At 38.8% G+C, this 127,998-nt stretch overlaps 5 protein-coding genes and 1 long non-coding RNA gene across 7 annotated transcripts; 5 read left to right on the top strand and 1 right to left on the bottom strand.

The window, feature by feature from the left end:
- Positions 1 to 2,626: 2,626 nt before the first annotated feature.
- LOC127654577 (sushi repeat-containing protein SRPX-like) lies at positions 2,627 to 27,051 on the bottom strand. The gene is made up of 4 exons (XM_052141782.1): positions 26,905 to 27,051; positions 26,697 to 26,772; positions 3,870 to 3,917; positions 2,627 to 3,211 (listed from the first exon to the last, which is right to left on the bottom strand). Exons 1-4 carry the CDS (start codon positions 27,049 to 27,051, stop codon positions 2,988 to 2,990), a joined length of 495 nt encoding a protein of 164 aa, XP_051997742.1. The 3' UTR covers positions 2,627 to 2,987.
- Positions 27,052 to 37,176: 10,125 nt separating this feature from the next.
- On the top strand, positions 37,177 to 40,182 carry LOC127655129 (ornithine transcarbamylase, mitochondrial-like). Its single transcript, XM_052142765.1, has 4 exons — positions 37,177 to 37,214; positions 37,309 to 37,446; positions 39,872 to 39,980; positions 40,106 to 40,182. The coding sequence occupies exons 1-4, from the start codon at positions 37,185 to 37,187 to the stop codon at positions 40,156 to 40,158; spliced, it is 330 nt and encodes a 109-aa protein (XP_051998725.1). The 5' UTR covers positions 37,177 to 37,184; the 3' UTR covers positions 40,159 to 40,182.
- A 6,367-nt stretch (positions 40,183 to 46,549) lies between these two features.
- On the top strand, positions 46,550 to 47,797 carry LOC127655127 (mid1-interacting protein 1A-like). Its single transcript, XM_052142763.1, has one exon. It carries the CDS (start codon positions 46,574 to 46,576, stop codon positions 47,102 to 47,104), a length of 531 nt encoding a protein of 176 aa, XP_051998723.1. The 5' UTR covers positions 46,550 to 46,573; the 3' UTR covers positions 47,105 to 47,797.
- Positions 47,798 to 64,089: 16,292 nt separating this feature from the next.
- On the top strand, positions 64,090 to 65,604 carry LOC127655130 (uncharacterized). Its single transcript, XR_007972016.1, has 3 exons — positions 64,090 to 64,264; positions 64,710 to 64,802; positions 65,107 to 65,604. It is a non-coding gene; the product is annotated as an uncharacterized LOC127655130 (long non-coding RNA).
- A 1,753-nt stretch (positions 65,605 to 67,357) lies between these two features.
- LOC127655114 (sentrin-specific protease 7-like) lies at positions 67,358 to 90,823 on the top strand. Of its 2 annotated transcripts, XM_052142744.1 has the most exons (21): positions 67,358 to 67,506; positions 67,850 to 67,943; positions 68,048 to 68,146; positions 69,598 to 69,701; positions 72,671 to 73,226; positions 73,410 to 73,692; positions 74,446 to 74,624; positions 75,565 to 75,642; positions 75,829 to 75,862; positions 82,624 to 82,821; positions 83,520 to 83,764; positions 85,883 to 86,019; positions 86,483 to 86,599; positions 87,368 to 87,487; positions 87,640 to 87,732; positions 88,967 to 89,142; positions 89,240 to 89,280; positions 89,428 to 89,471; positions 90,014 to 90,082; positions 90,290 to 90,440; positions 90,523 to 90,823. In XM_052142744.1, the coding sequence occupies exons 2-21, from the start codon at positions 67,851 to 67,853 to the stop codon at positions 90,700 to 90,702; spliced, it is 2,997 nt and encodes a 998-aa protein (XP_051998704.1). In that variant the 5' UTR covers positions 67,358 to 67,506; position 67,850; the 3' UTR covers positions 90,703 to 90,823. The 2 variants fall into 2 exon arrangements, with proteins under 2 accessions (XP_051998704.1, XP_051998705.1); XM_052142745.1 differs by lacking the exons at positions 67,358 to 67,506; positions 67,850 to 67,943; positions 68,048 to 68,146; positions 69,598 to 69,701 and adding an exon at positions 70,767 to 70,876.
- Positions 90,824 to 94,829: 4,006 nt separating this feature from the next.
- On the top strand, positions 94,830 to 113,422 carry LOC127654576 (interphotoreceptor matrix proteoglycan 2-like). The gene is given in 22 exon segments (XM_052141780.1): positions 94,830 to 94,920; positions 95,025 to 95,243; positions 99,986 to 100,152; positions 100,314 to 100,339; positions 100,610 to 100,692; positions 100,933 to 101,027; positions 101,663 to 101,827; positions 104,788 to 104,846; positions 105,472 to 105,492; positions 106,315 to 106,505; positions 106,595 to 106,653; positions 107,139 to 107,325; positions 107,413 to 108,308; positions 108,531 to 108,750; positions 109,044 to 109,254; positions 109,706 to 109,897; positions 110,211 to 110,239; positions 110,242 to 110,411; positions 110,839 to 110,918; positions 111,007 to 111,077; positions 111,517 to 111,553; positions 111,840 to 113,422. Coding segments are annotated over 20 exon segments (3,198 nt in total). The 3' UTR covers positions 111,044 to 111,077; positions 111,517 to 111,553; positions 111,840 to 113,422.
- The last annotated feature ends 14,576 nt before the right edge of the window (positions 113,423 to 127,998 follow it).

Below are 127,998 nucleotides of genomic sequence, written 5' to 3'. Positions count from 1 at the left end.
GTTGCCTTCCTCGGCTACGCCATCAGCCCGGAGGGGTGGCCATGGATAGCAGTAAAGTCCAAGCCGTGTTAAATTGGCCTCAACCTAATACGGTTAAGGAGCTCCAACGTTTCCTGGGTTTTGCCAACTTTTATCGGAGGTTTATCAGGAACTTCGGCACCGTCGCCTCACCGCTGACTGCTCTGGTAAAAGGGGACAGACCAAACTTCATTGGTCCTCCAATTCTCTTCAAGCCTTCAACCAATTAAAGGAACGTTTCACCTCAGCTCCCATCTTACACCACCCCGACCCTGATATACCGTTTGTGGTAGAGGTTGACGCTTCCAACACAGGCATTGGAGCCATCCTTTCCCAACGACAGCGCAATCCACCCAAGTTGTTCCCCTGTGCCTTTTACTCCCGCAAACTTTCTTCATCCGAGCAAAACTACGACGTCGGCAACCATGAACTCCTGGCTATGAAGGCCGCCCTAGAGGAATGGCGACACTGGTTGGAGGGGGCCAGACACCCATTTCAGGTCTTTACTGACCATCGCAACCTAGAATATCTTCGCTCTGCCAAGACACTCAACCCCAGACAGGCCAGATGGGCCTTATTCTTCACTCGCTTCGACTTCTCGATTTCTTACCTGCCCGGCTCCAAGAATGTTAAGGCCGACTCTCTCTCTCGTCAGCACGAAGCCACACCTCAAAGTTCCTCCGATGAACCCATAATTCCTCCCGGGTTGGTTCTGGCTCCCATTCAGTGGGACATTATGTCAGACATCACTCAGGCCCACACCTCCACCCCCCCTCCTCCCGAATGCCCACCCAATCGGACATTTGTACCCCACAGTCTGCGGGAGAGGGTAATTCACTGGGTACATGATGCTCCATATTCCGGGCACCCAGGCACCACAGCTACAGTTCGCCTGTTACGGAACCGCTTCTGGTGGGAGACTCTGTCAGAAGATACTACTGACTTCGTTAATAAATGCCATATCTGTAACATTGTCAAAACCCCCAAGGAGTCACCAGCTGGCCTGTTGCAACCACTAACCATACCTCGACGCCCCTGGTCACACATCGCTGTAGACTTTGTCACCGACCTACCCAGTTCTCAACTTTACACCACGATCCTCACTGTCATCGATCGGTTCTCCAAGGCCTGCCGTCTTATTCCATTACCCAAGCTACCCACAGCCCTCGAGACCGCTGAACAGCTGTAGGGCAATCAGACCTAGGTATGTGGGTTTATGGGAAATGTAGTCTATGGTCAGTACTCCGGTGAATCTGATCTCCGACGGCTGGAGAGGGAGGCGTTCTCAATGTTCGTGACAGATGGAGTCTTATTTAGATTCAAGAAAGCAGTGCACTAGGATTAATGATAGATGTTCCTCCTTTGTTAACTGCACTATTGGAGTCCCTCAGCGATCTATTTTAGGACCAATTTTATTTAGTTTATATATTAATGATTTGCCATTGACTTGCTCGGAAGTTCACATCCAAATGTACGCAGATGATACAGTTACCTATACCCATGCAAAATCTAGGGAACAAGCGGCAGTAAAACTTACTGCAGCTCTAACTAAAGTATCAGACTGGTTAACTCTCAACTGTCTTAGTCTTAACGTAAGCAAAACAGTGGGTATGTATTTCTCTATCAAGAAGAATGTTATACGACATCAGCCTGATATCTGTATTATGGGAGAGACAATACATATTGTTGATCATTTTAAGTATTTAGGATTAATTATTGACTCTAACTTAAGTTTTAAAAACACATAAAAAAATATCCAATTGTGTCAGAGCTAATTTGGCTAATTTTAGACATATAAGACATCAGTTACCAGTAGCTGCAGCTAAATTGTTTTTACATACGATGATCATTTCACATTTGTCTTATTGTTCTACAAGCTGGTCACAGGCGGGTGGGATTACGATACAACCCTTATGTACCCTTTACAAACAAGCGGTGAAAGTGTTGGATAAAAAAACGAGAAACTCCCACCATTGTATCATTATAAAAAAATACAACTTATTAACCTTTGACAGTTTTGTAAGCTTTGCTGACATGTGCCTGATATAAATTGATACATGATCTTGCACCACCCCCACTCAAGCAATGTGTGTCATTTTGCAGAGATAATGTAAGGGTCACCAGGGCTTCTGTGAGAGGTGACTGTTACACTCAATTTAGGAAAACTACATTTGGACAATCAGCTTTTTCATTTGCAGTGGTTGAAAAGTGGAACTTAATCCCGCATTATATTAGAGATTGTGCAAGCCTTAGCAGTTTTAAAATGTCCGTAAAGACTTGGCTGAAGACGAATCAGATATGTGATCATTGACTTTTTTATATATTGTGTATTTGTATTCTGGTTTTATGTAAGTACTGTGTGTTTATGTTGTCTTTTACTTTTCCTTGCCCAGGGACCACAGATGTAAATAAGCCGTATAGCTAACTCTGGTACAGGGCTTGAACTGTGCATGGTCCCTGACAAATAAACTAATAAATAAAAAAAAAAAATTTAAAAAAAAGACATAATAAACCACTGGAGTCATTGGATTACTTTTATGCTGCCTTTATTTGTTTTTTGGAGCTTCAAAGGTGTGATCACCATTCAATTTGAAAGGACCTACAGAGCTGAGATATTCTTCAAATCTTTGTTTTTGTTCAGCAGAAGAAAGAAAGTCATACACATCTGGGGTGGCATGAAAGTGAGTAAATTAAGATAGATTTTTCATTTTTGGGTAAACAATCCTTTTAATTTTTTCCAAATTAATTACTTAATCTTCTATCTCAGATGAATATACAGAGGCAAGTATAAGTACACCATTTGTAGGGTGATTTCCTAAAAAGTGTAAACACAGACTCTACGTCACTATCAAAACATTGCTCTGTTTGTTTGAGCATTTAACTCCTACTTGTATGTTACATTGCAATAAAATCAAGAACTGATTATGCATTAATCCTCCTTTTTTTGCATCCAAAGGTAATATTATTTTCTAACTGGGTTGTGTGAATGGCAAAGTCAGACCTCTGCAGGCATAATTTCCTGACCACAGCTTGCTGGCCATACAGAGGTTCTCACTGCTGCCGTGCATCTCGTAGCTGGTCTTACAGCGGATCTTACACCGAGTTCCCAGGACATTCTTATAATGTTCCCCATGTGGTGACTGGCAGCTGATGTAACCGTGTTTGACCTTCACTGGGGCACACCATGGCATGCCTAAAAAAGGGACATACATAATTACTCACATATACAAATTAGTTTAAATACACTGAAAGACACCAACTCAAGCTAAAACATAGTTGCCCTAAAAACATCTGGTCTTTAGTACTTACCTTGACAAAAAAAAAAAAAAAAGACACACATGGAGGAAATGTGAAAAGGATAAAGATGGGAATAAAAAAGACACGCCCAAAGAGGAAGGCAGCCAGAGGCGTAGCGTCCTCTTTGTGTTCTGAGTATACGTGTTCTGACAGCAGCGCTCATGTGTTAAGTCATGTGGTTGTATAAAGAAAAGTGTGGATTAAAGTAATAAATAGTTCAACCAAAAATGAAAATTCTGTCATCTTTTACTCACTAACTCAAGTTGTTCCAAATCCATAAGACTTCCGTTCTTCTTTGGAATACAAAAGGAGATATTAGACAGAATGACAGATTGCGGTTCACTATTACTGTATCTTTTTTCAGTGCAAAGTGAATGGTCTCCTTTTGTGTTCCACAGAATAAAGTATGTCATATGGATTTGGAACAACCTGATAGTAAAAAAAAATATGAGAAAATCTTTGGGTGAACCATCCCTTTAAGTTGTGGGTAATGTTTTTTCTTTCTTCAGAGCAATAAGTGTTTGAATACTGTATGTGTGATTGTGTGTGTTCACCTGTGTATTGCACATCTTCATCATCAGTGTATAGCCAGTATCCAGAGCCTGCAAATCAGTTTAGGACAGCACAAGAAAGAAAAAGTTCAGCTCAACTAAGGATCGCCATTCTGGGTGACTGTGTAGAGGAAGGAAAAACGCACCTTGGCTCCAGTACAGAGTGACTTACTGTAATATTACAATTGTGATATGTTCAGCCTAGTAGTCAAACAAATCCTAAATAATTATCTTAAAAATGGGTTCAGGGTTTTCAACCAGGGCAGTGGGCCACTCGGCGTCCATGAAGGTTTGTGAAGGAAAAGATTTTGCCAAGAAAATTTTTAAATATTTATTTTTCTTAATAAATTTATGATGTAATAATTTTAGTTAATATATATTTTTTTTAGTGTGTGTTTTTATTAATGTTCTATTTTTGGTTCTGAATTTGTCTGTAAATGTTGAAAACCCTAAGTGTAATGCATTTATTGACAAATTATGAAATGCAACAATGACTCCTGCAGGTAAAGCAGTGAATTACAGTGGTTAATGCGACATTGAAGTGAGCACGGCCAGCCGCATAAAATAACATCACATGCATTACAGAAAACAGGAACAGATAGAATAGATGTTGGCATGGCTTCATTCAGTGGCTCATCTAGTATTTTTCAAATTTTACATTGCTTGTTTACATTGATGGTCGTGACAGAAGCTCCTTCACAACAGTCATTGTGTAATTTATCTTCTGTCACTAAGGGCTACCTGGGCTTAAACCCTGTGTGTTTTTGTCATCTTGTAAAAAGTAGCAGTGCTACAGTTTCTAGTTTTGTGATAAAATGTGGTATCAAGTGATTATAAAACACATCAATACACTTTATTATTAAAGGTGCACTCAGTAACTTTTGTCTTTGTATCATCTTGGACTTACACTGACACCAAGTGGCTTGTTTGCAATTTTGTAATTTTTCAGTTTCAGGTGCCATTGTAGAAATGTAGTATTCACAGTTAGCCATGATAAATGTAATCAATGAGTGAAAGTGTCAAATAACAGAACGGTTACTGCGATTAACCCTTTCGCACATGTGATCAAACTGGTGTGATTATGCTAGGCTGGGCTCATATGCGTACGTTCAAACTGGCATGATGTGCATTCGTGCTGCTATTTACCAGCAAAAGAGGGACAGAAGCAGTTGTCATAATGAACCAGCTAGTCTAATATTCTTTTTAAAGTCACAATATCTTTATTTTTATATATGTTACGCTTGGTTCACACATCCTCCGTGAGCATGAGCGAGGCGTGAGTGGTCGCATTGGACGTTCACATTAGCCGCGTCTCTTCTGTGAGAAACACAAGTGCCTCTGCGCAGGAAATAAAGTTATCTATAGGGTCCTTTTATATAGATATGTTTTCTTTAATAAGGTCATAATAAGATGAGGTTATTGCTGCTTCAAGGACAACAGCAGACAATCACATACATTTAATCTTTATCAGCACACTTGGTTGTGTTTGGTTAATGTTGTGTCTATACTGTACACCTTTATTTTCAGATGTCAAACAAACAATATACAAATTAGTCAATCCAATCGAGCCTTCTCCCATTCCGTGTGTATAGCCAGCAAGCACATTTGCAATCACATCTTATCTATCATAATTTAAAAAATCGAAAAACCACATTATATGTTTAATCATATAATCTGACCTTCAGTGCACCTGCTGTGAAGTTTAATGTAAGGCAATTTTTTTAATTACAGCATGCATTAAATAACTCACACTGTGGGATCCGTCAATACAGGATACACTCACGAGCGAAAAGGTTACGGCTGGTCATGTGTTTCTAACATGGCAACCCCTATGTGCGGACCCTCTCCATGTAGAATAAAACAGCTTTTATAAGGTTACTGATATGATTGGAGTATTCATTTTAATGTGGTAAGAGCTAAGTGGTCATGATTTCCTACATATATTGCAAAATTACAATTAATATCTTTTAGGATTTAAACTTTTTTAAATGAAAAAATTACTGAAAGAACCTTTAAGTAATAAACACTCACTGAGCACTTTATTGGGAACACCTGCATACCTACTTATTCATCTGATTATCTTAACATCCAGTTGTGTGGCAACAGTGTAATGCATAAAATCATGTAGATACAAGTCAGGAGCTTCAGTTAATGTTTACATCAACCATCAGAATGGGGAAAAACATTGATCTCAGTCATTTCGACCGTGGCATGATTGTCAGGCTGGTTTGAGTATTTCTGTACCTGGGATTTTCACACACAAGAATCTCTAGAGTTTTCTAACATCAAGTGGCAGTTCTGTTAAGTGGTGGACGAAAACACCTTGTTGATGAGAGAGGTCAACGGATAATGGCCAGACTGGTTCAAGCTGACAGAAATGCAGGTAACTCATATAACCACTCTGTACAATTGTAGGAAGCAGAACTGCATCTCAGAATGCCCAACACGTCAAACCTTGAGGCAGATGGACTACAACAGCAGAAGACACTTTATTAGGACCATTGTGTTCCAAATAAAGTGCTCAGTAAATGTATAAATAAATGATAGGTGTCTTTCTACAGTATCAACAACACCAAATACACACTCAATTCAGTAAGCATGCACTGTCTTCATTTGCAGCTGTTTTCCAGCACTCATGTGTAAGTTAGAATTGTGTCTTTGTGTCTAGTCTTGGTGAGATAGGCTACTGTAAAGACTGTTTGGTTCTGGTCCATCCAGATGCAGTAAGTACTAAATATTTTGATATATATCCCTGAAAACAAAAAGTAATATAAACAGATATGCTTGAATAATTTGCTAACTTTGTCAAACCTGATGACAAAACGTCTAGATGTTTAACTGTTTTGAAAACTGTCGTAGCGTCTGGAACTAGTCTCGGCATGTCGCAGGAGTGCGCACACAACAAGACCTTTGTGAGATCTGAGATTCTCTCTGCAGACCAGTCTCAGACTCAACATCAAAAGAGACAAGTTTGAGTCATGTGGTGTATACAATCTTAGATCAAAGCAGTGGCGAATTCTCAGTGCCAGCAAAGCCTTCTCTGCTGGCGTAGCATGCCAAATAAATAAATATTTTTCATCCTTTCATTCTCAATCACCTTTTTGGCTATGTATTTTTAATCGCGTTCGACTCTTAATTAATCTACAAACAAATAGAGAAAAACAAAAGTTTTACCCAGTCAGAATTTATTCCTTGATGCTTACAAGCAAAGCGTGCCCACTGTTTCACAAATCGCGTACCCGAATCCAAAGCAGCATATGAGTCTGAGCTCCACCCCATCAGGCCTTCAGAATTTCTTCAGAATCACTCAACAGTACTGTAAAACTGTTAAAGATGGGCGAGAACCGGTTTGTCAACATAAATAATATTTTAATGAGAAACTTAAAACAAGAACACACACACACACACACACACACACACACACACACACACACACACACACAAACACACAAACACACAAACACACACGTTGTGTTTCCATGTTTTATGGGGACTTTCCATAGACATAGTGGTTTTTATACTGTACAAACTTTATATTCTATCCCCTAAACCTAACCCTACCCCTAAACCTAACCCTCACAGAAAACTTTCTGCATTTTTAAATTTTCAAAAAACATAATTTAGTATGATTTATAAGCTGTTTTCCTCATGGGGACCAACCGACAAAATGTCCCCACAAGGTAAAAAATTTCAGGTTTTACTATCCTTATGGGGAAATTTGGTTCCCACAAAGTGATAAATACATGCTAACACACACAAACACACACACACACACACACACACACACACACACACACACACACAGTAATTCTCTCTCTCTCTCTCTCTCTCTCTCTCTCTCTCTCTCTCTCGAACCATCGTCACCGGCTGCCTTTATCCCTCGTGCGACTCATCAGGCCGATTGGGGACCAGGCGTGCGATATTCCAATCCGGCCCCGCCCCCTCCACTCCACAAGTGCAAATGAATGAGCAACTAAAGTCAGAGTGTCAGATTCATCAGCCAATCAGATTTATTTATTTGTTCTTGGTGTGATCTTTAGGCTATGTCCCGGTAGTGGCCTTCTAGCTGACCTTGAGTGACGCAATCAGGCTTTAAGTGATGTAATTCAAGAGCAAAAAGCATAAGAACAAGTTGTCTGACGTGTCGGCTGTCATCACTACTGGTATTGCTGTTGAGAAAGAGATCCTTATTGGATTTAAAAACATGAGATGTTCTGCATGACCATGTGATTGCTTTATTTATTAAATGGGAAAGGAGGACTGATTTTCACTTCAAGCAAATTGGTAAATGCTTTTTGCATTGTTATAGCAACATCTGGAGTTTTCTAAATGTAAATTGGGCTGCTTGAACATTCAGTATCAGATCACGTTTTGAAAAGTAGTGCTGCGTTACATTCAACTCAGAAAGTCAGATTTTACAACTTCCTACAAGGAAAAGTGCAATGGAATGCATCTTTAAATCAGAATTACAACTTGTAGGCTCGTGCAGAAATTCTCAACTCCGATTTCGCCGAGATGCAGGTGCATGATGTCACACAAACAAGTCCACACTCAGGGAGATATACAAAGTAAGTGATAAACATTCACTTTATTAAGTAATATCGACAATTACGTGATATTAAAGCTTGTTTAAAAAAACGCCTGCAGAAACAGGTGTATAAAACTTTATAATCTCTTTTGATAGTCGTACACCTGAAGCACAAATGCTAGTGCTGCAGCATAATGAGAATCAAACCCCTGCTAAGCTAACGGGAGCATTGCAGTTCCGAATATCTGGCAATGGAATGCATTTATGGTCGGAGATATCAAGTAGAAATATCCCACATCCAACTTCAAAGGAATGAAGCATAACCGTGTACCCTGATGAAATGAAATTTATTGCAAGCAACATTTAAATTGCAAATTTTATAGATTTTTCCAGGTATTATTGACCTCCTTGATAGATTCCTTTGAAAAAGTTGGATTTTTGAATGTCTGTTTGGGAGATTTGCATTTCACAAAACAGTCATGCTGCAGTTAAAATTAGGCTTTCATGAGCATTAAGTGTCATTTCAAGTTCTGGCTTTCGTGCTTGAGCGTGTTTTAAAATGTCAATTGGTATTACTAATTAGCTGGACATAATGTATGATGCCCAAATGCATAAGGTGTCTTATTCATTGTGAAATTGTGTTTTCTTAATAGCATGAATCACACTGAAGGCCTACATTTAAAATGCATGGCCTGCTACTGGATCTTATAATCCATATTACCTTTCATCTTAGTTTTGTTGCCCATTTCCCAAAGTCATCGTGACTTAAATAGTACTTTAAAATAATCTTAGATTTACAAGTGCTCTGGAGTAATCGCAGAGTGCTAAGAGCATCGTAAGGAGACAGACTTATGTAGTCACCTGCAGGACAATCTAGAATTTACACTTAATGCACTGAATACAATTTAAAACAGTTAATTTATATAACAGCATATACCTGAAGCAGCATCTTGCGCTCAGCGCATGCATCATGATCATGCCTAGAGACTGCAATGACATGATGTATAGTGACAAAGGAGATAAATTCTGGCAAGGGCGTGTAGAGTATCCAGGTCAGGTTTGGGGAATGTACAATTAATTTTAAATGATCGTAATCAATGATTAATCATACAGTTTGAACCAGATAACAATACATACAAAAACGTCCCAAAAAGGGCTTATATAGTCCAAGAGTCTGCTTCAAATATATATAGATAATTAAACACAACGAATTATAATTAATTAGGAATATACATTATATGCAGTCAGGCTATATTAATTTTAATAACACCTTAATGGAATTGACCCGTAGGCTACCGCAATCAGTCAGTTCGTCCAGCGAACTGCTTTGCTAAATATTCCTGATCAATTCTCTTGAAGGTTTATTCTTAGTTATAAGCTTACTCATCAAAGCATGTTAACTTACTTTGATAATATCAGCTCGTAGCTTTAGATCGCACATTAAAGAGGCTTTGTTCTATGACCAACAAACACAGACAATCAAGCGTATAATTGATTTTAATACAAGACACTAGGATATATCACTACACTTGACAACACAAACATTTAACATAGAATAAACATAAAATACGCAAAATAAACACAGTAAGGGAAAGTAAAGAATTATTAGAGGTATGGCACTTATTTCAACAATTAACCCTTTGGAGCCAGCGAGGAAATTACACACTGTGATGCATTTGAATTTCAATGGAATAATACTTGCACAATGGACCTTTGTGTGGCTGAGCAAGGCTGCGTGGATGTCGCGTCCCCGTGGCGTCCTTGAGATGGGCTTTTCTGTCGGTGCTTTCAAAACGTGGATTGTTCGCGGAAAGTTTGAGGCGTCTTAAAGGGTAACTGTTGAAGAGTCGACGGGTGTTCCGGAGGGTTGCAGAAGATCAGGGGAAGAGGGCAGAAGTGTAAGATGGCTTGAAGAGATCCAGAAGAAGTCCAAGGGGAAGAGGTAAGAGAGGAAGTGGGGGCAGCAAAAAAGACGATTCCAATGCCGGGCCTGACTTTTAACGGTAGGGAGGTCACACCTCCCTTGGGAGGGCTGACCCAATGAGATCCCTCCATTTTGGGCGCGAGATGATTCCTTTGTCCGTCAAGGCTCATTTGCATGTTTTATTGACCGGGTCCGGCTTTGGCTTGAATAACTCAAAAGATGGTAAAAACATAGCAGAATGCAATTCTAAGGTGATCTTATATTTATATTCAGCTAGGACAACTCGTAAGGTTTAATTTGATACCAAGAAACGTGTATTTGGTACACTTAAAAGTGGATATACACTCTTAGGCTATTAAATATAAGGCCTCAGAGTTTTAGTACACAACTAAACAGTCCTACTAGTTTGATCTAACATCAGAAATACACAAACATACGGGATTGAACATATTTACTTAAAAATAAACATTTCTGGGTTTTACATGAAAGACACACATTCTGTTGCCAATTTTTTTTCACGTGCCTGGCTCACATGGTACAGCCCGAGGGTGTGAGGCGAGTCACATGGAAAAGGGGGGGTTTAGCAGGCACGAGGATTCTCTGTCAATAGTTCATTGTATTCCACAGACTAGCGGGCGCCATTTCAGTGATCTTACAAGGGGTTCTTTGAATTCAGAATCGATGAGTCCACTGATCCCCCCGCCATACTTTACAGGCGAGTCTAGCCCCTTTTTAGGGGTGCTTCAGCACCCCTAAAAAGGAGCTCAGCACCCCTAAAACTTGGAGTAAGAAATGTTGTTATTCAAAAAATTTTGTTCGTCTTTGACAAGGTTAAATAATGTCCAAAACATACTACGTAGTTTGTGGTTTAAAATGTATGTTTTAAGGATGAAAATGAAAACACCCCCGCTTAGCAAATGGTGTCATCCTCTTCTCTTCTTCTACTTCTCCTCTGTACCTGCACCGCTCAGCACGACCATCATCCAGCGCGAAACACACGCAGAGGGAGAACCCGTTATGTAGTGTTGTGAATCAACTAAGTTGCTCCAAAGCTGTGTCTCACACTTCTTTCCTTTTACCTAGAGTTGTTACGATTCCGAAACCATATCGGTGAGTACTGGAGTCAGTATCCTGAATCACCATGGTACACCTATAATAAGTGTTTATTTTCGGACTATTTTAGTCCAGCGGGTCGCCGCCGCTGTGGAGTAGCACAGGACCTGGGTGACTCGTCCATAGTCATAAACGGAGAGAAGTAGCGAAGAAACAAAAACAGCAGCGCGACAAATAAACTGCGTACCTGTGTAGTGCGTACGTGTGTCTCTGTTGGTAAAGTTTATCGTTAATTTGATACTCATTTTAACAATCGGGAGTCATGTAAACATGACATCAGGTGCGTCTTTTCTGGTCAGTTGTCATGGAAACATGAAGCCCTGGCGTTTGGACCAGAGTAAAACAAACATATCACTGTATACCACCAGTATGTGTGACAACACTCACTGTGGCTTTTTAAATGAAATGTTATTCATTCCTAGATTTATATCTGTTATTTTTCAGTTGTGGCTGACTATCAAACTAGACAATAAAAGAAAGTTTAATGTTTTTCTTTTGCTGTATTTATTCATTCCTCACACACAGAGGATTTAACCTGAACCAGGCTTAACTCCTGAACTCCTAGCATTACTCTCTCTCTCTCTCTCTCTCTCTCTGTGCGTGTGTGTGGCCTGCCAGTGAGCAGTGGACATACGACAGTTCTTTAAAAGAAAAAAGACAGATTCAGGTGAGAGACTAGGGACAGTCCATAATGACCTCTGTCTTGTTTTTTTTTTTTTTTTTTGTTCTTCTGAAAGTGTTAAGCTAAAGTAATAGATAATGCAAACCAGCTATCTGTTGTTGTATCAAATTACTTATCTAGGCAATGGTCCCCTGCTTTTATTTTTTTTATTTATTTCAACCCTACAATGGAGAATACAACTTCTCTTGTGAAAGGAATTTGTGATTTAAAAAAGTTTCTAAGCCCAATAATAATAATAATAAAGACATTTAAAATGGCACGCCTCTGTGTGCCTTTTGATCATATCCTTAGAATCTGTAAATGGTCTCCATAACATTTTTGTGACATGAAAAACTGACCTCAACTCTCCTGCCTACAATATATTTGTGTATGATTGTCAGTGCCAAGGGAAAGAGAGGGAGATGGAGAAGGAGAAAGGGAAAGGGAGAGCATGCAGGAAGAACCAGGTGAGGAAACAACAACAATAAATTGACATATAGTGAATAGTGGCAAGCAAAACAGTAACTACTCATACTCCTATACTAACTTATTGACATTAAGTAGCCTATATTACATTTACTTTTTGTAACATTATTTTACACCACATTTTTTCATAATAAAGGAGGAGGAAAACAACAGGGAGAGTCCATAAGGGATGAGAGGGAATTGACTAGTGAAAGAAATGAAGAGACAGAGGGAGTGCAACATAGAGACCACCAAGCCAAAGCAGCAGAGACAGAAGAGAGCTGTTCAGACTTAGGGGATAAGGACACTGGTCCTAAACAGTTAAAGCTGTCTCAATACCCTCATACTCAGTTTGGCACACAAAAAAAGAGCCTTTCAAGAACCATTTTTTTGTAAATAATTTACAGAAGATGAATTACATTTTGTTGTCCAAGTACCTGTTAGTTTGTTCAATGACAATAAAGTTGAATCTAATTTAACCAATCTGATGACTGTTGATACAAAAGGAGGCACATGGAGTTAACGGTCAGGAAAACCAGCTGAGTGAAGAAGGTTTTGTGTTTGTTACAGGGGGCTGTCTGTGTGAACTCTCACAATTAAGCTGGTGCTCTGAAAAGGTCTAAAAAAAAAAAAAAAAAAAAAAGAAGAAGAAAAAAATCTGGATTTTGGAGTTAGTTGAACCAATGTTAAAATGATAAAGATATTTTTCAATAGACATATTTTTTGTTTTTGTGTGAAAAGAGGGTAGGTGGTGGCAGTGGGGCTCATTGGGTGCTCAGCACCCCTAAAGCTCTGACCCTAGAATCGCCCCTGAATTCTGGTCTGTTCTCATCCAAAACGAACTAAATTGCTTCAGAAGACATTGATTAAACCAGTGGAGTCATATGGATTACTTTTATGCTGCCTTTAAATTATTTTTGGAGCTTCAAATTCCTGGTCACCATTCGCTTGCATTGTATGGACCTACAGAACTGAGATATTCTTTTAAAAATCTTTGTTTGTGTTCAGCGGAAGAAAGAAAGTCTTACACATTTTGGATTGCATGAGGGTGAGTAAATGATGAAAGAATTTCCAATATTAGGTGAACTATCCCTTTAATCAGCAATTATTACTAATAAAAAATAAATGCATAAAATAGATAAATGAACTAGTAAATAAATAAATTACACTGAATTGTGTGGATGGCCATGAAGTTGGTACAACTTTAGGCTATATTGCGCATGTCTAGGCTCGTCATCCTCGTCTCTCTTCCTCTCTGACACCCAAAGGCACTCTCACATGCACTACAATGTTGTGCAGCATTGACCTTTATAACTTTGGGGTGCAAAGAACTGACCTCTGCTTGATTGGTGGATGTTCCTAAAGCACAGCTTCCAGCCTTCTATACTTTGCACTCCGCTAACAACACAGTAAACCTTGTTTTATCGGGAAGACATGCAGGCTTGAGTGAGGTTTAAGATGCCATTTATTTGATGAATGTAAAACAGAAAAGAAATGTCTCTCTTTGGCGTAGAGAGGCCCGTCTGGCGGTCCGAGGGAGTTGTACTTGGAACCATCATATTCTGCCAGAGATAGGAGGCAGGGGCGAGGAGCCTACCCCCGTGCGGGCTCAACTGGTGGTGGTGGGGTGGTGGAGGATGCCATGTTAGCCCAGCAATGTGATAGATTGTGAGCAGACTTATAAAGCAATGACTTGCATGTGATTGGCTAGGAGTTACCCAGCTAATGATGTGATGATGTACAGCTGCTAGTCTTCCCGCTAGAACTACGCTGCGCTTCCATTTATATTCAATATGTGGTTGATTATGGGCAGGATAATTCACTAGGGCTGAGTTTGTAATGGCATACTACCCATACTACTCTTACTATTTCTACCATATATCTCTATGACAGAAATAGTAAAAGTTGTCTGGTAGTATGCAATTCTAAACTTGGCCAGGGCCTCAGTGGTTAACCACATACTATTAGCATACTGATCCTGGAAGCAATTACACCTCGACCCACAGAAATTGTGAAAACGAAACATGCAAACGCACATCTAATTAACGAATTAGTGGTTGTCTAAAGGTAATATATCGTTCTGCACAAAATGATCACAAAACTATATTTAATTAGCCTAATTAGTTAATTATATTGAGTATGACAGACAATACATTTTAAAATTTTTATAGCAAGGTAAAATTATAGACAAAGATAATGAAAATACAATGACGAGGTTTAGTCCAGCGGGAAACCAGTGCAGGTTTGGGAAACGCACTTAAAAAATAACGAACCTTAAAAATACTTGAAATACACTGAAAGACAACAACTCAAGTCAAAACACAAAATCGCTTGTAGAAAATGCTCTTAACCACTAGGAGCAATCATTATTGGGAAACAAAGCACAGGACATTTGCGTTTTTTTTTTTGCTAAACTCTTATTAAAACACAATCAAATAAACCTTTAATTAAACCTTTAATTAAAAAAAAAATTAAGCAACTATTTTGTCCTCATAAGTAGCAATTCTAGCCTATTTAGAGTCTGCATTCTTCTAAAATAACTTAAAACACCTGATTAATTAATTCAATTATATGACACTCAAAACTGTCAATTGCACACAATGTGCGTCGTATTACGGAGAGCAGAAAGGGAAAGTATGGTGTGTTTTTTTAATCATGCTTTAAAGTGTTTAATAATGCTACATCTGATCTTCAATCATATCTGAAATTGAGACAAAATTTAGTGCACCTTTAAGTTTTAGTTTCAGTAATATTTTAAGATTTACTATATAAATGACATCTGTACATCTCACAGATGTAACATTTAAACTTTTTTTATAAAGTGTATTATATTTCGATATTTCATCAAAGGATGGCCCCATATGCATCCACAGAGGTCTGGGCAAAGCCATAAATATCCACTGACCCTAGAGCTGCCAATGGACACCATGCTGCAGCAAATAAGTAATGGAAAACTCTATTCACCACAGGTCACCCTGCTAGACTTGGATCAAACACACACACAAACAAAACAAGAGGCCTATGTTCCTTGCATATAAATTGCCTCTGATTTGCTTTTTCATTCCCTCTGGTTCCCTTTTTTTGCCTCTTGTGTGTGTGTGTGTGTGTGTGTGGCAGATCACACAGCAAGTTAGATCAAAGCTTTCTGTGATGCAGTTACAAGAACTCAAGAGACTCAGCTGCCTTAAAGGTATAGTTCAGCAATAAATACAGATTCTGTCTTCATTTACTCACCCTCATTCAGTACTTCTGCAGAACAGAAAAAAAGATGTTAGGCATAACGTTAGGAACTGACAGTAGTAGGGAATGCTGACTGTCTTGTGGAAAAAATAAGTCATACAGGTTTGTAATGAAATGTGGGAAAATTAGTAAATGAAGACAAAATATAAATTTTTGAGCATCATAACACTTTAAAACAGCCACATACATGTTAATATTAGATAAAGGCAAATCATTACAGGACCACAGTTTTCCAACTTTGTGTGTGTGCGCGCGCGCGCGTGTGTGTGCATCAGTTGGCAGATGAGTTTTCCTGTTCCATTCTGTTAAGCTCAGCAGAACGTTGTGAAACACAGAATCTCACTTGGTTGGGTCAGATTCACTCACAAACACACATGCATATACTATGTATGGAGGGAGTTTCCACTTCTAGACTACTTCAACTAAACCATTTAAATAGCCTACTGTCGGCAGAATTCACATTAGGTTTTATCATAGTCCTGAGGATCACCAAAGATTTCACAATTTTTACAATTGTTAGTTTAAATCGCTCCCTCTTGGAAGGAAGTTCTGCAGTCATTAGTCATCCGCCCACACCTCGGCTACTCAGACCACATCTCTGTTATGTTAATTCCAGCATACAGACCGCTCGTCAGATGCACAAAACCGCTTCAGAAGCAGGTGAAAACCTGGCCAGCAGGAGCCATCTCTGCTCTTCAGGACTGTTTTGAGTGTACTGACTGGCACATGTTCAGGGAGGCTGTAACATATGGCGATTCTACCAACTTGGAGGAATACACAGCATCAGTGACCAGCTACATCAGCAAGTGCATTGATGATGTCACTTTCTCCAAGACCATCACCACACGCTCCAACCAGAAGCCGTGGATGACTGCGGAGGTGCGCACGCTGCTGAGGTCCGAGACTCCGCCTTCAGAGCAGGCGATAAGGCAGCCCTAAGAACAGCTAGGGCCAAACTGTCACGGGCAATCAGAGAGGCAAAGCGCGCTGCGCCCAGAGAATCCACGGTCACTTCCAGGACAGCGGTGAAACGCGGCGCATGTGGCAGGGCATCCAGGCCATCACCAACTACAGGACAACATCAGTTGCCTGTGACAAAGATGCCTCCCTTCCAGATGCGCTGAACGACTTCTACGCTCGGTTTGAAGTGCAGAACGACGTGATGGCGAGGAAGTCCACCCCTCCTCCCAACGACCAGGTGCTCTGTCTTACCACGGCAGATGTGAGGAAAACTCTACGTAGAGTCAACTCACGGAAGGCTGCTGGACCAGACAACATTCCTGGCAGAGTGCTCAGAGGATGTGCAGACCAGCTAGCAGATGTTCTTACCGACATCTTCAACATCTCTCTGAGCAGCGCCGTCGTTCCAACGTGCTTCAAGGCCACCACCATCATCCCCATGCCAAAGAAGTCTTCAGTGTCCTGCCTCAACGACTACCGTCCCGCCGCACTTACACCAATCATCATGAAGTGCTTCGAGAGGCTCGTCATGAGGCAGATTAAGACCCAGCTGCCCCCCTCACTAGACCCACTGCAGTTTGCGTATCGTTCAAAACGTTCAATGGACGATGCCATCACCACAACCCTCCATCTGGCCCTAACGCACCTAGACAATAAAGACTCATACGTTCGAATGCTGTTCATAGATTTCAGCTCAGCATTCAACACAATCATTCCCCAGCACCTGATTGGAAAGCTTAACCTGCTGGGCCTGGACACCTCCCTCTGCAACTGGATCCTGGACTTCCTGACTGGGAGACCTCAGTCAGTCCGGATCGGGAACAGCATCTCCACCACCACCACACTGAGCACTTGGGCCCCCCAGAGCTGTGTGCTCAGTCCACTGCTGTTCACTCTGCTGACTCACAACTGTGCAGCAATGCACAGCTCGAATCACATCATCAAGTTCGCCGATGACACGACCGTGGTGGGTCTCATCAGCAAGAACGACGAGTCAGCATACAGAGAGGAGGTGCAGCGGCTGACGAACTGGTGTAGAGCCAACAACCTGTCCCTGAATGTCGACAAAACAAAAGAGATGGTTGTTGACTTTAGGAGAGTACAAGGTGAACACACTCCGCTGAACATCGACGGCTCCTCTGTGGAGATCGTCAAAAGCACCAAATTCCTTGGTGTTCACTTGGCGGAGAACCTCACTTGGTCCCTCAACACCAGCTCTATCACCAAGAAAGCCCAGCACGTCTCTACTTTCTTCGAAGGCTGAGGAAAGGACATCTCCCAACCCCCATCCTCACTACATTCTATAGAGGGACTGTTGAGAGCATCCTGAGCAGCTGCATCACTGCCTGGTTTGGGACTTGCACCGTTTCGGACCGCAAAGCCCTGCAGAGGGTAGTGAGGACAGCTGAGAAGATCATTGGGGTCTCTCTTCCCTCCATCAAAGTCATTTACAAAAAACACTGTATCCGCAAAGCAACCAGCATTGTGGACGACCCCACACACCCCTCACACAAACTCTTTACCCTCCTCCCGTCTGGCAAGAGGTACCGAAGCATTCGGGCCCTCACGGCCAGACTGTGTAACAGCTTCTTCCCCCAAGCCATCAGACTCCTCAATACTTAGAGACTGGTTTGACACACACGTGTCCTGAGTTGCACTTCAATTACTGTCACTTTATAACTGTCTGCTACCTCAATAACTGCTATGTGCATAGAACACTATCTCATAGTATGTTATGTTTACATTTTTAGAAACTGTCATCTTTTTGCACTACTGAGTACTAGTCGGCGCTGCACTGTCTATTGTCCTGTTCATTGTCAGAAATTTGTTGTACTGTCCCGTACTTTTTGCACATGTTTGCACGTGCACTTTATATAGGTATATATAGGTTTTTTTATATAGGTATTTTATTTCGTTGTGTTGTCTCATGTGGTCCTGTGTTGGTCCTTTGTTGTTTTTATGTAGCACCATGGTCCTGGAGGAACGTTGTCTCGTTTTGCTGTGTACTGTACTAACTGTATATGGTTGAAACGACAATAAAAACCACTTGACTTGACTTGACTCAATGCTATACATAAAAGATCCCTCAGGCTCCTCATGTTCAGCATCTGCAACAGTTCTAGCCTCACATATCCATGTCTTTTATAAGGATTTTCTCAAAATACCTAACCCAAGATCAAACTTTCTGACTGTTGTTAATCCTAAAGCTTTTAAGTCACAGTATGATCACCAAACTCTGGCTGTTCTGACATAGTTTTTTAAAACTTTCAGACAAGGCTCTGATTAGCCCAAATTCAAAGTATGTCCTAAAGGAATAAATAGTTCACCCAAAAATTTTAAATTCTCTCATAATTTACTCACCTTCATGCCATCACAGATGTGTATGACTTTCTTTCTTCTGCAGAACACAAACAAAGATTTTTAGAAGAATATTTCAGCTCTGTTGGTCCTAACAATGCAAATGAATGGTGACCAGATCTTTCAAGCACCAAAAATCACATCAAGGCCACATAAAAGTAATCGATTAGAATCCATTGGTTTAATCCATGTCTTCTGAATCGATGCAATAACTTTGGGTGAGAAACAGTTCAATATTTCAAATCCTTTTTGTTTAACCATAAATCTGAAATTGGACATTTATGGTAAAAAAAGGACTTAAATATTGATCTGTTTCTCACCCACACCTAGGGTTGCAGCGGTATACTGGTTTCACGGTATACCACGGTTTGAAAATTTACGGTTATCATACCATGTACATTTGTTTATCTACGGTACTGAGAAAAAAATGCAACCAGACGGAGAATCTCACATGCGCGTGTGCATCTCCTTTCCTCCTTGTCTGCCTGTCAGGCGCGTCAACATGCGACACACACACACACATGCAGCGGAGAAAATGTCAGAGAGAAGCGAGGCGATGGGATCTGACATGAGTGTGTGTGTGTGAGTTAAAGCAGTGTTTCTCAACTGGTCTATCTGGACTGGGTCGCGGACAGCAGGGAAAAAGGTCCATGGTTCTCCCATTGAAGATATTTCGGTGGCCGCCCAAGTGATAGACTATTTATAGCTTTGCAACAAACCTGAAAAGTTCTATAAATTTCATTTTTTTTTTATTAAAACATACCCCTGATGTAGAAAGTATTAAATTGAATATTAAATTAACAGGGAAGTAGAGACGGTAAAATAAATGTATAATCTCCGCCTTTATTCAGTTTTTTAATGCCTGATAGAAAAGTATCTACATATTTAGAGCAATATATTACTTTAGGTAATTACAGAATAGTCCCATTAGTCAGAGATACACTTCAGAAAATTGAGTACGCAACTATATCTGGGCTTAAAAGTTACAAAAACCAAATCAATGCAGAACATTGTATCTCAAAAGTAATACAACGTGGCCCCCCATGCACTACTATGTGGCCCCTTAAAAAAAATAGTTATTATATTACATATATATATAATATTATAGTTATAATATTAATAATTACACGCCATCACCTTTACAAATTTGTTTCAGGATTTTACATGAGTAAAAGAAATATACTTTGTTTTATGTTATATTTTGACAATGTTATATATAGTTTCATATGAAATAATCTAAAAGTAGAATCTATTAGACCTCATTTTATATCAACAGTGGCAGTTGTAGTTAAAGTTTCAAGATGTGTTTCAGCTAATATTTATTTTTCATAAATACATTAATTTATTATTATTATTACTATTTAAGACTAGCACACTGACCTAACCATGGTAACGAGGAGCCTTTCCTTCTGTGTAATATGTGTATAAATATGTAATATTAGTTAACAAACGGGACAATAATGGGCTCATATATGTAAATATGTTCTTCAATTTTTAAAAGGGGAGAGACAACTTCCTGTAGATTTTGTTGTTGACATCAACAACAAAAATAATGTCACTTGAGGCATGTCCTTGTACTGGAAAACCATGAACAAAACTATGCAACATAAAAGGAAATGCAACCCAAGATATATTAAATAAAGGTTATGTTTAATCTATGGCAGGTCGACTCTTGATGTCCAATGTAAAATCTGTGCTGAAGCAAAACCAGTTGAGAACCACTGAGTTAAAGGTACAGACAGGAGCACTATGTCTGTGGTGTCGTGCATATACAGTATATGGTGACTGTAAATAATCATTACTTCAAAAGCTCACACAGCTGATGTTATTTTTCATTTAGTAGTTCATTTAACATGCTATGCTAACATGAAAACTAACATGCATTAGTTATATAACATGATATAGTTACATTATATTTTTATCATGTTTATAATTCTGTTAGCTTTCTTTTTTTTCATTTATTTTAAAAAGGGAGACTTTGTTTTACACATACTTCAATAAAATAAATGGTTTCAATTACAATAAAGTGTTTGCTCAAAACTAAATAAATAACCCTTAATAATAAAAAATAAATAATACTAATTGTGTAGTACCGTATACCGTGAAACCGTGATATTTTCTTAGACAGTTATCATACCGTGAAAATCTCATACCGTTGCAATACCCACACCTATATTATCACTTCTGAAGATATGGATTTAACCATTGGAATCATATAGATTACTTTTATGTGGCTTTTATTTGATCTTTGGTGCTTGAAAGGTCTGGTCACCATTCACATGCATTAGACCTACAGAGCTGAGATTTTCTTCTAAAAATCTTTGTTTGTGTTCTGCAGAAGAAAGAAAATAATACACATCTGGAATGGTATGAGGGTAAGTAAATGATGAAATGATTTTCATTTTTTGGTGAACTAACACTTTAAGAAATATTTATTTTCTAGTTTGAAACTATTATCTTCTCACATTGTTTGTAAATACAGCAGCAATGACACATTCACGTGTCAATTTCTCATCCAATATCCTATTTTCCAAGTATAGCTATGTAAGCATTGAGAGCTATTACTTTAAATTAAACACAAACCAATTAACTGAGAAGGTTGTTTAACTAGTATAGATAATTGTACTTAATTCTTTGTCCTCTCCTTTAAACACAGCAGTATGGACAAAATACAAGCACGTGCCCTCACAAATACTTGTTTAAGTCGTGACAGTGTTAGAAGGGTATAGGTTGTGTTTATTCTGTCTTACTCTTGTAACACATGCTCCTGTTTTATCAGGCAAGAGCTAACAGAAAAAAAACGAAAAAAATTAAAACACTTGTGTTTGTGTTCACAAGTCCATAAAACACACAAACACCAATAGCCACCCAGTCTTTGTGAATAAACAATGTACAATCAGTTTTTGAAATAAATCACTAACATGCATATTTTTTTTTTTTTTACTGGGGCTTAGTTTACACGTGCACATAAACTCAAGATCTGACTTTGAGGGGCTGTTGTATTTGTAAATGCTCCTCACATGCACCACAAACTGAGGCCTGCACCACAACCACAAGCCAAAACCCAATGGCATGAGCCACAACCTCAGGTTTTTACAGCTTTCAACACATTTATATGTTTTATTACATTTCATGCAATACCTCTCTACACAAATGCAGTGTTATCTCACAGTCAATATGCAGACAAATTGGTAATATAGACCAATTCGACAACTACAACACAACTTCCATGTCTCTCCAGTGTGTTCCTGACCACTGAACTTCTTGAATTGTTTTTACAGCAGCGTAGGAAATTCAGATAGTTTATGAAACCCTAAGCAAGCCCAAGCAACAAGACTCTTAATTCCCTAAAAATGTTTGGTTGAGAAACAATTAAAGCAGAGGTATTCAATTAAAGTTCCAAGAGGTCCGGTCTCTACATTTCCTTCCCAGCAAAGGTCCGGAGAATACGTAGCTTACATGGTGTCAGTATTCATATGGCTATTAAATTATATAATATATATTTTTGAATAGTTTTTATAACTTGCCACATTGGCACCAATAGTACTTTGTAAAGAAATAAAAAATAAATCCTACACAGTCACAATAGTCTCTTCAAAACTGGGCAGGGATGAGGACATTGGATGCCCAGAGACAGCCAAAGTAATGGGGTCTGAGGTATCTTCTACAAAAGGATTAAAATATTTGATGCAGACTTCATCAGTCGAGGGCACCTGGATATGCATATTAAAAGGTAATATCAACAGTTAGTTTTGAAGCTGAATGACAGCAGTCCAGCTTTTGTGTTTTAAAATGTTTACATTCAGAATACAGTTGAAGTCAGAAGTTTATATACACCTTAGCAATATACATTTAAACTTAGTTTTTCACAGCTCCTGACATATAATCATAGAAAACATTCCCTGTCTTAGGCCAGTTAGGATCACTATTTTATTTTAAGAATGTGAAATGTCAGAATAATAGAAGAGAGAATTATTTATTTCAGCTCTTATTTCTTTCATCACATTTCCAGTGGGCAGGAAGTTTACATACACTTTGTTAGTATTTGGTAGCATTGCCTTTAAATTGTTTAACTTGGGTCAAACATGTTGGGTAGCCTTCCACAAGCTTCTCACAATAAGTTACTGGAATTTTGGCCCATTCCTCCTGACAGAACTGCTGTAACTGAGTCAGTTTTGTAGGCCTCCTTGCTCGCACATGCTTCAGTTCTGGCCACAAATGTTCTATTGGATTGAGGTCAGGGCTTTGTGATGGCCTCTCCAATATCTTGACTTTGTTGTCCTTAAGCCATTTTGCCACAACTTTAGAAGTATGCTTGTGGTCATTGTATATTTGGAAGACCCATTTTGACGAGCTTTAACTTCCTGGCTGATATCTTGAGATGTAGCTTCAATGTATCCAAATAATTTTCCTTCCTTATGATCCCATCTATTTTGTGAATTGCACCAGTCCCTCCTACAGCAAACCACCCCCACAACATGATGCATCCACAGGTACACCCTCAATTCAGTACACCTCCTGTCAGAAGCTAACTGACTAATTGTCTAAAGGCTTGGAATTTTCCAAGCTGCTTAAAGACTTAGTCTATGTAAACTTCTGACCCATTGGAATTGTGATATAGTAAATTAAAAGTGAAACAATCTGTCTGTAAAAAATTGTTGGAAATAGTACTTGTGTCATGCACAAAGTAGATGTCCTAAACAACTTGCTAAAACTATAGTTTGCCAATATTATATCCGTGGAGTGGTTAAAAAATTTGTTTTAATGACTTCAACATAAGTGTATGTAAACTTCTGACTTCAACTGTATATAGTATGTGTATGGGATATAGGAGACCTTTCGAAGGATAAAAACTTATTTATGGGGGTTCAGGTGTGTCCCCTGAGAGAAAATGTATAAAAATGTAAATTTTTATATTTTCCCAAAATACATAACAACAGTGAATCATTAAAATACTGTTCAGTAGTTCACAAGTTAAGGTAATCCTGTGTTTGGATGTAAACATGTGTGGCTCGCTGTCCAGAACGAAGGGCGCGAGGCTTGAGGCATTTAACAGGGAGAGCCCAGGTTTTCATGTGAAAAGGATGTGCTGCATATAAACAAGAACTCACTATAGATTGGGCTATATTCAAATGAAATTGATTGATGCAGAGATGTAGGCATGTGGAGAACTGTATAGGGGAGACCTAAGACGGCCTGATTGTTGTCAATCACTACAACAATGGTTAATTTGGTATTAGTGGCATAATATGGGTTACAGAGCCATGGAAGCTTAGATGCATGGCCTGAAAGACGTGCCGTGGTTTTGGCACGTGAACGCATTGTGCTGTTTGCAGTGTAGTGGGAGGCTTAGTCTCATGGCTCTAAAGATGCCGCTGTAGCGGTACATTTGTGCTGCTTAAGGATGTGTTGAGCCAATAGTAAACATGGTAAGATGGTAAACATAGCATATGCGGATGCCTTAAACTTAGTTGTTTACTAGATAACATTTCGGGAATATATGTGAAGCTATGTCAGGTATATGCTTGTGTGTGCGTATACATACAAAGTCGTTTAAAGTTGGTTTGTCGCGGAATTAGAAGGCACCTGAAACTAAACACAGAAAGCGTATGATTTGGAGCTTTGTATACTGTTTTCCAACGTAATGCGAGTAATTTCATGAACTCTACTGTATATTATTGGCACGGGGTGACTCTTTATATTTTTTGACAAGGACGTATGTATTCATTTGGAGATTGTGCCTGAGAGTTTGATTTAAAAGATAGTATATGAGCGCCGTTTGTAGTGGTGTGGTGAATAAAACAACTTGTTTATACTGATGACCTGTAATAAACTCTACAGAAAAACGTAAATATTGTGAGTACGAAGCAAAGTGCCAAGCCGAATCATCCGATGTCGATTTAAACCCTTTACTTTAAAATTGGGTGGAGTGTAAGATTATGACAGACTGTTTAACTTGTCTGTAAAATGAAGCGGTCATCGGGTCCTTGAATAACATATAATGTGCGAGTAAGGGCAGCCGGTGGAGTTTCTGGTGCCCTAAGATGGTGCCCCCATAGGGAGTTGATGCCCTACGCAGACTGCGGTACTGAAAATGAGTGATTAAGTTTGAAGGTAAACACGAATTTTGTTTCCCCAAGCGACCTGAAAGCAAAATCCGCTTTTTGTTTGTACTAATACTGTATAAACACTCAGCTTGTTTCACTCAATTAATGCGCTACCCCCCTCCCCTAGATTTAAGGAACTTACCCCTAACTTTCTCCCCCTGAAAAAGCCCAAAAGCGTCCACGTAAACACTCTGAGCTCAATTTATATAAACGGTGCCTACAGTATAACCAGTAAAGACAAACAGGGAAAACTCTTACATTTTCAAAAACTATAGTTCTTCTAATGACTTTGCATTAGTTTAATAAGTATTGCTCTTCGCATGTAAACTGATCAAAGTTCAAAGCGCGAGATTCAAAAGGATCATTTTAGATTAATCTTTTACCATCATACGCGAAGCTCCCATCTTTGGGAAGTACATGAGCTACTACGAGACCCCCGTATGGCAAGCCGAGACCCGCCTCCTCCTCAGAAACACGAGTCTCTTTATCCAGCTCGAGGGCTGTATTATCATATACAACTTTTGATTAACATTTTTTTATTAGATTACTATTGTTGTACTATTGTTAACATTAACCAAGATAAATGCAGTAAAAGTATTGGTCATTGTTAGTTCATATGTTAACTAATGTTATTTACTAATGTTAACAAACCTCATTATAAATAAAGATGGCACTGGCACACTTTTTAAGCAAAACATTTTACAAAAAGACTATTGTTAGGTTTTAAGTAATAAAATAGTAGATGTTTTTTTTCTAAATAAAGACAAAAAATATTTGGACACATTCTGGTTGTCACACTTCAACTAAACATTTGGTTACTCTGCTTGGGCATGCACCTGCAATTATGAACTTTATGAATTGAAATGAAGTCTTAAAAGAAATCATAAAGCACTGTCTTTAAAAGAAATTGTTTGGAAATGTTTTTACTGGTGATCATGATTCTTTTATTTTCTATTGGGAACAATGTTCTTTAGATGGTTCATAACAAGACATTGTTTTATTTTTTAACAAATCTATCAACATAAATATTCCAAAAGTTGTGTTTAAGTGTTAGCTTTATGTAAGAACAATAGAAGACACAGTCCTATTTCAATAGCTAGTCTCACCCTATACCATGAAGATTATACATAGCATAGTAAGAAGTTGAGAGTCAGAGAGCACTGGATTTCATAAGTTCTTCACCAAAGACTTACATACACTCACTGAGCACATTTTGTGTGCTCCCATTGGGATAATTTAAGGTTTAGATACTGTGGTAAGATATTGTTCCAGAACTGAGGGTTCTGAGCACCACTGGATCTTTGCTTCTTCCCTTGAAGGTTCTATTGATCTCTTTTTTCAGTATTCTGTCTCTGTGCAATTGTCTGTGTGATGTCCTGTCTGCTAGCAGATAATGCTTTTGGTTTGACACTCTGTTTTGTTGCTCTCCTTTGTTGAATCCTTTCTTCCTCTTCCTCTTCCTCTTCTTTGTCACTTTCTTCTTCCTCTTCCTGACCTTCTTTCTGTTCCTCCTCCTCCACTTCTTCCTCTTCTTCCTCAATCTCTTCTTCCTGTACATGGTTTTCCCTCTCCTTTCTTCCATTTTTCCATTTTCAGCATTGACGTTTTTTCTGCTCCTGTGATCCTTTGGCATTTGCTGTTTTCTTCATCACTCTTTGGCATTCTCTTCTGAGGCTGTTTACCCTCTCTTTGGCCTTTATTGACCTCTTCCTCAACCTCCCCTTCCACACTATCATCTTCTTCCTCCTCTCTCTCTCCTCTTCTTCTTCATCCTCCACAGTCTTCATCACTTTAATTTTTTTTCTGTTGTTCATTATTTTCCTCTTCATCCTCCATTCATTATTTTCTCCTCTTCTTCTACACAATCCTCCTCTTCTTTTATTTCCTTTCTCATTCTCTTCTTCTTCCTACTCCTCTTTTGCCTGGTCTCCATTTTCTTCCTCCTTTTCATGATAACTTTCCTCCTCTTGATCTTCATTCTCATTTTTATCATCTTCCTCACTCTCTTAATCTTCCTCCTCTTCCACTTCCTGTTCTCCATTTCCTTCCTCTGCTTCTGCTTCTCCGTCACTCCCTCCTTCAGACTTTTCTTTTTCCTCCTCACCTGTCTCATACGCTCCATCGTCTTCCTCACTCCCATCCTCCTTTTCTTCAATCTTTCCTTTCTCTTCCTCTGATCTTTCTATCTTTTCTTCATCTTCATTATCAGATTCCTCATCTTCTTTTATTTTCTCCTCTTCATTTCCTGACTGATCATCACTGCTCTCTTCTTTCTGCTCTTTCTCAACATCTGTTTTCTCTTGGGTCTCGTTGTCTTCCACCTCTCTCTCACTCCCTCCATCCCAGCTTTCCTTTTCATCCCTCTCTTCCCCCTCCTCTTCACCACCGCTCTTGTCTTTATCCTCCTCACTCTTAGCACCCCCCCTCCTATTTTTCCTCTATACTGTCTTCATTTCCACTCTTTTGCATCTCACATTCCTCTCCGTTTTCTTATCCATCTCCATCCTCGTTATCTTCTCTTTCAACCTCATTATCTCCACTGTCCTCTCCTTCACTCTTTTCTTTCTCACTGTTACTGTTTTGTCCAGTATCACAGTCTCACACTCTTCCTCTCCTGCTGCCCCACTTTCCATCTCGACCATCCCCTTCATTCTCACTCTCTCCTCTTCAACGGAACAGTTCTGCTCTTCCTGACCAACCCCCTCACATTCATCTTCTTCATTAGTGAAATTGTCTTCTCTCTTCCTCTTCATCTCACTCTCCCATCTCACTGATTTTCTCATCTTCCTTATCCTCTCTTCCTCCATTACCACTATCCAACATTTCCTTTTCATCTGAAACTAGCCAGTCTTTAACATCCTCAGGATTACCTTGTGTGCTCTTTTCTGTTTAGTGATGCTTCCATCTGTTTCCTGATTCTCACTGAATGCTAATGCATCTGAAACTGCACTGTTTTGATCCACTTCCTGTTCTGGCAGGAAATTGTTTCTTGTTGTTTCCTGGGGTACTGAAGCAGCTTGTTCTGGTGCAATTTTGGTGTGTGAAGTTTCAGAAAGCACATCAGCTTTTTTTATTAGTAGTTGTGCTGCACTAGCTACAGCCAAGCTTGGTTGTGATGAAACAAGACTACCCTTAATGGTTTGCTCAGCATTGGTTTCCTGTCCGACTGTGAGGTCTATATTACCAACATAGGTTCAGATTCAACTGTTTTGACAACTAATTTATTTTCTTTTAGTGGTGACTGCCTGTGTTGTGGTAATGAACTTGATGGGCTTATCAGTTTAGCAAATTATTATTCGGTTTCTTTTGAGGTGGGAGATTTACCCGGGGGGGCGCGAGTAGGCTACGATGGAAGGGAAAAAAACAATTTTTGGGGCAAATTTTTTTTAGAACTAAACTACTGTCATAAAAAGTTATAGTTTTGTATATACATAACTCCTGAATAAAAATTAAAATGTGTTTGGACTGATTAAAAAAAAAAGTTTTGAACAAATTTGATTGATTTGTCGATAGTGAGCGCAAATGCAGGTGATAAGCATAAGCGGTTTCATTAAGTGAGTCATTGAGTCGTTCATTCAAACAATTCGTTCAAACGGCCGGTTCATCAAGAATGAGACAGATGTTTGTGAATGGGTCATTGAATCTTTGACTCAACCGATTCGTTCACAACACTGAATCATTCAAAACACGATTGAGTATTGCTGTGAGATGCGCTATGCTAAATAAATAACAATACATTGTTGTAACAGCAATATCTCCAAGTTTTGTTTTTCACTGTAAAAATGTCATGCTTTGCCATGCAAAGAGAGTGCCGCCACCTTTTCCCCCCACTTCAAGCACTGATTATAACACAAACAAATCATCCTCCTGGCGGCTTTTTTTTTTTGTCAAAAGCGACAAATCCAGCGACTTTTACTTGTGTTTTTGGAGACTTTTGTGGTGTTTGGAGACTCGAAAGCACGAATCACTCTGCAGTTAGGCCTACTGTGCTCAACGAACAGCGGGTGCTGCCGTGAGCCCCTCTCCCGTCCAAAAGCACTCACAGGCGGTCAGTCTCTCAGTAGCCTCGCGCAGCAGTCAGAGCAGAGAGGAGACACACACCCCTCCGTGTCCAGGCCGCAAATGAATCGCGCATGCGCATAGCCGCCGCCGTTCCCGCCCTGGCTTACAGAGCGGGGTTTAAATGTAAATGTTCACTCACTCTCACACAAAAATAAATCACTGCATTTAAATTGACTCACGACATAGCTTTCCATTCACTCTAGTCTAGTCTCTTGCCAAGTTCGCTTGTGCCAGCTCTCGCTAGTCTTATCAATCTCGATATACATAGGCCTTTACTACAAAACCCCAACAGTCTTTTTAAAGACTAAACCCACAAACATTCTTTTTTAAGATTAGATCAAATCTCAGCCCTAGCCAGTATGTTTTTTTTAACTGCTAGGCAGTAGCTACACTTAGCTAAAACTACCCACACGACTAAGACACACACACACACACACACACACACACACACACACACACACACACACACACACACAGATGAGGACTACAATCGTTAAGTATTAAAATAAAATCTGAATTGTCTGCAAAATAATTATTTTGTTCGTTTAATTACGTTAATTATTAGACTGATTAGCCCCTGATACGTCTCTCAACGTACACCACACACACAGTTACATACTGCCTAAACTTTATTGAAAACACATCAAAATGGAGAAATTTCTTGTGAGGACGAACAAGCCAACCGACGCACCACCAGCTGCAAAAAAGCTTCGAAGTTACGATGAAGCATACCTGCAATTTGGGTTTACAGTCATGGCTGATCTGAGACCTCAGTGTGTCGTGTGTGCCGAGGTGCTGGCAAACAACAGTATGAAGCCCTGCAAATTAAAAAGGCACCTCGAAACAAAGCATGCTGGCATTAAAAATAAACCAGCTGAATATTTTAAAAGAAAGCTTGATGGCCTCCATCAGCAACAGGCAACCATTTCAGTGCACAGCACTGTGTCTAAACAGTGTTTGGAGGCATCGTATGTAGTGGCCAAAAGGATCGGTAAACTGGGTAAACCGCATACAATCGCCGAGACTCTCATTTTGCCGGCAGTGCAAGACAGGTGCAGAATAATGATAGGTGATAGTGCAGCAGCCAAACTCGGTGCAGTACCACTGTCCAATGACACAGTCGCTAGGAGAGTTGTAGACATGTCCAATGATATCAGAGAGCAACTGATAGAGTTCGTAAAAAAGAGTCCTTACTACGCGCTGCAGCTGGACGAATCCACTGATATTGCTGGGCAGGCACAGCTCCTCACCTATGTCAGGTATCTGCGGGACAAGGCGATTGAGGAGGATGTCCTGTTTTGCCGGCCTCTTCAGTTGCACACTACAGGAGAAGCCATTTTCAATGTCCTTGATATTTTTATCCGTGAAAATGGTTTGGCTTGGGACCGATGCGTTGGCCTATGCACGGATGGTGCGCAGGCAATGACGGGGCGTGAGCGTGGCCTAGCTACTTGCATTCAGCAAGTAGCTCCACTTGTGAAATGGACACATTGCATGGTCCATCGCGAAGCACTAGCTGCTAAAAAAATGCTGGTTCTCTTTGACTCTGTGCTGAACCAATCCGTGAAAATAATAAATCTCATCAAATCACGGCCGCTAAACTCTCGCTTGTTTGGGGTCCTCTGCCAGGAGATGGGGTCAGGGCACGAACAGCTGCTTCTGCACACTGAAGTTCGCTGGCTCTCCAGGGGGCGGGTGTTACAGCGGTTGTATGAGCTGCGAGAGGAGGTGAAGTGATTTTTGACAGAAATCAAATCAGATCTGGCGAAGCATCTGGATGACACTATGTGGCTTGCGTCTTTGTCCTATTTGGTCGATATATTTGACCGCTTGAATGGCCTCAACCTGTCTTTGCAAGGCCGCGAAACTCATATTTTGCTCCTTGCAGACAAAGTGCACGCCTTCACACAAAAACTAGACCTCTGGCATGGCCGCATCAGTCGAGGGAACTGCGACATATTCCCCAGCCTTGCAGACTTTATCACTGATGCAGGCACGTCACACGATTTCTCCTCCCTATTTCAATCAGCGTCTGAGCACCTGTCAGCAATGAGAAAACAATTTGCGACGTACTTTAAAGAGGATTATCGCTCTTTTGCGTGGGTTCGAGATCCGTTTGTGTGCACAGCAAACGAGCTATCAATTGATATGCAGGAACAGCTTATTGAGCTGAAGAGTGAAAGTAGACTGAAGGAACTTTTTAGCTCCTGCCCTTTTTCGTCATTCTGGGCAGCATTGATGCAGGAATACCCTGAACTCTGTGACGTCGCCTTGAAGATTCTCCTTCCTTTCGCGTCGACATATTTGTGTGAGGCAGGATTCTCAAAAATGACTGCAATCAAAACGAAATACCGCAATCGTGCACAAATCGAGGATGATTTGAGGCTATGTTTATCAAACAATGAGCCAAGAATTGAGGATCTTTGCAAGGCAAAGCAGGCTCAGGTCTCACATTAACATCACCTACCAGCAAGCTTCTGTAAAAATTTTTTAGGCCTAGTAATAATAACAATAATAAAGCATAAATTAATATCAGAGGTCTGGTGCCAATTTCCAATTATAGCAATAGCCTAGTAATGATAATAGGCCTACTGATGATGATAATAATAATAATAATAATAATAATAATAATAACAACAATAAAGCATGTAACCTCATATAATTATATAGCAATAGCCTAGTAATGATGATAGGCCTACTACTACTCATAATAATAATAATAATGCCTGCAAGCTCACATTAGAAGTCTGGTGCTACTGCCAATAATAATAATAATAATAATAATAATAATAACAACAACAATAAAGCATGGGGTGGGGCAGGGCGGGGGGCACTGGGGCCCCAACTGCAATGAACCAGCTTTGGGGGCCCAGCTTGCAAAAGGTTGAGAACCCCTGATCTAGTGGCAGAAAACTTGTGTCTTGAATTTTAACTGTACTTGACTTGTACTTGAGTTTAATTTTAATTAGTGCTGGGTGTTTCATTGCTTCCCTCCCTGTCTTTAGCTAACATTCTATCTTGAGATGATTTGACCACTGCAGGTAGAAATTTATATTCAGCTTTAAATATTTTTTTTATTCTGGATATTATTATTATTATTATTATTATTATTATTATTATGTATGTTTTGGATTCCATTTCAACAGAAGGATGTTCTTTCATTATGGGATTCTCTGTATGTCCTGACTTGAGCTTCCTGCATTTTTGATTGCATGGAGGTAGAGATTCTGTCAGTGATGGATGGGAAAGTGGAATTCTGTCGAGTTGCATATTCTACTCTTGTCCACACCCTCCCAATTGAAGACAGTCTTGCCATCTCTTTTTTATTCTGTTTCTGTCAATTCAGGCATCACATCCCTCAATTGATCAGTTCTCAGTTTTATATAAACATTTTTCCAATACATAATTCTATCTTGAGAAACATTACACAGCTTTTCCTTACCTTGTCTGACATGCTGTTTTCAGCTGTTCCAACATTGTGGATGTACTAAGCACTATTACTGACAGGTGTGACTGTGTAGCAACATTAAAATATTTACATGGTGGTGCCTTGGCTGGGCTCCTCCTGACGTCATATTTGGCAGGTAGTATTTCTTCAGAGGCATCTGTTTTAAAGCATTTAGGAGTGTCAGTTAAAGAACTGGGTTTTAGGATGTTGCCTATCAGGGCTTGTGCAGGAAAGCTAGTTGTAAGTGGAGGAAGATTAAGAAATTCTGGGTCAAACTGAGTAGATAAGCTCTCCTGAAACACACAAACATATACATGCAAATTGAGGCATGCTGTACATAAGAATCAACAATCAAACACTAAAACATTATTTCCTGCTATTTTGATTCTGTGTAAGCGATCCGTGACAGCCAATCAAAACTGCTCATTATCACGCTGTAGATCTATGTTACTGTGTCCCCCTTCAGAGGACATTTTTATTTTGAAATTTGTATTATCAGATTGACAAGAAGTCTGCACCTTCACAGCTCAGAGGAGAAGGGGTTATGGATAAAACATTAAACCTCTAAAGTTTCCCTCCCTGTAGTCTCGTTTGCATATCTACCTGAGGCAGTGGGACACATCCCAGCTACAGACAGAGCAAGCTGTCTTTGGAGGATTTTACAGGGACAAATCTGAAAGACATTATTTTCTTCAAATGAATGGACTGACATGATTGCTGTGTCAACGTCCTCCGTTAAGTGCAGCATCCAAATAAAACGTTTTTAAAGAATTACAAAGTGAAACTGAAAATAGGCCTAAGGGGTCTGTGATAGAATATTCTCTGTATATATACTACTTGAGCAGGGCTGGACTGGGAAGAGAAATCGGCCCAACTGGGGGGGCAGTTTTGGTTCTCCTGATGGCCAGTCCGCCCCTGATCGGCCCCAAAGTGTGTCGGCCCACCGGGAAAATGCCTTGTTATGCCAGATTACCAGTCCAGCCCTATACTTCAGATGTGGCTTATGCGCTTATGTGCAAGAAAAAGTGACTAGTAAAGACATATAATGTTTAAGAAAATAATTGCATCTTGGAAAAAGAGGGGAGAGAGATAATTGTATGCATACTTTAGGTAATCATAATGTGTGCATTTGTGTTAATCTTTGTCACCTGTAAGGGCTAGTGTGTGCTTGCCTCCACAAGCTACCTGCAGAACCCTGTGCAGAGGGTCGACTCACTGAGGATGTCTTTTTGACAGCTGATTAACAGAAAGTCCCAGTCTCCAATTTGCACTATGAAACTGAAATTGTCTCCAAGAATGTATCACAATTACAACCTTTGTGATGTGACAATCTTGTTAAATTATTTGATGAAATGCACAGGTAATAAGGGCTCACACAAGACACTTATTCCTGAGACAGTAGAAGCAACATGTTAAACTATTTTTACTGACATTAGTTTAAAAAATAGAAACATTTCCACTTTGAAATGATTTACAGATGATTACTGAAATATTCTTAACACAAATGTAACATTTTTTATTATGTTCTACTTTTTTTTAAATAATGACATTATATTATTACTCTCTACCCCTAAAACCATCTGTCCTCAGACCATAACTCAAAACTTCATATACCGTAATTTCCGGACTATAAGCCGCAACTTTTTTCCCACGCTTTGAACCTCGCGGCTTATACAATGACGCGGCTAATATATGGATTTTTCCCGCTTTCAAATTTTATAAAAAAAAAAAAAAAACATTCTGTGACGTGCTCAGTTTTTTGGCGATGTGAAGCTTTCATTAGACCAATGAAATTGCCGAACGGTTTAAGGTCAAACAACTTTTTTTGTTTAGCCTACTGTTTAGATTAAATCGAGCGCGCTCAAACTTCCCATCATTCTGATTACGGTAGTAATTTTGTCACCCTCACCATGGCAAAGACATGGAGAAACGCATATGATGCTGCTTTCAAGTTGAAGGCGATTGATCTGGCTGTTGGAGAAGGAAATAGAGCTGCTGCACGGGAGCTTGGTCTTAATGAGTCGATGATAAGACGCTGGAAACAGCAGCGTGAGGAATTGACTCTAAACTAAAGCTGAGGCTATTCTGAGGCTATTCAACTCCGACACTGAAGGAGATGACTTCAGTGGTTTCAGTGCACAGGACGAGGAAGATAGTGACCAATGACTTTCTTGGTAGGCTACTGTTTACTGCAAATGTTTTATTACAAGCCGTGTGTGGCAGCGGGGGCGTGGTCAAGCGCCCGTCCGGGAGAGAAAAGCTGTAAGGGCGCTTACACCTGCGCGAAAATTATGTCTAACACCGGTGTCTAATTTCAAGTGCCCTGCTTCACGTGTCGTTCTTGGGAAAACTGTCACACGGGCACCAGTGTGACAGTTTTCAGCAGGGCACTTGACGTTCCAGGTAAGGCTTTTAATGGCCACAGCAATGTTTACAATCAATTTTATAAAGTTTCTCAATTCTTCTATGCGCCAACACTAGACTGACGTGTGTCACTTTCTCAGCTCTGTGGCTGCTGCCTTTTTATGCCGCTGTCCCCATGCTTACTGAAATTAGACACCGGTGTTAAGACATAATTTAGCTCAGGTGTAAGCGCCCTTACCGCTTTTCTCTCCCAGACGGACACCGTGTTTCGTTAAAGCCTGTGTAAAGTTCATTTGTTTCAATGTACCGGTAGGCACCTGCGGCTTATAAACAGGTGCGACTTATTTATGTTCAAAATCATATTTTTTGTAAAAATCAGTGGGTGCGGCTTATATTCAGGTGCGCTCAATAGTCCGGAAATTACGGTAGTTGAAAATATATATCAAACAAAAAACTGAAATAGCATCATGTGTCTTTTTGTTTTTGTTTTTTATCTGAGACCGTCAATCTGCACATCTTATCACGTGGCTTGTTGTGCGCGATACCGCATAGACCTAACGCTTATGGAGGCTCACGCTATTCTCCCTGGCATCCATGCACAACTCACCACGTACCCCTCTGACAGCAAGAACCAAATTATAGCGACCATGAGGACGTTAACCCCGTTCGACTCTACCCACCCTAGCAACCAGGCCAAATGGTTGCTTAGGAAGCCTGACTGGAGTCACCCAGCATGCCCTGGATTCAAACTTACGACTTCAGGTGTGGTAGTCAGCGTCTATACTTGCTGAGCTACCCAGGCCCCTGCATCATGTGTCTTCACCTGAAACATGTCTACAATGTCTTGACAGAAGGAAGATTATTTATTATTATAATGAATAATTAATTGATTAAATATATTAAAGTCAACCTTCATCCTGAAAGCAACAGTTCACACACACACACATACACACACACACACACACACAAATTCTCTCATCATTAACACACCCTTATGCCATCTCAGATGTGTATGACTTTCTTTCTTCTGCAGAAAACAAACAAAGATTTTTAGAAGAATATTTCTGCTCTGTAGGTCCATACAATGCAAGTGAAATTTTTAAGCTCCAAAAAACATAAAGACAGCATAAAAGCAATCCATATGACTCCAATGGTTAAATCTATATCTTCGGAAGCGATGATTCGTTTGTGTCCTGCAGAAGAAAGAAAGTCATATATATCTGGAAAGTATTAATAATGAGAGAAATTTCATTTTTGGGTGAACTATACCTTTAACACTACATAGGTTGAATACAGAGAGATGATCTATGTGGGCTTCACATAATAAGAAATATTGCTGTGTGTGTGTGTGTGGCAGGGTGCTTTCTGGTTTGACAGATATTGTGTTAGCTTGGGTGTATAGTCACTCAACTCTGGAGCAACTGGATAAAGATGCTTCAATACCAATCATCAATGGCCTGTCTGCACTCTACCACCCTATATAGATTCTTGCTGACCTACTCACACAGGTAGGCTACTTACACACTGACACATACGTTTGCAGCAACAGACCTTATTCACAGTAGCGCCCTCTTTGATTTTTGTCGGGAATGACAATGAGGCTGTGAGGGAAAGACTTACAGTCTCTTCAATTACACTGTAGAAGGCTCCTATACGTCACATCTATTTTTCAACACCTCATGTTGTCTGGGGATTTTTTTCTACTGACATTTCTTGGAAAGATATTTTCTCATAGTTTCATCAGTGGACTAATCCACATACATTTGAAACAACTGTACAACCCATTGAAGAGACTGTACATTTATCCCTCACAGCCTTGTTGTCATTCCTGTCAAAAATCAAAGATGGCGCTGATGTCTATAAGGTCAATACATACTCGTATGTTCTTTTTCTCTCTTAAAGGAGCACTGTGGCCTGGATAGTTGATGGAAACAACGTTCTTCACTCCTTCATGATGTCATTAGCCAAACTAGGTGTCAATCTAAAAGTGGCCACACCCAAGGTCTGTCCCTTTCAAAACTGTGTATTGATAAAAGCAATGTGACTTGAGCTTCGGATGAATATATAATCATATCAACCTCTGTATATATGCTCTTATTAGTGGTTCTAAGGCATAAAGTAAGCACCACTCTCCAAAAAATTTAAAAGTCTAGTTCTGAAATTATGTTTGCCAATATTTTTGTTAAATTAGTATGTGTTCTCTTATCTTCAGGGTTATGAGACAGATTCTAACGTCACTCAAGAGGCTCAGCGTCTGTCTAAACAAGTAGGGAATGAGAAGCAGTGGCGGTTCCTCCCTGACTCAGTGGAGGCAGCACGGGGCAGTAGTGTGCTGGTTACTGACACCTGGGTGAGCATGCATTATTTTATTTTTTTCCCACCCGCATTCCGGTGTCATGATAAATTGAGTTCGCCTGGTAAATTGAGTCCCCGTGGGGGTAACCATTTGTAATGCCTGAGAAAAAACAGGTTATTGTGATAGCATGACATTGAAGTCATGTATTGATAACTGAAAAACACAAACAACGACCCATCTTTAATTTCACAATCTATAACTGTTATATACTATTATGTGTAATTTATGTTTTAAAAGTCATTAATAAAAGTAAAATATCATATTCACAAAGTTATATTGACATACATCATAAAATGATTTTAAAGGATTTCACCACAGGCAGTGAATATAGTATCCATTAATAGGTCCCTCAGCCAATGGAATTGCTGTGACATCAGAGGAAAATCCTGCTTTTGATATAATTAAACCTCAAATGATTGGATGAATGTTGTATATATGTCACCAGATTGACGACGCCTTCAGATTGGATGGTTATGTGCAATTCAAATTTCTGACACTTTGCCATTCTGACAGTAGAAATGATTTTGTCTTTTTATTAATAGTAAATGGCTGAATAAATGTCTACTGGAAAGAAAATAATAAGTTAAATGTGACATCACATTGTCCTGAATGATAAAGAGTGATATGAATGAGTTTTTGACAACCCGATTTTGAATGGCTTCCATATTTATGGTTTCACTGTATGCCAAATATAAGAATAAGAAAATATAAGGGTAACCATTACTTCCCATGAGAGAATATGTATTTTTTGTAATAAATTATTTCAGACTTTTCTGAGAAAAAAATAAAAGCTGTGAAAAAAAGAAACCACAGATAACCACATAGCCACCCTTAGAACTAAAAATATTGTGAGGTAATTTTGTTCAATTTATTCAACATGAATTGAATTCTTGATTGAATAATATATGGAGACAGATGCATTATTATAATTATAAGGGAGCAAGGTTGGAAAACAACATTTTTAATTCACAGTTGACAGTGTACTGGATGACGGATGGATCCATCATCCATCTCTTTTTTCTGTAAGCCAAGAAATATAAAATCTTAAATTATTTCTTACCATACTCCTAGAAACAGAAAACTATTTAAAGGGACCTATTATGCAAAATTCATTTTTACATGGTGTTTGAACATAAATGTGTGTTGGTAGTGTGTGTACACAACCACTCTATAATAACAAAAATCCACCCAGTCCTTTTTTTTAAATCCCCATTAATCATAAGCACTGTCTCAGAACAAGCCTTTCGCAGATTCTGTACAAAGTGACATCACTTTGTACAGGCCCTGTCCACAACTGTTGACAGACACTGCCGACGGACATGTTTGTTTGTGTATTGTTTCGTTATAGTGCATAGCTAACGTTGAAAGAGTATTTGTATGTGTGTGTTGCTCATCCATCATTGCAAAACTGCTGAAAATCTTTGATAAATGTATCAAACAACCATTCAGAAACTTCCTGGTTCATTCTCAAAGTTGTTACTTCTGACGGAGTCTCTCCCTCATAAGTGTCTTTCTCCGGTTCAATCATATAGGGCTGAACACCACTATTTTAGCTGTCAGTCATATTGCTTATGCTTAGTTATCTAAAGATGTCAAAACTCCACTATATATACTGAGCTGTATGGAATACACTGTATAGTAAAAAGGTCTATCAGTTGTATAGGAGTAAAAACATACACTCTCATAAGCAGGAAACTACGGTATTACATCGTCCCCATTATACAATTAATCGACAAAGCTTATTGAAATGCACGTAACTCGGTGGCTGTTTGTTTTTCTGGAACTTATATGATATGATGTCCCTCTGTTTACTATGATTACTAATGGGGCTTTTCTACTGCACTGTACAACTCGACTCACCTCGACTCTGCTCGCTTTTTTGGGGTTTTCCACCGTGGATAGTACCTGGTACCTGATACTTTTTTAGTACCACCTCGGTAGAGGTTCCAAGTGAGCCGAGCCGATACTAAATGTGACGTCAAATCCTGCAGATCACTGATTGGTCAGGGAGAATCGTCACTACCAGCATCACTAGATTTCTGACACGTGATATCAACCCACTAGTTTTAAAGTTAACAACAGCGATAACAGTATCATTTGTTCACGCAACTTTCAAATTGTGAAAAAAGAAATGGCTGTGCGCAAAACCATGCCATGGTCAATAAACGAGGTGCAGTTTGTGTCGTGTTTAAGATGATGTCATGGCAGTAGAGGTGGCGCAACTAAGATGATCAGCCTATAATCCCACCCATGTTGAGGAGCACTAAACTGCAGTGAAATGCAAGCTCAAAAACGTAAAGCGAGTAGTGTTGAGGCGAGTCTAACCATAGGAAATGTGCCATAAGGCTAAGACCAGATTACTATGCAGGCAGGCATAGGCATCTTAATAAATATTGTTTTTAAATATGTATGTTGATAGAGAGGGAGTGTGGCTGCATGTAAAGCAGAGGAAGTGGATGATGAGGCTTTCTACTCAACCCCATCCCTTGTGTTCACAGAGGCTGAGAACCGCACGTGGGCACATCATGGTAAAGTGTGTGTGCGTGTGTGTGTGTGACATGTTATTAACTCATGTTAACATATAGAACCTTATTTTAAAGTGTTGCCAATTTATCTCTGTTTAGCAACTGTTTCAATTTTTTCTTTCCTCCAGGGTTTGATGGAGTGCATCCTGACAGACTACAAGCTGCTAATTCCAAAACTTAAATTTTTAAATATCTGGAAAAAATCTTGCCAAAGTAACATAACAGCAGATTACTGTCATCTATAAATGTGCTTTCTGTAACACAAAATTAGAAATTATCATATGTCTTGACACGTCAGTGGGTTTTTTCATTCAGAAATCAAGTTTTTAAATTGAATGTGTGAAAAATCTTTTTCACAAAATTCCTTTAATTATTCAAGTGCACAGGTAGTCCAGAGGCTGTATATTACCTATAGAGTGCTATGACATTGTGAGAATCTTGGATCCAAGATGGCGGCGCAGTAGCACGCAGCGGCCACTCCGGATCCACAATGGTGCTATTTTTGTTAAAAAAGCCCGACTTTTGCAACACATGGACATCGGAGCAACCGGTGTTCGTGTCTACCATCGCCAGACACTACTGAAATATAAGACTCATGCAAAAACCAAGCTGCATGATGACCTGCAGGAGGCGCTACGCGTACTCGGCTTGCTGCGGAGACCAGGCCTCCAGCCCTCGGCGTCGCCTGATGCCGGTGGCCGGGGGAGAGGACGTCGTAAGCGGTGTGCGAGAAAGCGGAAGCGCGGAAAGAGGGCGGGGGTCCATGCTAGGCTAAAAACAAACCCTAGCCGGCCGGCTCTCCTGTCTATCCTGCTCTCAAATACTTGCTCCCTGGACAATAAACTGGACTATATCCGACTCCAGCAGGCTATGCAGCGTGAGTTTAGAGACTGCTGCGTCTTTGTTTTCATGGAGACGTGGCTCAGCGACAGAGTTCCGGATGTCGCCATTAAGCTAGACGGGCTCGCCTCGTTTCGTGCCGACAGAAATACAGCTCTCTGCGGTAAGACTCGCGGTGGTGGCTTGTGTGTTTACATCAACACGGAATGGTGCAAGAACTCTATGCTAGTCTCTAGTTACTGTTCATCGCTGTTGGAGCTTGTGACTGTTAGATGCAGACCTTTTTATCTACCACAGGAATTCACCACTGTTTGCATAACCAGAGTTTACATTCCCCCCAGCGCTAAGGCTAAGGAAGCGCTCTGTGAACTGTATGGGGCTATGAGCTGAACTGCAGAACGCTCACCCCGACGGACTGTTTATTGTCGCCGGAGATTTCAACCATGCGAATCTCAAGACAGTGCTCCCTAAATTCCATCAGTATGTGGACTTTGCAACGAGAGGGCTGAACGGCTTGATCTTGTTTACACAAACATCCCAGGCGCGTGATCGGGCGGAGCCCCGCCCCACCTCGGCTACTCAGACCACATCTCTGTTATGTAAATTCCAGCATACAGACCGCTCGTCAGACGCACAAAACCGCTTCAGAAGCAGGTGAAAACCTGGCCAGCAGGAGCCATCTCTGCTCTTCAGGACTGTTTTGAGTCTACTGACTGGCACATGTTCAGGGAGGCTGCAACATATAGCGATTCTACCAACTTGGAGGAATACACAGCATCAGTGACCAGCTACATCAGCAAGTGCATTGATGATGTCACTTTCTCCAAGACCATCACCACACGCTCCAACCAGAAGCCGTGGATGACTGCGGACGTCGCGACGCTGCTGAGGTCCGAGACTCCGCCTTCAGAGCAGGCGATAAGGCAGCCCTAAGAACAGCTAGGGCCAAACTGTCACGGGCAATCAGAGAGGCAAAGCGCGCACACGCCCAGAAAATCCACGGTCACTTCCAGGACAGCGGTGACACGCGGCGCATGTGGCAGGGCATCCAGGCCATCACCAACTACAGGACAACATCAGTTGCCTGTGACAAAGATGCCTCCCTTCCAGATGCGCTGAACGACTTCTACGCTCGGTTTGAAGTGCAGAACGACGTGATGGCGAGTAAGACCACCCCTCCTCCCAACGACCAGGTGCTCTGTCTTACCACGGCAGATGTGAGGAAAACTCTACATAGAGTCAACCCACGGAAGGCTGCTGGACCAGACAACATTCCTGGCAGAGTGCTCAGAGGATGTGCAGACCAGCTAGCAGATGTTCTTACCGACATCTTCAACAACTCTCTGAGCAGCGCCATCGTTCCAACGTGCTTCAAGGCCACCACCATCATCCCCATGCCAAAGAAGTCTTCAGTGTCCTGCCTCAACGACTACCGTCCCGTCGCACTTACACCCATCATCATGAAGTGCTTCGAGAGGCTCGTCATGAGGCACATTAAGACCCAGCTGCCCCCTCACTAGACCCACTGCAGTTTGCGTATCGTTCAAACCGTTCAACGGACGATGCCATCGCCACAACCCTCCATCTGGCCCTCACCCACCTAGACAATAAGGACTCGTACGTTCGAATGCTGTTCATAGATTTCAGCTCAGCATTCAACACAATCATTCCCCAGCACCTGATTGGAAAGCTTAACCTGCTGGGCCTGGACACCTCCCTCTGCAACTGGATCCTGGACTTCCTGACTGGGAGACCTCAGTCAGTCCGGATCGGGAACAGCATCTCCACCACCACCACACTGTGTGCTCAGTCCACTGCTGTTCACTCTGCTGACTCACGACTGTGCAACAATGCACAGCTCGAACCACATTGTCAAGTTCGTCGATGACACGACCGTGGTGGGTCTCATCAGCAAGAACGACGAGTCAGCATACAGAGAGGAGGTGCAGCGGCTGAAGAACTGGTGTAGAGCCAACAACCTGTCCCTGAATGTCGACAAAACAAAAGAGATGGTTGTTGACTTTAGGAGAGCACAAGGTGAACACACTCCGCTGAACATCTACGGCTCCTCTGTGGAGATCGTCAAGAGCACCAAATTCCTTGGTGTTCACCTGGCGGAGAACCTCACCTGGTCCCTCAACACCAGCTCTATCACCAAGAAAGCCCAGCAGCGTCTCTACTTTCTTCGAAGGCTGAGGAAAGCACATCTTCCAACCCCCATCCTCACTACATTCTATAGAGGGACTATTGAGAGCATCCTGAGCAGCTGCATCACTGCCTGGTTTGGGACTTGCACCGTTTCGGACCGCAAAGCCCTGCAGAGGATAGTGAGGACAGCTGAGAAGATCATTGGGGTCTCTCTTCCCTCCATCAAAGACATTTACAAAAAACACTGCATCCGCAAAGCAACCAGCATTGTGGACGACCCCACACACCCCTCACACAAACTCTTTACCCTCCTGCCGTCTGGCAAGAGGTACCGAAGCATTCGGGCCCTCACGGCCAGACTGTGTAACAGCTTCTTCCCCCAAGCCATCAGACTCCTTAATACTCAGAGACTGGTTTGACACACACACACACACGTGTCCTGAGTTGCACTTTAATTACTGTCACTTTATAACTGTCTGCCACCCCAATAACTGCTATGTGCATAGAACACTATCTCATAGTATGTTATGTTTACATTTTTAGAAACTGTCATCTTTTTGCACTACTGAGTACTGGTCGGCACTGCACTGTGTCTATTGTCCTGTTCATTGTCAGAAATTTGTTGTACTGTCCCGTACTTTTTGCACATGTTTGCACGTGCACTTTATATAGGTATATATAGGTATATATAGGTATTTTATTTCGTTGTGTTGTCTCATGTGGTCCTGTGTTGGTCCTTTGTTGTTATTATGTAGCACCATGGTCCTGGAGGAACTAACTTTATATGGTTGAAACGACAATAAAAACCACTTGACTTGAGTGTGGTTCAAGCATCTATGTATTTTGTATTACAGTATTAGTACATTTTTATGTTCTGATTTTTTCTCCAAATTCCAGTGGATTGGAAGGACACTGCAATTGCATAGTTTTTTCAGAGCAAAGAAAGGGTCGCAAAATGCACTCAGTGAAATCAATGATCCACATTTTTGTGTCTCTAAGGTTATGTGATGTGGCATTTAAGCCACCTCAAATCACTTAGAAACATTTGACATAACAGATAAACTCCTCTCAGGTCTTCTCACACATATCTAGCCCTGCATATATATATAAAAAGAAAAAACAGAAGTGCACCATCATTTAGAACGATTGTCAGTGTGTGGGCATGCATTTTCAAATCTAGTTTCATGTTATGACTACTGATATTACCATAATATCAAAATGCGTGTGTTTTAGCATGAATGTGGGATCACTGTGCTTTTGTCTTTTAGTTTCACTGTCACCTTACAATGCATGCCCTTTAATCAGTATCAGATAAGGGTCAGTTTAGACTGAAATGCATGACAGCCAAACATTTAAGATGGGGAGGATGGAAAGGAAGTTTAGAAAATGAGTGAAACTATCAACAATGAAGATACGTAAAGGCACACTACAAAAAAGAGGCAGTGTTATAGCACAAAGATATCATTCTTTCACATTTAGAATGGTGTGAGAATGTGTGGTTTAAAGGGTGAGGCAGAGAAGGGCCGAGAACAAGGAAGGTGGTGAGGCAGAAAAACGGGTTCTTAAGTTTTCAGAGACATTCTAGGCATTCCAAAAGCTTCTCAACTTACCTTTCTATGCCTTAGCGCATGTACAGTTAAACTGAAACCTCCCTCTGATCTTGTCTTATCTAAACATGGATTGACCCCCTTAGATGTTATCTTAATAGCCTGGTGTGCATGTTTTAGTTTGTGCACGTAATATATTGGATATCTTGTCATTCAAAACAGAAAGACAAGAAATTATACATTGTGAATCCCGAAGATTATCTGTGGGTGCATGTGCAAAAGAGAAACCTTTGGAACTATTACATAGTAGGTCATTTTCAACTGTTTAAAATTTGCACATGAATACTGATTTTCACTTACCTCTTGTGATCATTTCTTAAACTGAACAACAAACCAATCACCCCTGGGCATTCAGATTAATTCTACAACCCATAAAGGACAGTTTCAGGCCATTGGACATAAGCACTTTAAAAGATTTGAAGGTATATTAAAAAGAGACTAAAACATGTCCTCAAAACTCATTTTAAATCAAAGAAGGAGAACTTGTCATGCTATAAAGCGTTAATAAAAAAACAAATGAAATGTTTTAGTTTGGCAAATTATCCACTTTGAAAAACCAGACTACTGAGGATATGAAAGTATATTCATAGGCTACATTGTCCAAATAGACATTCTTGAATGTGGCATCTGACATAAGCATTATATTAATAACTTGTGAAACACAGCTTTTGGCCTCAGTTGAATAATCAGTATAGAATCACATTGATGATATAATTTAAATGATATTTTGTTATCAAGGGACCAAATTTCTATTTAATTTTTTTATACCCACAATTTATGTTAGTAGGAAAGGCTAGGATTGGTTGGCTCAGGGTTTTCTTCCTTCTTAAAATAAAGTTTTACATTAAAATTATTTTTTTTTTTAAACATGTCCCTGACAGAACAAGTACATCACCCAGATGTCTATTTGATGTGTGTGTTTACATTTGGAAGACATATTTATGTTTAACATTGTTTGCTCATCTGCAATACATCTAAAAAAACTTATGTCAGTAAGTCATTCAGCAAATGTATTTGAGATGATTATCATTTAGAATGTTTGTAAATATGATCTTTTTAAGATGTTTAGCAGATGTTAGATGATTTCCAGATGAAAAGATCTAAAACAGACATCTATCTTGGAGATGTACATGTGCTATCTGGGGTGCTGAAATTGGTTTACATAGACAGGCTACATAACATAATGTTAGTGCTGAACTGACAATATGTAGGAAATATCTAAAGTTTTGTCACTACAGACCTACATTTTCATTTGCACCTTATCTTGAGGTATTCAACAAAGAAAGAAAAGTGTGCCAACCAACCATGTTCACCTTTATACAACCTATTAACAACACCTCTTAAGTCCCTGATAGCAAACATACATCACCAAGACATCTATTTGATGTGTATGTTTACATCTGGAAGACATAATTTTAATGCTGTTTGCTCATCTGCAATATGTCTTTAAGACATATGTCAATAATTATGCCTTGGATGCCAATAAGATATTCAGCAGACGTCTTTGAGACGTTTATGATTTAGAATGTTTGTAAAGCTGCTATTTTTTATATCCGATTTATTAGGTTAAGCAGATGTTATTAAGGTTGTGATGCATTCCAGTTGAAAAGATCTAAAACGGATATCTTGTAGATGTAGCCTAGCTACATGTGCTATCTCTGGGGTGTGATTTTACGGGCCTTTTATATTAAGGCCTACATACATTATTTGTATTGAAAGAACGTCGAAGTGGAGCTTTATACAGTTTGTTTCACATACTGTACATACATAGCAGTATTGTCTTAAGTTTGTGGGAAGCATAAATAATTATGTTCATTTTTTTAAAATGCATTTTCGTGCCACTCCTGGTGGGCCATGCGAAGGTTTGCCTCTTGTTGTTGGAATCTTGTCGCAACCGACCTGACATCCCAGACCGGATCCACAAGTTTCGGTCACACCCAGTTAATAATGGGCAGCTATAAAAATGATTCGCATAGCGTTAAATTCCAGAAAGCTAAGCACATGAGAGAGGAACATAACTTACCCAGGGAAGACAGAAAATTACTCTCGAAAAATCCCAAATCATCAATCAAGATGCAGATGTCCGAGCCCCTCAGCCAGAAGAACGCGCTCTTCACGGCCATGAACCGCTTCATCGGCGCCGTCAACAACATGGATCAGACGGTCATGGTGCCGAGCCTGCTGAGAGATGTTCCGCTGGACCATGAGAAGGAGCAGCAAAAGTTAACCAACAAAACCAGTAGCTATCTGCTCGATGCAGAGGCAGACATGCACAGCTATTACTCCCAGCTCAAGTCCATCCGAAACAACATTGAATGGGGCGTCATGCGCGCAGAGGAGCAGAGGCGCAAGAAGGAAACTTCAGCATTGGAGCCAGTGCGCACAGAACCGGAGAGCGACGTGGACCTGGAACAGCTTCTGCAGTACCACCTAAGGGGCTTGCATGGGGTGCTGTCCAAACTTACAAGCCAAGCCAACAACCTGACCAACCGATATAAGCAGGAGATTGGCATTGCTGGTTGGGGACAATGAACTGCATCATGAAGGGTCCATACATGATGATCTATTCTGATCTAATAGGATCTATTCAACATTTGTGGAAGAGCCTGAAGGGACTGACAAAACACTAAAAGTTAAAGGCAACCCCAGAGGGGAAAGTAGTTTTGTTTTTGTATTGACCATGGTGTTGATCACTGATGTGTTGTAAGGGTTGCTTCCTGACTTCAGGTCTTAAGCCATTTTATTTGCACTGCCAGTTTCCATTTAATTTTTTGTAATACCCATTCAAATGGCTGGCTGCCATAACTTTCATTGATATTTATTATATTAATCTATTTATGTATTATGTACAATTAAAAACTTTTATTTTTCTATTCTTCTTCAATGTTCAAGAAGAATACTGATGTATTATGATGTTCCTGTACATTCCAGAAGACACACAGTCCTACTAAGTGTGTTTCCACTGATGTCTTTATAGGAATTGAGTGTTTAATAGTTTGTGTATGTGAGAACAGTCATAGATAGATCCATAGAGGAGGCCTGGGGACATTTCCTGCTTATGACTCAAAACTATCTGTGAATCATCCTATAAATCAATGATGTGGAATGCTCTGAAAAATCTCTGTTTGCAGGTTTCATGATGAGCTCCATGAGATTATATGCCATATTGTGCCACAATGCCAGTATGTTTTTGTTTTATGACAAAATAAACATTTGTAAATTGAATCTGTCTTCCATGGTCATGTTGTTTATTATTATTCATCCACAACCATGCATAACCTCTAGGTTTACACAAGCCATTATATCTATATATGATCACAAATTATCCACAGAGTATACACACCTCACTTCCTGATAATGAAGGTGTCATCATTTTAATGCGTGAGGATGCTGATTGATTAGGCATTATTTATAAAACAATAACATAAAACATTGACTTTACTGAAATAAAAAGTAATCAATAAGGCGCTTACAGTTCCCATTTACCAAGTTTGTGCATGCACATTCCAAGTGTGTATAAGACCAAATGTCCCCACAAAGATAGTAAAACCTGAAATCTCTGAAAATGTGGAGTTTTCACGAGGAAAACTTCACAATAAACACACTAAATTATGTCTTAATGAAAATGTTTAAATGCTAAAAGATTTATTTTAGGGTTGTGTGAGGTGAAGTGCTAAAGATAGAACATATAATTAGCTGAGTATAAAAACAATGAAAATCAATGCAAACTAAAGCCACAAAAATAGTAAAAAATAAAACAAAAAAAGTTGTGATTGTGTGATTGCTTTATCGAGAACTGTGCAGTGAAACAGACTATAGAATTACACTCAGCCATAATAATAATAATTATATTGTTTATTTATAAAACAATAATATCTAAAAGTTTGTTCTTATTGCATAATGCATTATGTTTAAAAGATACCAAATATTATTTTTCAATTGAGAGAGGACTGTCACACCTTATTATCTCAGGTGAACAATAAATCACTAGAGTATAAAATCATTCCCTCAAAACTACTTTTAAAGTGAAAATAGACTTGGCATACTATAAAGCATTAATAAAAACAAATAAAATGTTTTTTCCTGTCATTGTAATGGTAAAAGAATGTAAAAATGCTACAGTAACAAAACAATAATTGGTTAACAGGTTAATATACACTGTAAAAATGTAAAAAATATTTAACAAGACAATGCATGTAATTTTACGCTAAGTGATTGTAAAAAAAAAAAAAAAAAACATTTATAATTTTAGAGATAAAAAGTATGATTTTACCATATATTTAAAGGTACAACTATACAGTATTTTATGATTAACATGAGAACACATACTCTTTTTACAGTACACTATTGTGTAAAAAAAACAATAACTGGTCATTCTCAGAAGTCCCTGCGTAAACCATAAATTGTATTATATATGGGAATAGATTTGTTTCTTCTTCTTTTTAATATCAGTTATGTACTGTGCTTTGGGAGTGTTCTGTGTTATATTTTATGAAGTTTAGTTAAGGTTTATTGCATTATTTAATGTGTTTGTGTGATGTTACACTAATGGTGTTTTGTGTTTGTGTGAGTAACACCGTGTACTATCGTCTAGGTTACGGATGAAACCTCTGTTCCCTGGTGGAGGGAACAAGATGTTTTGTCGAAGAAGCGACATTAGGAGTCCAATTTAAATCAATCCATGCGCTGAGCCGTGTACGTGTACTGCTGACACAGGAGCGGGCAGGTATTTTACGTGCCAAATTGACCGGCTGTGTCAGGCTGCACGTACCCTTCCCCAACGCCCCTTAAAATCGTCAAAGCCTTCTGGTTCTTTACCCCCGACAGGGGGGAACAAGGCGACGTGCCAAGCATGGGAGCAGGCCGTGCCAGCCGCGCCTTTTCTCTCTTTTCCGCTCAGTGTCCGTGAGACGGTGGGCATGCGCTTCCTGCGGGGAGCTTGACGCAGGAGCTGAGAGATGGGCCTGGGATGAGGTGGAGCTGCACGTTTCTTAGCCGCAGGAGGACGTCCTCGTCGAGCAGATGGAGCGTAGCCCATGGCAGCAGGTTTGCGGCGGGGCAGGATCTGTGATATGGCCTCCGTCATCTTCTTCACCGTGGAGAACTGCTGGGCGAAGCGTGTCTTGTCCACTTCGCGCATCTCGACCAAGTTCAGCCACAGATGATGTTCCTGAACCACGAGAGAGGTTCATGCTGTGACCTTCGTGGCCCTGAGGGCGAGGTCGGTCGCTGAGCGCAGTTCCTGCAGCACGTCGGGATCAGGACTACCCAAGTGCAGATCTTTAAGTGCCTTGGCCTGGTGGACTTGCAGAAGGGCCATGGCATGCAGCGGCCTGTCCAGTGGCACTGTAGGCTTTGGAGGTTCTCGGGGCACAGGTGTATCGCAACCGCTCTGTCCATGTACCCGTGGGCCGCTCCGCCGTCGAGAGTAGTGAGAGCGGATGAGCAAGAGGCCTTGTGACGGGTGGAGAAGGGTGTCCTCCCCGAACTCGTCAGCTCATCATGCACTTCCACGGAAGAAAGGGACCGGGGCGGCTGTGAGTGGCGTGCAGACCCGAGGAACCAATTATCCAGCCTCGAAGGCTTTGGGGAGGACGGAGGGTTCCAGTCCAGCCCCACGCTGATGGCGGCCTGGGCAAGCATGTCGGACATTTGGGCATCAGTCTCAGACTGGGCGTGCTGGCCGAAGGCGGAATCAATAACATGGGAAGAAGGAGCGACGCGGGGGTGGCTGGATTAGCAGTGAGAACATGAGCCATCCACAAACCCTGCCTCGGTGTGATCGCTGCCCAGACACACGAGACAGCTCCTGTGGCCGTCAGGAGTGGAGAGCACTCTACCGCATTCAGGAACTACACAGGGGCAGAAGGGCATCTTTATAAAGATGCGTCCTGAAAAGGACGTTCAACGCCAGCTGTGTATTTGCTCTTTTAGAGGAAATAACTCTTTTAGAGAAATAAACTCTTTTAACTGCGCTGTCGAAGCGCCCAGGGGCAAAGCTCCACTGCCGTGCAGAGAAGGGAGAAAGCCGCTGATATGCGCCATAGATCCAAAAGCAATCACACTCAGAGATGGGAGGAAACAGTGTGTGACTCGCAGCTCGCTGCATACACAACCAGTCGGCTCCGAAGAAAATTTCGTATGTCCGGGGGGCGGGGCATGAAAAGTCTATCTGCCAATTTCTCATTGGTCTTTTCTCATAGATCAGAGATGCAAAAGGCGCTCAAGAGAGACCCCTAGTGTCGCTTCTTCGTCACAACGTTTAAAGTGAGCGACAGACGGGGAACTTTACATTAGCATTATTTACTGCTCCTTGAAGGGTCACTCTTGATGAACTTTAAGTCATCATGTTGCCTTTTGTAGTTGCTACATTGAATAACAATATATTTTAAAGTGAAAATCAGACTTTTATTTTACCAGAAATGTAGTATATCATGTTTATATAATTTATTAATTTAAACGTAGTAGAGCTAATAGGACTAGATGTTTAAATCTCTATGGTAATTTGGCACTCCTGATGTTGGCAATGCGATTGGAGTTGTGAAAGGGAGGATACTTACATCATTGGGGTCGTCAGGTGGACACCCTCCTTCTTTGATCTTTAGCCCACAACATCTCCAGAGGGCTCAACAGTGATACCTACTATCCCATGTACACCCCCTCAGTTCCATACCCTCCATTATTCATATTGCAGCCCAGTTGTTGTCTTTCCTTTTAATCCAAATCCAATTGCTGCTTTTTCTGCTGCATTTAACAAGGACTTGACTGCTTGTTGGAGGGAGCGACCCCTCAGCCCATCTTCTTCAATAGACTGGTCGTAGATGTAGCAACAAATCCCCTGCATCCCAATTCTACAGGGCAAATATTGGTCTTCCAGTTGTTCTGGGCAGCTTCAGTTGCTAGTTCAGAGTACTTGGTCTTTTTTCTCTCATAAGCTTCTTCAATACCATCTTTCCATGGTACTTTCAATTCCATGACGTATGACAGCTTGGCTGTTGTGGACCACAGGACCATGTCTGGCCGGAATGTCTGGGGGAAATACAAGCTTTTTTCCAAATCCATATCCATTTTCCAATCCCGACCAACCTGCAGAATGCTTGTTCCTTTCATGTTATGTGGTGCTCTGGAGGTTGGCCTGCTGTTACAAATGGTGTGATGTGGACATTTCCTATCAATGTTTGTGGGAGAACATTTGAGGTGGTTCGCCTCTGTTCCAAGATTGATGCTAGCTGTCTGAGAATTTGGTTATGCCATCAAGTGTTACGCCCTTGGGTGAGGCTTGTAGTGCATCCTGTTATAATGTGCTTTAGTGATACAGGTGCTTGACAAAGAGAGCAAGCGAGGTCTTCTCCCCACTACTGTTTCAGGTTCTTGGGTGTGGGTATAGGTCATAAGTGGCTCTGATGACAAAGCTTAGTCAAGATCCCTCCATCTCCCATATGTCCATCAGCAGTGTTTCCTCTTTTCCAGGCTCTCCCAGTTAGTCCATTGGCCCTGCAACAACCTTGCTTTGGTGCATTTGAATTCTTCCACAAGGCTTGCAATTGGTAATTCCAATTTGCCGTTCCCGTACAGTCCGAGTTCTGTTGACAGAAATGCCTTGTTGATGAGAGAGGTCAAAAGAGAAAGGCCAGACTTGTTCAGTTTAATGTGGTCTGGCATAATAGCATTGGGATACCTCAAGGGGGTTATATAACATTTACTGAACCTGGTCGCGGTAGGACAAGTTAGTTATGAAGGTTTTTCTTCAAGAATTAATAAAGTGACATTAGAGTTAGTGAATGAAACATGTGTAACTGAGCAAACTGAACGATTACAAATTATTATGCAATTTCTCTGTATGTAGCCTTAAATATGTTTCATTCAAGCTGTCAGCTGTTATGCTGTCATGTAACTGTAAATACATTGTATATATTTCACACAGTGATGGCTTGAGTAAATAATATATGCCCTTTTATAATGATTTGGGTAGAATTTATTGGAAAACTATGCAAATTGAGCTCTCTGCAGAATTTTGAGCAGCCTCCGGAGTAATAGCTGTGTGCCACCAACAGATAACAAGTAGTGGTGGTCGTACATTCGTAGAAAATAATTGTTTCATTTTAGAATGCGCCATGTTGTCTGCCATACATGTCCGGTGTGGGGCCCCCTTTAAATTACCAGCTCACACTATACCAAAGTTGTGTTGAGATATATGTATGAAAAGACTATTGTGCAACAAGCAGATCTATTTATATCTGAAATAAATCTATATATATAATCCATATCTTGAATGGCGATATACGTATCGATTATCATCTGGAAAATTCTCTTATTATCGATGCATGAAAAGCATTGATCCCAAACCTAGTATATGTATTAATACATAAGCAGCATCACACAAGCAAAGTGCTGTTGTTCTGCATATCATCACAGCATTTGACCATATAGCCACAAGTGGCGCAGGTAATCACAGTCATGCTGATATTTAGTAAAACAGCATCATTGTTGAAAGAGTGATTTTGCTTAAAAGAATATTCAGGGTTCAATGACAAAATGTTGCATAATGTTGATTACCACAAAAATGATTTCGACGACATAAATTCTTAAAAAAATCAAGGTTACAGTGAGGCATTTACAATGGAAGTGAATGAAGCTAATGTTTGGAGGATTTAAATGCAGAAATGTAAAGCCTATAATTATGTAACAATTAAGGAAAGGAGGAAGCTGGGACCAGGTTTACAAGGCACACAGATATTTATTGTCGGTGACTTTTCAGCCATATGTTCAACATATGCGGTGCTTTTCAGCACCCGCACTTCTGACACACAGACAGCGTCACGTGCAGGACCGCCGCTCCCTACACGCATAGGCTACTATGCAGTCTGCGTAGGGCACTAACTCCCTAGGGGGGTAACATCTTACTCTTGGAGGGCCCCAGAAAGTCCACCAGCTGCCCTCACTCACAAGTTATGTATATTCATATATATTCAGGGACCGAAACTTTGAGGAACACAGATGATCGCTTCACGTGAAACCCTACCACCCCCTGCGTAGGGCATCAGTTTAGCGGCGGCCCTGATCACATGTCTCGTCTCCTTAATTACTCCCGCCACCCCAAGCTGGAACGCGAGGCCGGTGTGGCACGCAAGTGAAAGTAATTAGCCACTTATCTTCCCGGCCTCGCTCTGCCCAGACGCCGCTTGGCTCTGCCCTGCTCACTATAATTTTATAAAAGCACGTACAATCGTCTGTTAAAACTTGTGTATATTTGAGCTGTAAAGTTGTTTAAGGCGTTACGTCATGGCAACGAATTTGTAAATTGGATACGACTTTACACAGAAAATGTTTATAAACAATTTTATCACAATAAAATCATGTAAACACAAATTGTTTACATCTAGTGGCTATACTTTTGAAACAGTGAGTATTTTGAAGTTTACGGATTGGCCCCATTTACTTCCATTGTAAGTGTCTTGCAAAGTATAAGCGGGTATGTAAAATTAATAGAAGGACAGACTTTTGATGTAGACACTTTGTCATGTACAGTAAGTTATTATAGTTGTTTTGTTTTGTTTTTTGGCTGTTTGTTTCAGCCTGGAGTGCTCTGGCCTGGGTGTTTCTTATTACTGTCGATCTGTACCTGAACTTGGTGAGAGAAATCAGAACTGAATATTAAGAAATGTGAGTGAAAATTACATGGGCCAACAAACAGATGTTTAGCCATGTATGCATGCAGCGTTTCTCGGACCATACCATGTGGTAGCATGGGGGGGTTCCTCTGCTTATGTCCAGCCTCCCCCTGCTGGGTGGATACTACGGTCCTGCTGGTGCTTGGTGGTGAATAACCTTTGACCTTTTATATTTATTATTTATCACCACCCTAGTCATCAATCCTTTTTGTCTCTCTTACTCTTTTCTGCAGTTGGATCGCAGATGAACATGTTGTGAGGAGGTTTGGCATGTAAGTGAATACAGAAGTGCATGTTTTTTGTGTGTGTGTGTGTGTGTGTGTGTGTGTGTGTGTGTGTGTGTGTGTGTGTGTGAGCGTGTATTTATCACTTTGTGGGGACCAAATGTCCCCATAAGGATAGTAAAACCCGAAATTTTTGACCTTGTGGGGACATTTTGTCGGTCCCCATGAGGAAAACAGCTTATAAATCATACTAAATTATGTTTATTGAAAATGTAAAAATGCAGAAAGTTTTCTGTGAGGGTTAGGTTTAGGGGTAGGGTTAGGTTTAGGGGATAGAATATAAAGTTTGTACAGTATAAAAACCATTATGTCTATGGAAAGTCCCCATAAAACATGGAAACACAACATATGTGTGTGTGTGTGTGTGTGTGTGTGTGTGTGTGTGTGTGTGTGTGTGTGTGTGTGTGAATGATTCTGTTTTACTGATAGACAAATTAAACTATGTTATTAGTTTCATCATATTTCAGAGGCTCACTAACACAAGCCACATGAATCTCAGGAATCTCCATTCTAATGCTTAAAGGTGTGCATGTCGCTGTCCTTAAAAACATGTATTTATAATAAAATTGACTCTTTAAGGGCTCTCTTGTTTTTTTTATACCATAAATGATCAAATATATCAGTTGGTTAAAAGTCATAGCAAAATGGCTCAGAAAAGTGAAGTTAATTCTGAGAAAAGTTCTAACATCATTTGATTGTGGATGCAACTTGGTTTGATATTTGGTTATGCAATGCAATGAAATGAATAGATTTGTAAGTGTGGTTGGGACCCATGTATGTGTTATTTCTTTCTTGAGTAGTAATGTGATGATTAATAACCATATATCTCAAATGAAAGAACTTAAATACGGGGTTCCCCAAGGCTCAATATTGGGCCCATTACTTTTCAACATATATATAAATGACTTTGTGAATTCCTCTCAAGTATTTCAAAAGGTGATGTTTGCAGACGACACCAATTTGTTTTTGTCACATAAAAATTCAAGTGATTTACAAATTATTTTAAATGAAGAACTACAAAAAATTGTTATCTGGTTCAAGTGCAATAAATTATCCCTCAACATTAAAAAACTAATTATATAATGTTTCAATCAAATATAAGAGCATCAGCTACAAAACAGTTTTGCCTCAATGTAGATGATGAGGAGATACTACCAACCACTTCTACAAAGTTCTTGGGGGTTCACATTGATAAATGTTGTAGCGACTGGGGGAATCAATGAAGGAATCATTAACTCGGCAGGTTCCGAACAAACAAGAACTTACTGTTGAAACTCCCCTAATTACTGAAATAGCGCCAACTAGTCTCCACAAGCACAATAAATGTATTGACAAAGAGACAATGAACTATTGACAGAGAACCGCATGTGACATCCGCATGCTCACCACGTGCTTATCGTGTGGACAGGAAGGGGGAAACTTTGAACGTAAAAATGTGTGTGTGTGTGTTTTTCAGTTAAACAGAACTGCATATTGCTAATGAAATATGTGTAATCCCTGTATGTTGTGTATTTCTGAGGTATATAAAACTCGTTAGAACTGTTTCGTTGTGTGTTTTAAACTCTGAGGCCTGATATTTAATAGCCGAAGAGTGTATATTCCCTTTTTAAGTGTACTAAACACATGTTTCGTGGTATCAAATTAAACCTTACGATTTGTCCGAGCTGAATTCGAATATAAGATCTCTGTAGCATGATATTACGCGATGTTTTACTATCTTTTGAGTCATTCAGCCCAAAATCTGTTACTGTCATAAACATGCAAATGAGCCTTGACAAAGGAACTCTCTCATGCCCAGAGTAAGGGAGACTTTTACGACCCCCCCAAAGGAATGCTCAGACTGCTGAAGCTCACTGCTTTCTTACTGAGAAGGAGAAATGACACCTTTTAATCCTATATATGCTATATACATATAATCCATGTGATAAAAATATTGACATGTATCTAATGTGTCATCTCACAATTTCCCTTAAATGTTGCTTGATCTATGTTTCTTGCAAACTCTAATGGGTTAATGTTTCAGACTTTGCATACTATGGTTAACCAAAATCATATGTGTGGCATATTTGGTCTCTATAACTTGGTATTTTGAAGATTGAAATGACTGTGTACATGATATGTCGATAACAACAACATATTAGTATTACAAGTATATTTCCTATTTTCTTTCTTGCACATGCAATGGGCAATTTTACAACAAAGAGCAATAAACCAAATTCCGCCTAGAACTCAAACCCTTCTTATTGGTCGAGCCAATGAGGGGTGGGACATGTTTTCTAAGGGTATAAAATTGCTGCGCCCACTTCCTCTCTCTCTCTTAGCCCTCTCTCGTCTCTTCGCGCTCTTAGCCCTCTCTTAGCTCTCTCGCTCTTGATTCCTGCCTCTCCTGTTTTCTTGCCCTCTGAGCCTTGTGCTCTCTCACTCTCTTGCTGAATGATGCTGAACTAGATGGCCCCAAGGACTCCCAAGCGTACGCCAGGCTACGGCCTTGTCTCTGACTCCCACTGGTTCTCTCTCTCATCAAGACAACATCATCAAAGATCAACTGGAGCCTCAACAAATTGCATCAGGACAGTTTAATTCAAATGGGACATGCAAGTATCAAACTTAGTCTCATTATTTGATACATTAAGTATCCTCACCCCTTTCTAAAAAGGGCGTGTCAGAACTAATATGATGGTTTGCTCAGGCTGTTGATCTGCTGAACTTCAAACAATGCTATAACTTCTTGCCTTCCGGTATTCTGCTTCAACCCTCTTTCCCTTGGTAAACTGTATGAATGTATGTATATGTATGTTAGAGTAGTTTAAATGTTTAGTCTAGTTAATAAAGTCTTGTTCATGTCACATGTAAAGTTGTCTGTGTCTCAAGCTCATATCTAAAGTCACTAATCATAGATTTTGACTACTTGCTCTTAATACTTAGTAAGAAAGACATTTCCCTTGCCCCGGAAATGTACATTTCTATTAATTAATTAATTAATAACCAATATTGAGTGTTCACGGGATGAACCGAGTATTTGGTTGTAATGTTAATGTAGCTACATCAAGTTAACCCGAGTAACTGATCCAATTATTCATAATCGATTATAACAAGTTATGATTGATTATTAATATTTCATAGAGCTGATTCGCTACAATGTCTAAACTTTAAATGCCACATTGATCACTTGACACAGAAGCTTTCAAAATATGTTGGTCTGTTCTTCAGAATACGGCATTATCTTACATTACCTGCTCTTCTTACCCTGTACAAAACCTTGTTCGAATCTCACATTAGTTATTGTAACGTAATTTGGTGTAATACCTACCCGAGTCATTTAAATAAATTAATAAGTCTACAAAAGAAGATAATACGAGCTATATCGTGGTCTTGGTACAACACTCCTACTAGACCTCTCTTTCACCGCTTAGGTCTCCTCCGGCTTACTGAGTTGAACCTATACCACAATGCGTGCATTATGCACCAAGTAGTTAATGTTACAAACAGCAGGCTATCTCAGCTCATTCCAATTAGTAGTCCGCTTCATGCACATGCCACCAGGAACAAACATCTGATTACTGGTAAAACCAGAAGACTTAAAAGTGCAAATTTGAGCATTACAAGTAGAGGCCCAAAAATTTGGAATGAGCTAGATGGCAGGCTGAAGGTGTTGAAATCTGTATCCATCTTTAAGAAAACACTAAAAAAGGAACTTTTACGTTTATATCTATAACCTTGCCAGAAGCCTACCTAGACTACAGTTGATCATAAAAGCATTGTCCTGATCTACTTTTTGTGTGTCTTATGTTGTATTGTGTATTTTTGTATGATATCCTTGTTATGTGACTGGTGTTTAGTTTAAGTATTTGTTTGTAATGTATTATTTTAATATGTCCCAGGCTCCCTATTATAAGCTTTGGATAGCTTCTCTGGGAAACCTGATTCACACATGACTATATGTGCTATTTGGTCTATGCCATTTGTCTTGAATTTATGTGTGGGTGAAATAATAATAAAGAATAATAAAGAATAATAATAATAAAGGCCATGTTTGTTTGCTGATGGTATGTCCCGCTGTTCACCCTCATTATCCTCCTGATCTGCTGTTTTGCTTGATTAATCTGTGTGGCCAATGAATGTGTGAGTAAATTGGACTCACAAATACCTGCTAAAAACTGTCCTACAACTTCCTAAATTTGATTGCATGGTATCCGGAGGTCTAACATATGTGTGAAATTTGAGCAAAGCACTTTGTTTATCTCTTCCCTGCAGGGGCGTCGGTCTGGGGGGGGTAAAGGGTACCGAGTACCCAGGGCCCGAGGCAGGGGGGGCCCCTTAGAAGTCAGTTTTCTATACATACATATTTGGTACGGGGGCCCAGCAAGATGGTTTGTACCCAGGGCCCAAAATTTGGTGCTACGCCCCTGCTTCCCTGTATGTGTTCTTTGCAACACTGATGCACCACAGTAAGGCTCAAGGCAACATTCCACATTCCAACACATTTTGCACAACAAGCAGATTCTGATGAGACACATCCACTCAATAAGTAGGACAGAGGGGGTCCCTTTGATTTTTTTGGTCCAAACCCAATATAACCCAATTACAATTGTATTATGTATCATTAGTATTACTTTGGTCAAAACTAAGGTGCTTTTGTGTCATCATCGTGAGTGCCAACGTGAGTACTAGTAGCTGCTGTTTAGAACTGATAAAAGATGTTATTGAACTATTTTTACCTTTTGATTAACAACAGAACTTAATGAGAACAAGCACTTGCGTCTTTCTGTTGCAGGTGCATTGCAAGAGATGCAAAGAATGCGAGTTGCTTGCCAAAGGCAATTTATTTAGAGACAAGCAGCAATGAGATATGCATTATACTTTTACTATATACCTAGTTGTGGGTAAAAATATCGATTTTACAATACATAGTGATCTTCATTTGAACTCGATATCGACTCTTAAATCCCAATATCAATCTTTTACTTTGAGTGAAACCCTCTAGTACAATTAGAGGAAATCGCTCGCATTTGCTACCAATTTTTGCGCTTCGCAACTGGCTGGTAAAAATGTGTACATTTCACTCACCAGTAATTGTGTAGTATAGTAGTGGATGATTCAGTAGCAAGATACTTACACTGCATATTGACAGTAAAAGTTGTTCCGTGTGTCCAAAGACGAGATCCATGCGGTTAATTTGTCATTGAATAATGTCTCTTTTAATACCCTTTCTGTTCTTTATTGTCAGTTGTTTATCAAAAACAACAGAAAATAAATAATTTGTTCTAAACATGCATTGCTTAGATGAGATAAAGCCATTTGAGTCTTGTCTCGATAACATGCGTTCATTTACAGACGCTTTTTAAAGAAATGCCGATTTTGTTAAAGAGTCCGTATTGGTTTTAGTATGTGTTCAGCTGTAAAGGGGTATAAGGGAAAGGAGGAGGCGAGAATCGGCTTGGCCGTTCAATGAAAAACATAAACACACAGAGCAGCTGCCTGTAGTTCTCTCTCTCTCTCTCGAACTGTCGTCACCGGCCGCCTTTATCCCTCGCGCGCCCCCATCAGGCTGATTGGGGAGCAGGCGTGCGTTGTTCCAGCCCGGCCACATCCTCCTCTGCTCTACATCAACCAATCAGTGTAAATACTTGTAAAAAGTACAAATTATGCAATAAACAATAAACTTAACAAAAAAATGATATAGGAAATATAATGTCATATTTCTTGGTAGAATACATGCATTTATTCATTTTTAAAAAGTCAAAATGTGACCAAAAGACCTGGCTCTTCCAAGCTTTATAATCAGATTTATGAATGTACCTTAGATTTTGAAGCCCAAAAAAGTGCATCCATCTATCAAAAAAGTAATCCATACGGTTCCAGGGGGTTAATAAAGGCCTTCTGGTAATGACCGTCCGCACGATCAATGGCTTCCTCTATCCTCTGTGCTTTCGCGTTTGTAACTTCTCACAGGAGTTTACGCTACGCCTACGTCATACACCGGAACTCAACTCTCTCATGAACGCGCGGACGGCTGTTACCGTAAACCAGTGATTACAGGGACGTGGGAACTATATTGTGAGGGGGGGGTTTAGTGTAGGCCTATAGAGATTGCTAATGTGACGTCATCGTGACGTATTACCAGTGGTGAACGCAAAGCATTTTGGGAATCCGCGGCACAAACAGAAGGCGCCAGACTTGATTGCATGGAGGGAAGAACGCAGTGTTCAAGATGCCGTCTACCTGCTGTGTTATAAACTGCAATAGTCGTTCTCACGATAGAATTGGCATAAAGCTTAAGAACGGAAAATCCTTTTATCGTTTTCCAGCGTGGAAAAATAATAGTACAACTACAAGCCATGTTTCAGAGGTGACAAAAAGTGCGACGAATGGCATGGATAGCAGCAGTAAGGAGGCCCAAGATTACCTTCGATAACACTCCACCACACATGATGGTGTGTTCAAAGCATTTTCACAAAGTTAAATTACAGAGAGTAATTGTAAATGTTATGTTGTGGGCAAATAACCAGCGTGTTTGACGTTAGGCCAATGTTAACTGTTAACTAGCATGAAATGGCTAGAAAATGAGCTTAAGTTACCAATGTACTAAAGCTTAACGTTAATCAGTTTTAAATGTACATCTAGGCTACATAGCAATTTATTTGGTGACTGTGTTTGCAGGCAAACCTGCCTATGAAATGTTGGAGTGTGATCCTGACTGGGCCTGGGATATGTGGTGCCTTGTGAGGGGGAGGATAAGACTTTGCTGGATAAAATTGTGGTTGTGTGCTGTGCTTTGACCAATATGTGTCCAAGTATTGTTGTGAAGCCGTCGTGTTAGAATTATACACCATGCTCACATCTAATATGTAAACATTTATTTTATTTTTTTCAAAAGACTTCTCACATGTAATGATTTTTAGCCATCTCTGTTAATAAAATACACAAAAACTGAATGAAATTCTGTATTAAGGAAGAACTGTGCAAAATCAGTTTGGATTGCAATACACAATTACATAACTTAAATGGTAGTAACAACAAACTTAATTTCAGTTTCTTTACATATTTAACATGTAAATACATTTAGATGAAGACATTTATAAAGAGTCCATAGAAAAGATAACTGGAAATGTATGAGGTAGGTTGTGGGTGATAAGTCACAGACATTATGAGTGATTATATTTTATAAAGTTATATATGGATATTTTTCTTACAAAATGCATCGCTTCACTTCAGACTTCGCTCCGCCTGGAGCCGTATGGATTACTTTTTTGATGGATGGATAGATGACCATCGAAACTAGAGAGAGAAAAAACACTCCAAATTAATTACCGTTTTAGTCAGTGACATTTTGGCATGGATTTTTATATAATCAGTTGACCAATCCTAAAGAAAGGACTTTTGTGCTGTTGTGTTTTCTCATTTGCTGTTGTATTTTCTAACTTGTTTTTTGTTTTCGGATTTGCTATTGTGTTTAGATTTGTTGTTTTGTTTTGCACTTCATGGCTACTGTAGAGAGTACTATTCAGCAAATGTAAGATACACACATTAGCTCAATACACACTCCAATTCTGACGATGAGGACAATAATGTTCTCTTTTACACTCCAGACATGATTCTGAAAGACAGGGGACCCTGAGAGAGTATTTAGGAAAGAAGTGTGTTTTGGGGTATGTCTTTACACTCCTTGCCTTTGAACACTTTGATTAAAATGTCTATTATATAGAAAAGTATTGATATAAGTATTTTTCCTTCCGCCTTCAATGACTGATAGTAGCATAGCAATTATGATTACTGTAGTATTATGGAAAATAAGCTTTTCAAACAGGCTTCCTACCACCTCAAAATTAGATTGTTTATACAGTAATGGATTTGCTCTTTTGTAAAACTGATTTTTCCATTCCTTGTTGCCTTAACTTGAGCATGCTTTATAATTATTTTTATGAAAACGTATGCTATATTTTGTATTGGTTGAAGATTTTTGGTGAGTTTTGGTGGTTTACGAATATTTGTATTTTTTTTTTAGGTTACAAACTTTTAATTACAAGGGTATTATGCTATAAATGTGGTTCATGAGGACATTTCTAGTGTCCCCATAATTAAAATCGCTTAAACATACTATACAGCGTTTTTTGAAAATGTAAAAATGCAGAAAGTTTTTTTGTGAGGGTTAGGTTTAGGGTTAGGATCGAATCTATAGTTTGTACAATATAAAAATTATTATGTCTATGGAGAGTCCTCATAAGGATAGCCACACCAACGCATGTGTGTGTGTATGTGTGTGTGTATGTGTGTGTGTGTGTGTGTGTGTGTGTGTGTGTGTGTGTGTGTGTGTGTGTGTGTGTGTTTGTGTGTGTGTGTGTGTGTCATGTAGTAGTACGTTGAGCTGGCACTATTTGCTAATAAAGTAATTTACTTTAAGATCAAGTTCATTAACTTTAAATTTCGACTGTCTTAGCACTTACTAAGTCAGGCTGATTCATTGAAGTCATGTGGAGTAACACTGATGAAAGAGTCACTTGAGCAGCTTAGGACATCCCATATAAGAGGGTTATGAAAGCTGCTCAGAACAAACTAGAGACAAAATCTTGAGGATGAGGACTGGTATGGGTGTCTTTAAAGGAATATTCCATGTTCAGTTTCAATGCAAATTAAGCTCAATCGATAGCAATTGTGGCATAATGTTGATTACCACAAGAGATATTTCAATTCGTCACTCCTTTTCTTGAAAAAAAATAAAAAAAAAATAATAATAAATCAAACATTGAGATTACATTGAGGAACAATAGAAGTAAATGAGGCCAATATTTTTAGAGGGTTTAAAGGCAGAAATGTAAAGCTTTATAAAAGCACTTATATTAATTATTCTGTTAAAACTCGTATGATTTGAGCTGTAAAGTTGTATAAATCATAATTGTTTTAACAGTCATTTTACACAGAAAAGGTTAGTAAGCGATTTGTATCACACTAAAATCATGTTAACACGCATATTGTAAAGATTGGCCCCATTCATTTCCATTGTAAGTGCCTCACTGTAACTCAGCTTTTGCTTTTTGGCTTTTTTTTTTTTTTTTTTAAGAAAAGCAGTAACAAATCAAAATATTTGTTTGTGGTAATCAATATTATGTAACAAATGCCGTTGATTAAGCTTTATTAAGCTTTTTAATTATTTTATTGACTTTACGCCCGTTTGTGTTACTACGTATTACGAAAACCATTGTAGACAATACTGTCATCTAGTGCACAAAATTGTAATGACTTATTCAGTGAAAAAGTTATTTATGTGCAAAAAACATACAATTGAAAATAAAATAAAGCCCGTGAAACAAAGTAGTAATCAGCAGTTTTACTTTTCAAATGTTATTTATAATATTAAATAAGCTTTAAATACAAAGAGACCTGTTATTGCCTTTTTCGTGCTGCTGATTGGCTTTTTTGCGTTATGTCAGCTAAACGCATTTTACAGCGATTGGTGAATTCTCATCATGTTTGATGAGAGAACCAATCATTGACAAGTACGAGTTAATGATAGATGAGAAATACTACGGTAATCATATGTAATCCAGTTTCATAACAGCAGCTTTTGAATATACTTAAGCATGCAGGGCGCTTCCGGAAAAACTTAAAGAACATTCACAACGTATAGACGCGGGTGTTTCTGGGCGTTGAAACATATTTGAACAAGATACATTTCTTGGAATTGTACAGACACGATAGAATCTACATTCTGTACACCATGGTATGACTTTTGATAAAAGGTAAGACTTCTTTGTAAGCTTTAAACATTATGACAGAAGGATTCAAAACATTGTATTTGTTTTTACGAGATTACATGTATAATGTAAGCAATGATATTGCATATTATATCATTATTACACAATTATAATGCTTAAAGATTCAATACGTTCATATTGGTATAAATTTGTTGTTTGTTACATTAACAAATACCATGGTATATGAATATGGAAATCATTTTGTATCATGGTATGGAAGATTAATGGTGCCACCGTAGTATTTTTTTTAATGGTAATGAACTTTTAATAAACTTCTTTTTTTTTTTTTTACCAGTATTTTTGATTCAACATTTTCCAGATTCCAGGATTGTATAAATTATCATTTGAATTATGACTTATTTGAAATCCCTAGTGTAGTGGTGTATGTTTTGTATATTTTCATGATCCCTTGTAACACTCTCCCCTACAGCCAGCATCTATGTAGTGCGCAAAATCAGGGCTTCCCTTAAAGAGGGAGATCAGTCAGAACAACCTGTGCTGACACCATGTGATCTGGCTAAAAGTGAGTTATTCTAGCATTTTGCATGATTATATCATTTACACTCTTACAACCATAGTATAAAAGCAGATCCTCAGAATCACTCATGAGCACATAAAACATGAGCACAGAGGATATCAATAAATCTAGCATAGCAGGTTTAAATACTGCATAATGGTGATTGTGTATGTTAGTTGTTTAATTCTTTATAGCCTCTGAATGAGGTAAAATCCATCAGAGTGTATCAGCAGTATTGCACAGATGTGAAATGTACAAATGGTGTGTGCAAATGTCATTAAAGTCATACAAAATGTTTGTGTATTTTCAGGTAAAAAGCAAGAGCGTTATGCATCAGATGCAGCATTAATGTCATCTCCAGAGGCTGAGGGTGCTTCTGCGTCACCAGTATATGCAGAGACAGCAGTAGAGAAATGTGGTTCCTGAGGTTAAAGGTCACTCAGAAGCAGAACTGGGCACAATGGGGGCCATTTTACTGGCTCAGAAGGCAGACTGTGACATAAAGATCTGACATCAACCCAGTTTTGCTCTGCGTGATTCTTTTTCTTGCTCTACCTCTCTCTCTTTTTTTCCTCTCTTTTTGTGTTCCATCAGCTGTAGAATGTGAAGGTCTATTCATTAACTTCTGCTTCAGGAGCGGTTTAGAGCTGATGTTTACCTGCAGCTTTTACTGTATTTTAACAGTGACTAACTCTTTTTCTATCTGACTGTACACTGACTGGACACATATCACTAAAAATAACAGAGGACTTTATTTATTACCTCATGTAATGTTTGCCATGACAAAACCACCAATAAAGTTTTGAAACTCCAATCATATGCTCCCTTGTGTTCTTCCACAACTTAACATCAAATGAGCATTGTTTTGTAATCAATGATAGTCTTTTACGTAGATTAACATACCCACTCTGGGAAGCTCTAATCTTGTGTAATTAGATTAACACATCTATATATACTATATTCATGTTTGTGAGATCATACCTCATGAGAGATAATCTATAAATTAAAAGGATTTGCTTAAACAATATGAATCTTACAGCTCAATCTCTGGCTAAACTTAAAATATTCATACAATATTCAGAGAATCTCAACAGACTCTGGAGATTTCAAATAGAAATGTGCCGTTAAATTAATTAAGAAAAGAATCAAGGATTTGGATTCACCATGATACCAATGTGATCACAGCCTGAAATATGAGAAATACTGTGGAAATAATAATGAACTGGTTCACTATTATTTCTGCAATATTTTATCATAATCTACTGGCAAGTAACAGAACGGTGGAGCTTTCACTGTTTTATAAATATTAACTTATTCTTTCATCTTAACTCACTGAATATATATATATATATATTTCTTTTTTTTTGGGAATTGAAAGAGGACCTAAAAGAGCAAAGCCTTAATGGGATATTTCACCCCAAAAAAATCACATAATGGCAGCATAAAAGTAATCCACACAACTTCAGTGGTTAATTCATATCTTCAGAAGCGATATAAGTGTTGGTAAGAAACAGATAAATATTTAGGTGCTTTTTAATATACATTTTGTTACTCTGTCCAGTAATTGGTGATATGCACAAAGAATGTGAATCACCAAAAACAAAAGAAAAAGAATGTGAAAGTGGAGATTTATAGTAAAAATAACTTTAATTTTAATCTATTTCTCACCCACACCTATCATATCACTTCTGCAGATATAGATTTAATCACTGGAGTCATATGGATTACTTTTTTGCTGCATTTATAATCATTTTGGACCTTCAAAGTTTTGGCCACCATTCACTTGCATTTTATGGTCCTACAGAGCTGAGATTTACTTCTAAAAAACTTGGTTTGAGTTCAGCAGAAGAAAGAAAGTCATGGGGGTGAGTAAAAGTCATGAGGGTGAGTAAATTATGAGAGAATTTTCATTTTTGGACGAAATATTTATTGTAGGATATGCTATGTGATTGGTCTAAATCGTTCCATAATTTACAGGCAATAACAATGCTTAATGTTATTGAAAGGGGGGGAAAGGGGGATACAATTATTAAATAAATAGTATATTTAAGAATCAATAGATTTTTTATCAATTATATCTATTTTTATCTATTTATCTTTTTATAATTGGTATTATTATAATTTATTTTTATTTGTCACTGGAAAAATTTAATCGGTTAACTTACCCCCAGACGTCTTGTATTTCTGACCAGGAGCAACGTACCCAAAACCTGGGGGAAGTTGAGCCAATAGATCACATTTTTGGCCATATGTTTGTGGCTTTCTGTGACATACTCATTTTATGAAGTGATTTCTTGAAATAAAGGTAGCTCGATTAATTTAACCTCTGTCTTATTTTTACATGTAAGAACATATGTACAAATCGTCTCATCTTACCCCATTCTCCCTATTTATTTATTCTGTGGCTCACGCACCCAGGTTTTTCACTCATCATGACTCTTGTGCATGATGAAGTTACAATAAAGTGTTTTGATTTTAATTGATTGGTGTTTATTTTTTGACCAAGCATGCTCTCCATGCCACTAGATGACGAACACCACCTAACGTAATCACTTTTCCAAAGAAGAAGAGCACAGGACTTCCTGTGAATAGCGGAAGTTTTCATCCGTTGAATTTTATCCAAATATTCATGTGCTCATGTTATGTTCATCATCTGAATTATCTTCATAAACCATGATTTACAGTTTACACTGAGTCTGTTATTTGAAAAGTAGGTATTCTTTATTAATATGAACGTATGTGAGGACAGACCAGAGCATTGTATTTTGCTAACAAGTAATTTAAAGATTTTTTTAAGTGCATGTGTGTAAATGTTAGTTTTTACAGCGTTATGTGCTGAACAGCACTGATACACGTGAACAGATAGAGTGAACAGATAAGAAGCTTTGAATCTGGTTAAATATTTTATTTCATCATCTCACGTTGTATGAATAAAGCAGTGCTGATTCAGCTGTCTTTGGACTTATGACAATAGAATATATAGATTTCGCTGTATCCTCTTTCTCTCTGCTGTTTCTGTCATCTAAAAAAGGCATTGAAACCTTTCTTTGCAGAATGCCTCATGAAAAATGCAGCCCCCAGTCTAACTCCTTGGATCGGAGGAGAGCTCTGGCTATCTCACCTGAGCTCAAACGTGACAAATATCAGGTAGGTATCAGGTAGGTCCATGCATGAAACAATATAGTGATGTTTATGAAATCAGGATATTTTAAGATATTCAAGTAAACTTTGAACATGTGCCTGTATAACAGACTGAAAGTCCACTTAAGATCCCTAGGAGAGTTTCCTCAGCTGATGATGAGTGTGTGGATGCAGAGGTGTCTAAAGTTCGGAAGAAGAACCACTCCAAGGTGAATATGAGATGGACAGGAAAACGCTCATGGAACTGATAGTTCTGGTTCTGGATACTGATTGGTATTTCATGATAAAGTACAGCTCTGACCTCTTCACTGAACTTTTATTCATATCACTCCACATCACCCATAGCTGAGAGTTATTTTTGTTGCCAAGCAACGTTCTGTTAACTCTTTAATGTCAGTACTGTTTACTTACAAAATCAAACATTTTAACGAACATTTGTGTCTTTAAAGTTTCTGTAAGCGATTTTAGCCATTAGCCACGCCCCATCTTTCCAAAGCCCAGCTCTCTAAAGATACCAAAATAATCTTTATTGAAAGCGACATTGAGCAGAAATTTATATTAAAAGCAACGGTAGCAAAATAACGCCCTCAACAGATAACTGTTGTGAACAACATGGCTTAAAAATGGCAGTAAGCCTCAATAATTCGCTGCAACTAATACGAGAACACACAAAATGTTTGACAGTTCAATAGCATCATTGTCCGTGGACACATTTATTTACATTTTTGCAGAGTATAGTGCTGTCACAAATACTGTGTGATTTCTTACAACACTTAGCCTATTTAATTAAACTCTTTCAGGGAGTAGGTCAATTTTTTGCATACCTTTCCATGAAAAATGCTTACAGCACCTTTAATATTTTTATTATGTGTTGACCATTTTATAAAAACAATAAGGCACTTATCCTTTATTGTTATTGTTAATAACACTTCACTGCTGAAGGGGTTGCTGGCACTCTGCTTCGTGACATGCCTAACAATGCCTTTAAGCCATGAATATATTTACAATATGGCACAGCTTCGAGTGCCTTATTGCTTAAGTAAAGAACTACATATCAAACTTCATTGACCACTTTAGTGCATATAACTTTATTTTGAATGTTCCACAAATGCTAGTAGAGTAAACCTCACGAAAACATGTCCTGGCCATAATTCACTCCATATTCAAAAGAAATAAAAAATAAGATACTACATTTTGCATAATGAAACGACTGTTTTTAAGACCATGAAGATTGTTTTTGCTTTGTGAAATTATTTAAATGGTAATAAAGCAACTACTCTATTGCTTATGGATATTTTTGTAAATATGTTTTTTATAAGAAAATTATTATATATATATATATATATATATATATATATATATATATATATATATATATATATATTCAAAATAAAAAATACATATTTTGCATTTTAGTATTGAGAATTGGGAGTGGGATAAGAGGGTGAAAATAATCACATGATGCAAAAAAATTAATGGATACTTATGAAAAATACATATATTAAAAAAAAATCATTTTGGGATGAAATTTGAAAGGACCAATTAAAATAATTTTATAGTTTACTTTTTATCTAGTATATTTAAATATGTATTATATATAATGTATCTTTTTGGTAGTTTTCATTTTATAATATTGTGTTTTCTTATGTTCTTTTATTAGATCCATTGGACACAGCTGGCCTCAAATGGTATGTCCTCTCAGTCAGATAACAGATTACAAACAACCAGTGATCTAAAGCACAAAAGATGGCAAAAAATCGACAGGTAATGTGCTTTTTGTACAATGTTGATATTCTAATTTAATCTGGTCTTCCATATGGCACACAAACCATCAGATCCTATGTGTGCAACCTGTTCTGGCCACTCACAGTAAACATGTAGGGATGTAGTTGCATGGGCACATTATTAACCAATGTGTTCGAATCATTTACTTCTTGCAATAAATTTAACAGATATAGATCTCTGTCATTATTGTTATTATTATTCAAATGTAATTAATAACATCTTGTCAAGTGAATGTGTAATACACTTGTAAATGTTTTATGTCCAAGGACTTGCGTCATTCTTTTTCTTTCAAAATGACATTAAATTGAAATCTTAATGCACTTTCAAATTCCTTGTTTAATTGGACCTGTCTAATCAGTAAGACATGCATTATGTGCTAAAAATCCTCTCAGATTAGCAATTGTATGAACAACTGTAAGGATTTGCCCCTTTTTTCCTTTTATTTTTTTTATATACATAATGACTATTATGTAAGTATTAAGGTATTATCCATTAACAAAACTGCTGATTTTAACCTAGCTGTTTAACATTCTTAATTGCCACCTGTTTCTTGTTAGAGGAAATGATGATGTTCTCATTAGGCAATGAGCACATTTGCATGATCATAACTTTTGAAGTGAGTTATTCTTAAGGCTAAAGTTGTGCTGCCAGATGCAAAGTCATAAGGAATTAATTTTTTCATCTAGCTTGCACATTTTTAATAATGAAAACAGGCAAAAATGTCCATTGTCATTTATAAAGCTGGGTCAAGTTTCAAAATACTGAATAGGTTTTCATGTGTAAATGCTGTCATGGTTCTGTACTCATAGGTGTGACATCAGAATCATGCCGAAAATGTTTTTGCAAATGTCTTGGTTGACCTAGGAAGGAAAATGTTTATATAATGAACCTTTTTTTAAAAAAAAAAAAAAAATTAAAGAGCAAGAATAAACCTGTTTTGCACGATATGGCCCACATCTACCCTATTCTGCCATATTTTTTTGCTTATCATTCATGCACCGTCTGTGCATGCTGACCATCTGTGCACTGCTAGAGAGCTGAAATGGCTGTTCTGCTGTTAGTTAATAAGATAAATAAATAAAGAGCAAATGCTGTGCAAGATTGACAAAATGCGTTCATACTGTCTGTTGAGCAATTATGGATCCTCAAGTAATGTAAGTGTGTTTTAAGCCATTACTGTGTTATTTTACCAACTGTATGATTGTTGAAGCTTGTGCAATATTTTGTAATGGTATGTGGCAGCAACCTTAGAGTCATTTCAATAACTAGGTATAAATGTATAACTCAACTAGATTTTTACATCTTTTGAAGAAAATGGGAGTTGCGCTTTCCCATGCAAAACTGACCACCACCATGCAAATCAAACAGCCCTCTGTCAAGTCTCTGTCCCTAGATATAGCTTGGGTCTCTCGTTCAATGCAAGTCTAAGGTATTGTTTCATCTGTTCTATCATTTGCCAGTGAAATTGCCTGTCAATAGAACAAATGGTACTGTGACCAGGTTTTCTTTTTTTGCCAAAGTTTAATCTTTTTTTTTTTATAATTATTTTGCTTTTTTATTAAAATCTCTAAAATTAATTAAAAGCAAATAATAATAATAGCTATATTTATATTGCACTTTTTAGCAATTTAGCGCAGTGCGCTTCACAAATCATAAAATTGAAACACTCAGTAAAACACAAGTTAAAAACAAAAATGTACAAGGTAGTAAAAGCAAGTTTGTACCAATGAGTTTTTAAACAAGACTTAAAAACAGACACGGATTCAGCAGATCTAATATCCCAGAACAGGCTGTTCCATAATTTTTGGGACCTTCACTACAAATGCTTAATCACCTTTTGTTTTGTATCTGGATCTTGGAATAGCCAAAAGTTTACGACAATAAGATCTAAGAGGTCTAACTCTTTTGTAAGGTCTTAAAAGTTCTGCTAAATAATCTGCTGCCAAACCATGTAATTATATGTAATTAATAAAATCTTAAAATATACCTGAAAATGAATTGGTAACCAATGCAAAGAAGCTAAAACTGGAGTAATATGATTAAAAGGCCTAGTTTGTGTCAAAAGTCTAGTTGCAGCATTTTTCACTGATTGTAGCTGTGCTAAGGTTTGTTGATATAAAGTTGAAAACAGGTCATTACAATAATCTAGGCAATGTGAAATAAAAGCATGAATAAGCTTCTCTGTATCTCTAAAACTCAAAACATATCTCATCTGGGAAGTGTACCTTAACTGATAAAAACAAAAATGAACTAACTTCCTGTTGTGATGTTCAAAAAAATTTTTTGTGTCAAAATAGACTCCCAAATTTCTCACCACATGCTGAATATTTGGGACCACTTGATTAAGTTCTGACTGAATCTGATTAAAAAAAAAAAAAAAACATGATCTCTTATAACAACCTCTGTTTAATTAGAATTTAACTGCAGAAAATTACATGGCATCCATTTTTTATATCTGCTATACACTCTTGAAGAATATTTAAACTAGTAATTTAATTAGGATTCAACAACAAATAACTATAGATCATCTGCATAGCATTAATATTGTATTTTCGAATCACAGAACCAAGAGGTAACATATATAGAAAAAACAAAATTGGCCTGAACAGGGACCCTTGCGGAACACCACAATGTATTGTTGAATAGAAGGACATTTCATCTCCAACCTACACTACAAATTTCCTGTTTGACAAATAGGAAACAAACCAATCTAAAACCACCCCAGATATTCCCAAACATCTCTCTAATGTATCAATTAAAACTGAATGATCAACTGTATTAAATGCTACAGTTAAATCAAGCTAAACAAAAATGGAGCTCTCTCAAGAATCCTCTGCCATTAATAAGTCATTGGTATCCCAAAGGTTTTCTCTAAATCCTGACTGAAATTTCTAAAAATTTTGTTATCCTTTACCTCCTTTACCACTAATGATTTACTTTTTCCTTAGGCGTCAGATCAAGATTGTCTTAGAGGATGTCCTTCAGACAGAGATTGGGCAGAGCTTGCTGAGAAGTAACAGGCAGAGTTTTCAATTGACAAACCAATTGGAAAGTCAAAGGGGAGCTAAAGAGAAATGGAGTGATCAGTCCTCAAAAACTGACCTAAAAAAAAAGAGAACCAGTGTAACTCAGAAAGAAGGAACAGACTCGACTGAACTCAAAGCTAATTCACTATCCCATAATCCTATGGAATCATGTACTCAAAATGAATCAAGTCCATGCAAAGAAATAAAACATTCCCAATCCAATCAATTAAACTCATCGCAATCAGAGTCATCTGAAGTAACAAGTGACTCTTGTACATCCAGAGAAAGTGACTCCCCACAGTCTGTTCAGATTATTGAGCAGTTGCCTAAATTGTCCAAGTTATCTTCTGTTGAAGAGAATGAAGCACTACTTCTTGAAGGATCTACACAGCATGAGGAAGCAGTTTCATCCATATGTGAGTCTGGACACAGCCCCTCATCATTGTTAGCAGCACAAGAGACAAAACCAAGTAGTGAGGTAAGCAAAGATCTGTCTCTAAAGTCAGAATAATTAATGTTTGGAAAAAGAATGACCACAGACGTATTAGAGAACGTTGCTGTTTTATCATTGTTCATATACACTTTTAAAGGGGTCATTGGATATATTTTTATGATCTGTTTATTTCTTGAAGATCATACATTTTGAATAATTTTTTTGTAGCATCTAGCCAATAAGAGAGATACTATAGAATGCCAGGAGGAAGCAAGAGAAGATGAGAAGGTAAAGCACATCTGCAGGAATGGAGAGGTAATACAGGAGGTGGAAGGGTTTAGAGGAAGTGTGCTACGCCTCTCAGTTGGTGCCGATGGGGAAGTCCCACTCAAAAGATCTCGTTTGGACAGCCTCTCAGATGAACAGGTTGCTGACTCAGAGCCTGCCCCAGGATGTGTAGAGGGGGGGAGCTTCATCAGGCAATCCTCTATGTCCAACCCACCTGAACCCAGTAAGTGATTAGTGATGTCCAATATCACAGGAATGCTGAGTTGATGTTTACCGTAGTTGTGCAAGAAGTTTAATTAACATATTACATAGTAAGGTCTAATTGACATTGCCTAAAAAGGTGTTTTTTTGTATCATAGGAACCATCGTTTTGACCAAACAGACATTGTTCTGAAGTAGCTTTAAAAGGTTTTATGCAAGAAGTAAATTATCATTCTAGTTAAAAATAATCAAGCCATTTTTTTTACTAAATAAACACAAAAATATTCAATAATACAAAACATTTAATTTAGACACAAATACTTAAAAATATAATAAAAATAGTACATACATAATAATACACTCTCCGACATCTACTTATTCATTTGATTATCTAATCAGCCAGTCATATGGCAGCAGTGCATCACGCGGACATGGGTCAGGAGCTTCAGTTAAATTCCCAGGAGATCAGCAGTTAAAGAAATACTGAAACCAGCCCATCTGGCACCAAAAATCATGCCAGGGTCGATATCACTGAGATAAAATTTTTTCCCCATTCTAATGGTTAATGTGAACATTAACTGAAGCTCCTGACCTGTATCTGCATGATTTCATGCATCGCACTGCTGCCACACGATTGGCTGATTAGATAATCACATGAATAAGTAGGTGTACCGGTGTACTTAATAAAGTGTTCAATTTTTAGCTTGAACATATGAAATCGTATGGTAGTACAGTTGCAATTTAAAGACAATCATTTAACCTTTACCTCTCTCAGTTGTTCTCTCAAGTGAAGAGGAAGAGGGAGAGGAGAGAGAAAATGGTGAAGACTCTGTCCTAAACATCCAGGCACCAGAGGGCGGTAAAGACACACACCGAGTGGAGAGGCCAACAAGAGTTTGTGAGCAGAAAAAAATACCAGTGCTTTACCCACACATAACAGAGATCTATTCACAGGTTAGTATCATGACAAGGCCCAGAATTTGAGTGTGCAGAACTCTGCAGAAAACTGCAGATTTCCACAGAATTGCAACATCTGTTAAATACGTTGGCTAATTAGATGACGCTTTTAGCTACTAATAAGTGTATTGTACCCTCACCTCCATATAGAATTGTTTACAATGTTTAGTAAAATCAACGCTGAAAATTTAAAAACATTATGACCCACTTATGTAGTAGTTTTTGGAGTTAAATTATTTATGTTCAGTCAAAACAATAAATCAGTGATAAAAATAGTCTTTAACATGACAATGAATATTTTAGAGCTCAAATCAAGGTCATCAACATCATCATGTGTTTGGTTCAAAAAATATATATTTTTTATAACCCAGTCTAATTCATAATTTTTAAAATTTGGAGGTGACCAGCTGTTGCTGTGGCACACAGTGTATTAGATCTTAACAGTTGTTAATGGCACACTGTCTCTTTTACATGCTACCACACACACACACACATACACATGTTGGTCTACCTATTATTATGAGGATTTTCCATAGACGTAATGATTTTTATACTGTACAAACTATAGATTCTATCCCCTAAACACAACCCATAAACCTAATCCTCACAAAAAACTTTCTGCATTTTTACATTTTCAATAAAACATTGTTTAATGTTTTTTTTAAGCTTTTGAAATTATGGGGCCACTAGAAATGTCCTCGTAAACCACATTTATAGCATAATACCCTTGTTGTAATTACCAGTTTGTAACCTAAAAAATTGTCCTCATAAACCACATAAACATGCACACACACTCACTCACACACAAGTATAGTGTTATGTGCGGAAGTTTCTACCCATTTGGCTACCATACCTAACTACATGTGGTTCCTAGCTATGACAAAGCATGCAGTAAAAACTCTGCAAATACCTATTGCTTGTTTGTGTATGTTTTCAGAGTTCTTCAATGATGGAGCTACAACTGTCTTCCCTTCACATGGGTGGAGTTAGTGCTGCATTCAGTGGAAATATAAAGGTGAGAGCTATAGGATAATGTGGTGGATTGGAACATTAAATTACCCAGCCTTAAAAATTGTGAATTATAAGACAGTATTGGTTTACATAAATGTGTGGGAAGTAAATGGAGAATGAATGTTCTTGGCTCTGCATCTGTTTTAAAGTATCCCTGATATTGAATGTACTATTATTGTTCTTTTTTCAGATAACAACTGACAAGATCAACATTTCATTGACAGGTAAATGTGTTGAAAAGCGTCTGCAAATTAAATTTGTGCTATTTAGTATCTGATATTTTATGACATTTAATTAAAGGTGAAGTGTGAACTTTTTTCAATGTTCATATACTTCTCCTTTCCCTGCTTAATATGCAGCGACAACTATAAGTAAACAATTGTAATTAGCCAAACATAGCAGTAGCTCAACCAGTGGTGTGAGTTTGGGGCAGGACATCAGTTTTTAACCAATAAAGATGGTTTTCAGAAAATTGTTTTTGCAACGTCTTTTTGTTCCAATTGTTTTTGTCTCTAGAGCAGTGTTTCCCAATTAATATTGCTGTGAGTACCCCCACAGTACCATCAGTAAGGCTCAAGTACCCCTTATATTGACACAAAACCAAAAATTTGTACCAAAGGCTTTATATATATATATATATATATATATATATATATATATATATATATATATATATATATATATACAGTATATAAAGAGTGGGTATTGAGATTGTTCAAATGAAGATGAATAAGAAAATCTGTATTTTTACCCAGACCTAATCCCTTGTATTTGATTTGTAAAAAAAATCTTATATAACCACCTCCCCAAATCCAAACATTTACCATCTCCAACAGCTCCATTTGCCATCATGCAAGCATCCTTCAATGACACCAGGTGCAAAATTACTACTAGCCTACAGATTAAGAACTAAAGACAATTATAAATGTAAAGACAATATGTGGCAGGGCGGAGGGCGGTGCCGGGTCGTGATCCTACACCCTTGATTAGGCTAATCAAGCCTTCGAGAGGGATAAAGGTCGACTGCAGAGGATCGTGCGGGAGAGAGAGATCGTTAACGGACATGTCCGTCATGTGTGTGTTTGTCTTTTGTTTAAGTTTTATATTAAACTATTATTTATATTGACAAGCCGATTCTCGTCTCCTCCTTTCCATTGATCCCTTTGCACTGGTGCCGCAAACCCGGGAAGGAGGAGGGATACGCCGTAGTAGAGTTCTCGCCACTACCGTCCACCCCAACAGAGCAGCCGCGGCCATCTGCGGGGGGACGAGGAGCCCAGCAGCCTGGAAAAGGACTATGGCCGCCGACCGCGAGGGGAGAAGGGGCTCCTAACCGACCGCCTGGTGCGGTCAGGGCCGCTGTCAGGGGCGCAGGAGTCACCTACCGACCGCTGAACCGCGGTGGGGTTTGAGACCGCCAAACCCGAGCGGGGAGGGGCTCGCTGCCGACCGCCTGGAGCGGGAGAACCGCTGCCAGGGGCGGGGGAGACCCCTTCTGTTCCCCGAGAACACGGCGGGGCGCTCCGTCCGCCAGGGGCTGGAGGTCTGTCTCTGAGCCGCCCGGAGAGGCGTGGCTGTCGTCCGATAGAGGGTGGAGGAGTGGCCAAGGAACAAGCTGCGGCGTATCGGAGAACTGCCGATTAAGAGTTTGTTTTTTTTCATCTCTCTCTCTCTCTCTCTCTCTCACTGCTTTCTCTTTGGGTAATAGACTACAGTTAATGCTGCCTAAAGAAAAGAAAACTACATGTTATGTTCAAGGTGAATGTGTCTTGTATTATTTTATGATTTAATCACTTTCGGCTTTGTTTCTTTAATACAAAGATATATATTACTGAACCTACAGAGTTGCATTCACAATGCATGCTAACCGCGTGGAATTAAAGTGAACTAAAGCCACAGCATCTCCCATGATGATCGGAGATAATTTGAAGCGTTCTTATAGACAACATTATTCTTGCAAACAGTTTTCAGACGAATGAAATAGAGAAAAAGAGTGTCAACTCTTTACATGTGCTAGTTCTACATGACAGGCTCGTGCTGCAAGCCTCTGAACAAACAGTGAATCAGACACAAGCATTGACTGCTTTTCACAAGCACTTTTTTTTTTTTTCCCCAATTTGGAATGCCCAATTCCCACTACTTAGTAGGTCCTCGTGGTGGCGTGGTTACTCACCTCAGTCCGGGCGGGACAAGTCTCAATCGCCTCCACTTCTGAGACAGTCAGTCCACGCATCTTATCATGTGGCTCGCTGTGCATGACACCGCAGAGACATGTGGAAGCTCATGCTACTCTCCACGATCCACGAACAACTTATCACATGCCCCATTGAGAGCGAGAACCCCTAATTACGACCACGAAGAGGTTACCCCTTGTGACTCTACCCTCCCTAGCAACCGGGCCAATTTGGTTGCTTAGGAGACCTGGTTGGACTCGCTGAGCTACCCATGCCCCCCTTTTGTCTGTTCTTAAAAATATATTAATGTGTTTCTTCAAGCGCGTGTCTTTGTGTCTAATGACATTTCTTGTCACGTGTCACTCCAAGATGTCTTAAAGGTCACCCACCTGTTGCGGGTATATTATCAAAATTACCCGTGCAGGAAATTAATTTGGAAGAGGAGCTTGCGAACTGGATTGAGCCTCATCACATTTTGCGGGTGGCGGGTGCTATTTTCACATGCTGGCCACTGTTAAACATATTTTGTGTCATCCCAGATCCATGGTTTTGCCTATATCGTCGATCATCGTCTGTTCGCAATTGGCATTGGGAGCTTTGTAAGACATCGTAGATATCCGATTACATTGTCCTATCACCCAGCCCTAAATCCCTGTTTATTTTTAATTCATACATTTTGTTTTATTAATTCAGCATAGCAAAATCTAATTCTTACGTACCCCTGTTTGGGAATCACTGCACTAGAGGACCAGAAATTGTACGTCTATTCTGATTAAGTGTGAATTATTTTTAAACAATTACTGTGTTTCCTTTTTGTCTACTCTTGTTATTGTAACGATCCCCGTGTTCTCTGTTTTCCGCTTCTGTCACTTTCTGCACTCCATAGGTTCACTTCTGTCACTTGTTTAGCTCCACTGTCTCTCTGTCGGCTTTCCCGCTCACTGTTCATTATTATCACCTGTCTTCGTTAATCTGTCATTGGTTTTGTTTGCTCATTGGTTCCTTTGCTCTCTGTCTGTGTATTTAAGCCCTGTCTGTTGGTTCTGTGGTTGTCGTTCGTTAATGTTAGTATAATGTTTCCGTGTATCATTTCCGATTTCTGCTTAAACGCCCTCTGTCCGTGTTCCCTGTCAGTCTGTCTACTCGTTCATGGTTACCCTGTTGTCCATCCAAGGTTCCCCTGCTGTTCTCGCGCTCCTGACTGTTTTCCCATCGTGGACTTTGCTTTGTTCTAGTGTTTGTTTATTTTGTCCTTTATCCCAATAAAGCCCGCGTTTGGATCCGCACTCTTGTCTGTCTTCCCTCATCATTACAGAACGAACGACCCACAATGGATCCAGCGGCTTTCTTCGTGGGACTGACGCTTATGGAGCTAAACATCCGTGAGTTCTCCCATTTTTTCTCCTGCATGGCCGGCTACACCGGTTGGGATGACAACCTCCTGAAGACCGTCTACAGGATTGGGGTACCTACACACCAGTGTTGTGTTTTGCCGGAGATTGGAGACTACACCTGGCAGGAATACGTGAGTCTCGTCGTGGAGGAATTCGCTGCCGGGGAACCTCCTCTCTCGATCCCGGCTCCCGCCTCTGGGCTCTCTACGCCTGCCCCGGTCTGCGAGCCGGTGCCCATGCCTGCCCCGGTCTGCGAGCCAGTGCCCACGCCTGTCACTGTGAGCGAGCCCACGCCAGCCACGGTCAGCGAGCCTGTGCCCACTCCAGCCACAGTCAGCAAGCCTGTGCCCACTCCAGCCACGGCCAGCGAGCCTGAGGCCACGCCAACCACGAACAGCGTTCCAGCGTTGTCAGCCTCATCCGCCCGGAGGAAGAGGAGAAAAGGAAGGGTCTCTGCTCTCCAGCCTCCGTCTACCGCAGCTCCGTCCCCAGAACCCCCCGTGGCTCAGCCCCCAGCGTCCAGCGAACCCAAGCTCGCGCATACCACGGTCAACCAGCCCATGCCTGTTGCCTCAGACGTCAGTGAGCCAGTGCCGATAGCCTCAGACGTCAGTGAGCCAGTGCCTGTAGCCTCAGATGTCCGTGAGCCAGCGCCTGTAGCCTCGACCGTCCCTGAGCCAGCGCCTGTAGCCTCGACCGTCCCTGAGCCAGCGCCTGTAGCCTCGACCGTCACTGAGCCCGCGCCTGTAGCCTCGACCGTCCCTGAGCCCGCGCCTGTAGCCTCGACCGTCCCTGAGCCCGCGCCTGTAGCCTCGACCGTCCCTGAGCCCGCGCCTGTAGCCTCGACCGTCCCTGAGCCAGCGCCTGTAGCCTCGACCGTCCCTGAGCCCGCGCCTGTAGCCTCGACCGTCCCTGAGCCAGCGCCTGTAGCCTCGACCGTCCCTGAGCCAGCGTCTGTAGCCATGACCGTCCAAGCGCCAACGCCTCCCGAGCTTTCCAGAGCTCCGCCTTCCGAGCCTCCCGAGCTTTCCAGAGCTCCACCTTCCCAGTTTTCCAGAGTTCCGCCTCCCGAGCTTTCCAGAGCTCCGCCTCCCGAGTCTCCCAGAGCTCCGCCCCTCAAGTCACTCGAGTCTTCTAGGGCTCCGCCCCTCAAGCCTCTCGAGCCCTCCAGGGCTCCGCCTCTCGAGCCTTCCAGGGCTCCGCCTCTCGAGCCTTCCAGGGCTCCGCCTCTCAAGCCTCTCGAGCCTTCCAGGGCTCCGCCTCCAGAGCCTCTGGAGTCTTCCACGGCCCTTCTCCCCGAGCCTCCTACGGCTCCACCTCCAGAGCCTCCTACGGCTCTGCACCCAGAGACTCCAGAGCTTTCTAGGGCTCCGCCTCTCGAACATCCTACGGCTCCACCTCTCGAGCCTCCTACGGCTCCGCCTCCCGAGCCTCCTACGGCTCTGCACCCAGAGACTCGAGAGCTTTCTAGGGCTCCGCCTCTCGAACATCCTACGGCTCCACCTCTCGAGCAACCTACGGCTCCACCTCCAGAGCCTTCTACGGCTCCGCCTCCCGAGCCTCTTACGGCTCTGCACCCAGAGACACCAGAGCTTTCTAGGGCTCCGCCTCTCGAGCAATCTGCGGCTCCACCTCTCGAGCCTCCCACAGCTCTGCTCCCAGAGACTCCTGAGCCTCCTACGGCTCCACCTCCAGAGCCTTCCAGGCCTCCGCCTCTAGAGCCTCCTACGGCGCCACCTCCATCGGCTTCGCTTCCAGAGCTTCGTCTCTAGAGCCTCCTACGGCGCCACCTTCCTCGGCTCCGTCTCCTGAGCCTCCCACGGCTCTGCCTCCTGAGCCTCCCACGGCTCCACCTCTCGAGCCCCTCGAACCTTCCTCGGCTCTGCCTTCCTCGGCTCTGCCTCTTGAGCCTCCCACGGCTCCGCCCCCTGATCCTCCAGAGGTGTCCATGGTTCTGCCTCCCTCGGCTCCGCCTCCTGAGCCTCAAGAGCCTCCCTTAGCTCCGCCTCCTGAGCCTCAAGAGCCTCCCTTAGCTCCGCCTCCTGAGCCTTCAGAGCCTTCCTCAGCTCCGCCTCCTGAGCCGTCTGAGCCTCCCTCAGCTTCGTCTCCAGAGCCCCTCGCAGCTTCGCCCCCGGGAACTGTCCCTGTCCTGAGGCCGCCTCCCAGGCCCCCTGGACCTGTCCCTGTCCGATGGCCACCTCCCAGGCCCCCTGGACCTGTCCCTGTCCGATGGCCATCTCCCAGGCCCCCTGGACCTGTCCCTGTCTTGTGGCCGCCTCCCAGGCCTCCTCGAACTGCCCATGTCCTGTGGCCACCTCCCAGGCCATCTAAACCAGCCTCTGTCCTGTGGCCACCTCCCAGGCCCCCTGAACAGGCCCCTGCTCTACGGCCACCTCCCAGGCCTCCTAAACCTGTCCCTACCCGGTGGACGTCCCCCGGGCCACCTGACCCGGTTCCCTGCACACACCCCCAGAGACTGCTTACCTGCCCTCTCGGCCTCCCGGGTCTATCTGTCTGCCCCTTGTGTCTCCATGGACTGCCTAGTTGCCCCAGTGAACTGTCTCATTTCCCTTTTCTCCTCCCTGGTCTGCCTGTCTGGCCCCTGTGCCTCCATGGACTGCCTAATTGCCCCTTGTGCTTCCTGAATCCGTCTCTGTGTCTCTTGTACCTCCTTGATCTGTCCTTGTGTTCCTTGTATCCCGTTCTGTCTGTTTTTTCTTCCCCTCTTCTAGCTCCCCTCGCCTGGAATATTTTTGTCTTTTTGTATGTCAGTTTGTTGAGACCGTCTGGAATCCGGTCCCTTTGAGGGGGGGGGGCTATGTAACGATCCCTGTGTTCTCTGTTTTCTGCTTCTGTCTCTTTCTGCACTCCATAGGTTCACTTCTGTCACTTGTTTAGCTCCACTGTCTCTCTGTGGGCTTTCCCGCTCACTGTTCATTATTATCACCTGTCTTCGTTAATCTGTCATTGGTTTTGTTTGCTCATTGGTTCCTTTGCTCTCTGTCTGTGTATTTAAGCCCTGTCTGTTGGTTCTGTGGTTGTCGTTCGTTAATGTTAGTATAATGTTTCCGTGTATCAGTTCCGATGTCTGCTTAAACGCCCTCTGTCTGTGTTCCCTGTCAGTCTGTCTACTCGTTCATGGTTACCCTGTTGTCCGTCCAAGGTTCCCCTGCTGTTCTCGCGCTCCTGCCTGTTTTCCCATCGTGGACTTTGCTTTGTTCTAGTGTTTGTTTATTTTGTCCTTTATCCCAATAAAGCCCGCGTTTGGATCCGCACTCTTGTCTGTCTTCCCTCATCATTACAGTTATATAGCACAATAGGAACTCTAGGACCTTTATTATGTTCTGTCAATCTTTTAAGACATTTTGTTATAAACTTCAGTCTAAAGCTTTTTACTTGTTCTGTGCTCATTTCTAGATTCTTCAGTGAAAATTTCTTTAGCGATTGCTAACGTGCGTAAATACAGTGTGTGGGAGGGGACTGCATTGAAGAGGTGTGGATTGGTTAAGGATGACGAGATCCCGCCCCCTTCTCTGCTCCTCTTTTGGCTGTCTGATTCTCAGGCCCACAGACTACACAACGACCTGTCTGTCTTTCAGTCTGGCACACGTCCAGGTCAGCTACCTCCACTGTCTACATTGTTCCATGCTGTAGTGCTAAAAAAAAATGTTCACCCCAAAATTGTAATTTGTCCATCACCTGCATATCATTGCAGTGCAGTAATATTTTATTTTCTTCATAAAACACTAAAGGAGATGTTAAGCAGAATTTCAAAGCTGATCTTTTCAGTGAATGGTTATTTTTACTGTCAAGCTCCAAACAGCACTATTAAAGCAGTTCATATGACTCGTGCGATTTTCCAAGTCCTCTCTATAGTCCTCATTTGAAATTGACTGATAAATATACTGTAGCAAATATGGCATGCTGCATGGTTTTGTTACTGTGGCCAAAGGTAAACACAAAATATATTTTTGGGTCCTTGGTCAAGAAAGAACATTTCTCCTACATTAAATAAATAGCAATTCAATACAATTACTATTTGAAAAAACAACTAGGGTGTTATAATGTAAATTCATAAAAAACATGTTGATTATGAGTAATATAATTCTGTTATGCACATTTCCCCCAAAACAGATTTGCTTAACCCATGATTCCCTGATACAGTGGACTCAAGTTAATCCATCCATTATTGACAAAAACACTGGCTAAAACTGCTTTGTTGAAAAGATTTATTTTCATATTGACAAAACTCACCATTTTCTATTTTTCCTCTCTCTTCTTTTGTTTGTTTATGTTTTGCTGTGTATGTACAGCTGAAGGCAGTACTTGTGTATTACTGTGCTTGGCTGAACCTGTTTCTGGTGTTGAAAGGGCTGTCTTGGTCTCATTAATGGACATGATGGGTCTAAAGCAGGACAACCCAGACCTCTTGACCCCTCTCACACAGTCAGACAGTCTGAAACTGCTGCAGACCTCCCAGGATACACACCTGTTGCAACTGCTCATGCCCAAATCTGATGCGCAGAACAACACTGCTGTATCTGCATCTACTGTGAAGGTTGAGACAAAACATTGTGTCTTGAATGCTTGGTTTTTGTTTTCATGTTTGCATGTGAGGAATCTTGTTTCTGCTTATAAAATGGCCATATTCTGCAATTTTTTAGCATATTTTAGTTTTCTTCCATGCCACCCTCTTAAAATGTTAAAATAGTTTAGTTTACCAGAAAGTGTCATTTAGTTGTACATGACCATCTTCCACCCTCTTTTTGATCCTGCTACTGAAACTTTTAAGTGTCACAAAAACCCCTGTTTCAGCACAACTCAGCTCTCAGCAGAATTTTGAAAAATGTGAACTAAGTGAGCATGGCAAGCAAGTGTGGGGGAAGATGGGAGAGAACACACCGTCTTTTTCATCCTGTCAGCTTTATTTCGCTTTGAGTTAAGAGTATCTATGTTTCGTACAAATGCACACTGTAATTCACAATTTCATGCAAAAAATACACTTTTGTAAGCTTACAATACAATGCAAAAATACACACTGGTCATTTTATATCTTTGATGACCTGTTACAACTTTGGTTACTCACCAGCTGCTCCAAAAGGGGGCGCTATGTCGCAAAAAATGTACGCATATAATGTTTGTCTCCAAATACTTAAGACAGGTATATATCGTTTGAAAGCTTAGAATCTGAACTGTTCACAGATAACCATAATGTCTGCATTTGTCTTACATGAAATAACAAAATCAAGCCTGAAATCATTCTCTGCTCAAATCTGCACCATCTAGAGGTCATGTGGTAGAAATATTAATATGAATCTAAAAGTATTTCAAATAGCTCATAAATAGACAAATGATCAAATGGAAGCTCACATACCCAGGAATGTGACTGTACAGTATTCTGTTGCCCTAATAACAAAGTTCGAAATATTTTCAAAAGAATCACAAAGTGAAATATGATTTCTTTAAGAAATCAAATACAAATGCCTCTGTTAGGCACCAATCACTGCTACTGTAAGCCTCAAAAAGCAAAAAATGTATAACTTACATTAGGTAAAAAGTACCTTTTATTTCGTTTTCCCAAAAATTTGCCTTTTTTTACTTGTCTGTGAGCTTGCTTGTGTTAATAATAAAATGTTATATCTTGGATGTCCAGAACAAAATATGCAGTCCAGCAGGAAAAGCATACTAAACAAATCATCAGAAACATGTTATCAACTACTGATGATAAATTGAGCTTCTAGTCCACTCAGAGGCCGAGATATTTGATGAAACCACGAGGGTCTATGGATGTTTAATATCTATGGATGAGCACATATGTGAGGGCAAAAACGGTTTAGAGCGCCACCACTCTGAACGCCAATTGTTGGAAATTAGTCCACAGTATGTGTAAATGGTGACCTTTTAAATTTTTAAAGCCCAAAAGTGCCCCAGAGTTGAAGAGGTTATAAATAATGAGCCACTCACAATTTGTATTATTAAAATGCATGAAAATGCACTTTTGCATTTTTAAATTACTTTTAAGACTGTTTTGCCTCAATGTTGTTTCACAAATATGTTTGTTTGGATGGGGATGGTTTTTATGATGTTGAGACTACTGTACCGCATCAGACCTTGTCTGTTTCAAATGAGACCACCTCTCCATAAATTGATAAATCCTCCCATTCAAACTGCTTGTTGCACAGAAACATTTCAAATGTGTCAGTTTTTAATGAATAACATGTCGCTCTGTCAGTTTAACAGTGGAAAACATGCAACTCTCTTGTACTTTTGAACCATGCAATTTCATATTCGCGATCAACGCCTCTGACTGGCTGAGAAACCACCCATCCCATGAATTATATTAAGAGAATCCAATGATGTTAACTCAAATCTAGTGTAAATCTAAACATATACATCACTTGACATTTTCTCATTTTCAAAAATGCCCAAAAAATCCCCTAAATTATCCACTTTTGCTTTGAAATTAAACTAATGCCTGCTATCATTTTATTACCTAATCAACAACACATTAAGATTTTTTAACATCTACAAAAACACGTTTTAGTGTGTCATGACACTTTAATACTTTCATATGTAAATGTACATTAGTACGTCAAGCTCTGTAATTTCAAAAGTGCAAGAAAAATCCTGTTTTCCATGAAATGGCAGTTATAGGATTGTATTTGTGTCTCTACAGTCTCAGGATTCTGATGTTCAAATGAAGTCAGTCTACACGCTGTGCCACAGAAGAGCTCAGGGTTCATACAGTGTTTTAATGGCACCCACACCTGGGCCAGAATGGACACAGTATCATCACTGTGGTCCCACACGCAGGTACACAAGATCAAAATGAAACTCAAAAAAATTCATATTATAAAACTGATTGTTCTAGAAATTCTGTTGTCATACAATATTCAGTCTAAAATCTGATCGCCTGAGGCCCGTTTGAAACTGTTGGAAATATAGCTGTTGTATGCAGAAGTTTCACATCACATCATTTAAATTCTGCATTCATATGGCAACCAGTTATCAGTTAAGCTAATGAACTACAGATACAATAATTTTTATTATGAGTTTTTATATTTATTAATGTAATTGACCCGTGATGTTATTTTTAAGATCTTTGAGGCTGTGCGTTACAGTGATTTTACCACAGTTAAGATGGTTTTATACACTCCATGTATTTTAAAATCTCTAATGCACAACTTCAAAAGGCTTATTGCTTTAACACAACCTCAGCATTTATGCATGTTTTCTGTACTTCAGTCTTAAGTAATCACCACTCAACTCTATGTAGGCTGATTCAGTTCCCACCTCCGCCCTCAAAAGGAGCCATCACCGTGACAACTGAGGACCTGGAGTGTTTAGACAGCGGCGAGTTCCTTAATGATGTCATCATTGACTTTTACTTTAAGTAAGACTAATCACTCATTGCTCAGTTACTCAATATATCATTGGATGGAGATTAATAGAATAGAATATAATCCTTTATTTTTGTCACACATTATACACACAGTTTTTTGCATATATACAGTGAAATGTATTAGTTTTCACATATCCCAGCTAAGCTGGGGTCAGAGTGCAGGGTCCGCCATGATACGACGCCCCTGGAGCAGATAGGGTTAAGGGCCTTGCTCAAGGGCCCAACAGTGGCATCTTGGTGGTGCTGGGGCTTGAACCCCCAACCTTCTGGTCAGTAACCCTGAGCCTCAACCACTGAGCCACCACTGCAAGTTATTTGGTAAGGGGTGAGGTTAGAAACAGGTTTAGGGTGAGATCTTGCTTGTCTTGTATAGCCAGACTTTTGGCTTGAATTCTCGGTCTGGAAAGCTATTTGATTGAAGGATTGACGGTCTCAGACGCAGAGGCAACTGAGATTCGTCCTCCGCCACCCAGATTGAGGTGAGTCACTACGCCACCATGATGACTTAGAGCACATTTGGGAATTGGGCATTCCAAATTGGGGAGAAAAAAAAAGTGATTATTTATAATTTACTTTGTTCATTCTGGTGAAATTGGAGTTGTAGATTTCCAAGTTGGAACTCCAACTTCAAGTCGCATTCTTTTGCACTTTTCCAAGTTAAATGTAATGTTTCAGTTATATACTGCTAAGGTATTTAATATTGCTTACATGTTTTTGGTGTATGTGTTTCAGACTGTTTTATATGTGTGTGTATTTCAGGTATCTTTTGGTGCAGAAGGCCCCTCAGGCATCAGTAGATAGATCACATGTTTTTAGCAGTTTTTTCTATAAACAACTCACACGCCGGGACAATGCTAATGAGGACAGCACAAGTACACCGTGAGTATGTTTTTGTGTGTATTTATGTTTGTTTAGTTTCTGTATTATTAAAATAAGTTGTCTTCCCTTTGGTCATTTTTATTTAAATACAAATATTTAAAGGCAAGAGTGTCTTATTTGATTTTACTTTATGATTCGTTATGTGCTTTCAGAGCTCAGGTCAGAAGGCATCAGCGAGTAAAGACATGGACCCGTCATGTAGACATATTTGACAAAGACTTCCTGTTTGTGCCTGTCAATCAAGAGTGGGTATTGCCTACATAAATGTGTGCACATCCAGTGGCTCAACTTTAGCCACACTTAAATATCATAATTTATTAAATATCTTGAATTGATGCTTGGTTTCTAATGCAATGACATTCATGCATTTTTAAGTCTTGCTTATTGTCTGTTTGTATGGACATATCTCCACTCACTTAGCACTTTATTAGGAACATCTGTACACCTACTCATTTGTGCGATTATCTAATCAGCCAATCATGTGGCAGCAGTGCAATACATAAAATCATGCAGATACAGGTCAGGAGCTTCAGTTAATTTTCACATCAACCATCAGAATTGGAAAAATTTGATCTCAATGATTTCAACCATGGCATGATTATTGGTGCCAGAGCAGAACAGCATCTCAGAATGCACAACACTATGAACCTTGAGGCGGATGGGCTAAAACGGCAGAAGACCACGTGTGGTTCCAATTCTGTCAGCAGAACAGAAAGCTGAGGCTGCAGTGGGCACAGCGTCACGAAAACTGTACAGGTAAAGACTGGAAAAACGTAGCCTGATCTGATGAATCTCAATTTCTGCTGAGGCACACAGATTGTAAGGTCAGAATTTGGCACCAAGATTATGAATCTGGATCCAACCTGCCTTGTGTCAACAGTCCAAACTGGTAGTGGTGGTGTAATGGTGTGGGGAATGTTTTCTCAGCTTACATTGGGCCTGTTAATACGAATCAATCATTGCTTGAATCCCACAGCCAATTTAAGTATTGTTGCTGAACATGTGCATCCTTTCATGGCCACAGTTTACCAATCGTCTAATGGCTAAATCCAGCATGATAATGCACCATGCCACAAAGCAAAAGTCATTTCAAACTGGATCCATGAATTTAACCATGAGTTCACCGTTCTTCAGTGGTCTTCCCAGTCACTGGATCTGAATCCAACAGAACACTTTAGGATGTGGTAAAACAGGAGATTCGCAGCATGAATGTGCAGCTGATAAATCTGCAGAAAGTGCGTGATGCAATCATGGACCAGAATCTCAAAGGAATGTTTCCAGCATCTTGTGAAATCCATGCCACAAAGAACTGAGGCTTTTTTAAAAAGCTAAGGGAAGCTCTACCAATTATAAGTATAGTGTTCCTAATAAAGTGTTCAGAGAGTGCATGTTTATTAATTGCCTTTTTATCGACACATTATGGCTATATTTTATAGCCATAATATGTGTTTTTATATAATGTCTGTTTATTGTTTTTAGAGCTCACTGGTATCTTGTGGTGATCTGTTTCCCCGGGTTGGAAGAGCCCCAGTATGTGAAGAGGGAAGACATGGGATCAGTGCAGGGTGATGGGTTGGAAGGTTTGGGTGAGTCCCAGTCTGAAGGTCAAATCCTGGGAGACAACAAATCCAACAGTGATGAGGACAAAGATCCAGGTAAGATGTGAAAATCGCTTACAATGTAGTAAGTGTTTTAGAAAGTGTAAAAATACTTTGTCTTAACACCCTGGAACACCCTTTTTTCTTAATCTAGATGACAGCTGTATAAAACCAAGTACATCTTCTGATCCTCCAGTAAGTCACCATAAACAGTAAAAACTGTCTGGGCTCGCCAGTCTGAAATATTGGATTTGATTCCATTTCATTGGATTTCATTTTATTTTATATAATTTGGACAGGCACAGTAACAGGAGAGTCTTGTGCCTCTTTCTCTCTCTGTAGAACTGTACAGAAAATACCTGCAAGAGACACACTGTCTGTAAAAGGTATGTCTGTGTGTTTCTAATAGCCTCAGACTTATCTCCATTAAAGAGAGAATTTCTTTGGAGGAAAAGATAATAGTTCATCTTTAATTGTTAATCTTTCTAATAAAAGCTGGTCTGAAGTATTTCTTGTTTGGTTTAGTTGTATTGTTAACTTTGTCTTGTACGGTATGGTATTACATTTAGAAATTGCAGTACTACATAAGATATATAAGGGGATTGTTTATTGGCATTTTCTATTGTTGTATTGTACTTTTGGTGTATTTTATTAATTGCCTTTTATTGTAAATTTTATTTTTATGTAATTGAATGTTTTATTATGCAGTCATGGAGTATTACAAGAAAAGTATTTTGCTGCTCATTATACCGCATCTAAATGATATGGAGAAGGAGGGGGTGAGATTGGGATTGGGATAGGGCAATGCCTCATGAGCTTGAACAGTACTTGTACTACCCGCCAGGCCACGTCTTCGACTAAACGAACACTTTTTAATTTTACTGCTGTCTTTAAATGCTGAGATTTGTGTATTTTTTTTTCTTTCCAGACCTTGTATTCTCATCATGGACTCACTGAAGTTGTCGGTTCATGAGCGTATCTTCAAACTTTTGCGCGAGTGAGTGTTTGAGCTCTGACTGTAGTCAAACTACCTCATGTTTATGTTGTGTTCTCAGGGTTAAATTTTATATATCTTTATTTTACACCAGTGAAATAAGGTCTATTTGGTTGTGATTTCAGCCCTTAATTATTAAAGTTATAATGTTTCTTTTAAATATTAGTGACATTAATTAGGAGTTGTTTTTTTTTTTGTTTGTTTTTAAAGATACCTGCAGATGGAGTGGGAGGTGAAGAGAGGTGGTTATCGTGACTTTAGTGTCGACCACATGGTTGGTTCACACTGTAAAGTCCCCCTACAGGACAACAGCAGTGACTGTGGCCTTTACCTACTGCAATATGCAGAAACCTTTTTACAGGTAGATTCATACCCTTTTGTTGCACCAGCTTTTCAAATATACAATGTGTGTAATTGCCTACTTTGACCTCAATGGCTTTCAGGATCCTGTTATACACTTTGACTTGCCTTTGAGATTGGAGAGCTGGTTTCCACGGCAACAGGTGCGAGGGAAACGGGAAGAGATTCGAGATCTCATACTACACTTGTACCGATTTCAACAAGGCTCTTTTGGAAATGAAGCTCTAGAAGATAGAATGGATGATGGAAATGTGATTCAGTAGTTTCGCTTTTAGGTGCACAAGATTGTTTAGATGTATTTATATTATAAGTGTTTTTGAACCTTTTATATAATTTTATGCTTTTGTATACATTGTTGGAAATAAACTTTAGAAATAAATAAATGTCAAGATAAAATTAAGCTTAATTGTGTTTTTAATTGAACATTTTTAAGAAATAGTTCTCCCAATAATGAAACTGATTTAATTATTTACTCACCCTCATGCCATCTCAAACTTGTATGACTTTTTCTTCTGCAGAACACACAATTTTATTTTGAAGAATGTATAACGTGATATTGCCCATACAATTTTAGGTAATGGGGTCCGAAACTTTTTAGCTCCAAAAAGGACATAATTGATTAATCTAATCAATGAGACTTTTCATTTTCAAGTCATATGAGTTTGAGACGGCATAAGGGGGTAAGTGCATTTGCATTTTTGGGTGAAATATCCCTTTAATTTTATTTTTATGTGTATGTTTCAATATTTGTGTCTTTATTCAGGTAAGCAGCCCAGACTTTCTTTAAATGGGCCATTTCAATAAGTAATCAAATTCATTGTACTATGAAAAACTAATGTAACAAAAATTTGTTTGTTTAAACTAAGCTGCAAAACATCTCACTCTGAGCTTCTGCAACTGACTGATGTCAGACTGATCTATACAATTGAACACATGACTGCTCACGTTTACACATCAATGATGCACAATAGTCTGTACTCAGGAACTAGACCCACCCAGAAGTGGCAAATGTAATTTTCCTAACACCAGAAGAACTATCAATAAGAGTAAAATGTGGGAAAGTCTGGCAAACCTTGTGACATTCCTGACTGTGTGTAGCACCTGTTTTTCTACATATTCTAAAGAATTCCAACGTTAAAACAAGGTTTTATGCCTGATCATAACAATTGTGGCACATTTCAGCACAGATTGTTTGTGAACCGTCACAAGCAGACTTTTCAAAGAGGTGGTTACTGAAAGATGGTCTTAACATTTTTTTTAAAGGACCCAACAGCAAACCTCCAGCTGGTCTGGGAGCCTTTAAACACAGGGTTATGAATATATTCAGGATTTAATGAGATTCCCTATAGTGGGCTGTCACACTGTACCTGCCAAACAGTTGTTTATTTGTACTCTCTTTAAACTGGCTTTAGTTGGAATACATTAATGTAAGAGAAGACCTGAGCAAATGGCCTGGATTAGCAGTAAGGTATGGCATGAGTTGTTCTGATTGGCCAACTCAGTCATATTGTAAAGGGGACCTGTGAAAGAGTGCTTGTGTGAACAGATGTACTGTATGGTTTAACGCTAATCAGACAGTTAAATTGAGATTAGAAATATTTACTGACCACCCATCCTCCAGTACCTTTCCAGTAATCCCAGCAGTCCATTCTGTATACAGTGTTTGTTTATTTGTAAAGTTGGACAATCCAGCAACAAGTCAATAAACACAATTTTAGACTTTTGCAAAGCATCTACTGGATTAAGATAAGAAATTATAAGAGTGGTAAATAATGTCTTAAACTGTCTAAATGTTTTTAGCATATTAGCTACTTGCCCTTTGAAATGCCATAGTCTATGTTTGGATTGGAATACTAAACTGCTCTTTACTGCATACTGCACAGATTACGCTGTATATTGCAGACTATTTACTTAAAGGTTGAGAAACAGTATGCATTATGCATAATGATAAACATTTCAAACAGTATGCTACATTATTGTCACATGAGCTTATTATGGTTCATGTTTGATTTAGGATGTCTCATTCAGTTATCATTAGGCTTGGGAATCGAGAAGCATTTTTGAATTTCTTTTTAAAATGCTGGAATTAAATTTAGTTTTCAACATTCAGTTTTGTTAACAGCCCTTGGACATTATACAAACGACTTAATACAAAATATAGACAAAACACCTTTCCACTGCATTTACCTCACTGACTGCAATCAACAACAAACATACAAAGCGACCAGTGTAGCCCGATTTATAAATTAATGACACTGATGAACCGGTTCTTGTTTATGAATCAGTCAAATAGGCTCATGGTTTATCTGTTTGAATCAGTCTAACCACTAACTCACTGAATCGCTCAGAGTGGTACTTCCTCACAAGAACTAGAAGAATCGTCAATGGAATCATTAAGGAATGAACAAAAATGGATTCAAAATTAGAAACAGAATTCCTTACAATTCCCATACTTGCATCCAATTTCAATAATAGTATGGTATTATGCTATTGCATAGCCTCAATGTTGTATGCGTGTTTGTATGTAGATGCATATAGAGATGTTGTTCTTTTCAGTGCATTTGACTAGATGCGTATAAAAGTGAACGTCATAGGTAAATGTTAAGAAGTGATCCCTTTCTTACGAACACTCTCAGCTAATAAGACACCGCTTCCAAGAGGTCTTTCTGAGGTTATTTATTTCTAAGGACACTAACCACCTGCACAGTAATTGTATTGTGGCTGATAAATTAGTGGGTGAGTACAGGGAGGATTCTTAAGAGTACCAAATCCTGTCTTAACCTTTGTGCAAATCACATATTGCCACATCTCGTCAAAAAATAAATAAAAATCTGCAACAAAACCATATTTAAATGTTTTTTTACAAAAATGTCCCTGGATTGTTGACATAGACATGTCCCTACCTGACACTGAAATTGTTGTGCTGAGAAATGGCACCTGTTTCTGTGACAGCGCTAGTCTTTGTAAACAACAACAAAAAAGAACATATGTGGACATTTGTGAATTAGCTAACCTCTTTGCCTGTCATTTATTTCACTGACTAGTCTTTGAAGGGCAGGATTTTGGAGAAAGTGTGTGTTTGAAAGGATTCACATTAAAATGCGTCAATTAAAAATGCACCCTTCCTAGAAATACAAAAAAACAAAACAGAGAAACAATCACCAAACAGCTGTTCACTAAACACTCCCTGTTTTATTTAATTTTTGTGATAAAATTGCATACTAACCTTTTCTATGTAAAGTTATATATAATTTTACAGCTTCATTGCCATCCCACGAAAATACTGATTTAAACCTTATTTCTCAAATAATACACACGTTTTTTGCAGAAAACAATTATGTATGTGCTTTAATAAAATTATAAGATTCACATTTCTGTCTTAACACCCTCTAAAAACTGTCCCCATTCACTTCCATTGTAAGTGTCTCACTGTTACTACCATTTTTGCTTTTGTTAAAGAAAAGGGGGGACTAGTAGAATTTTTTTTTTTTGTGATAATCAACATGTTCCACAACTGCTGTTGGTTGAGCTTAACTTGTACAGAATATTCCTTTACGAATGAATATATAAAATAAGTTATTGTTTTTCCAAAGAAAATGTGTACAGGTAGATCAGTGTAGGTTATTTGCTGCTTAGATTACTATAAATAAGCACATTTTTCTACTTGTTTATTGTGTTTTAATTTATTGCAAATTATTATAACGGTTTGAAATAAGTGTTTTATTTTATTATTTCTTTTCAAATTCGAAAAGAATGTTCTAAAAATTTTAATATGTACTTTTTACTTTTTATCTGTTTCAAAAGACACAATAGTATTTTAAAAAGTTTTCTTTTTAATGTGACTTGATCCCAGTTCAGTTACAGGTGTTGTCTCCAAGGGTCAAAACAGTTAATGTTGTCCTTTACCTTACAGATGGTCAGGTGTTCAGCTGAGAACTGATTATGTACATGCCATCTTAGTATCTCATTCTCCATTACGAACTTTTGAACTATAAGGGTTTCTTGTTATCTGATTTTGGCTTCACTCTATCTGGCAAGATGATCTATTCCCCTTCCTTTGTCTCTTTCACTACCTAACCCTTGTTCCCTGCACATGTATTCTTGATTAAGCGCTCTTGGTTAACTCCAGTTACTTCTTGATGAGCTGCTCTACAGGATTACTAAACAGGATTAAAGAAAAAAAAATCCCTTTCCATCTGTCTATCTGCCATAAAAGCCTGAATGCCCCCATTATACACCTGTACTTGTCTTTCTGATTAACAATAATGCAATATAATAATTATCACTGGATAGTGTATTACAGGTATGCACAGGAGTGTGAAAGTTCCATCCATGCCACGTCGTCCAAAGTGAAGCTGCAACATTTTGATTTTTAAAGCCAAAGGAAGTAATGGAATTTGCTATGTGGCAACCCATTTGGATGTACATCCTTTGTTGTATAGGCTGCATTTTGGCAATTGGCCAGCTGGATATTAGTCCAGGTATGAATCTTTGAGCAAGTGTATATTTGGTGGGAATGTGGGTAGCGGAAGATGGCATCATCAAGTAATGCATTTGTAATTGCCCGTCTGTGCTGGTGTTTCAGAGGAAGTTGACTGGAAACCCACATTTAGAAATTCAGATAAACACTCCCAAAGTGATGATGTTTCACGATTGTTTCAATTGCTTGTGGAGAAGCCTGGAGACCGAGGGCTTTTGCCAAGGAAGAAACGTGAAGCTCTTTTGTCCAGTGGAGTACGCCTGTGCAGTCAAGAGTCAGTGCAGAAAGCCATCACTAACCACCTTAAATACTACCAGATCAGAGGTGAGAAACTATTACAATGTTATGACATATATTAAAATGTTATGATATTGTCATAAAAGAAAATCATCATTACTGTGTTTTTTTTGTCCATATAATGTTAGTTTTTTATTGTTTTTAAATTATGTACTACACTATAAAAACATTATTTAGCCTTTTAGTTATCATAATGTAAAATTTAGAGTTAAAATAACTGTCCTGTATGGATCTTGTTTTAGATTATCCAAGTTTTTGTTGGCTGATAAATTACTGAACTTAGAAAACCTATTATGCTGAAATCAAAAATATATTTCCAGACATAAATTATGCAAATTGCAGTGTTACTGTCTTTTCATTTTTTTTTTATTGCTTGCTGCTTTTATTTATGCTGTTAGTTATTGAGTTTGTGGTCACTTTCAGTTATTTGTCATGTAGCAATAATTCAAAGCTCATCTTTTTACTCCATTTACAAAATTGTTGTGATTTGCATGTAAAGTGTTGAGGTTCATGCCTTGACAATCTTTTGTCTGAATATGATAAGACTCAGACATTGGTCTCTGATTATCAACTTGCCATATACCATCATATGGCAGTTTAATTTATTTATGACCTTGTAACAGCACTAACTACTACTTTGGTTAGCAATAATATAAAATTATAATATGAATAGTTTAACTTCAATTCAGTTTGAATTTAGTTTGAGTTCAAGTTGATTGAACTCAGAAAGTCAAGTTTACTTAAAAGACTTTAAGCTCATTTAACAAGTTATATTGATTTAAGTCAACTTTACATTCTGTTCAAACAACTTTTCCACTTGAAAAAACAGCATCCTTTTTTTAGAGTGTAGAATTTTTGTCATGATTTTGATATGGAGTGATGTGGGGCATATGGTGTGTTGTTCTTTCTAAAGTTGGTATCTTATTAGTTTGTATTGTCTTTTTAGCCATGTATTTTTTCACAGTTCATATTATCAAAGCAATTTAAAGGTTAGTGAAAGATTTACTATATTATATAAGATGCTTTAACAGTTTATGTAAGACACAAATTTAGTGCTAAATCAATGAGCCTAATTGGGTGCTGCTGTAGTCCAATAAAGAGTAAACTGATGCATGAACAAGGAGAGGACATGGGTGAAGAAGTATTTTTAGGATTTTTTTAAATAGTAATAATTAATAGTAATTGAATGTGTGGATTTTCCTTTAATGGACTATATGCAGCAGGACAAATGGGATCAGTACAGGCAAGTTTGTCATCTAGAATACATTTTTATATATAGACAGTAGACACAAATGTTTATATGAAGTCTGTGTTATAATACTTTCTATTATCTCAGCTTTATATGCAGAGACACCTATAAGTAAGTCATTAATTTGTACATTTTCTTTAAAACGGTAAATAGTCTGTTTGTGTGGGACTATGAAATATTTGTTATTTGTTTTGAGTGACCTGTCTTAAGAAAGACAATAGCATTGACTCGACCAGTGCCGTGAGTTGGAGGACTATCTTTTTGTTCGATCAACTGCAGAAGAGAGGGCATATTCAGAAAGCTGTTTTGAAAACAATGTTTATTTTTGCAATTCCATTTGGTAGCATTAGTGGGGCAGAAATTACATACTTCAGCAGTAATTTATTCATATACAGTAATATTTAGTGTCTAAAACAATAATTGATTTAGTAAAGAAAGCTTTTGCATCTGCTGCCCCTTTTTGGACCAAAAGTATTACAATGGCTTCTTTTCCACCATCCCGTTGGAGAACCGTGCAGTTCCGTGCCAATACATACTAGTTGGCATGGTTACGGTTTCTTTTTCCACTGTGGTGCAGCAAAATCAGGATTAGAATGAACTGATTGGGCAAGTGACCAATCATAAGTCATGTCACTACAGGCCAGCCACAATAACGGTTCTCTGGCCTGAGCAGGATTAGCTAACCTTGCTTAGAATTCCGGGACGATAATGGTTTTTAATAGAACCTTACCAAACAGTGCTTAGGGGGAAAAGCTACTGGTATCGTAACTCACTGTGCTCAGAAATATTCAGCCTGATGGTAGAAAAGAGCTTAATGTCTGTTGTGTCCTAATGCTCATGTCAAACTCATGTCAAAGATTTGTAAAAATACAATTTGTTCAGGGTTTTTTATATGTATTTTTTGTCCCTTTTTTCCCAATTTGGAATGCCCAATTTTTGCATTTTAGAAAAAATGTGATTAAGATATTAAAGAGCTTTTATTGGCAAATTTTCATTCCTATGGGACAGTAAAAATAGCAGCAGGGAAGCTTTTAGTATACAAAACACATTGCCAGTCTTTGAATAAACTGGAGGTCTGGAAAGTCAAAGTCTTCAAATTGCCAAGAAGTGCAAGCAGTTCTCTATATCCCTTACTTTAATCCTGGGTTCTCATTAGAGTTTGCCTCACATTCATTAGTCAGTCAGATCCACTTAAAGGGTCTGGGTAGACACAAGTTAGTGGGCAAAGACCATAGGACAACCTTTCACAGCTCACATGAGATTGCACCCTTAATAAATTAGGTAAACAAGGTAGGATGGTAGGGTTAAAAGACACTGGATTTTAACACATTGGATTGGAGCCAGTGAGGTCAGACCTTTTACATCCATGACAGACTAAGGGTGTGAGTGCAGGCAAGCCATCAGCCATGTCTAAGTGCTCCATTGAGACACTTTAAAAATTGCTTAGCTCAGGTTTGAACCTGGACAGACTATTTGCTCTCTGTGTCAGGAAAATCCAACCATATGTCTATATAACTGAGGCACAGAGATCCAATTGCAACATTAGCTACTTTAGAATGTAAGAAGCACTTGTACTGGCTATACACTTGCTATATACCGAATAACAAAGTACTGTGGTGGCACCATGATTTAGTGATGACATTACATGGCAGTGTCATGGCACTTTATCGTACTATAGTACTGATTGATTACCATATTCATATAACAGGGTTTTACATGGTACTTCAAGATACTTCAAAGAATACCATTGTATTACCATTGTACATTTCTGATAATAGTAATAATAACATGGTACTTTTTGGTATATTTTTGTAAGTGTAAGTAATTTGATAAAACAGCTACAGTAACTGTTGGTGGAAAACAGGGAGCTTCATCATCCTCCCTCAAGAGTTTCACTGCCTAAATATGGGACAATGTGCATCCTGTACGGGACATGTTCATTTCGGCCAAAATACAGGACATCCCAGCTAATACGGGACAGGTGGCAACCCTAAAGCCCAAGCTTATGAGCTCTTGAACGTGACCATATTATCAGTGTATCATGGCAACACCAATCTTGTGAAACCACTATCAGGCAAGTTTAGGGAGAAACGGAATACATGTAGTGCGATTTCGTATTTAATATACAAAATATAAGTAACTGTATTCCACTACAGTTACAATTTCAATAATTGGTAATTAGAATACAGTTACATTAAAAAATATTTTGATTACTGAAGAGATTACATTACATTTTATTGTCATTAGTTTCATACGAGCAGACAGAGAAGTACGTCTGAAGTAAGTTTGGAGTAGAAGAAATAGAAATAAACCTTGTTTAAATAGTCAGCTTTGCACTTAGCTAAAATGCTATTTCTAGCCATTTTACATGCACATGTTACCAGGCACGATCATATTTTTATATCAAGAAAATTCACATTGGATCATAATTTCTTTTTTTCTAGTAAGACCTTTGATATTAGGGCAAACATTTTATTCTTGATAATAATTATTGTATTGTTTTCCTGTAAAAATACCTAAAAATCCTTAAAACAAGATCAATTTGATTCATCTTGTTTTAGGAACAACTCTGCATAAGATATTAAGGTTTTTCAGAGAATATATTTTTTACATGTGTATTTTGTCTTACTGTATTGGCAGAGTTTTTATTGTCAAATAAAATGAAATAATGTGCTGAAGTGCTGAAGAAATAATCCAAAATATTTAGAATACATTACTGACCTTGAGTAATCTAAAGGAATACATTACAAATTACATTTTACAGCATGTATTCTGTAATCTTTAGTGGAATACATTTAAAAAATAACCCTCCCAACCCTGCTAACAAGATTATACCAGCACCTGTATCAAAATAAATGTTCCATGCCAGCTAATATGTAAGAGAGAGGGCAAATTTAGCTGAGCTGGAAGTTTTGAGATTAAACAGAATAAATGCACATCATTGTCACCTCTGATTAACTTTCATTAACTGTGTTTGTTTAAATTGAGAACTGGTCAGTTTGTCAAAATGTTTCTATTTCTGTTAGGGCACTTGATGGTAACTGAGTTTGTAAACCCCATTAAAATCACAGTCAGACCAGGAGGTTAATTGCAGAAATAGTTACAGAAAGTGTTAGTTCTGAAAATAAGCATAGAATGAATGTGTTTGATATTTTGTAATCTAATTCAATAAAAAAACATACAGTATTTCAAGGGGCTTAATCTTACAAATACTTTTTAGCATATTTTTAAATTGTAATGAGATAGATACAGTAGATTGGATAGATTTTGTTCGAGGGTGTGCCACTGTATGTTACACCACCAAAACAAAAACAGTCCTCCTGTATCTTTGACCATGAAATGCTTTATGAAATTTTATTGTTCTAGAATCAAAATATCTCTTTCATTGTAGGAGGATTGTTTTTGAATCTCTCTTTATATATGTGTACCTTATGTTGTGTGCTGATTGTGTATTTTTTGCTTATTGTGCATTCCACATTTTTGTGGTTTGTTGCAAAAATAAAATATATTTTAATATCAGTTTGTCAGGTAACCGTGTGGGAAGCCTTCAAAATCTTTTGGGACCGCCTCCCTAATCAGAATGAGTACCAGAGCTGGATGACCCCATGCCAGGTCGGGACAGTCACCATACAGGAGATTGGCTATGCCTTTAGCCAATCAGAGGAACACTTAGCACTGGTCCACAAAGTACGTAGCACAAGACCGTTGTTGTTAACATTGTGATAATTATGTTAGCTAATAATTAGTTTTAAAAAGAGTATTGTGAGTCAGGATATGGAACATGTGCATATTGAGATGTCTGAATTAATGTACTTTGAATTGCTCATCTATGTATTGTTCTTTTGCAGAGACTTGTTCATTTCGGACTGAAAAGGTGCAGCAAAACACTTTTTCAACTTTTGTTTTCACTCTGAATCCATCCTTTTACAAATGCCCCATCTCTCTCAGCCATCAATTCATTGTATTGGAAGGGTCTCTGTCTTTCCCCTCATCTTTTGTCTATGTGTCTCTTTCTTCTCAGCTAGACACATATATCCTCAGCCTGCAGGTATATACCTCTTATACTTGTTCTTGAATTTCTATTAAATTAACTGTGAATAAGATACATTGTGCATTTGTGAACCCCTGTGATTTGTGATTGAAGTTTTGACACAAGTTTTGTTTCAAACTGTCTGTTTTTGTCCAGCCCTTACGATTCATCCCAAGTGCAAAACAGTGGACCACCAGGTCTGTCTATCATGAGTGTGTGTTGCTGAGCAAAAGATAAATCAGAGTTAAACACTGTAAATGCTTGAAAGTTTTTTGTGCGGTTGAAAATGGCTAGTTTGAAGCAATATGAATGTGTGCAATTCCAGTTACAACAAAAATGTTGTATTTGGAAATAGCAATGAAATATACTGAAATAGATACAATATCATGTGGTTGCATGGTGAATAAACAACTAATTATCTTCTGTACATGTGGTAGGTGATGGGTTTCCAGTGGAGACCATTGAGCTGGTGACTGTACCATTTCCAGACGAGTCTGTCTCTGTTGTCATTATGACTGAACTGGAGACAGAGGTTAGTGGTTGGTGGGCTGAATCATACAGTACTGTTCATTTAGTAAACTATTGGTGAAGAGTTTGATTAGGCTGCCAAGAATCATTTGTAATATTTATCTGTTTTTGGGCTAAATTTGGTCCAAAACAGCAATACTTTCAAAGATGGCAATGAGCATGTTGTGTTTCAGCTTAAATTGTTATGACACATTTCTCAAAGTAAGCTACTGTGATATGTACAGTAGTTGTGACTCATATTAAGTATATACAAAGGTATTACCTAATTGCCTTAAACAACTGTGGGTTAAAGAGATATTACACCCAAAAATGAAAATTAAATGTTCATACTGCTCTTAGAAATACAGCTAAAAAGTGGTGACAGAAACTGTCGAGCTCTAAAAAAGACAAATAAACAGCTTTAAAGTAGCATAAGAGTAGTTCATATGACTCATGCGCTATATTCCAAGTCCTTTGAAGCTATATGATAGCTTTGTGTGAGAGGTGCACCAAAGGTTAAGTTGTTATTCACTGTAAATCTTGCCTTCTGGCTGTTCAAATCTGATGCATTCATGATACATGCAACCAATATACAGTACATAAACAAGAATAATGAACAGTGACACCTGCTTAACAACATGTGTGTTCATTGTGTGGCAGATCACTAATGAGTTTGAGATGGAGGCTGCTGCTTTGCCTACACCAACTCTGGTTGAGCAGAGGGTAGAGCTGACTTTGTTACTGGCAGGAGAGCTGTGGAGTGAAGAGCTGTCCGACTCCACTAGCAATAAGTATCGCAGACTCACTCAGCAGTTCACGGAGAAGGTGCTACGCATACATATACACATACAAACATATGTTTACTGACCAGTCAGCTGTCTAAATAGGGCCATACCATAGGCTTCTATTGTTAATAAACATATAAAGCTAATTTAAATCATTACAGACTAATCCTCCCTCATGCAGCCAGGGGTGGAAAGAGTACTGAAAAATAATAATCAAGTAAAAGTACTATTACTTCTTAAAACATTTTGTTTAAGTAGATTAAAAGTACCTGTCCTAAAAACTACTCAACTACACAACTGAGTTGTAAAAGCTATGCCCCTTTATAATAAAAACTCGATGCTGCAATTTAAAAATGTAGCACACATACCGTAATTTACATTCCCTTTCATGGCTATTTGCCAGAAAGAAAAAAATATAGGTATTTTATAGGTGTTTGTGACTGACAACTTTTAAAATATTATATCTATGATACTGTAAACACTACATGTATCTGATTTAAAAAAAAAAAAAAAAAATTTAAAGGTGACATGATTACAGAAATTAAAAGATGAAAAAGTTTTTTTCAATATCATAATGTATGAAACAATTACTTTAAAATCAGTTTACATTCAGGGTCTAAATTTCAAATAATGCTGACTGAGAGAGTTATTGTTGCGCATAAAACATGTTCAAAACAATGCAAGGAATGCCAAAAAATAAATAAAAATAGCAGGGTCACTTGGCACAATAGAGAAGGTTGAGCAGTTGTTTGGTACAGGGGAAACATCTGGCTTTAAAGGGATAGTTCACAAAAATGTAAATTCTCTCATTTGTTAGTCGCCCTTATGCCATCCCGGATGTGTATGACTTTCTTATATCAGCAGAACAAAAATGTAAACATTTTAAGAATATTTCAGCTCTTTTGGGCCATACAATACAAGTGCCAAAATTTTGAAGCTCCAAAAATTACATAAATCAGCATAGAATATCCTAATCCATGTGACTCCAGTGGTTAAATCCATGACTTCAGAAGTGATATGATTGGTTGGGTGAGAAACAAATCAATATTAAAATCAATTTTTGCTTTTTTTCAGAAGTCTTGGATTTAACCACTGGAGGCTGCTTTTATGCTGCTTTTATGTGCTTTTTGGAGCGTTACACTTTTGGCATCCATTCACTTGCATCGTATGGACCAGAGCTGAAATATTCTTATAAAAATATTAATTTGTGTTCTGAAGAAAGTCATACACATCTGGGAAGGCATGTGGGTGAGTAAATGACGAGAGACTTTTCATTTTTGTGTGAACTATTTCTTTAAGTAGCACATGAGGGGCCACACTGTCCTTTTTTTAAGATACAATGTTCAACATTGATTTAGTTCTTGTATCTTTTAAGCCCAGAAATAGTTGTATTCTCATTCTAATGCATGATGCACAATTTTCTGAAGTTTGTGACTGCTGGACTTTCTGCCTGAAGTATTGCTTGATACTTTTCTATCAGGCATAAAAAAAAAAAAACTTGATAAAGGCTAAGCATAATTATAAATTATTTTATCATCTTTACTTTCCTGGTAATTTATTATACAAATTAACACAATCTCTACATCAGGGGTTGGTGTTATAAAAAAAACTAACAATATTATTAAAAATATTATTATTCAATGTATTATATTACATTAATAATTTTAAAGCTACTAAAGTTATTCAGCCAAAAGCAGAGAGTGGTTTACTTGTTTCCTTGTTATTGTTGTTTGATTAATAGCCTTTATATGACATTGTGCTCAACATGTTTAATTTGGTTACATGTACACTTCAAGTCCAACATTTGATATGTCCAACAACATACGTTCCCTTTAGACCAAACCAATTGCGTTTACATTAATACCTCGTCAAGATGGGCATTGGCGGAATTATAAAGTGTATTTGTCCATTTAGGAGCATAACCACATTAGCACTCAAACATTAGCCGCCTGTCAATCAAACAGCACACAGCGACAGACGTCATGAAATAAAAAAGTCAATCTTTAATATTTTATCTAGATCAACCAACCAGTGGTGCTCTTGCTATCACGATTGATGTAATGAACACCCCTGTTCTAAATAGACTATAGAATATAGACTAAGTGTAGAAAATTAATCGATATCGCATACATGCTCACATGACACAATCAAGCAATTGGCCTTTTTCAAGGCGAAAAGCCCTTCCAGGTGCAGCTGTGATATACATTTGTTGAACTGTGCTTGAGGCATCCATAACAGATGGCTCCAAATCTACAGCTGCTGTTCAAGTTTTTTACATGTGATTTCATTGGATGGGAGTCACGAGACTCTCTCCAGCCAATCACGTTGACAGATACAAATTAAATCAGGACAGGGAAGTAGCGAATACAGACGGTGGGAAAATAGCGCAGTAAAAGTACAGTTACAGCACTTAAAATGTCAAAAAAGTAAAAAAAAAAAAATTATATTAATAACTAATAAAGTATAACATTTTTAAACTACTTAAAAAAGTACAATTATTGGCAAAAAGTAGTTAATTACAGTAACGTGAGTTTTTGTAATTCATTACTTTACACCCCTGCACGCAGCTGATGCTTGATAACACACACAAACACACTTACAAGCTTTTTTCACACTAATATTGCATACAGTATGTGCTGCTTCAACTTTTTGATGTTTCTTTGTTGTCTTGGTTTTGAGACATAATAGCCCCTTTTGCACATTCGGTATTTTCCAGAAAATGTACTACATTTTTCATGTTTGATGTCATCTGTGAACACGAACTTACATGAAACTACTGGTAAATGTTGCTCTGGCAATTTCCCTTAATAAGAAGTTCTATCAGACGTACCTAGAAATGTCTATTTTGATGGTATGTATGAACAGCACATGTGGTATATTTACCATTAAAAGCAACCCAACAATATTACTGTAATTTACCTGGTTCGGTTGCATGTTTATCAATTACGGTTTCATGTGTGAAAGGGGCTAATGTGTATTTAATATATTTTGTGCTTATAGATTTCAGCTGCTTTGGAGAAAATGGAAGAATTCAAGAGTGTACTAGTGCTGGGTGTCAGGTGTGTTTAATTTTCTTACAGTAGGTTTATGCTACAGTTAGCATACTAATGTATACAGTGGCCACAAAATTTATTTGAATCTTTAGCCACACTTAAAGATTAAAAAAGCATTAGATAAGAAAGCATCAAACCAAGTGATATTTATAGTAACAAAGAATAACACAATCATGTTGTCGAAGGTTAGAGAAACATATCCATTTTTAATGTGATGAACCACTCCTTTGGTTACTCTGCTAGGACACCTATGAACTTGAGGCGAACAGACTTCAAACATCCACTTAAAATGAACATGGGACCAGAAGTAAAATTAATTGTTAAAATGGTGAAGAAAATTGAAGTCAGATTTTGATTAAAAGTTTAGCATCATTCGTTTGTAGATGCCACTTGGTTTTATATATTTTGTTATATAATGCAATGACATTTATACATTTTTAAGTGTAGCTTGAGTGTCCAAATGCTGTCTGAAGAGTAATGACAACATAATCAATGTGTGCAAGATAGATGATAATCCGCTGTGCCCACGTGGTTTAATTTTGCATATTCAGATAACTGAATTTTTTTTATTTAAGTCTATTATCTGCCAAAGTGGTGAGGCCATAAAATATGAACTCCTTCTTTTCTGCAGGCCACAGATGGATTCCTCAAGGTAAGTTAGAACCTGATTGTGTGTGTGAGTGCAGTCAGGTTAGTAAATGAGTAAAAGTGTGTACCAGTTAATGTGTTGATGCATACAGTGGAATAACATCTAAGGTATGCTAGAAACAGCAGGTGCATACAAAAGGTTGTGCTTAAAACTATGGTTATGCTGATTAAACTTGAATGGCCCTTGTTCAATCTATTCCAGCACATGATTATTATCTAAGGGTTCTAACTTTTATCTGAAAGAAAAAAGTTATGATGTTTTATTAAGATGAATGATTGTTATGAAAGAACAATAAGAATCATTGTTAAAACCTTGGAATAGGCAAATTGAAGAAATGCTCCTAGTTCAAAGCAGAAACATTTTCCATTGACAGAACCTGAGACATGCTTTTCACCACAAACAATATTTTTGACTCAAGAAACAAGCAAGAATTGTATACAGACATGCTCTTACAATGGAATTCTAAGAGCAAAAGCATTGCTTGAGGATAAATATATATACTGTATTGAAGGTATAGCCACATAACTAAATGAGTATACATGTTAACATGTGACTAGTGTGACTGAATTGTGATTGAACAGTTGTTCTACTTCTAAAAGGATGATTAAGTGAACTTTACAGCTGAAAAATTTACAATTTTGTACTGTATGTAATAATATTTATGCAGAAAGAGATTTAGCAAAAACACAAGGTTAAACCCCTTGGAATACTTTCCCCCATAGACTTCCATTGTGAGGGCATTACTGCAAGCGCAGTTTTTCCTTTTTTTACATGACAGTGCAAGCTCTGTATATGATGAATGGATGCATTTTTTTCTCTCTGCAGCATTGAAAAGGCAGTGCTGGTGGATTATGTTGTTTCCCTCCAGACCAGCAGTAAAGAGATAAGCAGTGAGACACTGGACTTCATTAATCTTCAATCAAACATGGTAGAGGGCACCTTCAGTGACTAAGAAAAGCCTACTTTCCCTTTCACCATCACTGACCTCCACCCTTACATCACCGAGGCCCTGCATGGTACTGCTCAACCTGCTTGTACATACATAAAACTGATTCTGTAGTATGTCTAATCAGTCTGTAATGGTCTAATGTTTTGTTGTTGTAAGTGGAAACATCTCCAAAGGAAACCCATCCTGCAGTGGAAACTTCAGGCCCTGACCGCAAGGTGAATTAAGATTTCTTGACAGTAATATACAGAGTGAATCCACTAGATTTTTTCATTTCTGGTGTTTGCCTGTGCAAAACTCACTGTTATGATACTAGGTTGTTGTGGGTGGTTGCCATGATGTTGCTATGTAGTTCTAAGAAAGTTGTGGGAGGTATCTAGGGTGTTGCTTGGTGTTTGCTTACTGGCCCATGTCAAAAGAGCCCAACTCAAATTATCCATCATATCCTGGATACCCCCCACCCACCTTTAATGTCCACCAGGTGAAAATCTTAAATCTTATTGCTTGTAAAAGTAATAGTATACCTCTTCTCAACAAGTTGCACGATTTGAGGTATCATTCATGTCCGTAGCACAAACGGTGCAGGACAAGTTCTACCCCAAATTTTAATCATGTTCACTCATTTCAATTATTAAAAATAAATAAAAACGAGGAACAGTAATAGTAATGCTTGCTCAGCACATTTATTCTATTTATTGTCTAGGATAAAATTGTAGCTATTGAGAAAACAACCGATCTGCCTGAAGTAGTAACCAAGGAGCTACATATAATTGATGACCTGTTGGGTCCTACAATGTCAGAACAGGAAGGTATGGGAGAACATCAGGTCATAATTCTAGATGAGGACACATCTCTTTTCGTTGACCATCCCAGCAGTAGTTTCTCAGAGGGTAATTCTCAACATTCACATCTACAATGGCATACACCAATGGTGATGATTCACTCAGGTAAAGACTATTTTCTATTTCTTATTTCAGACATTGAAGACAAGGACTTGTTGTCACTGTTTCCCCCCAGCAAGAGTCTTTCTGTGGATGGTGAATCTGTTGGACACTTTACTGACTCAAAGCAAGACAGTGATGTCACAACGGCTGACCTTGATCCTGCCTCTGGATCTGGTGCAGGAGAAAATTATTGGTCATGGGTGACTGTTCTCCCTACTAATGCTAAAGAGCCAATTGGAGCAACAGAAGGTGACAAAGAGGTTTTGATTAATGTAGAAATGCATCTGGTAGAAGACTATGACTTCTCCACCATTACCACAACTACAGAGGTGGATGAGGAAGGCCAAATTTTGCCTGAGGAAATACCTGGACTGATGACCATTTTATTAGAAACACGAAAGGATGAGGAAGGTGAAGTTGCTGTGATCACAATGAAGGAATCAGAGGAAGTTGGTGAAAACATAGGGGTGGATGTTGACGTTACCAAAGTAAAAAAGGAAGGAATCAATTTTGTACTAACAGATGTTTCACCGATGCAGTTTTCAGAGGGTCTAACAGAAGGTGAGGTCCTAGTGGTCACCATTAAACCAGCAGGTGCGATCTACCCAACACCTCTTTCACCAGAGAAAGAATCACCCTTTACCCTCATCACCATGATGCCTTCAGTGGAGTTAGAGCCTACCTCAAACTCGGAAGTCACGAGCACATCTCTGAATTATAATGTGCTCCATCTTGTAGAGGAAGAGGGTAGTGGCATTCCTGGTGTCTTCCAGGGTGATGAGCTCCCCAGTTTTGCTATGCCAACTAACCCTGGGCGAGATTTGATAGTTTTTTTCAGTCTTCGTGTAACTAACATGATGTTCTCTGAGGATCTGTTCAACAAGAGCTCTCCAGAATACAAAGCCTTGGAGCAGCGTTTCATTGAACTGGTAGTGTGCTTCCTCAGTTTTCTTTCAAAGTACATTTGCTTCTATTTTTATAGAAGAATATTTAGTATAGTTCTACTAACACCACGTATTCTTTTTAACATCCATCCATCCATGGGCATCCAGATGGATTATTTACTAATTTATTTATTTATATATTTATGTAGTCTATGATTTCTGTCTGTGAGTTTATGAACTCAAATATTCACATTGTATGTTCTTCAGCTGGTGCCATATCTTCAGTCAAACCTCAGTAACTTTGAAAATTTGGAGATCCTGAACTTTAGGAATGGAAGTATTGTGGTGAACAGTCGTATGAAGTTTGGGAAGCCTGTTCCTCATGGAGTCAACACAGCTGTTTACCTCATTCTAGAGGACTTCTGCAACACAGCTTACCAGACCATGAACCTCGCCATTGACAAATATTCACTTGATGCTGAATCAGGCAAGACAAGTTCAGAATACTTAAATTACTTCAAGCTATTGTAAGGATTCAGAAGGCTTGGAATATAGTAAACAAGCCATACTAACTATCTTTATGGTGGTTTTCTTTATCCTTTTTGGAGCTTCACAAGCTCCAGTAACCTTTCACTATTATTATATAGAAAAGAGCAGCCAGGACATTGTGCTAAACATCTCCTTTTGTGTTCCACTGAAGAAAGTCATACAGGTTTGGAATGACATGCTGTGAATAATGTACAGTATGTGTGTGTGTGTGCGGATGGATGTTTGTTTTAGGTGAACAGGCAGACCCTTGCAAGTTCCAGGCATGTAATGAATTTGCAGAGTGCACAGTGAACCGCTGGTCAGGTGAGGCTGAATGTGTGTGTAACGCTGGTTACGTCAGTGTTGACGGACTACCCTGCCAGAGCATCTGTGACCTGCAGCCTGACTTCTGCCTGAATGATGGGAAATGTGATGTCATTCCAGGCCAAGGAGCCATCTGCAGGTGTGTGTGTACAGTATGTGTTTGTGAATGCTTTTTTGGTCATATGATGGTGTGGTATTTAAAATGGTTAAGGAAAGTTAATTATGGATACATTTGTAAGTATTATATGTTATGTTACACTAACAAAAAGTACCAAAATGTACTTACTATAGTAATATTAGTACTATAGTACTTTTACCATATTAAAACTCCTTCTTTTTAGACATGTTACATGGTAATGTAATATTTTTTTGTACCATGAAATGGATGTCATGATATTCTATGAAGAACCGTGAAGGAAATGAATAAGGTAGTCACTGTGTATAGTCTTTTATCTGATACCATCATTGTACCATGGTACTGCAACAGCTCTTTTTTTATAAAGGTAGTGAGAAAAAAGAATTGATTTTGTGTTTTAGGGGTTTTCTAAAGATTTACATATTCAATATGTATCTGTGTGTTCTCTCTGTAGATGTCGTGTGGGGGAGAACTGGTGGTACAGAGGGGAACATTGTGAAGAATATGTATCTGAGCCACTCGTAGTAGGCATTGCCATAGCATCTGTTGCAGGGTTCCTGCTTGTGGCATCAGGAGTAATCATCTTCATAGCAAGAACTCTGAGAGACCAGTATGACTACAAGGATGAAATGGAGGACCCAATACGGTAAGACACACAGCAATGTCAACATGGTCAATTATATGTGTGGGTGACTCTGTTTCTGTATAATATTTGTAAGGGAACTGTCACGTATGAATAGAGTCAGTTACATGTCCATTAAGTGCTTTTCTCTCACTTACAGTAAATGTCTTTAATTATGGTGTTTATGACACGTAAGAAGAAGCTAAAAGCTTCAGTAATGTCATTATGAGATCTGTATTCATTTATCAATAAGGCTGATCTTAGATCCCAGGACCATTTTAGATCATGACCCCTTCTTCTTACCCTTTTGTTTGTGTGTATATATGTTTGCATGTAGGAGAGGGGACAGTATTCCGTCTCTAGACAGGGCACTAAGTATAACCCCATGTATGAAAGTGATTTAACGACAGGCTACAGTCATTACTACCGGCGGTACGCTGACCCACTAATCCACAGCAGTGCCAGTGCTGAGGCGTCCACAGACTTCAGCAGCGAAGAGATACACCACATTTATGAGAACAGTGAGCTCACCAAGGAGGTACAAGTCTGTGTGTGTGGTTTTGTGCTTGTGTGTGCAAAAAAAAATTAAAAATATATATACAACATATTACTATGTACAGGTACACTATGTGGGCAGGTCATACATATAAATCCGTGCATTTCAACCAATGACATTTCTCTTTCAAAGCATGATTTGTAGGTACACTGTTGCATTCAAAATGTTTCAGGGTTGGATGTCAATAAATGTGTAGACTAATGAAATACTGATTAAGACTGTAAAAGAAACTTCTGCTTCTGGGAAGTTGCATATAAATAAAACTTATTAAAAACAAAATGACCCTGGCATACAGTGCACATGTACAGTAAGAGTGTTTAAGTTTATATTACAATGCATGTATATTTTGTGTGTGAGCAAGCGTGTGACATATTATATTTGATATTTTCTGTTCCCTCCCTTTCCGCAGGAGATTCAAGATCGTATTCGCATCCTTGAACTCTATGCGAGAGATCGTCAGTTTGCAGACTTTTTGCTGCAGCATCAAATGTGAGTATTTTATTGAGGATACCTTCTCCGTAACAAACCTTTCTCTGTTTTTCATCCCTCTTTATGTCATTTTTTTTTTTTAAAACAGAACAATCGATAATCGAAGAGAAAGTTCCTCCACATAGTCAACACATGCCTACTGAGTGCAACAAGATGAAGGTGAATATTATGGGATATTACGGGAACTGCACATACTGTAGAGAAACTGTATGTTGTGCATCTCTAATGTTGTAATTAGTGTAAACTTCTTGATCTCTAGACTTTTTCACACTAATCTTAAAATAGCTTTAATTCTCTCATTATTTACCCACCATCATGCCATCTTAGATGTGTATAACTTTCTTTTTTCTGCTGAATACAAAAAAAAAGATTTTTATAAATATATCTCCTACCTGTAGGTCCTCACAATACAAGTGAATGGGTTCCACATTTTTGACAAGGTCCAAAAAGCACATAAAGGCAGCGTTAAAGTAATCCATAAGATTATAGTGGTTAAATCCATGTCTTCTGACTTGAACAATTCTGACAATTCACTTGCATTTTATGAACTTACAGAGCTGATAAGTTCTTCTAAAGAATGTTTGTTTGTGTTCTGCAGAATAAAGAAAGTCACACACATCTGGAATGGCATATGGGTGAGTAAATGATCAGAGTATACATTTTTAGGTGAACTATTTCTTTAAGGCTACTTTTAACCCTAGTTAAATAAGTTTTCATACTTTAATGTAGTTTAGCACCAGAAGAAAAATCTGATTCCTCATGAAATGACCACTTCAAAAACGTATACAGAGTGAATCAAGGTTAAAAATGACCCCTGGTTAACAAAATTCAAGTGTGAAAAGCCCTTTTGTTTCTTTATTTCTCTAAACACTTCTGCTGATGTGTTTGATGTGTGATAAACTAACTTACTTACTCTTCCAGAAACTTGCCTTGTCTTTGGGAAATGGCATCTAGGTGATTCCAGAATGCTTTCCATTATCAGCTCCTCCTCTTCCCTTAGAGATCTTTCTACAGATATTTCTAAAAAAATATTGTTTTAGAAAGAACAATCTGTGTTTTGTAAAAAAAATGTCTTTGCTTTATCTGTTATTAAATAGCATATTTGTCTTTGCTGTCATCGAACAGGATTGTGTGACAGACAGCATCCTTGTCATTAGTGGAAATGTTATGTCAGTGCCTTCTTACAGTTGTGGCCAAGCTCTCAGCCAATCAATCTTACATTTTTAGAGAAAAAGGAATTGCAGACACAGGGCCTGCCCACTTTCTGGAATTTTGAATGTTACTTGAATCAAATACTATTAATGTTGTTGAACTTTTTGTGATTTATTTGTATATTTTAGTCTGTAACTTAGTTTAAGTGTTTGTTTCAGCTGTTATGTGTTGCAACAAATCAGACGTTATATCAAGTTAATATATTGAAATGTTTTAGAGAACTTAAACAAAAACTTACAAAGCAATAACAACAAAAAGGCCTCTTATTATGTGCCCATTCCTAAAGAAAACAATGTAAACAGCTTTATTAACATAGTAGATTTGTTTCTTTCTAATGCTGAATGAAGAATGTGAGGATTAATAAGACTTAATATTATATTTGAGATATTATATAATCAAGGTTTAACCTGCCCTTAAAGGAGTGGGTCTTTCCAAAGTCCTTTAAATGCAAGTCAGTCAGCCATCTTGGCAATGTCCCCAGGCTGCTATTTCCTTTCTAGGTATGCAAGTTCAGATCCTATTAACTTGAATAGGGAAAAAATTTAATCTCTAAAACTGTTTGTCAGTATTACTTTATATGTCAATGTAAAACCAGGAATTAAATCTGAAATGTGTGTCTTCCATTCATACAGCTGCCATATTGAGTGTTGTGATTTCTCCCTATTATTCAATGAGTATTCTGTCTCCTTCTCTCTATCCTGTCTGTCTCTGGTCTGGCATCTTACCATGAAATCTTACTTTTTAGTATTTTTAAGTTAAAGGTTTAGTTCAGTCAGCAATTTGATTTCAACTGACTGTTGCAGTTAATGCACATTGAAGGCCTATGTATTATTTTTAAACAGTATTTACTGAATTTAAAGTTGTCTCAGTTAAAGGGATAGTTCACCAAAGAAAAATTAACATTCTGTCATCATTTACTCACCCACATGTCATTCCAAATGCTGTTTCTTTATTCCACACAAAAGAAGTTATTTTGCTGGATGTCCTGAAAACTATGAAAATGAATGGGGATGGTAACTTTCAAATATCAAATCATGAGATGGTGGAGGGGAAGATGTTTTGTGAATAGCAGTTGCATTCTGTTTCTCCCACAGAGTTGAAAATGACATCCTTTATCATTGTGTGGAAAAGAGTGGTTAAGATATTCTGCCAAATATTTCCTCATATGATTCACTTAAGAAAATAATATGGGTTTGTAAAGGCATGAGGATGAGTAAATTATGACAGACTTTTCATTTTGGTTATATCTTAAAGGGTTTTTGTGAGAATTAAAAAATAAACAAATACATTTTAAACAGCACTTTTGTACCTCTTATTACAGGTTCTGAGTGAATGGCCAAAGCCATTGTTAACAGTATAAATGGTTTATATTGCAGTGGTGTCTGTATGTGAGTGTTAACTTAGTATTAAGTGTGGGCCGTCTGTGACATCAGGCTCTTTAACTCTGAGGTGCTGTCTGGTGGGGGTTTTCACATATCAGAGTTTAATTAGGATTACAGAGGGCTCACTGCATTTAGTCAAAGCAGAGATTACAGATCAGATTACAGGGCTTTACCTTGACCCCTAGGCATGGGGATGTGACCATCTATGTGCATACAGTATGACATTTTACAGTACCACACACTTGAGTTAAAGGTTTTTAAGAAGTGCCACAAGCCAAAACAATATAATACAGTAATATACATGATAGGTGCATATTTTGAAAAGAGCAGCTTGCAGTAGAGAGATAATTATGGATCTACAGTATAAGCTATCAGTTTCTTTCAGTGTGTTGTAGAGATTTAACCCAAAAAACTGTTCATCATGTGAATCAACTAATGTAAATTGGCAGCTCACTTCTCATTACTCCATATTTCAGTGTCAGGAAGGTCCTTGTAATGTCAGCTTGATCCCAGAGCCTTATTTTTGAGGAAAGAGGTAGAGAAAATTGTTAAATAAACTATTGTGATCTCAGTAGTCTTTAATATTCACTTTTCTGTACAAGTGTATCTTGTACCTTCAAGCCCTGCTAAAGTTAATACATAAACCTTCATCGTTGTGTCCTTGAGACACTTAACACTGGGCTTCTCTGGTCTGTGGCAACTGTCTCAGAAAGTATACTGTAAGTCACTTTAGATAAAAGCATCAACTAACTGACAGAGCACTAAGCAGTAGTCTGATGTAGTGGTTAAAAATGGAAGTGTGTAATGTCTTTGGCACCAATTTGAATTTCCAAAATAATGATTTAATAATTTCTCTTCCACCTCATCCCCTTTCTGACATTCTGTTTATTCAGAAAAACAGAATTTTCATATTTAGGGAAACTATTCCTTGACTAGCAATGAAAAGATCCCCAGAGTGGCATACTTCATTTGATCACTTTTATGTTAAATTAATGGAGGCCCATGTGGCAATGTGTATACGAAACGTATCTGCATCATTAGTTTACTAATGTTTTAGCCAGAGAGAGCCATGACTGTATACTTGATCTGCAAAGAAAATTGTGTTTTAATCTCAGTATAACAGTATATTTGAGAACTGATGGTCCAGTGACTTTGTCATTGTTTGTAAAAACATTTTTTTTTTATTTTTGTAACTGAGGAACTTGTTTCCGTTACTCTACACAATTAAGCCACTAGGGGGCAGTGTATGTGTTTTTAATATTTCAAAGGGAAGATCCTATGATCAGTGCGTCACACCAAATATGAAGTGTCTGTAAATTTCCCATACTATTCTATTTTTAGTGCTGTATTGGTTATGAGGCAGGTGTTAACCTTCTTCATGTATAAATACAGTACATGGTTGTTACAGTACAGTTGTTCTTGCAAACGACACAATATGAACAGTTATCAAACGTTCTAATTCTTTTTCACAAGTTTTTGTGATTTATTCAGCTCCATTCAAACTTTGTTTTGCAGATAATTTTAGCCATCAAATCAAATCCCTTTATTGTCACTCAACCATATACACAAGCACAACAGTGGGTGAAAGTCTTGTGTGCAGTTCCAAGCAACAGTTACAATAAATATCTGATTTACACTTAACACAGTTTACACATCTTGTTACACATGTAATCAGTGGAAATAAATATGAAGTGTTGTGTTGACATTAAGCTGTCGGTTGATAGTCAGTTGCCAGTGTGTATAAATTAGTCCAGTCTGAGGCTAATAAAGTGCGATGCTGATATATGTATCGTGAGCAATCAAGAGTTCAGAAGTCTGATTGCTTGGGGGAAGAAGCTGTCATGAAGTCGGCTGGTGCGCGGGTCCTGATGCTGCAATACCACCTGCCTGATGGTAGCAGTGAGAGCAGCTCATGGCTCGGGTGGCTGGAATCTCTGATGATCCTCAGAGCTTTTTGCACACACCACCTGGTATATATGTCATGAAGGGAGGGAAGCTCACCTCCGATGATGTGTCTGGCAGTTCACACCACCCTTTGCAGGACATTACGATTGAGGGCAGTGCTGTTGCAGTACCAGGCAGTGATGCAGCCAGTCAGGATGCTCCCTACAGAGCTGGTGTAGAACCGTGTGAGGATGTAGTGGTTCATTCCAAAACTTCCACAGCTGTCTCAGGTAGAAGAGGTGCTGATGAGACTTCTTCATAACGGCCTCAGTGTGGATGACCATGTGAGTTCCTCAGTAATGTGCACACAGGGGACACAGTATAATGTCTAAAACATTCTGACATACTCTGTGTTTGTCAATAGTTTTTGAGATTACCAAAGAGGAAAAAGGTTTCCTGTTGTTGGTGTGCATCTAGTGATACATTTGATAAATTAGGTCACATTTGTAGAACTTTTTTTAAATGTTAAAACACTTGATTTTGTGCTCTTTGTCTTTTCTGGCATTCTTAATAATGAATTGCTCTCCAGAGTAAAATTAATCAGTCCCCCCCCCACACACACACAAGTGTTGCCAACAGCTGCATTTAGTCACTTTGTCTTCCTCTGAAGAAACACATGCACATAAAATCTTACACAACATTTAACACCATGATTACTGATGTAGCCACACAGTGGGACTAGGGCCACAAATATTATGTCTCCCCTTAGTGAATTGTGGACTATTTTGTTTCATGTCCAGTATTAATGAAATGACATTTCATCGTCTGCAATCAAAAAAAATTATAAAATATATATAATATATATATATATATTTGGAAAAAAATTAAATTAAACTAAAATACACTACATTTGTATGATCACAAATAAATTGACATTTTAATTTTTGATACACAGTTGTGATGATATGGGCGTGGCTGAGCGATGTCTGTGGAGAGTAAGGCCGTGAGAGGAAGAAAGTTAAGGATTGACAACTGGGGAGAATTATCTCTAACAGCTGTTTTGTGTTAAAGTGAAGAGCTGGAAAGAGAGATAAAGAGCAGCCAGAGCAACAGTTAGTAGATAGAGCCCTGAGACTTATGACTGCATGGATTGCAGTGTGAATTTATGTTTGTGAAGCTGATGAGTTTTTTGTTTAAGCTGAAAAGAGGCAGCAAAATATATCACCTTAAAGAGTGACCTGAGAGGGTAATATGAAAATGCCATTTGATAATGATAACAAGAAAATACTGAGAAATCTAATAGCATTAAATAATGATTAACGCATAGTTTAATGATATTAGTTAATGCATTGACATTGATAGCCCTAAAATACTAAAATATAAACTATAATACTAAAATACACTAAACTGAAATTATAAAATACTGCAGCAACTAAAACTAACAAGCATAGAATGATGAAACTAATATGAAAGGACAAATTGATCATTTATAATTTGACACAACACATTGCGGGAAAGTACATTATTAAAACCTGTCTTTTATCTGCATATGTTTTTGTCATTTCGTTTATTCGTATGTGTGTGTTTATATTTTGTCTTGACAAAAATGTGTTCTGCAGGAACATGTGCACAAAGGTTATCTAGTTCCAAAAGACTCTTCCTTTGAGTCAATCACAGCTGCAGTCAAAATACATTATCCTCAGCACCACATCATCATACAATATCAGAGGATCATGCTCAAATCTCATATTTTATGTTATAATGTCACATCTGACCTGTTAGAGCTCCATTTTAAGCTGGCAGTGCAGCTTTAATGCATTTCAGTGACATCTATCTTGGCATTGCGACAATTTTGGAAGTTTATACATAACCCTAATCCATCCTCCTGACACCTCTTGGCATATTGTTTTCACACTGTGCCCAGAAAAAGTATCCATCAATATGATTGATTAACAGAATGCTTTATCCTTCTGCCAGGAGTCCTGTGAGGGCTCTGTGCTCTCCTCTTGATTGCTGTTCTTTCTGGAGTCTGACAGATGCAGTCCTGCACATCTGCCTTAGTGACCGACACATAAAACAAATACAGAGTGAAGATGGAAAGCTGACAGACAGAAAAAGAGAGAGAGCTGATCCATGCTTTCCTGACATCTCAAAGCATCATCTTAAACATCTTAAACATGTTGCCACTGCCAACAGCAGGGACACACCAGCACTGAAGACAATTCATTTTTGTGCATTAATATCCAGCAACTCAGACATGTCACACAAACAACACAGCTTTGCAGCAGCTGAAAAGTCCCTGTCCTGCTATTATAGGCATATTCTGTATCAAGTGGCCCCCAACAAGTATTTGGTACTTAAGTCACACTTAAAGGAATAGTTCACCCAGAAATGAAAAGTCTCTCATAATTTACTCACCCTCATGCCATTCCCAGGTGTGGAAAGATTACTGAAAAATCATACTCAAGCAGAAGTACTGTTACTTGCCAAAAAAAAATTATGTGAGTAGAGTAAAAGTACCTGTCCTAAAAACTTCTGAAGTAAGAGTAAAAGAGTAGCTCATTTAAAAGTACTCATCAGTAGTGAGTATTGAGTACTGAGTTGCAAAAACTATGCCCCGTTATAATGAACACTCTATGCTGCAATTTAAAAATGTAGCACACATACCATTTACATTTCCTTTTATGGCTGTTTGCCAGAAAGAATAAAAAATATAGGTATTTTATAGGTGTATTTGACTGCCAGCTTTTAAAATACAACACTTATCTATGATAAACATGAATGGGAGACATGATTACAGAAATTAAAAGATGACAAAGTTATTTTCAATACACTGATCACATTTTAAATCGTAAGGTATGAAACAATTACTTTAAAATCAGTTTATGTTATTAGGGTCTAAATTTCCCATAATGACGACAGAGTGAGTTACTGTTATGCATAAACAGTAACAGTAAATACATTAAGATTTTTAGAAGAACATCTCAGCTCTTTTGGTCCATACAATGCAAGTGAATCGATGCCAACATTTTTAAGCTCCACAAGAAGTCAGCATAAAAGTCTTTAGCCTCCAGTGGTTAAATCCATGTCTTCAGAAGTGATATGATAGGTTGGGTGAGAAACAGATCAATATTTAATTCCTTTTTTTACTATTAATTCTCCTCCCTTCTCAGTCAATCTCCACTTCAAATTTCACATTGTTCTTTTTGTATTTTTGGTGATTCACATTTTTCATGCATATCACCACCTACTGGGCAGAAAGAAGAATTTCTAGCAAAAATTGATTTAAATATTGATCTGTTTCTCACCCACAACTGACATATCACTTCTGATGTCATGGAGTAAACCACTAGAGTCTTATATACAGGTGAAACTCGAAAAATTAGAATATTGTGCAAAAGTTCATTAATTTCAGTAATTCAACTTAAAAGGTGAAACTAATATATTATATAGACTCATTACAAGCAAAGTAAGATATTTCAAGCCTTTATTTGATATAATTTTGATGATTATGGCTTACAGCTTATGAAAACCCCAAATTCAGAATCTCAGAAAATTAGAATATTGTGAAAAGGTTCAGTATTGTAGGCTCAAAGTGTCACACTCTAATCAGCTAAACCCCTGCAAAGGGTTCCTGAGCCTTTAAATGGTCTCTCAGTCTGGTTCAGTTGAATTCACAATCATGGGGAAGACTGCTGACCTGACAGTTGTGCAGAAAACCATCACTGACACCCTCCACAAGGAGGGAAATCCTCAAAAGGTAATTGCAAAAGAAGTTGGATGTTCTCAAAGTGCTATATCAAAGCACATTAATAGAAAGTTAAGTGGAAGGGAAAAGTGTGGAAGACAAAGGTGCACAAGCAGCAGGGATGACCGTAGCCTGGAGAGGATTGTCAGGAAAAGGCCATTCAAATGTGTGGGGGAGCTTCACAAGGAGTGGACTGAGGCTGGAGTTACTGCATCAAGAGCCACCACACACAGACGGGTCCTGGACATGGGCTTCAAATGTCAAACGTCTTACCTGGGCTAAAGAAAAAAAGAACTGGTCTGTTACTCAGTGGTCCAAAGTCCTCTTTTCTGATGAGAGCAAATTTTGCATCTCATTTGGAAACCAAGGTCCCAGAGTCTGGAGGAAGAATGGAGAGGCACACAATCCAAGATGCTTGAAGTCCAGTGTGAAGTTTCCACAGTCTGTGTTGGTTTGGGGAGCCATGTCATCGGCTGGTGTTGGTCCACTGTGCTTTATTAAGTCCAGAGTCAACGCAGCCGTCTACCGGGACATTTTAGAGCACTTCATGCTTCCTTCAGCAGACAAGCTTTATGGAGATGCTGACTTCATTTTCCAGCAGGACTTGGCACCTGCCCACACTGCCAAAAGTACCAAAACCTGGTTCAATGACCATGGTATTACTGTGCTTGATTGGCCAGCAAACTCGCCTGACCTGAACCCCATAGAGAATCTATGGGGCATTGCCAAGAGAAAGATGAGAGACATGAGACCAAACAATGCAGAAGAGCTGAAGGCCGCTATTGAATCATCTTGGTCTTCCATAACACCTCAGCAGTGCCACAGGCTGATAGCATCCATGCCATGCCACATTGAGGCAGTAATTAATGCAAAAGGGGCCCAAACCAAGTACTGAGTATATATGCATGATTATACTTTTCAGAGGGCCGACATTTCTGTATTTAAAATCCTTTTTTTTTTATTGATTTCATGTAATATTCTAATTTTCTGAGATTCTGAATTTGGGGTTTTCATAAGCTGTAAGCCATAATCATCAAAATTATATCAAATAAAGACTTGAAATATCTTACTTTGCTTGTAATGAGTCTATATAATATATTAGTTTCACCTTTTAAGTTGAATTACTGAAATTAATGAACTTTTGCACGATATTCTAATTTTTCGAGTTTCACCTGTACTTTTATGCTGCCTTTATGTGCTTTCTGGATCGTCAAAGGTTTGGCACCCATTCACTTGCATTGTATGGACCTACAGAGCTGAAATATTTTTCTAAAAACCTTCTTTTGTGTTCTTCTGAAGAAAAAAGTCATACAAATATGGGATGACATGAGGTTGAGTCATGGGCGCAACTGCACATTTGCTGAGGGGTATGCAAGATCAATGTACAGTAAAAGTACTGTTACAGCACTTAAAATGTACTCAAGTAAAAGTATGCCATTTTTAAACTACTTAAAAAAGTACAATTCCTGGGAAACACTACATAATTACAGTAACGTGAGTATTTGTAATTCGTTACCATACACCCCTGGCCATCCCAGATGTGTATGACTTTCTTCTGCAGAACACACATGGACATTTTTATAAGAATATCTCAGCTCTATAGGGCCATACAATGTAAGTGAATGGTGACCAAAACTTTGAAGCTCCAAAAGGCAGCATAAAGGTAATTCATAATACTCTAGCAGTTTAATCCATGTCTCATGAAGTGATCCAATCGGTTTTGGTTGAAAACAAACCAAAATGTAACTCCTTTTACACTATAAATCTTGACATAAGCAGTATCCTTGGCAATGATGGTGCCATCTAGCACTCTGCCTATAGAGACTCCAATAGCAAAAAGTCTAGTGAAAAAAATGTGATACTTTTTTAACTGTTCTCACTCAAAATGTATTAGATTGCTACAGAAGACATGGATTAAACCACTGAACTCTTCTGGATTACTTTTGTGCTGATTTTAAGTGCTTGTTGGTCACCATTCACTTGCATTGTATGGACATACAGAACTGAGATATACTGAGATATGTTTTATGAATGTTTATGATTATTACATGTTCGAAGCCCACCTAGAACTCTCACCGCAAATACAAACAAATATATCATCAAGTCATTGGTTGAGACAATCATGTGGAAATAATTTTGTTGTTTTGTAAACTCTTGTCAGAATTCTAAGGGAATACAGCTTAACCCAGTACCAGAAGAAACAATGAAGACCTGTGTAGACAAGTTAAAGCATAAATGGGCACTATGTTACAATTTCTGCACAACTAAATATTTACGGATTGCATCATTAAACTTAGGTGAAACATAACCCTATGTATAAAATAAATATTTACGAAAGCCTCATCAGGATGTAACAACTGGAATGAAAATGCAAACTGATTAAATGAAATAATTGAGATCATGTTTGGCATGAAAGACAGTTGAGATAAATTATGATGTATATATTTACACTTGTTTATATGTATGAAAGGGAACATTATGATAATAATAAAAAAAACGTCTTCCTGGCTCTTCAGCATAAAACTGATCTAAACAGTAAACTTTCCGGTGTGCGTCACCCAGTGTCACTGGCATGCAAAGTTTCAACACTTACAAAATATATAGGATATTAAAATGAATATAATTTTTTTTCCATATAATTTTTCCATATTTTTCTGTATTAGTACAATATTTATTTATTGCCATTTATTAATTTTAGAGACAGTTTGTGAATATTATTATTTACATGTTTATTTTTTATAATATCACTGACAGTATAAGAGACAAATAGGTTGAACATCAACCATAGATCAAACTGAATGCAAGGCTTCTGTTTAGCAATTTGAAGGCTGCTTATTGGATCAATAAATGTAAATATCATATTATGCAACTATACATTGTTTTAGCTTTACGGAGAGCTTACGAACTTCTAGCCTACTAGTCTTGCATTAAGAACAGGTGGTTCAAGAAAATGGTACAGAAGTGAGTTCAGAGACCAGGTTTAGAACTAACTTACATTATGAAAACTAATAATTATATGCATATGCAAATTAATTTACATCATCCTTAGCTTACATTGTTCTGATAGGTTAACCATACAGATAATTATGGAAACTGTCCACACATAGTGATCTGTGAAACTACGCAAGTGTTGTTACCTAGAAACAAAACATTGATAATCCTTACACACTAAGTACTCAGTTGGTCAAGAGATAAGGGTCATAGGTTAGTCATAAATTCAGAAGGACTCTTCTTCTTTTAGGTGGATCGGCACATAGGGCAACTGCTCAGGATTCCTTCATCCAATCACCATTACTACAACAATTCCAGTAATCACATTAGATAGAAAAAAAGGGATAGATGGAGAGATCTTCTTTGTTTTCTCCAAGCTGAACGTCATCAAGACCCAGACAGATTTTCTCTGCTAGAATGAAACACATAGATACACAACAGCCCATGAGTACAACACTTCGGGGCCAGCAAAACTTGGCTGCTCAGCTGTTCCATGGCCAGGTGTGTTGTTATTCCCTCATTATCCCATTTACAAGGAGCAGATAAAAGGTCCAGAGTTAATTTCAAGTGTGCTATTTGCATTTGGAATCTGTTGCTGTCAACTCTCAATATGAGATCCAAAGAGCTGTCACTATCAGTGAAGCAAGCCATCATTAGACTGAAAAATCAAAACAAACCCATCAGAGAGATAGCAAAAACTTTAGGTGTGGCCAAATCAACTGTTTGGAACATTCTTAAAAAGAAAGAACGCACCGGTGAGCTCAGCAACACCAAAAGACCTGGAAGACCACGGAAAACAACTGTGGTGGATGACCGAAGAATTCTTTCCCTGGTGAAGAATACACCCTTCACAACAGTTGGCCAGATCAAGAACACTCTCCAGGAGGTAGGTGTATGTGTGTTAAAGTCAACAATCAAGAGAAGACTTCACCAGAGTGAATACAGAGGGTTCACCACAAGATGTAAACCATTGGTGAGACTCAAAAACAGGAAGGCCAGATTAGAGTTTGCCAAACAACATCTAAAAAAGCCTTCACAGTTCTGGAACAACATCCTATGAACAGATGAGACAAACATCTGTTTGAAGAGAAGAGAAGCGTATGGAGACAGAAAGGAACTGCTCATGATCCAAAGCATACCACCTCATCAGTGAAGCATGCTGGTGGTAGTGTCATGGTGTGGGCATGTATGGCTGCCAATGGAACTGGTTCTCTTGTATTTATTGATGATGTGACTGCTGACAAAAGCAGCAGGATGAATTCTGAAGTGTTTCGGGCAATATTATCTGCTCATATTCAGCCAAATGCTTCAGAACTCATTGGACGATGCTTCACAGTACAGATGGACAATGACCCGAAGCATACTGCGAAAGCAACCAAAGAGTTTTTTAAGGGAAAGAAGTGGAATGTTATGCAATGGCCAAGTCAATCACCTGACCTGAATCCGATCGAGCATGCATTTCACTTGCTGAAGACAAAACTGAAGGGAAAATGCCCCAAGAACAAGCAGGAACTGAAGACAGTTGCAGTAGAGGCCTGGCAGAGCATCACCAGGGCTGAAACCCAGCGTCTGGTGATGTCTATGCGTTCCAGACTTCAGGCTGTAACTGACTGCAAAGGATTTGCCACCAAGTATTAAAAAGTGAAAGTTTGATTTATGATTGTTAATCTGTCCCATTACTTTTGGTCCCTTAAAAAGTGGGAGGCACATATACAAACTGTTGTAATTCCTACACCGTTCACCTGATTTGGATGTAAATACCCTCAAATTAAAGCTGAAAGTCTGCAGTTAAAGCACATCTCTTTTGTTTCATTTCAAATCCATTGTTGTGGTGTATAGCGCCAAAAAGATTAGAATTGTGTCGATGTCCCAATATTTATGGACCTGACTGTATTTACTGTATTCGCTTGGCTCTTTGGCAGTGGATAGGCAAAAGATGAGATCAGCAGGGAGTCTTGGATGCCATACATTAGGAATAATGGCAAATAACCAGTTGAATAGTGTTGAGTATAATTGTCAGTGCATCAACCCAGATAGCAATAAGTCGGCGGGCCACTGGCGGTGCTCCGGCGGCAGTAGAAGCGGCAGAATGGCGAAATAGCAAAGACGTTTGATGGCGCACCGCCAGCGGTAGCCGCTTTATAAAAGCGGCAGCCGCCTTCCTACCGCCTTCGTTCCGCGGCCGGCCCGCTGGCTTTCCGCCGTTCCGCCGCCGTTATATCGAAGGCGGACCGTCGGAGGCAAACGCTTTTTCCGAGCGATCTGCCGCCGCTTATCGTATATATATATATATCCATCCATCCATCCATTCATCCATCGTTAACCGCTTATCCTGTGTACAGGGTCGCGGGGGGCTGGAGCCTATCCCAGCTAACATTGGGCGAAAGGCGGGGGACACCCTGGACAGGTCGCCAGTTGTATATATATATGTATATATGTATATATATATATATATATATATATATATATATATATATATATATATATATATATATATATATATATATTTTTTTTTTTTTTTTTTTTATATATATATATATATTTATAACATGCAGTTTATCAAGAATAATGATTGATCAAACCAGACAAATTTCCATTTGGCGTTTTAATTCCACATTTCAAAGTACAGTAACTGTCATTGAAACAAGATGTCAGATCACTGAAATATAAATAACAGAAAAATACAAACATTATATATACACACACACTAAAGAACATGCAGGTTTCCAATTCAATTTTGGTAAAAAAAATAAAAAAAAAAAAATTAAAAAAAACACTATTGTAACACTTACAATAATTGTTAATAATATAAAGAGGTCAGCTCTGGGATGAAAAGAATTGAGATCTTTGGTATCAAGGAATGTGCAGGATAACAGGTATAATATACATTTTGACATTCAATTAATTAATTTAAAATGTGACAGGCTGTGGATTCATACTGTAGAATATGCAGTGTACGATCTTAATTTTACTTTTTAGATTACCCTATGGCGTTATAAACGAAATCGGCACACTTACAAATCGTTGCTGGAGCTCTTTATCCTGCCTCAAACTGTTGTCAAGCAACGCCAAATCTTCCTGGGTGTCTAGGGGGGAGTAACAGATCCCCTGGCAGGGATAACTCTCCAACAGACACATTGGCACTGAAATGTTGCAGCATAGCATTTTGTTGTCCATGCTACGCACAACATCGCCAAACTCCAAGACGTCGCAGCATTAGGGTTTGATATGCACCTACAGGGGTTCCCAGAATAAAAGAATAAAGTAGTCAGTCTTGGTCCTTCAACTACTAAACTATGACATTTATATCTAGGTCTACTACATGTACAGGTGGCCCCAGTGGGAATTAAACCAACAACCACAAGTGTTGTTTGCAAGTTGTACCCGATTGCCCAGTGCGAGCAAATGTCTTCAACATTGTCCCAACTTGCTTCACCTGCTCTTGAAGTGAGCCGCTGTCACCTGGGAAGTAACAATTTGATTAGCAATACACTAAATATAATAGTAATATAATATAACCACAATTATCATACCAGTAACTTTCCCTGTAATTTCTATCCACAGTATGTTATGCATGGCATTCAAGTTCATAATGAAGAACCCTTATGATAACATCAATTTCATTTTTTTCTTTGAAGCAGAATATTTGTTTGTAAAAGGGAGGAAAAAGAAAATAATGAAATATTGGTATACAGATTTTGGTTGATATATCATACTGTACAGTGAAATTTGCTATTGTTGTATCCCTACTCACCTGAAGGACCGGATAGATCAGGCAAATCTCCAGTCAGGCCTTTGTAGAGTGTGTGCTCCTGCATATCCACAGGTATTTTAATTCAAACTTGCAACATATTGTAATAAATCTACAATATTCAGCCTTTACCTTACACCCTCGGTTGTTGCTCTACACTTTTATTATATTAAATACTTATTTATATAGCTTGCTCACTGTATAATCATGATAGCCTAATACTTATAACACAAGATTGCATCTTAAACGAATGACTGAGTTGAAAACTTGAATAAGAACGCATTTTACACAGAGGGGACCAGTTAGTTAAACTTACCTGCCTACAATAACTGTTTTCATTTGATTTGAGTTACAGTAAACATGAATAACCTTAGCCGAGTCCCCAGGAACATCGGGCTATTAAAGTAACAAGCCTGTAACTGCGGTCTTATCAATTCTAGCTTCACCATACACTCAAACTGTGAGGTTTATCTGTTTTCCTCATGGACCTGTAGCACAATGCCCTGACAGTGACTTCACCTGTGCCCTGATCTTTATTAGAAACTGAGAGGAGAGCAAGTTAATATAATTTATATTACAATTATCACAAAAATTAACTAACAGTCTGCTTTAAAACTAAGAAAAACAAGCTTCTATACTAACCTTACATAAAAAATGAACACGTGGCGAACTAGCTTAGCCGCTATCTGCCGGCACACCACATTAGATTAAAATACTTACCCTTGTAGTTGTGCAGATAACTCGATATGTAGAGTTTAAAGCCCTTGTCCCTCTTGCTTGTCGAAGCAGGGGACCAGGCATCAACAATGCGATGAACATCGCTGGCCAGTATTTTCGGAAGATTCTGGAGACATCGAGTAAAACAGACATTTTGGGCGACGCTACAAGTAAACCGGAAACAGATATGGCGACAGCGGAACTTCACAGTTCAGTCTTTGTAATGTGTTTTAGCAATACATTTTTAACATTTATAATGCGTTTAGATTTTTTTTATTGCCTTTACAGGGACTTTAACACTTTCTTAAACATTTGTACAGGTCATAATTGCAAAACCTGTAAAAGGTAAAATAACAAAAAAAATCGAGGTTGGAAAAAATGTAGACATAAACGAAATTTCTAGCTAACTGTGAAACCAGAGGATAATTTCAGCTTTTCATTGGGTTTATCCTTCACGTCAAAACAGGGATTTTCATGTTTATGACAGATATCACCATGGTTGCAAATTAATAAAAAAATTAAAGTATACCCGAGATTTTGGCCATGTTGCAGATGTCTTTCACTGTTCACTGATAGTCAGGCATTCGTGAAAAGTCTAACTTTATCAATTTATTCTGCTAAATTGTTCATACCATGAATTAAATATCTATTTTAAAACCTAATCAGAATCATAAAGATATTTATTGCCAAGTAAGTTTTACAAAAGGAATTCTTTTTGGTTTATTGGTGCATGTCTCAAATGCGTAGCAATCAAAGAAATGTAAACAATTTTCAAGTGCATAAAATAATTCAATATATTTTACATATATTACTGTATAATCGCTTCAGAGTTTCAAAGTAATTTAAATGTCATTTCCTAAACCTTACCTTATCATGGAATCAAGAGTCAAGACTCTGTTATAAACCCTAATGGCTTTGGAGCAAAAATAATAATAGCCAACATGGCTGGTCGATTTTGAGAGTAGAAATCCTTGTATTTCAAAGCGGCTTGCCGCCAGCCGCCCGCGGTCGATCAGCCCGAGGCAACCGCCAGAGAAAATGAAGCGGGCGGCCCGCCAGCTTTTCGCGGGCGGCATATCGCAAGAAATGGGAGTGACGAATTCGGCGGCAAACGTTTCATCCCCGCCAGTGGGACGCACCTACAGCCGACAGCTTAGGGACGGCGGCAAAAAGAAGCCGTGCGGATATTTTTTGCTATCTGGGAACATACTCATGCCACTGGGATTTCTGTTCAGAATCAAGAGTAACCAGCATATTCATCAGAGTTCTGTTGAATCTTTCTGTGGTCCCATTACCCTGTGGATGGTAGGGACTGGTATGGGTCCTAGTAATACCAGTTAATTTGCACAGCTCCATCACTACTGCACTCTAAAAATTATGGCCCTGGTCTGCATG

This window comes from Xyrauchen texanus, chromosome 14 (genome assembly GCF_025860055.1).
Source record: "Xyrauchen texanus isolate HMW12.3.18 chromosome 14, RBS_HiC_50CHRs, whole genome shotgun sequence".
In the NCBI taxonomy this organism is placed as follows: Eukaryota; Metazoa; Chordata; class Actinopteri; order Cypriniformes; family Catostomidae; genus Xyrauchen; species Xyrauchen texanus.
The sequence above is the reverse complement of the archived record's forward strand: the minus strand, read 5'-3'. Positions and strand labels throughout refer to the sequence as shown.

Bases quoted from the DNA above. Each gene is read 5' to 3' on its own strand.
- LOC127654577 (XM_052141782.1), bottom strand. From the start codon at position 27,051: ATGAAGAGGAAAATAATGAACAACAGAAAAAAAATTAAAGTGATGAAG. The intron at 26,773-26,904 runs GTAAACAGCCTC...AACCATGTACAG, and splicing joins CAATAAAGGCCAAAGAGAGG to GAAGAAGAGATTGAGGAAGA. The intron at 3,918-26,696 runs GTGACAAAGAAG...ACTGATTTGCAG, and splicing joins TCAGGAAGAGGAAGAAGAAA to GCTCTGGATACTGGCTATAC.
- LOC127655129 (XM_052142765.1), top strand. From the start codon at position 37,185: ATGCTCTTATTAGTGGTTCTAAGGCATAAA. The intron at 37,215-37,308 runs GTAAGCACCACT...TCTTATCTTCAG, and splicing joins TAGTGGTTCTAAGGCATAAA to GGTTATGAGACAGATTCTAA. The intron at 39,981-40,105 runs GTAAAGTGTGTG...TCTTTCCTCCAG, and splicing joins CCGCACGTGGGCACATCATG to GGTTTGATGGAGTGCATCCT.
- LOC127655127 (XM_052142763.1), top strand. From the start codon at position 46,574: ATGAGAGAGGAACATAACTTACCCAGGGAAGACAGAAAATTACTCTCG.
- LOC127655114 (XM_052142744.1), top strand. From the start codon at position 67,851: ATGCCTCATGAAAAATGCAGCCCCCAGTCTAACTCCTTGGATCGGAGG. The intron at 67,944-68,047 runs GTAGGTATCAGG...CCTGTATAACAG, and splicing joins TCAAACGTGACAAATATCAG to ACTGAAAGTCCACTTAAGAT. The intron at 69,702-72,670 runs GTAATGTGCTTT...CTTTTTCCTTAG, and splicing joins AGATGGCAAAAAATCGACAG to GCGTCAGATCAAGATTGTCT.